The 141,550-nt window shown below is 41.4% G+C and overlaps 4 protein-coding genes and 1 long non-coding RNA gene across 16 annotated transcripts; 3 read left to right on the forward strand and 2 right to left on the reverse strand.

The window, feature by feature from the left end:
• Window positions 1–6,389: 6,389 nt before the first annotated feature.
• Window positions 6,390–9,914, reverse strand: LOC114016933 (uncharacterized). The gene is made up of 2 exons (XR_008731588.1): window positions 8,745–9,914; window positions 6,390–6,677 (listed from the first exon to the last, which is right to left on the reverse strand). It is a non-coding gene; the product is annotated as an uncharacterized LOC114016933 (long non-coding RNA).
• An 11,410-nt stretch (window positions 9,915–21,324) lies between these two features.
• LOC102047754 (epidermal retinol dehydrogenase 2-like) lies at window positions 21,325–54,471 on the forward strand. 2 transcript variants are annotated; one of them, XM_055705368.1, is made up of 7 exons: window positions 21,325–21,501; window positions 24,148–24,491; window positions 29,603–29,734; window positions 30,706–30,805; window positions 32,089–32,233; window positions 32,810–32,935; window positions 33,449–54,471. In XM_055705368.1, the coding sequence occupies exons 2-7, from the start codon at window positions 24,171–24,173 to the stop codon at window positions 33,540–33,542; spliced, it is 918 nt and encodes a 305-aa protein (XP_055561343.1). In that variant the 5' UTR covers window positions 21,325–21,501; window positions 24,148–24,170; the 3' UTR covers window positions 33,543–54,471. The 2 variants fall into 2 exon arrangements, with proteins under 2 accessions (XP_055561343.1, XP_005443277.1); XM_005443220.4 differs by lacking the exon at window positions 21,325–21,501 and adding an exon at window positions 21,923–22,029.
• CHCHD7 (coiled-coil-helix-coiled-coil-helix domain containing 7) lies at window positions 53,583–65,610 on the reverse strand. 8 transcript variants are annotated; one of them, XM_055705375.1, is made up of 6 exons: window positions 65,425–65,558; window positions 62,492–62,569; window positions 61,838–61,936; window positions 60,901–61,032; window positions 58,279–58,465; window positions 53,583–57,555 (listed from the first exon to the last, which is right to left on the reverse strand). In XM_055705375.1, the coding sequence occupies exons 2-4, from the start codon at window positions 62,543–62,545 to the stop codon at window positions 60,931–60,933; spliced, it is 255 nt and encodes an 84-aa protein (XP_055561350.1). In that variant the 5' UTR covers window positions 62,546–62,569; window positions 65,425–65,558; the 3' UTR covers window positions 53,583–57,555; window positions 58,279–58,465; window positions 60,901–60,930. The 8 variants fall into 8 exon arrangements, with proteins under 8 accessions (XP_055561350.1, XP_055561348.1, XP_055561349.1 ...); XM_055705373.1 differs by having other exon boundaries at window positions 58,279–58,497; XM_055705374.1 differs by having other exon boundaries at window positions 60,874–61,032.
• Window positions 65,611–65,744: 134 nt separating this feature from the next.
• Window positions 65,745–118,389, forward strand: PLAG1 (PLAG1 zinc finger). Of its 4 annotated transcripts, XM_027811088.2 has the most exons (5): window positions 65,859–65,972; window positions 80,211–80,269; window positions 107,390–107,489; window positions 111,342–111,700; window positions 112,296–118,389. In XM_027811088.2, the coding sequence occupies exons 4-5, from the start codon at window positions 111,459–111,461 to the stop codon at window positions 113,557–113,559; spliced, it is 1,506 nt and encodes a 501-aa protein (XP_027666889.1). In that variant the 5' UTR covers window positions 65,859–65,972; window positions 80,211–80,269; window positions 107,390–107,489; window positions 111,342–111,458; the 3' UTR covers window positions 113,560–118,389. The 4 variants fall into 4 exon arrangements, with proteins under 4 accessions (XP_014138730.1, XP_055561341.1, XP_027666889.1 ...); XM_014283255.3 differs by lacking the exon at window positions 80,211–80,269 and having other exon boundaries at window positions 65,745–65,972; XM_027811089.2 differs by lacking the exons at window positions 65,859–65,972; window positions 80,211–80,269 and adding an exon at window positions 66,507–67,244.
• A 7,239-nt stretch (window positions 118,390–125,628) lies between these two features.
• On the forward strand, window positions 125,629–129,218 carry MOS (MOS proto-oncogene, serine/threonine kinase). Its single transcript, XM_005443224.3, has one exon. It carries the CDS (start codon window positions 128,105–128,107, stop codon window positions 129,152–129,154), a length of 1,050 nt encoding a protein of 349 aa, XP_005443281.1. The 5' UTR covers window positions 125,629–128,104; the 3' UTR covers window positions 129,155–129,218.
• The last annotated feature ends 12,332 nt before the right edge of the window (window positions 129,219–141,550 follow it).

Below are 141,550 nucleotides of genomic sequence, written 5' to 3' on the forward strand. Positions count from 1 at the left end.
TAATTCGTTTAAAATCTGGTGTTATCATAAGGCGTTTATGGTAATTAATTCATTGCTACAAGTTGTATTGATACAGGCGGTAGAATACGAGTTTTCTGATTAGATTGTGTTTCACTGTGAATTTTGCACTGAAATCAGTGGCCAAATTTCTACACATTCTTTAGTCATTCACACTTTTTCATACCAACAGAGGGAAGGTCTGTGGAAAGGAGAAGGAATGAAGAAGTCCCTAAAAAGCAGGTATCTTCTGGTGATGGCATTCCATCTTCCCAAAATACTCTACTTCTTTGACAGGTTTTTGCAAGTCAAGCGGTAGAAAGCATCAGACATCAGGAACCTTCAGCTCTTCTAAATCTTTCAGTTTTACCATCAGTCTGCACTCATATTGCTGAAAAAGTGTTAAATTCATTCATATTCCCCTGACTCTGCACAGATATTTATGAGGTCCAAACACTTTTCTGGACTGATGAATTTGCCCAGGAGCAGTTGTATCTTAAAGGTGAAGAATAAACACTAAATTTGAAAAAAAAACCCCACCCCTGAATTTTAACAGAACTACATAAGACCAGTGCCTTTTTATAAAGACTAAGATGCACTAGCATACCAATTTTACTGCTATGTTCTTCTTGGAGCAACTTGGCCTTACATTTCCATTAGCAAATCCAGATACTAAATAAATTTAATGATGAAGTTAAAGGGATTCACTCAGATATATAATGTTTAGTCATAATTTCTAATATCTTGACCACATTTCAAGAGGTATAAATGCCCTTTTCCTACCATACCTTCATAGATGAACTCTACACTTTTATTTGAATAAAACTAGTTTAAAGCACCAGAAATTTTACAAGTTGTCTTTGAGATTCCTTTAGGACAACCTACTTTGATTTTACAAAGGAGACAGATGAAAATGAGCTTTCCAGCTAGGACAGCAGATTCCAGATCCAAGGAGGTGCATTACTCTGAGCAACAGCTCAGCCATGTCACTTCTATTAGCGCACAAGGGACAATGTTATCATTGGAAAAAATCATAACATCCCTATGGAGGACTGATAGCCTCAAAAAAAAGAAGCCCCATAACAAGTTGTTTCTTTTTCTGAAAGTTCTTAAAGAGTAAAAAAACATAATCTGAGTTTCCAGAACATAGACTTTACATCTTTTTTCCATCGGGGTTTTTGGGGATTGATTTTTTCCTTTTATCTTCTTTTTTTTTTTTTTTTTTGCTTTGTTTTGGTTTTGGTTTTATTGGTTTGGTTTGGTTTTTAAGAACAAGATAGTTCTCTTATTTTGTTTCACACTGTCGCCGACTGACTCTCCAGTTTTCCTACCATTTGCTCTGCTAATTCAGCAATACCCAGTAGGTGGCCTCAGCGTATAATGTATTTCTTCACTCTATTTTTTTTTTTTTTAGTAATTCTACCTTGCTTTTTTCATTGCAACAAGTTTACTTTAGATGGAATCTCCTGCCCTTGATCATTTATTTTCCATATTTCACCATCATCTATTTGTTAAGTACCATTTCTTTTAAATAATACTCTTTCTCTGTTAGTGAAAAAAAAAATAATTCAATTTCTATAGGGCAACTAATGATTCCGGGAAAAAAAATCCGTACAGTTTGGATGCTCTGGTTTAGAGATACCACCCATATACTTCTTGATTCTCCCTTTACCTGACATTTTACATTCCTCAGGGCTTAGGAAACATTTTCTTTAGAGAACGTGACGTATTATCCAGGTCCAGACAGACATACTCATATGGGCTGACAAACAGAGCAGGTCCTTGGAGTCTTCAGCTCTGGGTCTTTCAAAGAGCTCATTGCTGACTCTTGTGGTTCTCCCACATCTCCATCTTCGGAACTCAGTTAACTTGTGTGCTACAGTCAGCCCCTGCTTATGAACAAGGATGTTACCTACATTAGTCAGCCTGTGGGACTGCCCTTTCGGATAGAGAGGTTCTTTTGATATGAAAAGTATGAAACACTTCTTAACTGATTGAAGATCTTGGTTATCCTATTTCTTGTTCTTGTGGGAAACGTTTCTTAGTTTATAAGCAAGACTACCTATAGCTGGGATCACTGAGACGACACGTTGGCAGCTTTTTGTATTTTCAAAGACCAGAATGAATTAAATGCAAGTGTTTAAGACATATTCAAAGACATGTACCAAAATAGGAAATTCTGACCTTCGGCAGTTAGTAGAGTCACTTCTGTAATATTTTGTCATGGTGAGACTCTGTATTCATTCTACCTTGTCAAACGTCATGCAATAAATTACACAAGGTCAGTTGTCATTGTCACTGTGACCTTCTACGCTGGAAGAAGTGCCCATGTATTTGTGAAACATATTTGCCAGTATAAGTGAAGTATATTTATCTACCATGGATGTCCCCAGACTTCCTGACCCTATTTTTGTAGATAATTGATATGTAAATTCGGCCTTTGGCTATTGCCAGTAAGCTAATAAGACAGAAGGTCTTATAGTTTCCCTACCATAATGAGGCCTCAAACCAATTTGGCTGGGATCAAGGAAATATGAAGCCTCCAAATATTTCTGGAATTGCCTCACTATAAACTTTGTCAAGAAGGCAGATTGAAATGTCCTATAATAGATGTGACTGTTTGCATCAAGAAGCAGATATTTTTAGATTTGTGTTAACAAGGGCTTCCTAAGGAGAAGTTGGTGTCTGGTCCTATTGTACCCTAACATCATTCTCAGCTAAGGTTGGGATCTTCGTTGTCCAACAATATGTCCCCAGTACTGTCTTCACTTAAGGCTTTGTTTACATAGGGTGCTAAGGAAAATGTCTAGTCAAGACAAATTAACTACTTGATGTACATAAGTGAGGCTTTATTACATTTTCATTCAGAAGAAAGGCAGTTCTATTTCACAGTAGGCTAAGATACAGTGACCTAAGTTACAATGAATGAGAGCATCCACATAGAGGTTTAGTACAATTCAGCACATGTGCATTAGTTTATTTCACTTTAACATTCCTGAGTGTCCCAGTGCCGGCAAGTCCTAAGAAAACAACATTAGCCAAAATGAAAACTTGGGTTTGCATTTGTCCCCTCCATAGCCTGCTCTGCTACCATGGAGACAGACAGCTCTGTCAGAATCTAGTAATCTCATCTTCAAAGAAACAAAAACATTCTTGGTGAAAGAGCCTGCAAAGCTATATTTGCCCTAAATGTGATCTTGTGCCCTTCATTGAAATCCCACTTCATCACAGAAGGAAACAGAACTATTCCCTGCCACCCTTGTTTTCTTCTCATTTTTTCTGAATGGTAGTCGGAGCTCCTAAATTAGAAATTGTTCCATGGGCATCACAACTAATGGGTCCTGCACAATGCCCTACATCTCCCCAGCAGCACCATCATAGCAACCCTGTGCCCCCTCCCTTGCATTCCTTCTGCTCCACAGTGCAACTTTTCCAACTCTACCCCACAGAGGCAGGACCCTGCAATACCCTCAGTCCACCCTTATCCACCCAGCTCAGGCTGCTTAGTGCACACCCTTGCTGTCTCCTCTCCATAGCTGAGTCTCCTCTGCAGAGCTCCTGCTGTTTGGCCGGGGACTGGCCCTCTCCAGACAGCACTGGAGGACGGACCAAGTGTTGGCTGCCTCTTGGAGCAGGCAGTGATGATTCTTCCTGCATGTCCCTCAGTTTGACTCCCTTCTGTCTTACAAGTCTTCACAGAAAGTATGGAAATGTAACTTCTATGTCCTTCTCCCAAATATTCCTGTGGATTACTGGCAGGGCAGCCAAAAGACATCCTGGCTGATAATGTGTCATTGTGGCCAGAAACCACCCCTGTGAGATAGGAGTCCTAGGATCTCAGCCCATACTAAAAACCAGCTTTCCACAAAGGGACTTCACCTCACTCCTCCATTCTTTGTCTATGTAACAGAAACGTGAAATAACTGATCACAATTTAAGTTTAGAAAGGTGTTGGGAGTTTAAGACACTGGCTGTATGCTGGGAGACTGGTGTTCTTTAGCACTGAAGGAAGAACAGAGTAGGTCTTTTAACTCTCAAGAACATATTGAAATGAAGAAATTAAAACTACGTTCAAGTGCTTGGGGATATTTCTATTTTGGGGGTATATTCTGAATAGTGAACATAATTTAGAAGGAACTCCACTGTTTTTAAAGAGAGAAGTGACACATGGAAGTTATTTGCATGTTAGCTGGAGAAACATTGAAGGAAATGCAAATTTAACCCTCAGACTGGCAAGGACAAAACTGCAGCACATTCCACTTTCATGAGATTTAAATAAGTCTCCTCTTTGCCACAGATGAATAGACAGAGCTCTCACAGGCCTTTGTAGGTCTCAGCTCTGTTCCTTCCAGAAGCTGCTGCTGGAAAATCTGGCCTCTTATTTCTTAGTTCCCTGGAGCATTTTGTACCCATATAGTTACACATGATTTGGGTGACTATAGTGGTCACAAGCCCTTTGTTAACATACCTGTGCTGTGCATAAATTATTGAGGAGTCACTGGCCTGGGCTCATCTTCCACCCAAGGCACTGATCCATCGCAATCCATGTAGGGATTTACCTATTGCAATGCGTTCTCCGTTTCTAGCATCTTGGTACAAATTCACTGGGCTGAACATGAGACGAGTCTCACCCTTTCCTTTCCAAAGAAAAGCAATCAAGTCAATCATCTCATTATAAAGAGGCATCTCCAGATACAGCACATCAGGTACCTCAGATAAACCAGAGCTATTGAATCCCAAACTAAACTGATGTCCGTGGTGTGTCCAGCAACAGAAAATGTGAGGTGGAAAGCGCCAGCTTTATATGCACTTATAACTTCGACACTTGCAACAGTTCAATGGGAATTAAAGACGGTGAGCTGGGAATGCTGCCTGGCATAAGGATGACCTATTTGAGGGAAAGGTGAGCAGGTAAGTAGAAAGGAGAGGGATGTCACCAGTATGCTGTCAGGATTTAGCAGTTAGACCAAATTTTTTGTTTCTGTCACTGGCCCTATCATATTTTAGCTATTTCAAAATATGACGATTAGCCATGTACCACTATAGATAAAGGTGTATAGGGAGAGGAAGGATCAGACTAGGATCACATAGCAGTGATGTACTACACTCAATGTCACTCAAACTTCTGAAGCCAGGCAATAACAAGTAAAGGTACACACCAAAACTACCTAAGTTCTGCTCTCTTTGAACAAGTGTAGTTTAATTCATATAAATACATTTTGCCTCTGAAGATTATAGATATTGTTCTAGGATTGAGGCTCCAACACTGATTCCATCTCATTGCTAAACCTAAGCATATGTTTACCTGAGACATATTAAACCAAAGCATCCCACACAATTGTGCACTCAAACTTTTAGTCTGGTACCCGGAATTAATCCTGTTCTATTTTACAACAGTTTATCTTATTCTTAGCCACATAACTCTTACACAAAGTTATATATATATATATTCAGAGGCCTACCATGGACCCCCACAACACCCTCTTGCCTGTGCATCAGCAGCCCTTACAAGACCATGGGAGTCCACCACTGACACATGGTATAAAACTTGGCTTTGGCCATTCTGGATTCCTTAGGGAATTTCTCTTATCTTCTTTTGATCATGTAAATAGGGTGAATCATATAATGCCCCAATAACAGCTCTCTTAAGATGTTCCAGCTAATCCCCTAACCCCTCAATTCAGCATCATCTAAAGGTGGGGACACAGCTGGATACCAGCAGATGACTCCAAGTGATTATTATCCATTCCAGGAGGAAGAGCTAAGGTTGCATTAGCACATACCTTGATTCCTCGCTGGTTTTAAGAGATCAGTGTTATGGAATTGCACACCCTGAAAAAGCACGAGACATTGCAGAGAAATTTTGACAATGTGTTAGTGTATTTTTCAGCAGGATTATTGAGGTGAAGCGTTTTAAATCACAAGTTCACTCACTTCCTCCTCACCCTCTGTGTGCAATCCTCTCTTCCTTCGTATGACTACCCCATTCAGAAAAATTGAGACAGTTTATCTCTCAGAAGTCTTTAATGCACTGCTGGCCCTGTGTTCTGGTGTAAGAGCTTATGCATGGTGTCCTTATTTGCTGTAAACCTAATCATAAGCTTGTATTTTACCTATACAAACTATTTTAGATGACAAAATATGTACATTTTTTCTGTAGAGAAGTATGATTGCATTTGAAACTGATGTGGAAAATAACTGATACTGGAAAACAACATCCTGCAAAGACTATAGCCACTTTCAGTTTTGACCTGCAACTGTGCTTCAAAGTGTGGCAAAATAGACAAAGTGAAACCTGAACAGACATGGAGAAATGGGAGAAAGGAACATTGCCTAGGAAAAGAACTCTTCTTTTCCCCGTTTGACAATAGCAGAAAGTTATTTTACACATGTATCTGTACAAGATGATTGGGTACCTTTTATTGCTAAACTACATTGACATATGTGAGGTAAATAAATCCATCTACTGCTGATACAAAGTTATCTTATCCTGTATGATGCAACAAATACATTGTTTCAAATTTAAGGTGGCCTTTTGACTTCTGCCCTTGGTGAGCCCCAGTTTGTATTTTACTTGTGAGCCTGCTCATCTCCGCTGTTTTCCATTCATCTCCAGTTCTGCCAGGTGTATTCATCTCCAGTTCTACAAGGTGTTGAGAGACAGTCACCAGCAACTGGAACTGTAGTGAGATTAGGTAAGGATGAACATAGCATGATGACAATCTTGCCTGCTCCATTTCGCAAACTCTTAATTGCACCAGTATGAAAGCCCAGGACTTCCTTATTACATTTGTCCCATTTTCCTTGGTACTAAATCAAATTAAGGTGTCATTTTATTATGTATTAAGTATCTTCATGTGTACCTTTTGCTGTGGTTGCTAAAGGTCCGAAACAAATGAAATACATCATTACGTCTGTGCAGGATGTGGCAGAACACACAAGATGAAGTTCACAGGGTACATTGACAAAGAAGAAATGGGGAAAACCAAATGAAAACAGAAATTTGGCACCGGGACTTTCTACACAGGGACACCAGAGGCAAGATGCTGAGAACATATAGACAAGTAATGGCTCCACTGGAAGGACTGTTTAGTCTGGGCATTAGATCTGAAAACCAGACAGCACTGGCTCAGCTGTTCAGGATAGTCCACTGCTGGCTCAACTGCTCAAAAAGCCACATGCCCTTCATTGTGTAGGTTTTACACTGAAGATTTCACAGTCATAGGACATATAGCTGTAATGTGAAAATTACACAGAAGAAATTCCTCTATGCTAGTACAAATACATCTTCTTAGAAAATTAGATTGTTTTGTGAATCTTATTAATCTGTCAAAGCTTAAACCTATGTACTACACTGACCTTCATACACTCAATGGTCCCCAGGTTTAGGCATTTATGGACAGTTAATATAACAAGAATATAAATCTAAATACATAGGTATGAGATGAAAACTACACTTTCCAATGTAATTCATTCCCTGACTTTCAATATAGACTAGACTAGACTTGACTAGACTGGACTGGAGTGGAATGGAATAGAATAGAATATTTTCAGTTGGAAGGGACTTACGATGATCATCTAGTCCAACTGCCTGTCCAATTCAGGGCTGACCGAAAGTTAAAGCAAATTATTAAAGGCATTGTCTAAATACCTCTTAAACACTGACAGGGTTGAGGCGTCAAACACCTCTCTAGGAAGCCTGTTCCTGTGTTCCACCACCCCCTCAGTGGTGAAATACTGAAATGTTGTTCTTCTGCATGAAATGTGATTAATTTGTGGCTTTCTATAGCTACGCCCGGTGTTTACTGTTGAAAGATAGGCATACGTACTTTCCAGCAACACCTAATGATCATCACCTCTTCAGTCAGTCACTATATCTGAGCTATAGCACTGAGAAAGCTTTTAATTTTTTTCTGTTATAGGGCCATTAGGAATTAATGTTCAGTGTTACAAATTTTGCTATGGAATGTGCTTATTAAATGCTTTAGAGGAAAAGTTAAAAAGATGAGCTAGTTTCAAAGTGTTTACAGTTCAATTTTCTACATGGCAAAGCAAGTCTGCCAAACATGAAGGAGGTTTACAGGGAATTACCTGAAATAAAATCTGGTTGTTTCCCTTTCCTATCACTTCTGAACACTGTGATGGTAGGATAAATATGTGGCAGATGAAACACAGGTCTGCTTCTCTAAAAAAAAAACCCACCAAAAAAAAAAAAACCAACCCACAAAAAAACAAAGCAAGCAAGCTACTGGGTGAATTGTTCTTGAGCACTTTCCCTCCTACCCAAATTTCATGTTTCATTACATGCAGAAACAGTCATATGGAAGTGAGATGCAACAGAAACACAACTGATGAAAAGGTGGACAACAAACATTAGCAAATTGTGGAGACAGACCTAAATATTTGAATGTTCACCAAGATATAGGAAGAATACATAAGTCAGCCGTTATTTGTAAGAGCGTGAAAGAATTCTGTCTGTGGCCAGGGCACTCCCATAATTTCTTGTGAGAGGAGCTCTGCACTTTACAGCAACCTTTTAGTAAGTTACAGTGGGTAACTTAGTGGTTGGCATTGTTCAGGCCAGAACCTTCCCAGTTCCAAGGAAAAGAAGTCAGAGAGTACTAGTGCCAGTAAAATGTTGCTAGCTCCTATTCAGGCTCATGCAGCAGAAGACTCTCCTATGCTGCAGTCCTGACCCATGTAAGTCAGGCTGGCAAAGCACTTTCCTATGTGCTTTATTCTCTCACCTTTGACAACTGTTGTTTTCCTTCCTCAAAGAGGCTTCTCTGAGGAGGCAGCAGGTGTGTACATCAGAGTTCCTCCTGTTCCTGTCTTCCAGACCTAACAGAAGGAATGAAGAAAGAAGCAGATCCCACAGGTCATTAAAAATGCATTCTCCCTTCCTGTATCCCTGATTCTTAAAAGCTTCTCTGGCTTTGCTGCATTGGGAACTGGTTGGCCACCCGCCTTTCATAACCTCCTACACATTTTGTTGTACTGATATTCAAGTGTCTGGGCAACCTCCTCTGTGGAGTCTTCCCTTAGATTTCTGAGGGTAATTGGGAATGACTGAGACATAGATAAGTAGCAATGGGACCGACAAGTAAAGGATTAATTTTTAAGATTTGCAGGGGTGACATAAAAGAAGTTGAAGAGGAAAGCAAGGGGGGAAACAATAAAGCAGTGGTCAGCTTGCTGAGTAGGAAAGGCTTATTTGGGGAGTGCTGAAGGTAGCAATGCCCAAAAAGGGAGTGGTGAGAAGAGCTGAGAATCTGTCCTTAAAAAGGTGCGTATGAGATGCAGCCAAATGTCAAAGAGGCGATGCTTGGTAGACTGCCAGAATTACAACATGTAGTAAATATGGGTTAACTAAGGATTGCCAGACTGTTTCAATGGAAGTAGATAGGCTTCTCCTAAAGGAGCAGGGACTGTCTGTGATCTGTTTCTGATGGCAAGAGTTGAGGAAAGCATGTCACCACCAAAGGAAAGGCTGTGGGGAGTGCAAGCAAGCCAGGAACTGTGCACGATTTAAGCCTTAAAACATCACAGATGTGGAAAAAGATACCAGCCCTGGCAACATGGAGAAGCAGGTCAGGTTGTAATACGGCCTGTAACGGAGTGTCCCGGGGCTTTTCCCACACGTGGAAACATCATCACAGGAGCACACCTAGGCTCCCGGGTCAGAGAAAACATTCTCGGATCTACATGACTGTATCAGATGCCTGTTGCCGTGTCACTGCTCAGCTGCCATCACTGTCGCACGGTAGCTCACCCGCCCTCCGCCCTCCGCTACGCGACCGCGCTTCGCGCCGAGAACCGAACCGCGGGCACCACCGGCAGGTGCCATTTTGTGGCACAACCGGCCCGAACGCCTCGCGCAGCCCCCGCCGCGGCGGCCCCGGCGCTGCCGAGGCTCCCGTGCGCAGGCCAGCCGCCCGAGGGGTGCCGCCACCGTGCCCGTGCCGCCCTCAGCCCGCAGGCGCCGGCCGCAGCCCGTCGCGCGTCGCCCCGCGGCCTCCGCCGGCCCCGCGCCCGCACTACAGCGCCCAGCAGCGCCGGGCGGCGCGGGGGCCGCTGGGAGAGCCGTTAGGGGCGGGCCGCGGCGGGCCCGGGGGAGGTAAACCGCTGCCGGTCGGCACCTGCAGCTGGCGGTACAGCTCGGCCGCTGGGCGGTAACCGCTCGTTGCGAAAGGGCTGAGGCGGGGGCTGAGGGGCCGCTGCGTGCCAGCGGGGCGCCACGGGGGGTCAGCCCCGCTCCCCCGCCTCCGAGTTTTCCGGGGCACCAGCGGCTCGGCGCGCCGTCGGAAGGAAGGGGAGGGAGGGAGGGAGGGAGGGAGGGAGGCGGGCGGGCGGGCGGGGGGTGGCGGGGCTGTCGTTGTAGGTGCGAACCTGAAGGGGAAAAAGCCCGACGGGCTAAGGGAAGCGAGAGCGGCGGCTCGGACCCGGTGCGGGCCCAGCCGCGGCAGCGCTGACGGTGTCGGCTGGCGCGGGGTGCGGGAGCCGCTCCTTCCCGCCCTGGGTGGCGCCTCGGGCAGCCAGGTGAGGAATCGGAGGGTGACTTCGTGGCTTCCAGAACCACTTCACAGGCAGCCTGGAGAGGAACGGCTGTGAGACGGTTGCCGTGCCTGTGGGCTGTGACCGCGCTTGTCGGCGTTTGTTCCAAATGCAAAGGTCAGGCCCTGAGAGGCAGATCCTGATACCGTAAAGTCGGCCATGGAGAAAAACCCTCTTAAGACTTGATCTGAAGTTTTAGAAGGCGAGCATTCTTTGTTACAGCGCTGGGAGCACAGGGGAATGTTTTCTCCGGGCGTGCTCAACAGTTTACTCGAGGGTATACGTTGCATGCAGTAGAGTGCTTGCCCATTCATAATGTATTACATACTCATTTTCATTCACATACAGGATCGGTTACAAGTTTATCGCTTCTAATGCAAACCAGTACGCAGCCTCAGGCAACACTGCTCAAGTTTTCACTAACTACGCGCGCTCCCCGTGCGAGGGTTTGCCCTCTCGGGGGCGCTATTTGAGTCGGAGGTCACAATCTCCCACTGCCGCAATTACCTTTGTGCTACTTTCAACTAATTTTCTGTGGGTTGCAACACTTTATCAACGTGTCTCCTCTTGCAGACAGAACTTTCTCAGAGGGAGGCTTCTTTCTGCATAATTTCGATGTCAGTGTTCCTGTCATTATCTGTTCCTTGTTTCCCAAGGTTGACTCCCTTGATTAGAAGTCCTTTTGTTCATCAGTTTCGATAACTTGAGAGCCAGCTTGGCCTAAACTTTGTGCACAGATTAGTTTAATGCATTAAGGCTACGGCTGTGCACCACTCCACAGGGACCTGCAGCAGACCCTTGCCCACTTCTTATGTGACCTGAGCTTAGCAGACACATCGTGCATCGTTTTGTTTCTCATGGCTTTTTGGTCTTTTCTAGACCAAAGAAAGACTAGGAATATGAGGTTAGTAGCTGGGCTATCTCCTTGGCAATACCTTCCTGACCACTGTTTTTTCACCCAAACTCAAAATGGCAGTCTATGAAATCACCGCAAATAAGCAAAACAAAACTGTACCCACAAGTATTTGGGAGTGCAAATAAACCAATGCAGGCAACATGAAAATAAGAACTGAATCTTCAAAGCTTAGGTTTGGGTTTGGTTGCTTCTAACTGAAAATGTTTGGGACAACACTTTACAATCTGGCTTGTGGATTTTCTTTGCTCAGAAAGTTAGTAGATCACTGGCTTTCTTCAAGAAATTTGTATAGCCTGTCAATTCATAAAAAAAAAAAAAAAAAAGAAAGAAAGAAAGGATGGAGGTCTCTGTTGAACATGATGGGAAGCTTCTTCCTACCGCCTTTACTGATCTTCCCTTCCTAATGTATTTTTCCATCTCAGTTTGCAGATGCCAAGAAATTTTCCAATGGAGCTATGTGTCCCCATATGGCAAATTTAAGCCCAGTGAGAAGGGGTTTACTTTTTTAGTGACTGTTGTCATTATGTTATGCATGATCCACAGATGACACAATCCATGGATTGCAGTTTAAAATGAAGCAGATAGGCTAATACCACTGAATTGGAAAACAATGTATACTTCCAGTAATTAATCAGTTCCTCTAATTGCACAGTATAAATATTATGTGCCTATACTCTAATGCCTACAAAGGCAGGTAAGTCAGATAAAACCCTGAGACTTTAATTGTACATGGGTACATACTAATACGGACAGACTGTAAACATGCACTTTACATACAAAAGGTCTTTTTTAGGGGAAATACACACAGATTGTCCAGAGATCAAAAGGCAGAAAAGCAGCATTTCCAAAGTTATTCAGAAGCTGCTGTAATGTGTGAGCACATCAACTGCATTTGCTCCATTTATCCATCAGGACCATTAAACAGAAAACTATTTTCTGTGGCCTCAGAAGTCCCTGATCTGAATGTGTCTGTATGCACTCGGGAAATAGCACTTATATGCTTTCCCTGTTCTTACACTGTTTTCCTAAGTATGTGCTGCTGGTTACCTGAGAAGTAAAATACTAGATTAAATAGATGTTTTGTCTAACACAGTATGGCTGTTCTTCTATAAAGAACTATGTCACAGCCAGTACTGTATAGGTACAAGAATCAGTCGTGTCAGATCAGCTATGTAATTTAGCTTTCTGAAATGAAACGCTTCTTTCTTTAAACTGCTGCTCTCAACAATAACATTCTCCACAATCATTTTATAAAGTGTCCAGTACTCATACATAACTTAGCTGACTGCTGGATCTCTGAAAAGGGGCTTCTAGTAGGCAATTACTAGAAACAGTGGTTAATAAGTACACTTTTATAGGTATGTATTTGTTTTATAAACAGCCTGCATACTTGCAGATAAGAACTTGCAGCAGAAAAGTCAGTCTGATCTCCAGGACTAAGAATGCTGAGGGAAAAGGAAATTTCTTCCATTTATAACTTGAGGATGATATTTACTTGTTATCACCTACTTATTTATTGTGAGAGACTGAATAATCATTCACTTCATGCATGCTGTTAGATTTTATATTCCTCTGACACACTCCTCCCCTCTCAACTCTCTTCCAAACTGTTGTAAGGTCTCTTAACCAAAAAGCTATTGCATACTGTAACCAGCCTGCTCACTCTTCTGCATACCTTTCAAGTTCTACTAGATCCTTTCTGAGATGAGGGGAAGATGCAGAGGAATTAGTCTTCACTCAGCATTGAAGACGTGGGTGCACTATGGATGAAGTCATGGCGTGATGATTGCTTTCTATTTTCTTATCTATTTCTTCACCGAAAAAACATTCTTCCCAATGCTCTCTGAGCTCTTTCCCTATTCAGAGACCATTGATTTGGGTTTAAAAAGCAAGCAATTGTACACCTGACAGATTTTGAAATAAAGGCCACTCTAAAATCAGGTTCAGTGGTCATGTTTTGTCCAAGTGTAATTTTCAGGGAACAGGAAGAAGGCTGAGGAAAATAACGTTAGTGGAGCTATCCTTCAACTACAGGAAGGGCAACAGTAAAGCTTTTTAAAAATGGTTTTGTTTGGCTTTAAGCTATGGAATTAACACATTATAGGTTTCAAGTCTAGTACAGAGAAACATTTCAAAAATGAAACAAGCAATAGGAAATACAGACATTTCAGAAAATATAAGGAACCTACTTCATGTTCAGATAGATGAGAAATGCCACAGTGAGTGCTAGGATCATATCCCACATTCAAAAGTAACCAAAACAAATGGGGGGGGGGGGGGGAGCGGGGAGTGGAAATTGCCTCTGTAATACTAAGCTGATGTCAGGATTCTCTGTGGGTGAGGTTTCACACTTAGCTTGGTGTTGTCTGATCAAATCACAAAACTCCTGTGGCTATTCAGAGTCAGCTGTGGAAAAAAGTTTTAATTGAGCACTGTTTTTCTAGGTTTTCTAGTATAAAATACAATGAAAGATAAAGGGCTTACAAAAGGAGTGATAAACTTTTTTCCTTAGGGTTAGCTGACAGTAAAGACCTCCTGGACAGGTTTCCTTTCTTCACAAACTTCATGGAGATTATTTTATCGTACCACTTTGTGTTGCTGTGGTATCATGTGTATGATCCCTTTGTCACCTAACAACATGATGCTCAGTTTCACCCATCAAAAGCCAGGTGTATGCATTAAAATCAGAGCTAAGCGTGACAACAGTGACTTTTAAGAATATGAATCCTACATATAATACACAAAGATGCAACAGTTTATTGTAGGAAAATTGTATTAACAAATGCAGTGGATGCATTTCAAATGTAGTCAAAGTCATGTAACAAAAGCATCAAAGTGTAAATATAGTAATTAGTATATATGAAAATGCAGTGCAGCTTACAAAAGGGCGTGCAAGTGTGTCTGAAAGAGCTGGACAGGATTATTTTCCCCCTGCTTTTATATTTGAAATGTCTTTTTAACCCACAGAACACTATATAGGCCAATACTCAAGACTTCAAAGTCCTGAATACAAATTATCTCCCTGGTTTAGATCAGAATTTTACATCATGGAAGGAGCAGCTTGCTCTGCGTGTGGTATATCATGTGTACCGTGCAGCATAAGCATGTATCACTGAGGCACATGCAGAACTACTTAGTGGCAATCGGGCCTGTACACTCTTCTTTTGGGGAGCTGTTCAACTTAAATAAACTATTAAGTGGACCATAAAAATCCAAATCTGTAGATGCGGGAGAGTGACATTTAAGTTTGAACCAAACCTGGCAAAGCAATGGTGATTTCATCTCTGGTTCCTCAGATACCAGCCAGATCACTTCAGAAAGCAGCAGGTTTGGGCTCTTCTGAAGTGACCAGGGGAACACAGTGAAACCTTGTCCAAGCCAGTACACTCCTGTAAATACCTTATGATCAATGTTCATGAATTTACATGTTCTCTGACAAAATCGTTTCACTAAACTTTTTATGTGTGAATTTTCTGTGCAGCTGAAGATGCTAATAATTTAGAAATCATAGAGGAAAAAGGCAAGTTAAAATCCTAAAGCAGCAATGCTGGGATTCTGCAGATAGCAGAGACTCAAGGGTTAATGACATTGCAGCTAATAACTAAGTATGATACCATGGATATAAAAGTTAATTAAAAGTATCAGCAGTTATTGCTTTCATAGCATTTTTCTTCAATTCACAGACCAACAATTAATGCAGAGAAATGTAGCAGCCTTTACTCCTCTCACAGCCATTTGCAGCATTATCTCAACTGAGAAATACACAAGCCAAAATCGACCATCACAAGATGTACAAGTATGTTCTGGCTTTCACCAAGTTTCACTGAGGGACAGAGGGTACTTTTCTTCTTGTTGAGAGGCACTTACTTCAGAATACCCAAAAAACCTGAGGCTTAATAATCACATCAGCTGGTACCCTAGAAAGCATGGTGCAGAGCTAGAAACTCCCATCTCCTTGAGGCCTGTAACGCACAAAGTAACGAAATGACAGGGGAGCAGAGGTCAAGTTTCCTATTTTTACAGTAGCTTACGGTGATACAGGTATGGAATGGGGCTGAACACTCAGTGAATTAATGGCCACATGTTACAGAGTGCAATAGAGTGTGCTACAAGTTCTGCACCTCACTGCCTCCAGGCTTTTTACCATCTAAAAGACAAAAAGCAAAAGAAGGAAAGCAGAGAAACGAAGATTAGGTCTGGCACAGAAGCACTATTCATTTGTTTTCTTCTCCCCCCTATCACTTATCTCCACCTGCAGCCCTTACCTACCTGCAAGGCTGCCCCAACTTTCCATCAGGGCACAGATCTGCTAGCCCAGATGAGGTACTCATCACGGCCTCACCCGGAGTCTTCCCTCAAGTTCACTTAGGTTTAAGTTAGTTAGGTTTGTTATACCCTGCTGTTTCCATCCCACATTCTCCTCCAGGCCTTGCTTATTGCTGTATTAGAACATACTTTCCCACCCACTGCTTTGATATACACTCAATTAATTAAAACCTTGCTAACTTTTCTTTCTGTTAGTTGGCTATCAGCCTGCTGCCTCATTTCCCAAACATCACTACAGACCTCAGATCATTTTTTGCTAGCTTTGCTTCCCTGCTGCGTCTCTAATTTTTCCACATCAGAAACCTTGCATTACTCTTTATTAGGAAGAAGTTTTCCCAAATCCCAAATGGTAGGAAGCTGCCTCACTCTGTTTACTGTTCAATGAGGATTATGAATTACCTTTTTTTCCCCCCAGCATCTCCCTTTAAATCCATGCTGACAGCCTGTACACATCTGTATTGTAAATGATGTTTTAGCCCAAACTCCCCAAGTAACCACTCACAAATACATTTTTTTCATGGAGAAAGAAGACAAACCTCTTGTGGGCCACCTCCTCCCGCAGTACAGGCAGGTTCTCTTAAAGATAGTATGATGAATATATACCATGGGCACGTAGGGGAGCATGCAAAAACAGCGAGCAAAGAGATACACAGCAACAATCTCATTGCAGCATACTGTGGCAGACTACTGATTATGTGTCTTTGATGTGCATCAGTTACAGCTTGTGCATTTGCAAATAAAAGCCTAGTGAGGGATTGGGAAACATAACACTGCTAGACAAGGCCCTGATTTATAACACTACCTGGACACGTAGTTAATATTGGAGCACATGCTTTAACACTTACTGTATCACACTAGAATTACTTGCACCTTTTCTTTCATTCAGCTTGCTGTTCTGAATAAAGTGGGTCAGCCCTGGAGGCAAATGAGAGCTCAGCCAATGCTACCTGCTTACCTGAGCAAGCCCTCAGCTGCCACCCCCAGCTAGTTCGTGCCACAGTATGTTTAGGATCAATAGGCTGAATACTTCTGCACCCAGAGGGGATTAACATGCCAATTCCATCCCCGCTGCAGGGAGTTCAGTGAAGTTTAGCACCCTTGGCAAATATGACTTCAAAGAGGTGATGCTGCTGCTGCCATCCACTGTTATACTGCTGGGTGAGGGCTGGTATCATCAAGACCAGATACCTATGCTGTACCCACTTGTCCAGTGTGACTCAAAGCTCTGCAGATCCAATAAAGAAATTATAACCAGGTATTTGCGATGTCCTCATGGGAGGTGGAAAATGTGATTTCAGGTCCTTTACACCATCATCATCATAACCTTACTATAACAGAAACTGGTACATGTTTCCGTGACTGAGGGGCATACACCACTTTTACCATCAGCAAACACTGTTTACTCATAAGAGCTGATGTAGTCACCTGCATCCACAAGGGATAATTGGACTTTGGCATTAGAGGACTAACACAACAGCCATTCCTGTCTGGATAAAGAACATAATTTCAGACACACCCTTGTCTACAATGTTACCTGTTGCCAAGGTTAGAGGCTTCTGCCCATGTCACTTTCACATCACATGGGAGCTCTGATCAAAAAGTCTTGTTTTGCAAGCTTTCATTCCTCTTCCCACACAATCTTCTGCACTGTGTGGGCATATGATAAATTTGATCACAGAGCTGGCCCAGATGAAAGAGCAAACCCCAAATATTTTCTTGCAGGGTTTTACTCATCAGTTTTGGTGAGGTTCACCACACCACAGCAAAATGCTCAGGGAATGAAAGACAAAGTGGCAGGTTCTGACACTGACCATCATACTGTAAACACAGCTTAACAGCTGTAAACTCTGGGATCTGAGCATCCCATGGCTAAGTCATGATGATACTTAGTGCTGCTGTGTTCCTTTTCTGATGAGGATTTGTCCCTTTCTTAATTTGATTTGTAAGGGACAGAAGCATGCTTTTCAGTGCACCAAGCTGCTGGTTATATTTGCTGGATATATATATATTCATATATATTGCTGAATATAACCTTGAACAGATGTTAGTGCAGCACATCCCACGCCCTCACCCTCAGTAAACAGGACTTGGCGCACTTCTCAGATGTAGTGAATGGAGCACCACTGGGTTATAGTTTTTCACTTCTACAATTCCTGTATTTTCAATCTGCTAATAAAGGGAACTAGAATTCAATAAACTCTCGTTAGAGGGTGAATACGACTCAAAGGAAACACATATGGTAAACGAAAATTCAGAATGCAACTCAGTCATCTGTGTTCAGGATGATGATCCTTCCTTTTGATTACATCCCCTTTACCCAAGCGGGTTTTCTTCTGCAGGAATAAGAAGGAAAAGTGAATTCTGAAGAATTCTGGCTAAGTGCTGTTTGCCCTACTTCCTTCGTAGGCAACACGGGAGACATTTAACTTCTATTAGCAAGGCAGTAGTTTTCAAACCAAGACCCACTCTTCACTGGGCAGTCGCAATATGTGGCTAAGGGCAAGTCTGCAGGCTGCAATTGCAATGGCATACCTACAGCTCCTAAAGCAGCTGACACTGCCACTGGAAACTTAATACGATTCTAGAAGATTCACAGTAGACATACAGAACGAATCACAGTATATAGGCACCGGTGGTATCTCTTGTACTTCCTTTCCTACTTCTTGCCAGTTAAAAGAAAGCAGAGAGATCAGACTGTTTACAAGCATATTACACTATTCCACTTCAACAGCTGGGGTAGGTGGGGAATAATTAATGCTTTAATATCAAAATATTTGTCACAATTTGAGTGCTCTGATAGAAATAGATTATATTTTACAAAAAACAAAACCAACAGAGCTTTTCAGAGAATGCGGCTGCAACAGCATACCAGTCTGTTGTTATTATCCTGAAGTGAGGATGAGTATCCCAGTCACTATACAATTGCATTTATCCAGCAGAGACCGACCCTTACTCTCCGTTTGCTTTATCCTTATTTGTTGCGACACATCTATAATCAAGATTAAATGGTGAAGTCAGGTCAATGTAATAATGAATCTACCACAGATTCACATGAATAGCACTTCAGCATGCTACTGTTTACACTGTTCCACTAGAGGTGCCAATATCTACCCACAACAAATGTCAAGAGCTTTCTGGAAGTTATGGTAAGCCAAAATACAGTACAGCCCTAGCAGTACACTTACGTACACAACTACTACAGACAGGCAAAAGTGAAAGCACTTACAAAGTTCCTCAGACTTGTTCTTATGACTTGAATGACCTTGGGTTCCTTTGAAAACATCTAGCATGATGTTACACAAAATGCACAAACACCACCAGTCCCAGTTCTGCACTCCTGGGATTTTGCCAGCACTCACAAATTGGTCCAGAAATAACATGTGGCAAGAGGGAGACATCCTCATCCAATACAAATTAGGGTAGTTTCATTTCTGGACTTGAATCAAAAGTAATGATTCCACTCGGGTCTTCTTTGACCTCACACTGTAAAAGACACTAATTTGACAGTCTTTAAAAGGGTTTCTTTACCTTAAGGCTAATTTTAGCCTTCGTCATACAGACTAGTAAATTCAAGATACTTAGTGAGTTTATTACTTGGAGGAAAACTTTGTACAAGCTGGGGAAAAAAGCCGTGTCCCACCTTCTAGTCTCAAATTCTGATAATAAGGTCAGTCTCAATGTGAAACGTTATTAATTTTCAAGTATTACTAAAAAGCACGGATTTTATCTAAACCTTTTTGAAAATTAAATGCGTAGGGTTTTTTCTTTTTTTTTTTACACTTCCTTGTTTTAAGTGAGCTACTGTAAACAATACAATCCACAAAAAGAAAGCAGCAGCCAAAACCAGATTTCATCAGTGTCACTGTCTGGCTATCATTAGCCTCCTAAATTTACTGTATTAATACAATAATAGATTAACTCCCACTAAAATATTCTAATCCAGCAGTTAATTTCTCTTCTGTGAATAGATCTTGAGGGTGCAGCAGAGTCTATAGTCAAGAGTCTAGACTCTGACCCAAAACTACATACCTGAAATAAAAGACCTTTGACCTATTACAGCAATACTTTAAATAGATTGTGCAGGGGAAGCAAGAAAAGTATTTACTTAAACAGCACAGCACTTTTCAAACCCCTGCTCTTTTTGACTAAGGAGAGCCATTTGTTCCAAGGCAAGCAAGCAAGCGAAGCAACATGCTCCCTCACCAGTATGTATCGCTAAGCGTGCTCTCCATCCTTTCTCCTTGGAAAGTGTTTGTGCACAGTGAGTTCTCAAAATTTCTTTGGAGATTACTGGATCAAACGGCAGATTTTTAAAGGTGTCTAAAGAAAGCAACATGAATTGCTGTTTCATATTCTTTATTATGCAGTATATTAAATGCAGTGTTTCGTAAGCATTTGCTTAATTCATCAGATGAAAGTAACATTCGGAAGGCTGGGTTCTGATACATCTAGAGACATGTAACAGCAACACAAATACACCAGTCTGAAAAGGGGCATACTGATGATCTCAGTGCTAAGAAAATACCTTCAGTCATATTTTTTCTGATGGTACTACACATTCTCTCCTCATACAGACTTTCCTTGAAGTTGTGAACGTTCAGTGCCTTACAGTTTGAGTTCTGCTGCATAAGGATGAGCATGAGATTAAAAAAAAACCCTCCAAAACTATACTGCTTTAAGAAATTAAAGTATCTATAGCAGTAAACACAGAGCACTTCACTGAATTACCAAACTCATGACTCTATTCTGACGACTGCTAGAAAACACATTTTGCAAGCTCAAGTCTCGTTCGCTCCCCTGAAAGGCCACCACGCTGGAAGGACCATGCATGCCCCTCCGAAACCCTGCTAGTGCCGCACGGCTCCTGCCGCCGGGCCCGGCGGCCCAGGGCACCTCTCCGCACCCAAGCGCACGGAGCACAAACCACCCCGAGCACAGCGCCTTCTCCACTCAGGCTTCCCTAAGCCCTGCACGCCCCGAAGCCCACTACTACCCAACGGGTTTCTCCAAGTTTCTCCCGAAGGCAAAATCGCCCCCTCCTCGCCCGCAGCACCACCCTCCGGAACCGCGGCCGGGTCCTGCTCCCGCCGCGGACCACCCGGGCGGGCTCCGGCACAGCCCCGCCGCACGGGTCCGGAGCAGCCGGGGGAAACCCACCGCCTCCCAGCGTCCCCGTTTCACACGCAAAACCGAGAAGCCACTATAACGCTGTCGGGTATTTTTTAAAGAAAACTCAGGGGAAGTGGGGGGGAGCCGCCCCGGGAGCCCCCGCCCGACGAGCTCTCCGTCCGCACAGCCCTCGCCCGACCGCCGGCCGCAGCAACGAACTCCGGGGGGCAAGCGCCCTCACCGCCCCCCAGGCCGCAACCTCCCACCGCCAGACCCGGCGCGGAGGGCAGCGCCCGCCCCCCGGGCCCAGCCGGCCCCGGCCCCGCCGGCCAGCAGCCCCGAGCAGACAGCGGCCGCCCCGGGCCCAGCTCCCTCCCGCCGCGGAGCCCTTCCGCCCCGCCCCCGGGCATCCGGTCAGCGCCGCGCCGGGGCGGGCTGCCGGCATAAAGGCCGGGCCGGGCCGGGCCGGGCCGTGTCGCTCCGCCCTGCCGTTCCCGCTGCCTCAGCCCGCCGCTCGCACCCGCCCCGGCGCCGCCTATCGCTGCGCCACGCCGGGCAGGCGGGGGTGCCCTCTCTGCCCTTCAGCCCTGCAGGCGGAGGTACCCACGGCCGCGGGGGTCCCGGTGCTGGGGGCGTGCGCTGGGGGCCGGGGCAGGTGCGGTGCCGCCCGGCGCGGGGAGCCGTGCTGGCAGCGTCCCGCCCCGGGAGCGAGGGGCGGCGGGCCGGGTCCCGCGGGCTGGCCGCCACGGCTGAAGCCTGCCGGCGTGGGAGCTGCGGCGCTGGCTGGGCCGGCAGGCCGGGCGTGCCGAGCTGCCCGGCGGCATGCGGGTGCTGGGGAGGGCGTTGCCGTGCCTCGGCCCCCGGGCCGCTGGCTACAGGACCGCTGCGCTTTCGGGGGGAGGGGTGGGAGGTCTCAGCCTTCCAGGTGCTTGCTGAGCTCGGCTTAGGTGCCTTGTCATCAGCCTCGGATCTCTTGGGCTAGCAGAGGAGGCCGGTGGGTCGGAGGCCAGCCTCGGTGCTGTCGGTGGTTTGGGGAGCCCCGGCAGCCTGCGAGAGCCGCGAGCTGGCGCGGGTGCCAGCCCGGCGGTGCTGGCGAGCTTACCGGCGCTTGGAAAGGAACCGGTATGGTAAGCCGTTGTAAAGCCTTTGATACTTCGCGATGTAAAAGCCTTCCACGCTTAGGTCTGTGTGAATGTAGGCATATTAAAAAAACAATACTCGGCATCAGAAGGGATCTGAAGCCTTATGTGTGCCAATGGTACCCTGGGTTAATGCACCTGTAAGTAGATCCCTGCTCATGTTAGTTGAGAAGCCCAAATCAGCCAAGTCAGTTAGCAAATTCGATTGTCCATGTGGACGTTCCTGGTCACAGTAGCTGGTGTAATTAGCAGTGCTAATGCAGTGAGAATGAAGAGCTCTTGGCCCCACCAAAATTGGGTTAGGCGAGAGACGTGTCAGTGGAAACTAGGCATCTTGTTGAGGGATGTGGGGCTGGTGTTCTAAGGAAGTCTCCTGTGGTCTGTATGCCTAAGCCAAGTCTACTTCCCTAAGATAAAGTAGGTACTTTCTCTAAGATCTAATATGCCTCTGCCCTATGCAAGCCTAATACATTATTATTTTACTTAATAGATTACTGATGTAAATTCTAAACTGAGTTTAGGTCAAACTGTTACTCTATTTTCAAGGCAATTACCTCTTGTTTTTCCATAGGGAAAACATCCTTATCTATCCTGGGGATACCGATCTTCTTTCATACAAATGGAGTATGTTACATTAAGTGCACTAAGTTAGTGTAATCAAGTTACATTCAACAACTGAATTTATTTTAAAGATTTGTTGCTTCTGTCTTAGAGCCATCAAAGAACTTGTGTTTCCAAAAACTCGCTGGTTTTTTGATGTATGTGAAATTTAATAATTTTCCTGTATAATGTCAATATTGGCTCTAGAAAAATGTTCCTGTGCTGTTTTGATATTTCTAAAATTTCTTATTGGTGTCACTGCCTTTCATCTGTGCCAGAACCTCTGCATACCTTCACACCAGAAAACATTCACCCTATGACTTTTCTTTATCAGAAAGAACAACTTTTTTCCATACCTACTATGCGTCTGATAAATGCTTTCCTGTTATTGGAATAGTTTTAAGATATCCTAATGTTTCTGCCAGAAAACTTCCTGAAATAGCTAGCTCTGCCCGAGCAGTGGCCTATCCCTTTTCAGGACAGACCTTGTTTCCCACGTACAAAACCTGAGACTCATGATAACTTGTGTATGTCTACCTGCTAAATCTCACAATCTTTGCTCAGAGCAGCAGAGATCCAAGTAACTTATCTCTTGGCACTCGTCAAACATGTTTACCTATACACATAGATAGCAATGTTAACCAAGAGATGTTATCAAACTGGGGGTGTAGTGCTAAAGGTTGAAGTGTAAGTGCCAGTGTGCTTTACCTTCAGCTGAGAAGGAAGGTATTAATCCATCACACCGTAATTAGTCAGAGACTAAAACCTGCTTTGACTGAGGGTGCATTTCTTGCATGGTTTTTGTATGCTGGGAAATAAATAACATTCCTTCAAGGACTTAAATGCCTGCTTGGTGTCAGCATTACTATTATGAATACAGTCTGTGAAGTTTAATGCATACCTGAGATGGTATGATTCAGGCCCATAACATTTGCTTTAATGCAGGGAGGTGAAGGGAAGAAACTTAAGAGCTTTGCAAAAGATTTTGTTCAATTGCAAAAGCAGGCTTTCCTCAACAATGGTAATGCTAGTAGCTGAAAAGCTAGTTGTGAAAGCCATAATTTACCTAGTGTGCTTTGGAGATGTATAAGCATACTGTACTCTGAAGCTCCCTATACTGGCAGTTTTTCAGGAGGGTTGAGACTGTGACTTTGACTATGCATTTGGTCAGAGCAGAGATGGGAACATGTGATGTGAGGGGTGGGGAATTTCTAAAGCAGGAGATGGCAAGTGGTTTTATTGCCTCTGCCAAATGGTAAAACAGTTGTGTGCTGCATTCTGGAAGGGAGTAGGAGCAACCTGAAGATGATACAGAAACAGGACAAATGGGTCAGATGTGCAGATGTAAGCCTATATGTATATTATTTTTTTTCAGACAACGCTCGGAAGCAGACTAGAGAAAATATTTAGAATGGATCTGAAAATGCCTTTCAGCTTTGAAATATTGATGTTTGCATTTTTTATCTTTATGGTTTATTCTATCTGGTAAACATTTTCTTTTATCAGGTAACTGAAGAAACAGCCTCAAGATGAACTTCTTGCTGGAAACATTCAAAGTAATCGGACTTACTGTTTATTACTTGCTGGAGTCGCTAGTGTTCCTGATTGTGCCTAGACGGAAGAAGAATGTTAGTGGTGAAATCGTATTAATAACAGGAGCAGGAAGTGGCATTGGAAAACTGTTATCTTTAAAATTTGCTAGCCTTGGAGCTACAGTGGTACTCTGGGACATCAATCAAGAGGGACTCAAGGAGACAAGTAGGCTGGCCAGAGAAAATGGAGCAGCGAGAATACACTGTTACATCTGTGACTGCAGCAAAAGGCAGGATGTCTACAGAGTAGCTGATCAGGTAAAGTATCTTACTTGTGGCTTTGACACTACTCTGAGTGCATGCATGTGCATTTAATTTTTAGTGACCTCGAAGCAAGAGATTCAAGTTAATTCAGAATGTATTGTGCATGCTACCTATTTCAAGAATACTGAGTTTTAGAGTTGACTTGTGTACTTCTGTTCCTTTAAAAATAAAAAGAGCTGGTTCTCTTTTTTTTTTTTTGTCAGTAGCCCATTTCAGCTGGCTAACTCCTGATTCATTCAATTACTAGGCAAGCACTTACTGGTGAAGTACAGAAAAATCAATTTATTGAAGCTATAGCAGTATTCCAAGTTCTGGCAGCCTTTTACCAAAAGTAAACCCTGAAGACTGTACATTGAAAACTGCCTAAGCAGTTAATCCCCTTTACAGATAAATCCACAGCTGTGAATAGATTTTTTCAGACTTGCTTTATCAGAATTAATGAGTGTATCTTGAAGACTTAAATATTTCTTTCTTCCTTTCTGAAGAGCTTTGTAAATATAGCATGTGGTTAGATATTTTAGGCAGACTAGTAGAATTGCCAAAAGCTAAAATTGCTTAACAGTTTCCATTATAACAACCTGTTTTCATTTGCTTAAAACATTGCTAAACTTAACTGTTGATCTAGAAAGTTTCCACAGTAAGTGTTATGTCTGAGGATGAATTTAAAAAAACCCTCAGCTGTCTTCAGAAACATCTGTTGGCTGGAATAATGTTTAAGAAGCTCTAGCCTTCTGCATTTTTCTATCTGCAAAAATGGCTAGAACAAACTTTCTGGTAAGTGAAACTTGTGTGTGACTTGGAGCTTGCTAGAGGCTGGTACTGCTGGTTTTATATCCTCATAATGCTGGTCACCCTTGGTCCCCCTTGCAGCTCCATAATGCCAGCTGAGTTGCACATCTGCTGTCCCTGCAGAGCAGTTGCATGTGCCTCACCACAGGCCTGTAACTGCATCCTGATGGACTGGAAGGAGTAAAGGAGGGGGGAATATTGCAGTGTGAAGGACACAGGAATGAAGAAGACAGAAAGTAATGTTCTTTTTTGAGGACTTGAGGGCTAGCACTTTAGCCCTATGGATAAAAGCAGTATCGGAGCCTTTCTGGCCAAATATGAAAAGATAAGTGTGTACATATGTGTGTGACAGGTTAGGGATGACAAAATAGTCGTAGACAGGAGTGAACAAGTGGTAAGGGGGTCTGAGTGCATGATGCTTCACTTATAATCTTCTGTCAGCAGTTCACTAACAGCTGATTCACTAATAATCTGCCTCCTGATCCCCATAGAAGAAAATCTCCTACTACCATTATTTCAGAAATATCATGTCCTGCTGACAACTGATGTAGAACCATGCAGACAACTTTCCTGTCTTATTAGTAACAAGACTTTAGTATTAGTTATTGCTTGGTGGCATTGTTTACATGATGCGGTGAAGTAGATTTTGGCTCATAGTGTTCAGTGTCACCCTTTGCAATATGGGACAGGAGGGCTCCAGGTTTTGTTTCCCGCCCCTCCCTGTGATTCAGCTTCACACAATGACTTGGAGTTTTGCAAGACTGTAGCAAACTGAGTGCATGTAGGCAGGGCAGGATATGGTTGAAAACTGTGTGCCCAGTAAAACAGTCTCAAAGCCAGAATGAAATGTATGTGGACCTTAAATACCTGCTTCTGGTACTTCATCAGCCACACAGAGAGACAAGGGGAAAAAGTCATTTCAGTAGGAAGAAAACAAAAAAGCTCTGCAGATGTGGTGGTGGTGTTCCCTTACTGTACTAACAGGATGAAGGACAGCTTTTAGCTATCATGAGCTATAGCTTAAAACTTGTTTCTGATGTCCCTGTTCCAGAAGTACCCAACCCCAAAAAGGATGTGGCCTTCTCTGACCTATGTCTCCCTCCCCTGAGTTCAGCTAAACTTAAAGAATCTAGGGCTTTGAAAAGAAACTGGTTTTTGATCTTCTTATTTGTGAAGAAACAAAGCCTTTTTGTCATTATCATGTTGCAAAATTGCATCTGGGCTCACATTTACTTCCAGGGTATCTCTTGCATGGTATTTTTTTGCTTATCCATTGTTTTTTCTTGCTAGTAAAGATGACGGTTTGCAGCCAGTTTTCTACTTTTCTAAGAATCTTTCCTGTGCAGAGGAGCAACAGTAGAAGCAGATTTCCTGGTGGTATTTCATGCTGCTTGTAAAACATCCAGTGCTTTCTTCCAGCTCTTGTAGGCAGTTACAGAGGGGTTTGTGATTAAAGAGTAGATGCTTTAGGATGATATTTGGGAATTGCTCGCTACTAAACTTCAATATAAGGGCATAACTGCCAAAGCAAGCAAGAAAGAGTGTTTATACCTTAAAAAGATGTTTAACCAGGTGAGCTGTTTGCATAATGCTTGCCTTACCTAGGCTTAATGCAAACACCTGTAACATACTTTCCTGCACTGTACAAATGGGGAGGTTTAGAGCTCTGGAAAGCTGACATTATCCACCCCAGCCCCCAACAGCTAGGGAAAAGGCTTGGTACAGGTCTTTTGTACTTGGCCTCAAAGCAGAAAGTTGGAAGGGCTGGTTGTCTTGGCTCTGTCATGCTGAGGGGAGAATGCAATTAAAACAGCCATTTACTGAGGAAAGAGCTGCCACATCTAGTTAGTAGGGAAGCAACATGAACAGAGGTATTGTAAAGCTGGAATTATTTGCCTGGGTTGCAAGAAGGCACTCAAATCTGCTTTGAATTCTATTCAGAGTGTGAATATATTTTAGACTGAGCAGAGACAGGTGGTAAAGAGATTGTTCAGTTTTTTGCCACTATTTCCCTTTTCCATCAACAGAATGCTCCAATCACCAAGTTATAAACTGTACATACCACATCCCCTACCTCTGTCTGTCTTCTGTTTGCACAAAAGAAACATGACCACTTATTCAGATACTTGTTCTTTGCCCCAAAGGTTAGATTTGGGGTACTGGTCCAGACTTCTAGAATTGCTAAATCATCTGATATGAGGCAGTATTAAAGCATCATTTACTAACGATTGCATTTATGTCTCTGAATGTGTACTGAGGGGTACATTCTCAGGTTGGTGACTAGAGCAATGTGTCTAAGGCTGACATGGAGATCATGTGGCACTGCTTCAGAAATACTGGAATTGTTACATGACAAATTTTTGAGAGGGGAATAGACAGACAATGTCTGCAGTGAATGAGGTGGAGAGGGGCTCTGGCTGATTAATAACTGTTCTATATAATCCTACCAAGGCTCCTTTCTGTTTTTTAAACTCTTATGTAATTAACAAACATGGACAAGATTGGGACAAGTTCAAGGAAGATGAGGAAATTAAGCTGGAATAAAGGATATGTGGTAGATTATCCTTTAATTCTTTACTGCTATACAGACCTGGTCTGTCTGTGCTTTCTTCAGCCACTATAGGTACCTAGCAAAGGAAACGCTGTGTTCTGTGAGCTGCAGCAGTATGGCAAGATGGGATAAACCCAGCATGGTTTCCCAAAGCTACTGATCAGCGTGTATTTAGCACCTGATCTGGAAATCACAAATTAAAGTACTTGCTTCCTTTTTCCCAGGTAGCTCAGATTAATTAATTGTACTTCAAATACTACATTAAATATTTTCATTCTCCTTTTGAGAGCTAGCACAGTATCTTAATATCAGCTAGCCTATAGCTGCTCTCTCAAGTGAGTCTGTTCATAAAAGTTCTCAGTCTGGAGCTAAAGTGAGAACTATACTTCTCTTGCTGAACAAAATGTGTAGGTATTATTCTTTAGCCAACTTATTTTCTGGGAACCACATCAAGGATTCTGGTACAGTGTTAGAATTGAAGCAAATACACTAAAACAACTGTCTGCGCCATCACCTGCAGAAGCTCATAAGGCTTTTGCCTTCTGTGACTGTATGACCCCTAAAAATCTTCCTTTACTCAGAATCCTACAGCTTTTGTTTAATTTTCATAACAAACTACTACCCTTCCTACAGTTTTCTCATTTCTTGTGTTGTACTGAGTGCTAATACCAATGGAGAGATAGTGTTCTTTTAGGCTGTTTTCATGAGAAATAAACTTGTAAAAAAAACCCACCCTTTTTGTTTGGTAATGTAAGCTCTTAAGTTCCTGACCTGTAGAGTTGGTTGAAGTTAAGATATTTGAATAAATAAAAAGGTTGTAAGGAGGAAATATTTTACAGGTAGTCTTTCTTACTGCCTATGTGTATGAGGAATACTTATCAAAAGTGACTGTTTGCCCATACCAATTGTAACACACTGGGGGAAGAAAATTCCATCTGCTCCCCTGGAAAGCTGTAGGGAAGTGTGTTTTAATGTGTGCACTGTGGAATGCAAGTAAAGTTACCACTCGTGGAAAAACTACTATGTAATACATTAGCGTTTAACAGTCAGTCAGAAGCGGAATATGTGGAAAGCAACCTGAATCTTGAAATACCTGAAATACTAAGATGCTACTAAGTAGCTGCTGCCCTGTGCAGTGGGAGAGATGAATACCTGGACTGCTGGGATGCAGGCAACTAACACTACCAACAGGTGAAGATTCAAGTACTGTGCAAGCTGGCTTTAGCCTTCAAGTCATATGGCAACGCTGCCGCTGTGCTCAGGTTGCTCTGTGGAAAATGCAGGATTTGAGTATCACGCAAGGAACCTTAGAAGTGAAAGTTTAGATATTCCAGCCCTCACACAGATTTTTATGTACCTGATTCTGATGGAGTCACCTGAGGATCTATGTACTGTGCCTCACCACATGGCATAGAAATGGCCCTACAGACAGAGTTGTTTGTCGGTTTTAAGTTGTATTTATTATAGCAAAATACTTGTATTAGTTAAGTCCCTATTGCAGAGAGCTTGCCTGGAACATTTGCAGCAAGAACCAGAAATGTCGAAAGCAGAAGCCTGTGTGGAGCTGTTGGGCTCCACAGCCCCAGAGTAAGTCCAGTTGTAAGCTCAGCTCTAAAAATGTGTTGGGTGAGAATATGCAAGAACCTGAGGTGTTTGGATGTGTAAGGTCAACTTAGTTGAAATGTGCACTATTTCATATGTTTTCATTTATAAAACTTGGAAAGCATGTATTTATTATATAATATCTTGAGGCTTTTTGTTTTAGGTTAAAAAAGAAGTTGGTGATGTTAGCATCCTAGTCAACAACGCTGGTATTGTAACTGGGAAGAAGTTTCTTGATTGTCCAGATTCACTTGTGGAAAAAAGCATGGAAGTGAACATAATGGCACACTTCTGGGTAATATCTGTACTTTGCATATATACACCAAAAGAGCCTTTCAACATGTTTTTAGTGTTAATTTAACCTTTTGGAATTGAGGAAAATATGAAAGGGTATATAGGTCCTTGTAAGTTCAGTCAGAAATTATACAAGAAATTACCTTCTGTGCCTGGGAGTCTGTAAAACAGAACAAGGGTAGAAGAATGGATCCTTTGGGAACTCCTGGCATAGGTGGGTGGAAGAAAAACTGCTTCATATTTAGAAATGCTCTTAGGAACTGAAGTTTACCATCTGCTAAATTCTGAAGTTAGTCATATGTACAATCCCTCAATATTAGTTGACATGAATGAAGCAGGCCCAGACTAAAAGTTGGTGCTCTCGTAACAGAGAATTGTTCAATTCTGTTAGTGTTCTACTTTGTGGTTATGGTAGTTTTGGTAAGAAATACTACATGTTCAGACAATGCTCTTAATAAGTGGGGCTTTTGTCCAAAATGCGTAACTTCACATGCTTTTTCTTCCTTCCAGGGAAGGCAGGTCATCTATGTGGTGTTCCTATCATAAAGAACTGCAAAGGGGTTATTAACACATGCTTCAGTTTCATCATAAATAAATTTCATCACAAAGATTAAAGGAATGTAATGGCATAATTTTTTTTTGCCATTTTATAAAATTTTCAGTAAACATTTAATTCTCCTTTGAAATATTGCAGTGTTGAGCTTTAGGCTGAAAGAAACTTAACAACTAGCTGAGAGAAAGTGGTACTGGTACTGGTGGGGCCTGGAAAGTCCCAGCGCAGTGTTTGAAGGTTAGAGCTCAAACAACAAACTTTTTTTTTTTTCTCCCGCCCCCCCTCCTCTTCCATAGTGGGACACAGGAGGAAGCTTATTTAAACTGCAGGGAAAATTTTTTAAAAAGACAAGTTCAAAATATTATAGCATGTAGTTTACTTAGTAAAATATTTCATTGGAACTCTAACTTACATTGCAGACTTACAAAGCCTTCCTCCCAGCAATGATGGCCTCTAACCATGGACACTTGGTTAGTATTGCAAGCTCAGCAGGACTGACTGGAGTCAATCGTCTTTCAGGTAGAGCATTAAAGCTAATGTTCACTTAGACAATTAGTTTGATTTAAACTCTGCAATTTAAACTCCTGTAAAAAATCCTGATTTTGAGTTTCTGGGTCTTTGCATATAGGTAAAGCAAATGGTCATACTTTCAAACCAGATGATCTTAAACAGATCATTCCTTTCAAAAGAGTTTTCCAAGTACTGAGCAGTGCTGTGAAACAGGATTTTCTGCCAAGGCAGTTAAAGGATCTAGGAGCCATATAGAAATTTGGAAACTGGTAACGTCAATGTTGTTAACCTGCAGGTATTTGGTGGGGAGAAGGACACTTTGTTTGTTTTGCTTCTTTTTTAATTCTTGCAGCATGTTCTCAAGCTAAGCAGAATGCTGTACAGGTTTCCCTGACTCAAAGAACTACTAAAATTCAGGTGTGGTACAGAGGCAGAGGTGCGATACCTCATTTTGCATTCTCTGTGTCTCAGCCATTCATTCAAGAGGACCCATACAGTGATGGAAAGAAAGTGTTGAGACTAGGGCAAACTCAGAAGGCATTTCTGGAAAATGTATGCAAAGGGGAAGGAAAATGAAATAAGGTGACATAGCAGTAAAAGAAATCTAGCTTCAAGGAAGCGATAATGAAGAGAAATTGAATTTCAGGTTGAAACCACATGAGAGAGTCTTGGAAGCTTGAGTTTGATGCATAAGAAGCTAGTGCATGGATTCAAAGATAAGGTCTGGTATGAAAAGATCATTTCATTTGCTGTTGTTCAGAGGAGAGTGGAAAGGTGATAGCAGGGGATGCGATGAGAAACCCTCTGCCTGTCAGTGTAGAACAATGGTCAATTTAGGAAAGGGGAAGTAAAGGGGTGAATTGCATCAAACACAAATTTTCTTTGTAACCTAATCCTGCAAACAGTTCCTACTATGTTCTAAAGTATTTTCTTATTGGACAGTAATTTCCTGCAGGTACTGCACATATATCATTTCTATACTACAGTGCTGCTGTTGTACACTGAAAAAAAAAAAAAAAAACCCCAAAAAACAAAAACCCCCAAAAAAACAACCAAAACCAAACCAACAAAAAAAAAAAACCCAAAACCACCAATAAAACCGAAACAAAAAAAAACCCCACAAACACACAACTGTGGCTAGTTACTTAACAGGGGCAAAACTATGTTCTCGTCACCATCAAAAACTTACTGCTCCTGTGTACTTGTTCAATGGTAGGACTCACTAAACCTGTTTAGTAAAGTTTAGTTAGTAAATTAAAATGTTTAACTGCAATTATTGTTTTATTTTACAGATTATTGTGCAAGTAAATTTGCAGCAGTTGGTTTTGCTGAGTCAGTTGATTTGGAGTTGAGAGATCTGAGAAGGACTGGTGTTAAAACCACAATTGTGTGTCCTTACTACATAAACACAGGAATGTTTGATGGCTGTAGAACCAAGTGAGTAAATTCTTATGAAGTTCTTATGCAACGTGCATATTTAGCATGTTACGTATTCCTATTTCCTTTATGAAAATCATAAGCTACGCTTTTCTCTGCTTGTGTTATTTTTAGGGCTTCAGATGGGTGTTAACAGTGCTATCCAGCGACTGGGCAACCCAAATGGCAAAGCCCTTGGTACTTTACTGTTCATTTAATCTGAAATGTAATTGGTATCCTTTCCTCTGCAGAAGTCAAATGCTCCAGTTGTCCTCTCTGGTTTCTAAACCCCCATTCACCTCCTGAAATCAGTGGCATAGCTTTGCTCCATATGCTTGTATAATAACAAAATTTAGGAGCCAAATAAAAGCCTAGTGTGTCTTAATGTGAGGACTATATGGATTTGTCTCATTATAGATCATACAAAGGGAAAATAACAATGGCCACTCGCTCCCTAACACAATGAAAGTTCTGTTGTTCACAGGACTTGTAGTATTTATTTCTTTCAGTTGAATAACTGCAAAATTGAGACTTATTTTGAGTAAAATGGGAATCCAAACCAACTTGTATTATTGTAAGAAATGTCTTCTCTTCCAGGTGGCCACGTCTGCTTCCTGTTCTGGAGTCGGAATATGTGGCTGAGAAGATAATCACTGCTATTCGGAGGGACCAAGAAATGTTGCTGCTACCACGCAGTCTTTATTTTATATTACCTTTGAGACAGTAAGTTACGCCTTTCCTTCTTTTCCACTCTTTTTCTGTCCAGGGATTTTTCAGCTATATGTTTGACTAAAAGTGCAAACTAGGCTTTTACTTGTTGGTGTGAATTTTCATTATGTTCTGCAGGGATTCAGTCTGCCCTTGGACCACATAGCAATGACAGAAATCTCTAACTGTGCCTCGCTGACCCCACTGGGGTGCAGCTTTACTCTGTGCTGTAGAGACTGGGCCTGCTCCTTAGTAACTGCATGCCTGGTGTCTTGCTCCAGCATTAGGGCACTCCCGACTGTGTTGCAGGCTGGTCTGGGAAATGGATCTAATAACTCAGGCTGCCAAATGAGTGCAATAGATATTTTGAGAGGACCAGTGGTACTATATTCTAGAGAGTATACTGTCTTTGCCAGTATTAGCCAGGTAAAATTTAATTTTGTGATAAAACTGCACAACTCTTCTGATGTCTGTTCTGTTTGTTGGTTTGGTTATTTTTTTCTCTTCTTCAACTCCCCTACCCTACAGTATCCTACCAGTGAAAGTAACTGTTCTCTTTGCGGACTATTTGGGAGTCTTCAATGTCATGGATAGCTTCAAAGGTCGAGCGAAGAAGGACTGAAAAAGCACAAAATTCTGAGACGAGCAACTCTAAAGTGGACCTTGTTGAAGGTGGTGGTGGTAAAGGTTTGCTTCTTTAGCAGCTATGAACTTAAGGTGCCTCACTTCTCATTAGTAACATTTTTTTAAGGAAATTGCTTTTTAATTGCTGTAAATCAACAACTTTCACTCAAAGGTGTTTTTTTTTTAATCCAGTGAACTGTTTTCTTCTCACCTCATTATGGAAATTTGTTCCATTGATTTGTTATAATGCCTTAAATATGATCCTGCATCACAAACTAATAGTTGACAGCTTCTGGGGGAGAAGGGACGAAGAAACCATGTGTGTTTGGAAGGGAGCCAGGAAAGCCTTTAGTGGACCTGACTTCTTGCTGCCATTCACTGAACCATGAAGAGGGCCTGTACTGCTGGTGCCGTTACCATTCCCTGGTAAGCTGAGGAATTCAAGAGTTTCCTGAAACAACAGATTCAAATTTATCCAAATGGAAGTTTTGTGACATGAAAGTATGTGCTGTGTTGGTGCAAAACCAATGAAATATATTAATTTGTGGAGGTGGTGATCTTGGAGTCACAGATGACTGGATGTCAGGGCAGGGAGGGTGAAAGATGTAAATTATGTATTTGTGCCAATCTACTTTTGTTCAATTTATTTTAAAAGCTAATACTATGACTGCAACTTTGTAGTAGAGTTCTTTGTATCTTTTAAGTGCAACATTTTAAGAACAATATTACATTTTTGTCTCCGAAGCCAAATAAACTTGTAGCTAGAAAGCATAGGGCTGCCAGTCTAGGTGGACTGTCAAATGTCTTGCCAAGTAAGACAATGAGCTACTAAAAGCAAAGGTATTACATCGTATAATCAGGGCTTCTCTTGGCGTTATTTCAGAAAGGAATGATGCTGAAAGTACGGGAGTGCATGGGATCATTACAGCCATAGCTTGAGCAACAGTGTCTTGCTTCTCTGAATTGGGTGGCAGGTTGCCTTGTGTCTACAGAGACTTGTTTTACTTTATTCTTAGGACTATCCATTTATTTTGAACATATGCTGAGGAGACCTTGCCCTTTTTGACAATGGGCACTTAGTAAACTGAAAGCCTCCTTGACTTTTCTAAATCCAAAACAAGAGAAAGGAATATATTTAAATGTATGTCACTTATGCACATGTTGGCTAAGCCCACCTTGTGTCGTGGTACTCTGCTGGCAATCAGTAACACCTGCAAACTAAGACTAAAATGCATTAGCATGCACTTAATTGAAGAACATTATGAAGAAAAGGGTGAGTTTTTTAATGTTGGTTTGTTTGTGGGGTTTTTTTTTCCATGATGGCCTAGAAACTACCTTCATTTTCTTTGTCTATACAATTAGAGAGGTTTACCAATGGAGAAGGGTTTACATAGCACTACTTTACTACTGATAGGCAAGAAACCAAATAAAACAAGTGCATTAAAAATAGCCTTTATGATGGACTGATGAAAGTCAGAATTCAGACTGATGAAGAAGATATTTGTCTTACTGTCCCTTCAGACCTGCAACTGTCCTACCTCAGAAATTCTGCTCATACAGTGCACTTCAGGACATAAAGTTACTAATTAAAAATCAGATATTGCTGAAATGTGCTGTCCATATGTACATTACACTGTTCACAAAGTCAACACTAGTGTGGTGTATCTGTGTCTTGCAGACTCCTCGCCTTTTTATACTAACAGCACACTTTTGCTTCCTAACTATGAAACATTAAGCATGCAGGATTCTGGAGCAAAGAACTGGATTATACATATGAACAGTATATATCAAACTTCAGCTTTTGTGGGAGCAAGTAGTTTTTCATTTTTAGTGTCTCTGCAAACAGGTTCTGCTGAGGGAAGTTGAAAGCAGAGTCTGGCTGTGGGATCTGTGGATTATCAGTAGGTTCAGGTTTGTCACACCACTAGGAGGATTTTACCTGAAAATCTGCCAGAGAAGTACATCTCCGTAGGGATTTTACTAATTCACAGAATCATTGAGCTTAGAAAGAACTGCTACTCAAAGCAAAGTCAATTAGAGCAGGTTACTCAGTACCATCTCCAGTCAAGTTTTGAATATCTCTGAGGCTGGAGACTCTACCATCTCTCTGAGCAACCTGTTCCAGTGTGTGTTCACACTCAATTTAAAAACAAATAAATACAAATTATGTTTAAATTGAATGTAGGTTTTTTACAATTTGTGCCCATTGCCTCTTGTCCTTTCAGTGGATACCACTACGAGTTTGTCTCTGTTTTACACCTTTCCATCAGGTACTTATGCACATTGAGCCTGAACCTTTTCTCCTCTAGACCAAGCAGCCCCAGTTCTCTCAGCTTCTCCTTGTATGACACATGCTCCAGTACCTTAATTGTCTTTGTGGCCCTTCACTGGACTCACTCCAATATGTTTGTATCTTTTAGAGACCAAATTCTGGAGTATGTTGAGTGTGCATAATCTGTCATACAGAGCTTCAATAGAAAATCTCTGCTAGCTAGCTGTCCTGGTAGGAGTACAAAAATACTGCTTTTATGCAAGTGTGCTGCTACCACTTTGAATGTTACGGTCACTGTCAAATTACTTTGTGTGACTGGAGGATAATATCCTGTCCTGTTGATGGTTCTGATCTCTCACATCTCCTGAGAGATGTACAGTTGTATCCTGGAGGTCCAGTAGCACAAGTCTTTCCTGTGTGTTCAGGAGGTGATATGGAGTGAGTGTTTCAATCTACAAATGACACAGGAACTTCTTGAGATAAAAGACAGCTTATTTCCAGCATAATCTTGATTGATTACTTTTCTGATGCCAAGAAGAACTCTTTCCTCCTGCTCTCTGCAAGAAAACTACTCATGGAAGGATTCTGGAGAGACCCAAACGAGGAGATGGAACATGAAATGGAAGAGCATCTCCATTGTGACAGCATCATGGCTGACAACAGCAGACTGCTTTCTGAAGTACATCAGGCAGCTCCCACAAAGGAATTCCTGGTTTCATGACTGTTGCTTGAAACTTTAAACAGTCTCCAACAATATGATTGGGTCCCAGATTTGAGTGGGATGGCTTCATTGGCTTGACAGTCACTGATACAGTGATTCAAAGACAGCCCAGAACATGGTATTTTGTTGACTGTTGTGTTTCTTTTCCATGTAAGTTCATATTCCTGTGGTAGCAGAAATTTTACTATCCTCTAATGCTTCAAATCACAGAAAACATATTTTTTTCTTGGCACTCACTTGGTCCCCTGAACAAGACTGCAGAGGAAACCGACAAAAAAATAGTGGCTGAGATACAGGCTCTATTACTGTTTATTTTATGATTTTGGAAATCTTGCCCAAGAGCAATATGCAGCTGATTGGATGTTGGTCTTCATGGTGGTCTAATCTCATTTTAGGAAGGAACCAAGCAGGCAGCTCTTTTTGGTAACTTTCCTAGGGGCAGTTGATCTGAAGACACCTCTGTGGACTGCATGCTTTGCTAAGCGGCTGTCCAAATCCATAGGCTTTGTAAAATCTTTTAACAAAATAACTTAGCTTCTCTGACTGAATTTTTCATTCAAAAAAGACAGGTTTGGATCCACAGCTGTCAGATATTCTAGGAGAATGCAGAACTACTGTCTCTCTGGTAAGACTTAGCGAGGTCATTGATGCTTCAATAGGTGGGGGAGCATTACAGGTGCTGGCTTTTGTCCACTCAGACTACACTTTCTCTGTAGTCCTAGGTGTCTCTAGCTTGACAGATATTTCCTCTGCTTGCCAAAGCCACCAAGCTCATAGCCTGAAGTTGTACAGATAACATACACCTGACGAAAACATAGCTTTGTCTAGGGAAGAGGGGTGAAAAAAAAACACCTTCACACCTTTTTCTCTTGCCCTTGGCAATATTCACGCTAGGAGTAACAGTGTCCTCATTGGGACACAGACATACAAGAAAAGGGTACGACGAAGGCCTAGGCTGTGTGCTGAGGTGCCTTGCCATGTTGGGTCTGCTGGGTAGTTACTGCTTGATCAAAACAAACCTTGATTATTGGTACAGCTGTGATGAGAGATGTCACCCTTGTCCAAGGTGGTAAATAACTACATCTAAGGAAACATGTTTCTGTGGGACATGTGATAGTCTTTCAGATTCCCTGCCCAGTAGAGAAGAACTACAGAAAGGGCTCAGGAGAGGCAGAGCACTAAGTCAGGGTCTGGCATATTCCGATGCATTCTGCTTTCCATGTCTGGGGATCCAGAGGCAGCATCCCTGGCTGTGGCACAGAAAAGAATCAACAGAGCCAGAACATGAGCGGCAGCAACAGCTCTGCCAGCAGATTCAACCAACAGCAAAAAAAGAGGTTCTTGCCAAGCAAGTTTTGTCCATTGGCACCATAAACTTTGTGCCATGATCTAGGGTATGAAACCTAGATGATGCTGTGGTCCCAGTGGGGAGGAATCTGCATCACCTGTATTAAGTGCATCACTGTAAAAGCAGCTTGCTTGGGGGTTAATGTAGAGTGAGATGTGATAGCCGAGGTATACGCTGAGCATGCAATCCTCAATGATTAATTCCCAGAACTGGGAATTTTTGGTGGAGGGCTAACATAAAGGGTCTTCTTTATGATCATTTTAGAAAATACACTTTACGTTACTTATTGGTCTGTCTGCATATTTCTTGCATGATGATGGTTGATACTGAAGCACGCTCATACAATGTACTATGCACAGTTAATTAAATTCCAAAATGGATTTGAGTAATGCTACAGTTATTGCAAAATAGCATAGCTGTGTTTTGGGAAGCTTCTAGTGACTTAATTTAAGAGACAGCTTTCAGCTGAAGTCCCTCATGAGAGCCAGGGGCTTGTAATTGTGAGGCTACCTCCAAAGGTATCTATAAGGGCTATGAAGATGACTAGGGGGCTGGAGCATCTCCCTTCTGAGGAAAGGCTGAGAGAGCTGGGCCTGTTTAGCCTGGAGAAGACTGAGAGGGGACCTTATTGATGTCTACAAATAATCTTAAGGGTAAGTGTCGCAGCACTCTCCAAACTATCAAGCTGCAACAAGGTCCTTTACCATCACATACCAGCATACTCTTCATGCCCGTCCCTCTGCTGCTTTCTCCTCATCTCTCCTCACCCAGGGCACACTCTGTCTTTTCTCTGCTTCTTCCTTGGCTGCTCTCTCTTCCTTGGCTGCCCAGCCACTTAACAGAACCAGCCACAGCTGCACCTTGCCTACATCAGCCAACCCACCGCCCCTGAAGCCAGCCCACAGCTGTATGTTATCAATGTTAATTAACCCAGCTTCATCCCTCTAAGTGTCAGAAGTATGGGGCCAGGCTCTTTTCAGTGGTGCCCAGCAGCAGGACAGGGGGCAACGGGCACAAGCTGCAGCACAGGGAGTTCCTGCTGAATATGAGGAAGAACTTCTTCACTTTGAGGGTGACAGAGCCCTGGAACAGGCTGCCCAGAGAGGCTGTGGAGTCTCCTTCTCTGGAGACATTCAAAACCTGCCTGGATGTGGCTCTGTGTAACCTGCTGTAGGTGAAGCTGCTTTAGCAGGGGCTGGACTGGATGATGTCCAGAGGTGCCTTCCAACCCTGACCATCCTGTGATTCTGTGAGCTGTTTGTTTGAAATGTTTCCTTCAGGAAGTCCATAATTTCCACGCTCTGGTATCAAGTCAGGCTGTAACAAGATGGGAGTAAAATGACAGGGTATCTAGCTGAAACCTTCTGTGTTACAACTCTTTCCCTAAAAGAAAAAATACAAAATTAATTTCACGAAAAATTAAATACTTGAAGCAGGTAGAGCTTGCTTGTAGAAATTACTTCCACCTGCTGCAACAGGCAGAAATCTTTTTAATCTTGCTTCTGAGCTGAGGACTTGGAAGACAGCTATGAAGCTAGTTCAGGGGTCCTCAAACTATGGCCCGTGGGCTGGATATGGCCCCCCAGGGTCCTCAATCCGGCCCCCGGTATTTACAGAACCCCCCGCCGGGGGTTGGGGGGGAAACCAAGCAGCCGCAGATGACTGCCTGCCACTTCATCCGTGTGCTGGCCCCCTGGTTAAAAAGTTTGAGGACCTCTGAGCTAGTTTCTTTAACATTTTTTTTTACATTGCCAATGAAATGGCTGACTGCTTTGACTCATGCTTTTTGATACAGATAATTTTATCTGAAATTATATTTATATTAACACTTTAAAGATTATGGATTGGTCTTTAGCATTCAGATAATTAAAAAAACAAAGTAACTTTGCTTTTAATTTGTGTGTAATTGTAACTGCCCATCTAAAATGGGTCAGGTTTGCTGATTCCTTTCAAAGGAGAGAGAAAGCTTCAACAATGTTAAACAAACTTAAACTTCATGTTCAAGGAATAATATCCTGTCATCTGCTTCTTTCTAGATTTGCAGAGAGGCAGATATGTTTGATGGGAGAGAGCTACAGTTTCAAAAGTGGGAAACCACCTTAGAGAAGAAGGCTGGAGGACAAATGAAAAAGTAGTGAGAAAGTTTAATTTACCAATTCAAATGTGAGTCCACCAAATATGTGGAGGGATGCAAGAGAAGAGAGAAGGGTGATGCTGTTGATAAATAGTTGGTACATGGTCTCCTTATGGGAAGTACCAGAAGACATCTTTTTGGTCCACAGGATTCTTGAAGGCTTGACTTGTTTCTACTGGTTTAGAGAATTTCCTGAGCTAAAAAAGGGGTAGGTGTCTGTGTATATATATACACACATACCTACATACATGTACTTCAGTTACGCATATATGAAATATAGTATTTAAGTGTTGTTTGGACTCTGCCTGTACAGTAGTAAAAACAGGTAGATCAGAGCTGTTGTGAGTGATGGAGCAGCAGGCCCCCCTCCTGAGGCAGACAGGAAGGCTTCCAAATCCACCCCTTTTTCAAAGTCTTTCTAATTAGCTTTTGCAATTTGGTATGCTATAGCAGGCTGGAGCTTCACACCTAAGGCCATGTAGTGACTTGCCTGTGCAATGCTTTCCTTCTTGGATTAAATAATCTCTTTATAAATAGCAGGCATTTTATGGATAGCACCCTGACTATCCATAAAAGATAAGAACCCAGACTGAGGAGACACTGGCACCTTCACATTTTTATTTTTTTTTTTTTGTTCACCCAGCCACAAGACTATCCTTTTTGCCATTATTTATTTAGAACACGACACAGAAATAATGGATTTTTCACATCCGAAGGAAGAAATAGTGCATTATTTCCACTGTGGAAGCCTGTCCCATGTTCTCTTGTATACATATGCTTTTTGTCTTATTGTACTATTGTACTATGGCAGACAAAGACATATCATGAGTATCCATCCATACTCTCCACCCGAGTTACTAGATTGGTTTTATCACTGAAATCAGGAGTAAACCTCTTAACACCAATGTAGCATTAAGAAATGCGTTCTCTTTATTACAGAACCGGGTGCACAGGGGAGTGTTTCCTCCGAGCATGCTCAGCAAGTTACTCAAGGGTATACATTATATAGAGTATCTGCACATTCATAGTGCACACTCATTTTCATTCATGTACAGGATTGGTTACAAGTTTCTCGCTTCTAATGCAAATCCGCACACATCCTCAGGCAGCACTGCTGAAGTTTTCACTAACTACACGTGCTCCCCGTGTGGGGGTTTGCCCGCTTTTGGGGGGGCTATTTGGGTTGGAGGTCACAATCTCCCACTGACACAATTAACTTTCCCCTACTTTCAATCAACTTTCTGTGGGTTGCAACACCTTATCAACTTGTCTCCTCTTGCAGCCAGAGCTTCTCACTTGAAGGCTTCTTTCTGCATAACTCAGATAACGGTGTTCTTTTCACCATCCGTTCTTTGTTTCCCGTCCTTCCCAAGGCTGAATCCCTCGATTAGAAGTTGCTTCATTCGTCACTTTTAAAAACTTTAGAGAGTCAGCTTGACCAAAACTTTGTGCACAGATTTGTTTAACATAAGCTAAACACTAAATCAGAGCTTAGTATAGACAACTGTTTGGGTTTTTTTCAATAGTGTTCTCTTAATATCCAGAAAGGAGTACTAAAAGCACACATAGATCAAGGAAACAAGCTAGGAGAGATGTTCAGGGACCACACCATTCGTTGGCTGAGGACTTTGGAGGAGATACAATGGAATGACAAATTGTCACTTTCAAACCAAATATAAATTCTCTCAACTATTTTGAAGCAGCTGATCTAGAAACATTGAAATCCAGGAAATCACCCTGAAGAAGTCTACAATGTTTGTTGTTACATTCCTACATGTAAACCATTAGAGCTTCTGTGGTGACTAATGAAGTTCTGCATTCCTTAGGGCTTCATGACCATGTATTCCATGAAATCTGTTTTGGGAGACATCCTTTGCCACAGTACTGGTCTCCAGATTTTATACACCTACAAATATGTTTAAAGAATATTTTCACACCAATAGATCTATTAATCTTTAAACTGTAAAACAAATATAACCTAAACAAATAATGACTTGGGGTGATGAAGGGGTTCAGAAAAGGCAGTAGCTAAAACAGTCTCTTGCAGAGACTATTTGAGGTCAGAGAGTGCTGAAAGGTTATGTTTGCTCCTAATTGGGGAAGTAACTCTTATTCTTATTCTTAATCTTTTCTTATTCTTATCATTCTTATTCTTCTTTCCTTGCTGTGTAAGCAAGCAAGAAGCCTTGACTGCTGTTGGGATGCATTGACAATATCTGTTAATCAGCGGCAGAATGGTCCTGCATCTAATTTTCATCAACCAAATATTCATGGCACTGCGTCAGTAATGACTTACTAGCACTTCAAGATTTCTGGAAATTCCTTGGCTTTCGTCCTATTACCACTCCCAAGTTGGACTATAAGGAGACTTGGATGGAAAACATTAAGAACCTTTGTATTTTGTCTGCGTAGAGAAGGGACTGCTATAAATTGACTGCTGTTATCTTAGAGCTTTTTCAAGAAGACTAGCAAAATGGATTGATTGTACATGTAGTGTAATCCCTTAAGAATAAGATTCCTCTTAACAAAAACAATTATCTTACGAGAAAAAAATAATACCTGTAAACTTACATATACATACATTATGCTGAACTTTAAATAAAGTTAATAGAACGGTAAATAGCTTCACTAGTCTGGAGACTTCCAACAGTAAAACTCATTTGAAAATGAGTTGCGGTAGAAAGACAAAAAAAAGGCAAATCATAGTCAGTACAATGCTAATAATACTTGTTTGGCTCTAAGATTTGTGTGTGCTCTCACATAGTTAAGCACACAGCTTATCAGTGGCTTTCCACTGAGGTTGAATGGTATTAGAGTACACAGTGTTACATGCCACTTAGAGATGTATGTCTACCCTTGCATTTGTTTTTCTGCAGATACTTGGACATCTGCATTCTGCATGCGGTGATGTTTTGGAATATTACCTCTGCATGTAAGAACCTCAAACAGCATCAAGTCCAATGTCTGCTGTTCCAGTCAATGGAATACTGTTTACTATTAAAGATGTAGGATGTTCATGGAAAAATATGTGAAGGAATGCCTTCAAGTGAATCTCGTATCTGGAAACTTGCTTATCATAAGACTTATTTGAAGGCTTACTGAGAGATGGTAACCATGATTATATGAGAAAAGTGGTTTATATTGGGATTCTCCCATGTCTTTGGACCTTTCCCCACAAAAATGTTAATAACAATCAGACTTGCTCCAAAAATAAGAATTGATAGAATTGTACTTGCTCATTTAGCTTGGTCCTGCCAGGTGATGAACCCTCTGGCTTTGCTACAATTAGGAGTTACATAGATATATAACTCTGCATAACCCTTTTTGGCACTGTTGTCTCTGCCCTACATGACTGAGAATTTAACCATCATTGGGCAACCATTGGTTTGCAGGAGGATTTTGGCTCAGAGGACCCTGACAAAGGTGATAGGAAATAATCCGTTGGGAAAGGATGGTCTGGCCAAGCAGCTGAAGAGGGGCCATGGTACTGTGGCTCTCCACAAGGAAGGGAGGAGAGCTGAAAAGGTGCTTTTCTTGAGGCTGGAGCCAATCCCCAAAAATATATCAAGCCATATAACAAAGAGGCCAAAGTAAACAACATCCAGCAAAATAATTGCCATTGTAGCTAAAGCTTAGTTTTTTCCTTTGCACTTACTTAATTCTATCATTTTGACAGTGGGCAGCCAATGTAACTACCTGTGACAATATTTTCTTCAAACTTCAGCCACTCAAGGAACTATTGCTGGTTCCATTAAGTAGTACAAATCTGTACCACAGCAGGTGGACAACAAAACACACGCTGGTCCTTGCCAAGGTTCACAACAGAGACTTGGGTGATGAACTTCTCACCATGTCTTCTTGCTTGCTAGCAGGGGTGGTTGGTGCTACTGTCACTGAGAACAGGCAGCTGGCTTATACACTACTTTTCTTTGACTGTTAAGGGGGAGAAGGTACTGATGCTGAAACAAATAGTCAAAAAGGCCCATTGATCACATTAGTTAAAAATTCTTGTGGTAAACTAGCATTGTTTTGTGTCTCTCAAACAGCCTCTGTTTGTAAAGACATTTAGACTTGCCACATAGTGACAATACGTTCTCCATGTTTTTCTCCTGAGCAGCTGGTTGGACCTGTGCATTTCCGTGGTGATGTAGAGCTTGGCAAAATTTTCCACGTGGTTTTTAGTTTTTCTCCTGTCTTCCTAGCCCATCACCAATGCAGAAAACTAATTTGAAATAGCAATATTTCAGAAGCCTTTTCTAGATCTCATCTCTTTTCTGGAACAATCTCTCTGGTTGGAAATATTTCATTACTTTCCATGTCACACCTGGAAAACAGTGAAACATTCCTGACCAGTATTTCTCCAGTTACAATGTGCATGAGCTATTCACCAACTGGTTTTCTGCTAAAAAAAGATTTACAGCCATGCCTCTGAAAAGCCCTATCATGAATAAGCAGTCGCACAAGGAAGCTTTCATTAAGCAAGATCTCAACAGGCGTTCTTGAAGTCACAGTAAAACCTGTGCAGCCACCATTGCAGCAAATCTAGATGTGCAAGCAGGAAAATTCTCCCAGCTGAAGAAGACAGTCTTCTTGCTAGTCTGCCTTGACAGCTCACTGTTGCTTGAGGAAATAAGGCCAAGCTATCACTTTAGCACTTAGGCAGGTGATTCACCAGCAGCTGAGTCACCCCTGTCCAAGGTTAGCACACCCAAAACCCAGGGAGGGGTGGACAACTGCACAAAAAAAGCACAGCCATCCTTCCTCCATTAATTCGTGCCATCTGGGAGTGACAGCCCATAGGCCTGCAGCTTTATTTGCAAAATATTGTTTACAATTCTTATTACAAAGTCTATAGGGAAAAAGACTTAATTCTATTTAACAGTTCATCATCACTACACAAACTGCTGTTCTGGATTCAGCTTCAGAAAACAGGAAGCAATACTCGTAAGATTGGTTTGTCAGGCTCTCTTTTTTTTTTTTTTTGCAGACTTTTGTTGTTAAAGTTAAACAATTAGATGGGAAAATTGGAACTGAACCCACTGTCATGCATTTGGAGTCTGGTGTTAGAGGTCCTGGTGAGCCACAGAGGATATGAGCTGTTGCAGAGTCCTGACTCATCACGTTGGTTGGTGGTTACTCAGGCTTACAGGGGAGGTCTCAGCCTGAATGTTCATAACTGAACAGACGGGCAGCAATCACAGACGGTTCTCTGTAAGCGATGCTGCGTGGTGCCTGTAGCTCACGTGTCCCAGTGCTTGCGCAATCACTTTGCTTAAGTGTGAAATTACATAAACCCAGTCATTAACCCCACAGAAGCTGTTCCCTTGAACCTGCTGGGTTAGCAAATTTGATCAGCTCGGTGAAGGATCCAGCAAGTGTAAGAACTGGTGCAAGGTTAAAGATGAGACTGCCCCTGGGCTAAGGGATAGCATAAAGGGAGCAGGGTCTCTCCAATTTGACAATGGTGAGCTGTTGGATAGTTCAGCCTTAGAATTTAACTCACCTTAGTACATTTTGTTTACTGATCTCAGATACCACTTAAAAAATAAAAAAAGAAAAAAGAAAATCACTAATAATTAGTTGCTTTCCATCTGCTGCAACCAACAATTAAACACCAAACTTCGAAAGATAAAGGTAAACAGTGGATTATTCATTAACCCACAGTGAAGGAAAAGCAAATTCACGGACTGCGTAATGCTTTAGACCACTTGGCTACAGCCAAAATATGTCTCAAAAATCACTTTGATCTGTAGTTTCCACAGAAAAAGCAGCATCCACTGCACTTCCACTTCTGACCATGCAGCCTGAGTTGAAAACTGAGTTTCTGCCATCAAGGGTGGGGGTGAAGACAGTGGACGCACTTGTCTTCTCAAAGGAAAGGCAAACTTTGGTTTTACTTCAGGACAAGAAAACTAGACTAGAACTAGGCTCCACGTACCCAAATCAGCTCAGGTTCTGTAAGGGAGCGTAAGTGGAGGCAAAATATTTCCATATTTTCTCTCTCTTTTTGCCCCAGCTTCCCCAGACAGGAGGGGTCATCAGGAATTCAGCATGTGGTGCAGGTTCTTGAGAAACTTAATGAAGGTATAAACACATCAGGAGTGTGATATGAACAGTTAATGGTCAGGATTTGAGATGTATCAAGTGGTTAGGTGTTTCTATACTATGAGTATAGCCTGAGACATACTCAGAGGGCCAGCAGTCACAGGGAAGAAACACTGCCTAAAATCACAGCTTTCCATGCTGAAAACCTCATCTGAAACTCATAGTGTTTGGGCCTGGGTCTATGAATACAAGAGTCCTGTGCGGATGCCATGGGTCTACAACAAATATGGCACAGACTGCAGTGCTCCCCATCCATGTGTTCTAATGGAATGTTCCACCAGTGATCCAGACTCCAGACTTTGCCATTTGCTGACTTGGGAACTTTGATATTACAGGTGCATATAAACTTCTAAAAGTTATTTGAAAGAGTGAAGTGTCTATGGCCTAGGTCTGTGGGTTTTTTTTTTAAAAAGCCAGATTTCACATTGGTAAGAAACCCCCCTCTTCTAAAGGACTTTTTTTTTTTAAGATAAAAATATAGTTCTGTTAATAAATAGCAAAACAAGTCTGCAAATACTCTCAAATATTCTTTTTTTTCCATTCTGATCGCCTTTCTTGAATTATCCTCACAAATGATACTTTGCTTAACAATATCCAGATAGTTTAAACAGACAAGGGGGGAAAATACGCTTCTAGTTTTGAGTGCTAAAATGTGATCGCTTCACCAGAGGGAAAACTTGCACAAGACCTCACGCATGCATCGAACACTAACATGGAAATGTCTACTTAGATGTGTGCTGGTTTCCTCTCTGGTTTTGTTTTGAGGGCGTTTATTTGGTTGGTTCTTAGAGGAATGAGGCCTAGAAGTTTGAACAATGAAACCCTTGGTATAGGCTTACCTGGGAAACTGCTTGTCTTCGTAATAGGGTTAGAGATGGCCTCTTCAGAGCTGCCATTCCTTGCATCATTTTTTTCAACACAGCAGGTAGAATGTGGCCTGTATGAGGAATTTGGAAATTGTTTTTTTGCTCTTGGTTAATAAAATCTTAGCTGTCCTTGACAGCAGGGCAAACATAAGGAGCACAGAGCTACTGCCTGATGTTGCGGTGGTTTTTTCTTTCTCTCAAGAATTAGGTTTTTGTAGTATCTGCGGAAGAAAAGTACCAGTTATATGATCTGGCTTCTTGGGAACGGAAAAAATTACTTTGGTTTCCTACTGCTGTCTTTACTGAATCAAAGTAGACTTTAACTCTGCTGGGTGGCCAGAGGTTTGTGGACACTTGCTTTCAATGTCTATAGGTGAAGCTAATCGTCAGCGATGCTGTTTGCTACACAGATTAAGTTGTTAGGAGCAGGTGACACACCTAAAAAGCAGGATGTCACACTCGGTGTCTCTCTCAAACAGCTCTGATTCTGTTTAGCAGAGAGTAACGTTTCAAAAGGCTATCCTCATTTAGAGCAACTTGTGACATTCTGAGGTTCATTTGGAAGAAGAATAATGTCTAAACTCCCTGATACAAACAATGCATTTTCTTGCACGTAACTAGTATTTGATAATTTGAGTGTTTGTCATCCATCTCACAGAAGTAAACTTACTCCTGCCTTCAACACTGCAGCTCAGTCCTTACAGTCTGCTAACCACTTCTCTCGGATCCATCAGTGAAAGTAATGAGCACTCACATGAATGTAAGTTACTGGCTCAGATCTTTAGGACAGATTATGTGGACGTTTCTCAATAAATCAAGACTAGTTTATGGATTCAATGACTGAAATGTCTTTATTGGGCCATATTAATGGATAACACAAAAAAAATAGAAGAGAAATTAAAATACAGTGAGGTTATTGAAAGACAACTAATTAGTGTTGTTTCATTTATTTTGAAGTGTCCAGACTTTTTTTAAGAAATTGCTTTCATAAGTTTTCTTTCTGTTGCAGAGTTGCTAAACTTTAAAAATAAACAAATTGCATCAAAATATGCTTCTAATTTTAAGAGAACCAAATCAAAACTGCTTTTTAACAAAAAACATGTGGCTAGGAAGAAAAACAGTATTGTTCCAGCTTCAGAAACCAGGAAATTATGGCAGAGTCTAAAGAATATGTATATTAAGAAACATAAGATTAACTTGGCAAGTAGATACCCTCACAACCAAATACTAATATTTCAAAATAAAATTAATTTCTATCTCACTTTGCTAACAAAACTCTTATTCCAGTGGCCGAAATAGTGACATCTAATATTGGTTTTCCTGATTATTTCACATAACATCAAGACAGACATATTAAACCCTACCTAACAAAGCAGAGTAGTCACCATATCCTGGGTAATGAAGGCAGAAGTGATAGGTTAAAGTGGGATCACAAGCAGCAAAACAAAGGGCTTGTAGATGCCTTACTCTAAGAAAAAGCCATGCTAAGGACCTGCCTTCATAATATGGTGTGAAACTATCATTCTGACAGTCTAGTAAGCTGTATTTCACACTCAGAGAGCGCTACCTACCTGGAAACAGCTGGATATTAAACAATTGCTGTAATATAAATATAGGGAATATAAACAAAATCATCTTCCTACCTCTCTTACAGAAATCTGATCTTTAATGCAACTTTTCAGGGGTTTGAGGTGGGGAGGGAAATGTTATAACCTTTTTTTTTTTTCTTGACTAAGCCATTTTAAGGTCATTTGGATAAACACTGTGGGAGTCGAGATTATCTGTGAGCTGCCTGACAGGCTCTGGGTCAGACAAAATCAAAAGCACATAGAATCATTTCAGTTGGAAAAGACCTTCAGGAACATTGAGGCCAACTGTTAACCTAGCACTGCCAAATCCACCACTAAACCATGTCCCCAGGTGCCACATCTACAAGTTTGTTAAGTATCTTCAGTGATTGTGACTCAACCACTTCCCTGGGCAGACTGCTAAGGGAAAGGAGAAAGGCTGGTACTGCTTGAAAAATACTTTTAGTAGGACACAGACATTCTGACTGAAGATAATACCCCATTTGTGTCAATGTCTATTTCATTTTACTTTCCCCAATTTTAGCTTGGTTTGTGCTCAAGTACTCATTATACATCACTCAAACAGAAACAAAACAGATAAGAACGTTACACATCATTAGGGAGTGTAAACTCAGTTATGATGGACAAAGCCCCAAGCATCCTTAAAGCTTCACTGAGATCTGGAAATAAATTTCTGTCTTTTAGTTTTCAGGAAATGAAAGGAAAGAGCTTTCTGATTTTAGATATCCTTGGCACTGATAAATAGTCACTGTGAGACTACTCAAATGATGTCTCATCTAAGACCCACTGTGAAGAACACCATATCCTGAATCCCACACATATCTTTCAGTAGGGAAAGTGATATAGGGAGGCAATTTCTGGCAAAAAAATAAATCCTTTCTCGTGGTGCAATCATCTCTCTCTGGAGAAGTCATTCCTAATTATAAAAAGTGCCCAACTTCTGTGGTTCTCAGTCTTTGGGGATACAGAGAGATGACTTGCCGTCCAGAAATGTTGAAATCTGTGTTGAATATGGGCTTTTGAAAGAACTCTGCATATGCCAAAGCATTCACTACCCACAAAAGGGTTTATGCATGTGAATTTAACACACTGAATGGTTCCCCTTGTCAGACACCCCAGAAATTAGTGTGAGACTGGAAGCAGAGTTCTAGGATGCTTTCTGGTGGTGTGACAATTTTATCCTCCAGCCCCCCTTGGGTTTTTATTGCTGATTAAATGGAAAGCAGTGAACCAGGCATATGAAATAGCTTACCTTTCTTTGGCTTTCATTTCAAATTAGGATTTTTTCACATTTCAGAGACAGTTTGTGTAGCACAGTATCGATCCCTTCTTTAAAAACCCGGAGGAGGAGCACCTCTGCAGCAAGCACCACTGCTGTGCTCCTGGTGGAGCCACCCTCTTTTGCTGGGAAACCTCCCAACGCCACCGGTTCTGTTCCCTCGCCTCCAACACACTGTGTGCCCCAGACAGCTTAGTAAGCACCAAATTATACTGCACTAATAAAAATAAATTTCTTGGCAAAGCACAAGATTTGGCTCCATCTAGTTTGATGAAAAGCAGTTTATTAAGTTAAGTCAATTTGCTTACCTAAAATTTGCTGAATATGTTCTTGCAACGCCACATGTCAAATGTCCTTTTAAAGACTTGTGCAAGAACATCTGTGAACCTCCTGTGTCAGAAACATCTCATCAAAAGTTTAATCCCTTACTGAACAGAAAATGTTATTTCTCTTGGGTTGGTGCAGAATCTAGCAATGTGAAAGGTGAACTGGAAATAAATCATGAGGAAAAACTTGCATATAAAATCAGTCTCTACAAGTGAATAGCAAATCTAGATTTTGTAGAGGATAAAAAACCCCCATAAATGAATCTATTAACATTTTAAATTAGCAAATTGCTCTGATTTTAGAGAGTATCAGCTTCTCGCTGCTTTACAGAAGCCAATTGGTAGCAATAATCAGCAATAAATGACCTCACTAGCACATTCCAAAATGACCAGCCTGCATTTCCAGACTAGTACAAAATCAGGCAGATCTGTATCCATTTGGATCAAACCGAGAATGAGATTTCCCTGATACAAGGAGCAGCTGACTGCTTGCAAACATCCAGCTTTACAGCAGCTTTTCCGGCAGGCCAATCTCCTGCAGCTGCCAGCTGAAGGAGACGGAGAGAGATACTAATGTTCTCTGCCAACTCCTGGCTGGCAATTTTTCTACACCGTAGAAAACCAAAGCATTTTGTGAACTCTTCTTGTCCCACAGCAACCCTAAAAGAGCCGAGCTGTTAAAAGTTTTTATTAACATAATTGATTCTCAGGATTTGAACGTTAAAATTTAAAGGGCAGAAACCTGAAAACTGCCTTAAATGCATGGGTAAGTAAAACCTACCAGTGAGTCTTTTCAGTGCTTTTCTACTCCTCATACTTAGTATGTATATGTAACTACATATATGAAAGTACATACTTACATAAGTGCTTGCAGCACTTAATTGCAATGTGATCACATCTAGGAATAAAAGACTGGCATACTGTCAAAGACACTACTAAAAAGCTGGCCAGCTGGAGATGCTAGGGAATCATGGCTCCTTCTAGGGTTTAGCTACTTTTAGCTGCCTACCTCCTCATACAGTACAGCAGAGAGCAAACAGTCCAGGAGGTTCCCGGAGCATGCAGAAGATAACTTCCTGACACCGCTGGTGCGGGAGCCAGCTGGGGACGGCACCATGCTGGACCTGTTGTTTGTGAGCGGAGGAGGACTTACGGGGGATGTAATGGCTGGAGGCTGTCTTGGGCATAGCGATCATGAAATGATAAGAGTTTTTGATTCCCAGAGAAGTAAGAAAGGGGAGTCAGCAGCACTGCCACCTTGGACTTCTGGAGGGCAGACTTTGGCCTGTTCCGGAGCCTGGCTGACAGGGTCCCATGGGAAGCAGTCCTGGAGGGCAGAGGAGTCCAGGAAGGCTGGGCATTCTTCAAGAAGGACACCTTACAGGCACAGGAGCAGGCTGTCCCCATGTGCCAAAAGACGAGCCAGCGGGGAAGAAGACTGGCCTGGCCGAACAGAGAGCTTTGGCTGGAACTCAGGAAAACAAGGAAAGTTTATGACCTTTGGAGGAAGGGGCAGGCAGCTCAGGAGGAGTGCAAGGGTGTTGTGAGGTTATGCTGGGAAAAAAAATCAGCAGGGCCAACGCCCAGCTAGAACTTAAATCTGGCTACTGCCATAAAAGACAATAAAAAATATTTCTGTGAAGGCATTAGCAACAAAAGGATGGCTAAGGAGAATCTCCATCCGTTATTGGATGCAGGGGGAAACAGAGTGACAAAGGATGAGGAAAAGGCTCAGGTGCTTAATGCCTTCTTTGCCTCAGCCTTTAATAGTAAGCTCAGCTGTTCTCTAGATACCCAGCCCCCTGAGCTGGAAGACGGGGATGGGGAGCAGAATGAAGCCCCCACAATCCAAGAGGAAATGGCCAGTGACCAGCTACACCACTCAGACACACACACACCTATGGGACAAATGGGATCCACCCAAGGGTACCGAGGGAGCTGGCAGAAGTGCTCACCGAGCCACTTCCCATCATTTCCCAGCAGTCCTGGCTAACTAGGGAGGTCCCAACTGACTGCAGGTTAGCCAATGTGATGTCCATCAACAAGAAGGGTAGGAAGGAGGATCTGGAGAACTTCAGGCCTCTCAGCCCGATGTCGGTGCTGGGGAAGGTTATGGAGCAGATCATCCCGAGTGCCATCACACAGCATGTGCAGAACAGCCAGATGATGGAGCCCAGCCAGCATGGGGTTATGAAAGGCAGGTCCTGCTTGATGAACCTGATCTTCTGTGACAAGGTGATCCACTCGGTGGCTGAGGAAAAGGCTGTGGCTGTTGTCTACCTAGGCTTTAGTAAAGCCCTTGACACCAAGTCCCACAGCATTCTCCTGGAGAAACTGGCTGCTCATGGCATGGATGGGTATGCTCTGTACTGGGTAAATAACTGGCTGAACAGCCCAGCCCAAGGAGTAGCGATGAATGGAGTTACACCCAGCTGGCAGCGGGTCACACGTGGTGTTCCCCAGGGCTCAGTGCTGGGGCCAGTTGTGTTTAGTATCTTTTATCAACAATCTGAACAAGGGGACTGAGTGCACCCTCAGGAAGTTTGCAGGTGACACCAATCTGGGGGGGGGAGTGTTGATCCACATGAGAGCAGGAAGGCTCTGTAAAGGCATCTGGACAAGCTGCACTGATGGGCTGAAGCCAATTGTCTGAGACTCAACAAGGAGAAGCATCAGGTCCTCCACTTGGGTCACAACAACCCCACACAGCACTACAGGCTTGGGGAAGAGCAGCTGGAAAGCTCTTCTTGATGACTATCAACTAATATTCTGCAGAAGAAAAATTTCCTTCTGCTCACCCACATGCTAGCAGACTTCACAACCACTTGCTGGGGCTGGTGGGAGTAAAATGTTCATTGCATAAACCCCAGTAGGGCCAAGATGGGAACACTCAGTCCATCAGCACTCTGCTAGCACCAAAGCAGAACATGAAATACCAGGCACTTCTAGTATCAAAGTGTTTGGCATCTACAGGCTCTAGATGTTGGAACACTGAGATAGCCAACAGGTGAACAGGCCCTTAAGGATCTACATTTTAAATATGAGAGTCAAAGTAGTCCTTCCATCCTATATAGGACCATCCCAGAATCTTAAATCAGCATCTTTAAGGAACTGATTTTGTTTACCTGTCAAGTAGACTACTGAAACACAGCATTTCTCAGACCATCAGTAACATCTGTCCAAATCCATTCACCATTAGGAAACCTAGAGCCAAAGTACTAAAGACCAGTATTGCAGGATACAGCAAATTCATAGCATACACCCTATACTAGGATCTGTGCCTTTATCTTCATTCCATCCTTTTGTTACTCAGGCACAGAGGCAAGCACTGTATTGCTAACATTCCAGTGTAGCAGCTTCATTCAGTTTCACTACTTCACAAAAAAATCAGGAGAAAATACATCACAAAACCTCACACATACTTTTAATATACAATCACATTCACTGATCACTTCAACAGTTGCATCAAACTCCAGAGTCAAGGACTGCTCAGGGTTACAAGTTTCAAGGCAAGACAAGTTTTTGAGATTCACGTGACAATATAAGAAAGTATTACTAGCAGGCCATTTCTGCGAAGACATTGCAAAAAATCTTTTCTAACAGAACTGTAATCTTTTATAATCAAAAAATGTGAAGAATCTAAACAGGCTTATGATTGTTTGCAAACTTGAGCCGATTTCCCCTATTTCTGCTATTAGTCTTTGTCTTAAAAGCTGTGAATTGCCTTTAGCATATTCAGTGAGTACCCTCTTCTCCAACTTAAGCATAATCTTGTTTGTCATTATACATCATCTTTTATTGTTTTCCATGTTAAGACACCAATTTTCTTGTATGTATATACAACATAAATCTGATCCGCAACCTACACAGTTGCCAAACTGTATAGTTTGAAGCTTTTAGTATCATCCAGCATTCATATTCAAGTGCCTTTACTAAAAAGCAGTTAAAGAAATCTTTTTATTTCCAGTAACAGTAAATTTAAGGAGAGGCTTGCTTTTGTAAAAATTGTTTTGTTGTTACTTTTTATTTTAAATCTACTGATTCACAGCACACATGAAATGGTGTTTTGCAATGACTAAGGGTGACCATTCTTATGTTACAGGGCAATGGATGACACTGATAGCTTCCAGGCACAAAACCTGTCCTTTGTGCCAGGGACTATCACATGAAGTATTAAAAAAAACCAACCCAACCAAACCAAGCCAAGCACAGCATAGTTAAGGTGCTAAAGTACAGGAATTAAACAGTACCTTTTCAAATTCAAAGGCTGAATTTTAAAAAAATTTTCTTAAAGTATATTGGAAAAGGTGTAAACTTAAAATACTGAGAAGTGAGAGATAAAGAACAGGCAAAGATGCATGCATTTCTGTTCCACTGAGAATGTTAGATACAAAAGGACCTCTCTGCTAGAAGAGAATGAAGTATGTAGTACAGAGAAAAAAGCTAAAACAGAAGGCAGTATTTGTAGAAACATTTGCCATAAAAGGGTAAAAGTGTTTTCCACGTAAAGTAAGAGTTTGACATTAAGAGAAAATGTTTGTTACATAGCAGCTTCAAAAGGTGGCTCATAGCTTGCATCCACTAATGTGACCCAGAAGTATTATGAAATTGAAAGAGGAAGCAAGATGTTTTTGAAACTCTTTGAAAATGAAAGCAATGTTCAAGAAAATAGCAGGGATTGAGCAATTTTCATTTCCTTTTCAAGTCTGTATTCTGCCAAAGTCACTTAAATATCACTAAGTGTTTACAGCACATTGCTTTTTATCAAAGTAAAATAGGTAAAGAGGTAGCCCAAGTGTAGTGGGACTTTTAAGAGAGTGATGATTGGAAGAATAGTGCAATGCAAAACACAATTCACCAACAATCAATATCTGAGTTTTAAAAAAAAGAAACAATAGCAGGTTGTGAAACAGCTCCACATAGATTTAAATAAATTAGGGTTGGTGGTCCAGACAGAATCTGCTCAAGCTGAATGTTGCAAAAAAACCCCAAACAACCACAAAGCCCCTGACACAGGGAGGCTGTGAATATCAATAATCCTTTAGGATTTTGGAAAAAGCCTAGATCTAGAAAAGAATACTCAAAGTTCATTTTAAAAAAGTTTTAGAAAAATAGATGTATGCCTAGCTTCACTGACAATGAAGGTTTTATTAGCTTTAAAAAAAACAAACCACCACCAAAAGAAACTTCTGTCTCCTTGACAGAAAAACCATGCCACCCAGCTTATCTGATTGTTCGGTATTATATAACAAAATACGGAATTACTCCCACAGACAGCATCAGGAAAAAGCATTTCATATTAAACACCCCTCTTGTCTCTCCTCAGAAGAGATTTGCTAGGGAAGGAACTGCTAATAATAATTAGGCCATCTGCCACATTACTTCAGTATCAGAACGACAGGAAAATCTATCATGGCTCTCAGCCTAACCAACTTCAGTATTATTTTTAATGTTTCTCTAGTGCCATAGCTGTGTACAGAATTCTACACACCAATCAGAAATGGCAGGCTGCTGCTCAAGGAGCAGACAGCTTGAATTACATGTAACATGCCACCATACAACAAATGAGCCTGGAAAGCTTTTTTTGAGAAAGGGTTAACAGAATTAAAAAAAAAAAGGGAGGGGAGATGCTTTCACCAGCTACCTCATTAACATTTTATACAGATACACATGTAGTCTTGCGAGTTTGCTACTACAGTAGCCTCTTTCTTTTTTATCACAGGGCATTAACTAAAGAATTGTATTTCTGAGTTGAAAGACAGTGTTCTTAAAACCAAGGCACTTATATATGCATTATACAGCTGATTTTTTTCATGAGAGAGAAGGTATTTCAGCCAGAGCTAATGTAAATTAGCTTGCAAAAGAGCTGATCAGGCAACAGGGGAGGATAAAGCTGTAGAATAAAACCTCAAAGATTAACTTTGAATCTCAGGCATGGTGAGCAAAGTTACAAGACAGGGTGGGAAGCAGGGTAATTGATAAAAGCAAAAAGGTAATATAGAAATCAGGAGATGAAACAGTATTGTACCTGAAGGAAAAAATATAATCAAAAAATAACACAGTAAGAGAACAGTGTCCACAGGGTAGAATATAGCATCAGTGTGAGGAAACAGCAGAGTTTATTGAAAGGCATGCTGAAGAGAGACAAGCAAGTTGCAAAGAATTTAAAGTTGCTGCATTCAGTCTAGCAGCTTAGTTGTCAAAAGGGAAGTAATTGTGTGATCTAAGATTTTTACACTGAAGGTCTTAAAACTGAAAATCCTCTGAAAAGGATTTTGAGATAGCAGCCATCCAGACAGAAAGGATCCTAAAGGATGGAGCGAAGTTACTAAAACTCTGCTGAGCCTCAGTTACTACATACATGGTGTCACGTATACAAAACATACTGAAGTTTTACTTTCATGATATGCTGTATTCAGTCAGTATAAATGCAGTACTTCCCTCAGGTTTTTTTCTATCAAATAGGCTGCAACAACAAAGACTCGTACTATGCTTGTTTCACTACTTTCTTACAGAATTTTTTCCTCCAGTTGCCTCCAATTCTTGAAAGAGAATAAAAGTCTGCAGTAGTGTGCTATTTTTCCAGACTTTTCAGATTACAACTGCTTTTTTCATAGCTATTTTGGCTGACTTTAAAGATGCAGATACTTTTAGCCCGAGTTTGAGTTAAGGGCTGCCTCCAAAGGCATTAGAGCAGAATAACATTGTATACTCTACATTCATCCCATCTATTCCGCACAAGTTTTAGGAAAACCTTCCTTATATGCATACCCTTGATCACACAAGTGCAAAGTTTTATTAGGGGAAGACCATGGAAAACACTCAAGAGTTGCAGCGCATGCAGCTCCCTGCCTTTCAAAGCTTCAGCTATTAAATCCAAAAAAAAAAAAGTCTTCAGGACTTGAGCTAGATGACAAACTTCAACACCTTCAAGAGCACGGACTCATCCCAGCTCTGGCAGCAGAAAGCTTCTGGAGCCAAACATAAAGGCCTCGCACTGCAAGGTAATGGGAAGGATGAGATAGTAAAAAAATGTACATATGGGAGTCTGGATGTTCACCTGGGCCTGGCAGAGAGCCTACAGCTGCTGCTCAGTGCTCAACTGTGATCAAATGAACACTGTGAAAAATACTCTTTTTCAAGGACCATAGTCCAAAACTTCTCAAGCTGCACAGAAACCTGTGCAAACAGTAGCAACTTAGACTCTTGTCCTGCTCCTCTGTTTGTAGTGTAGAGGCAGTACCAATCTTCCCTTTCTCCTGTGTGAATTTTGCCATCTCTGTGGGAAGAGGCTAAAAAAGCTTGAAAGAGCCAGTGGTGGGTGGAGTGAGTCTCTTTTCATATAGTCTGTTATGCAACAGCACCATCCAGCTGTCAACCAATAAAAATAATCAAACATTAATGCCACTATCCAGATTTGGTCCTTGTACCACAAGCAAAATTAAGAATTACACCTATCAAACACAACAAAACTCATCTCAGTCCTTTCCCTGCTTCTGTATTAACGATATTGGTCAACTGTGTTATGTTTTCTAGGTTACTACAAAAGAGCATGCTTCAGCAAAACTAAGAATTCAGCCCAGTAAGACCTGGCAGGCTATAGCTTACCTCAGTGTTTCAGCGAAGTATGGAATATACTTGAGAGCTTATGAGGGAAAAGACCATTGTCTTTGGCTCACAACCAAAGACAGTTAATCACACTACAAAAATTAATGGAAAAAACTCAACCATTTCATACATAAGAGCCTGTGTTTTAGCTATCGTAACTTAACACTCTTGAGCTTTAGCAGTTTAAGCAAGAACAGCAACCTCCAGTGATGGGAAAAAAAAAAAATGATGAAGACCCAGGCTTAACTAATGGATTACTTGAGAGGCATTACGACATGAGGAAGAAAACTTTTTGCTTTTCAAAATTTTTCATAAAACTGTTACTTAACAGCAACTGTAAGGCATATGCAATGGAAATAAAAGAATAAACTGCATTCCCTACAATAGATGACTAACTACCTGAATTAAATCTACAAAGTCACTGCTTAAATTGCCCTCAGTTCTTCACTAAACTCTATTTTGTTCTAACACCCACAGGGAGCTTACCATGTATGTTCAGTGATGATCAGGAAATCTAATATTAGAATACTGTTCTTGCATTACATGTGCCTTAGCCTGTCCTGTGATCCCACATTCTTGCATTGATACATGAAAGCAGGGAATGCATCTCCTTTTCTTTCTGCAGTCCAGTACTAGCTTCTTTACAAACACTTGGCAAAGTAGCACAGGGTTCCTATTAAAGTCCAAAGACAAGTCGGTCATCCCCTAGAAGAAAATAAACACAGTGGAAACTTTCCAAGTAAATACTGGCAAGAAAAAAACTGTAAATACAACAATTAACCTAAGAGAAAGGGCATTTCTACATTCAAAGAAAAGTTGAAAGGAAAACCTAGGATAAACAAGATGACTAAGGAACCTGAGCTTATGCAAGGAAAACTCAGCATAATCACATCAATAGTAGATGCCATTTTTCTTGCATAGAACTAAAACATACAGTTGATTTTAACATAAGCCCAGAAGAGCAGAGCAACAGGAAAACAGCAAGCACTAGAATAGCAGCTAAAGCCATAGGAGCAAAGAACATGCTGAAAGATAGAGCAGAGGTGCCAAATGACAAACCTGCGCCAAGTAGGAGAGAAGGTGCCCTTAGACAAGCAAGGCAGCAAAACCAGAAGAGTCCAGAGAGACATAGCCATAAGGAAAAAGAGGACAACAGCTCCCCAAAAACTGCAGATCAATAAGAAGATCAAATAGAAGCACGGCCAGTGAGGAAGTATTATGGCCAAGTTTGACTAATGAAAGCAAGGAGCTCTGCTCTAAGACAGGGAGAACAGAGAACGTAAGACCTTCAAAAAGGAGCTGTAATAGGAAGTCACTGCAGGATTACATCATTAGACAGATCAGAGACAGAACAAAGGTACTAGAAGAAAACATGTCAGAATGAGAACAGACCAAGGTGCTCAAAACCAATAACAAAGAATTGGTGCCAAATGTGTGTGTGTGTGTGGGGGGGGGGGGGGGGGCAGGCACGTGGGGGGAAGACAGACTGGTATGTAGGAAGTATTGGAAGAAGGTGGCAAGGAGGCAATGCATAAGAAAGTGCCTTTGAATCTATAATGAAAGTTTCTTCTGTTACACACACACAAAAAAAAAGATGTCAGCAAAGTTTCAATTTTACATGCAGAGAAAGTAATTTAAAATAAAAAACCTGATGATCCTGGTTGAAGAGAGTCCATTTCCCTTACCAGCAACAAACTAGAGAACTTGTGACATGGCTTGGAGGCTGCACAGCCATGCTCAGATTGCTGCATCTCAAAAGGTATAGTGTTACACACTCATTCCAATAACAGAACAGGTATGATCAAATCCATTTTGAAATTCAGATGTATAAGGAGAACAGCCAGAAAGAAGAGAAGCAAAAGCATATCTCTATTAGTTACCAGGTCAGGTCGAATAACAAGAGGGAAATTGTGTTTCCATTTATATATAAGGTAAGTGTAAAAATCGCACTAAGCATGGAAATAGGCCTCCAGTGGAAAGAAATAAGACAAGCCAGACAGAGGGAGAAACAGGAAGCCATGAAGTCTTTCCAAAACAGTCTAAATAGAGAGACAACACTTTTACACCATCCTCCACGAGGTCAGCCAGAGTTCTGCCAACTTGATCACAGCAAGTCCTAAAGGATTTCATATGGAATTTGAGCTCACGACAGTGTTTTTTCTGTTTTACCACAGGGTGCAAGCTTTTAAGCCAGGATAACAGAAGGTACTAGAGGTAAGAAAACAGTGTTTCCACTAGACAGCAACACATTTACACTTGTTAGTTCTTTGGTTTAGTTAAAGAATCAATCTTACTTAAGATCAGAGTACCTGTTCAAACTCAGTTTCGTAGTCTTGTATGAGTAAGCATTTCCAAACCCAGGGCTTCAGCTGTCCAGAGTCTTAGATACATGTACTATAGTTAAACCTGCCATGTCACTCAGAGTATATGTTTACATGTCTACAAGTCCCCCCTACCTCCCTGCCAGCAAAGTATCTATTTACTATCCACAGAAGGTACTATTCAGTTCAGACCTGAGTAGTTCAGTTCTATCTGCATCAACCTCTCTAACCTTGTAACAAGCAAGGCCTGCAGATCTGATTTACTACAAGCTTCTGTTGTCAGCAGTAAGTGCAGCAGCAGGCCTAGTGACAGGCTTGTTGGATTTCAGATTTTTAGTTCATGAACAGCCTTATTAAAACTGGGGACACAGACTACAACTCATAAAGATAGTGATAAAATCACACATGGTAAATCCGTACTATTAGGCAGCATAGCTGGATACAAGAAACATGTTGTGCACATACCAGTCTCTCAACCTGTTCCATCCTTAGAACTACGCTGCAATACTCATCAGCCCCCTCTTTTCAAACAGTCTTTCTGTGAGTGCCATTTACTTTCTGTTCAGCATTTCACAGCAAGTTAGTTTCTACATCCAACGTATCTAGACAAAAGTTATGTTAATACCCATGTCTTCCACAGACAGGCAATATGAATAAAACCAAGAGGTTGAATCCTAGAGAGCTCACACATTTCAAAATTTAAGAGCTTATTTTAATCCAAGATTTGGCAACTGTAAAGTCCATTTCATAAGAGGGCAACCTGCTGCTGGTAAGTCTTCACATGTACAGTGAAAAGTCAGTCCGTGCAAGTTTCTAGTCAGTAGGGCTTCCCCATTGATTCCAGTATTTTCTTTCTCTCTTCTGCTGAGGGCATCTCTGGTTTTACACCATTTCTTCTCCTTTGTATCATGATGTTATGCTGAAAATAGAAGAAAGTGACCATGAGAACACAGATTTCTCAGAATTCTCTGCCTCTGAGCTCCAAATAAATAAGATTCTTCAACAGAAGTACTCTTTACATATCAAGAGCCAGATAGTCCTTCTGATTATCAGATATCTTTAGTTAAATACTAGTATATTTTGGTTACCGACTAGTTTACCTTGCTGCTTCAAAAGACAGTGAAATTACAGTATGCACATTATACTATGTCAGACTAACATGCATATAAACAGGCAAATAGTTTTTTGATAGTTTGCACAAGTATTTAATGGCTAAGCGAAAAGATTCTTTACTACTATGACATAATAGCAGATAACAGTTTAACTGCATCTAGATCCTCACGATACTTCCCTACCAGAAGAGAAAAGGAAATAAGGACACCACCAAATAAGAAAGAGCTTTTCCTAAGCTTTATCTTAGGTTAAAGTAAACATGATCGAAACCAATGGAAAAACAGATGACCTTATCTTACTTCAGAATTTTTTTCATTATATCCATTTAAACCCAAAACTTATTACTAGAAATGCCTGACTGAAATTCAGAGGGGGAAACATAGCAGGGACTGCAAGAACACAGACTCACAATCTAAGAGGGTAAACTTCAGAGAAACAAGTGAAGTACTTTGACATGCATCAGTTTGAGTCTCCCAGCTACACATGCCAAGATTACTCTAGGCCTGTAAGTCACTAAAAACCATAGCAGTCAGCACAAGTTGTGAAAGTTCAGAAAGCCGTGTGTCAGAAATGATGTGCTTAGAAAATTTAAAAAAATCTACTGTGCTTACCCAGAATTTTCTGCAGCTTTTGTACTTCAGAAAATAATCAGTACACATATCCTTTTTATAGTTATTGTCGTCCATGCATTTTCTAGAGGCATCTGTTTCCTTTAATAGGGAAAATACTTCAGAGCTGAGGGAAATTAGTGTGCTCTGTGTCTAAAAATTCTAACAAGTCCAACAATATCTATGAAATAGGAGGCAGCTTCTCAGATGAAAGAATTCTATCAAAGAGACCAGAGGAACACCTATCACAAAGGATAATCAGTAATTGCAAGCAATGACTTCATTTAGAGATAACAGACATTAGTACGCTTTGAATTGTAAGGATAGAGTCCACAGAGTAGTTGTTTAAAAGTCTTTTGTGGGTCAGACCAAGCATCTTTGCAAACATCAACCAAGCTTGTCTAACCAGGATTTCAGGCACTGCTTTTAGGGGCAGAAAACTGAAGAGATCGCTATCGGTTGTATTACTCTCATTTATGAGTAATTACTTATTGATATTTCACTTACTATAATGGATGATTTTCACCTTTTCCCATCTTCAGACTCTAAGATCATGCAAAATGCCAATACCAGAAGGCTATCCATAAAAAAACCTACAGAAATTGCATTATTTAACATTGAAACATACAAATAGAAATCACAATTTGGTCATCTTACCGCTATACATGGATTTGTATCATGGTCTCTAAACTGTTGTGCATGCCTGGGCATTGCAGACAGACACTTGTATCTTGGCTAGAAAGAGAAAAGAAGCAGGTTAAGTATCTACTTTTAACAGTAGCTCAGGATTAAGTTTGAACTTCAGCATGTAATAAAGGCCTTCCAGTAACAGCTTGGCCATCTTTAAAAAAACAGCCAAAGACAATCACAACCACTAAATAAATACCTTTTGCAAAAATGTTACCTCAGAAGCACTAACAGCAAGACAGCTCAGGCAAGTTTAGCCTGTCACCAAGCCTGCTTACTCCCTGAATAAATTCCTGCAGAGAATGGAGCCACTGCAGTGACTCTTGTACCAGCCTGTCACATAGTCGAGAAAATGACCGTGTCATGTAGGAGAAACAGCTCTGTAGAAGCTGTTCACAGGCCAACACACTGTAGACACTTCAATTAATAGTGTGTGGGAGCAATGTACAAGTAAACTTTTCCAGATTTGTGCCTAGTCCTTAGCTGGATCACATCTGTATCTTCACTGAGCTTTCCCAGGTGTAACAAGTGCCCAACCATCTGTGGCTGTATCACATTTAACAGAAAAAGAAACTGTTCCACCACAAGGAGGGACCAGACCCACTTACATTCTGTCAATGACAGCTTGAATAACATTTTTCATCAGTTTAGTAGTTTGACGCTGACTCTAGGAACTGTAAGCTTGACAGAGTTCAGTGCCGAGAACCTACACTGATCCAAGACGATGACATCAAGATGAACAGCAGACGCTCGTTCCCTTTACAACTTCCCATATATTGCCTCTGGCACACATATGGCCATGCAGGTATTTGTTCCAAACAAATACTGAATATAACCAAGAATAAATTAATGTTGACCAGATGACTGTTTGAGCCAATGCAAGCAGAAACACAGGAGCGAAGGAGAGAGCTCTTTGCAGCAAGTTAAAGTACAGCTACTGAAGGAAATTGTGAAAGAACATCCTTGATTGATACTGTTGGGATTTTTTTCTTAAAAAACATTGCTTATTCTAAATTTCAACCTGTGTCTGTTCACGTTAGAGATTGCAAACTCAGAAGTCTGCAGTAAAAACCCAGTTTTGTTTGGTACCAGAAAAAAAATAATCAAATACTGCTGTTTAGTAGCTCTCAGACAGAAAACAATGTTTCAAATGAAGGTTCTTTTTTGGGTAAGACAAAGATATTCCAGGCAAATAAACCTTACATCTTACACAAGTATACTCTCCTGATGCTTGGAGTATTTTTTGCGTTCTGCATGGTCATTTTTGGCAAACAGGCCTTTTAAAGAACAGCATCAGGAAACTCCTCCACTTTCCTTTGAGAACTATCCAGTGTTCAAGTTCACTTTACAAGCTAGGCAAATGTTTGCTTTTTTGTGGGTGCAAGAGAATTTTTGATCAGGCACTTCCAACTCAAATGGAAACACAAGCATGTATAACAATAGCATCATCCCAGACTTCAAGGAAGGATGGGGAGGAAAAGAAAACAAAAGCAGCATATCACAATGCCTCATCAAAGTTAGTACCACAGACATGTTTTTCAGAGGTTTGTTTGCATCTGTGTTATAACTCTCTGCTTCACTGACCTCAGAGGTGTAAGTACCACCTAAGCAGACATGCCTCAAGGAGTACAGTGTTGGATTGACTTCAGCCTTACTCCCTGAAAGAGCATTCGCAAGTCACAGGAAGCTTCATCAGCGTTCATTATACAAACTGCAATTAAAGTTTTCAGTCTGGTTACACCACCAGCAGTCTGCAACCATGCCTGGTTTAAGGAACAATGCACACAATACATTAAATACTTACCTAATGAACAGGCAGTTCAGGTTCTCATGAAGCTGCTTAGCTCAAGAGTAGGCAAAGGCTTGAACATGCTTAGTACTACCAAAAAGGTCTGATAGCTCCTGCTCACGTTCCTCTCTCCCCCCATCTCCTAAAGGCTTCCTTTCTTCAGGATTTGCAGCACTACTAGCTAGAAGGGCAGGCAGGTCGCACCAAAGCACTGTGGTGTTGTGATGGAGCGAGCAGTTGGGCAGAAAGCGAGCTTTGCCCTGCACTTTCTACACATGCACAGCCTTCCCTTCCTGCTTTCGGGTGACAGGTCAGAGCCCAACCACAACCAAAGGCTTGTCTATTCCACAGTTCTTAATTATGCTTTAACGCATTAACATTTGTAAACTGTACCACAGAGAAATACGTTTGTTACTAGCGCTCTTCAACCCTAGGGCTTTTTCCGTTCATAATCCATCAGGGTATTTTTCTGCAGGCTCCCTCCCATTGAAAAGTGTTCTTTTTTTTAAATGCATGCATGCATACAGACAGAATTGCTAATTACGCCGCCCTACAGACCAGCTTATTAAACCTTAAACCCCGGCGTGGAGGCCGTGTAGAAACCCCACCGCTTTTATCGCTGTTCGAGCGGCGGGTGGGCGAGGCCGCCGGCGGGCCCGGAAGGCCGGCACGGCCGAGCTGGCCCCCCCCCCCCCCCCTCAGCCCCCAGAGGGTGGCTGGGGGGCACGTCAGGTGCAGGGGGGGGCGGGCGGCCCGGCCGCCACGGGGTGCGGCCCGCCACCCAGCCCTGCCTTCCCTCACGGCGGCAGGGGCCCGGCCGGAGGAGCCCGGCGCCCCGTTCCTGCCGCGCCGCCGCCTCGCGCGGGTAACGGCCCGCGGCCCCAGCGGCCCCCGGCGCCCAACGGCCGGCGCGCGCGCAGCCTCCCCCGAGCACCACCTGCCGCCGGAGCGCGGTGGCCGGGCCCCGCCGCCGGGCCCAGGCAGGGCTCCCGCCGCCCGCAGACGGGCGGCGAAGGGCTGGCGAGCCCTCTCCCCCGCGGCGGGGAAGGGGACGCGGCGCCCGGGCGCAGGCACGGCAGGCGAGCGGGCAGCGCGGGCCGCCGGCGGCACTCACCTCCGTCCCCGGCCGTGTCCGCGGGAGCCCGGGCGGGAGGGGGCAGCCCGTCTCCAATTCGAAAGACGTCAGCGGCTCGGGCAGCCCGCTTAAATACGGGCGCAGCCTACCCCGCTCCCGGCCTCGCGGCTCCCCCCGGCCCAGCGCCGCCGCCGCCCACGCCCCGGCGGCGCTGAGTGGCAAGGCCGGGCCGCCAATGGCGGCGGCGGCGGGTCCGCCCCGGCCTTGAGCGGCGCCTCTTTCCACCAACGGGACGGGCGGCGCGGGCCGCAGGCGCCGGCGGCGGGGCGCGGCCGCGGCCCTGACTGACTGGGGGAGGCGTCCAACCCGCGGTGCGTGTGGGCGGCGGGCGGTGTGGGCGCGGCGTGTGCGGCAGGCTGGGCTGCACCGCAGCGCATACACTACAATGGCTGCTGGAAAGACGGGAAAGCAAACAATTTCCAGGCCCGCCGCGTCCAGCCCGAAATATGGGGAAAAAATTACAGAAAAATCGGAGAACACTGTAAAGGGTGGAAACGGGGCGCAGAGGGGATGCTGAGGCTCCCGCGGTGAGTCTGCTGCGGGTTTGGGGGGCAGGCGCCGGGGTTTAGCAGAGAAATATCAGGGTTATTTAAATTATGAAGGGGGAGGAGGAGAAGGAGGGGGGAGAGGAGAGAGGAGCAGCGAGCAGTGAGGAAAAGTTTGTGTTAACCATCCCTCCCTTCCATCCCCTCTCCCCCCATCTCCCGCAGCCCCCCGCCGCCCCGCGTCGGACCCCCCCGGAGGGGAAAAGCAGGGGAGGGGAGGCGAGGCGAGCGGTGCCCCCCTTCCCCTCCCTCGGAGGGAGAAAGAGATGATTTTCAGAAAAACCTCTCTCAGGAGTTTCCTCCACTCCTCCCCTCCCTCCCCGCGGCGCTATGTTGGTTCGCGAGCGAGCGGGCGAGGCAGCGGTCTGCCCGGGGGACGGCAGGAGGGCGCGGGGTGCCCGCCGCAGACCCCCACGGCGGGCCGGGGCCGCGGCGGCGGCGCGGGGCTGGGGCAGGGGCAGGAGCTGCGCGGCCGCCCCCTCCCCTCCTCGCCTCTCCGGAGCCTGTGCTGTGAATGCAGTGACAGCGGCGAGAGCGGCGAGAGGGAGCGGAAGACATTAGAGACCGCGGTGCCGAAAAATGAGGGAAAAAATTAATATAAATTCGCCCCCCGCCTCAAACCGGCCGAATTTCGCACAGAAATTTCCCCCGTGGACCCGGCTACCCGTGGGGTGTCCCCCGGACCTGGCGGCTGCGTCTTTGGGGGGATCCGGAGTGACTTTGGGGCACTCGACCCCCCTTTCCCGTCGTTTTTCGGACAAAAGTGGTTTTTTTTCGTAATAAAGAAACGAATTTGTCTGCTCGCCCCCTCCGAGTGGCCCAGAAGCTTTCCCCTTCCCCATCGGTGTGTGTTTAGTGCAAAGTGTGAACCCAAGTAAGTGCTGAGTCGTATTGCATTGGGGAGGGGGGTTTGCTAACTGAAAGCAGGAGAGATCCGGAGAGAGAGAGAGCAGGGACAGCTTGTTGTCAGTATCATAAACAACCAAAATGGAGGGAGAACTGAGGCATATAACAAAATAAAAATCAGAAAAAAATGCCAAAAAATACCTAAAAATCGGGGCTGCTCCCCCTTTTCTTCTTCAAGGTAACATAATAAAACCCCTGTCTTCCCGAGACTGTTTTAAGGTTTCAGGGAGCAAGGAGTTAATATTTATTATTTTTTTTTTTGTTGATTAATTCTTTGGAAAGGCGAAAGCCTCTTATAACTCGCCACCGACAATGAGAAAACATGAAAATCCCTTTCAGGAGAGAGAGGTAGGGGGAGATGATAGTGCAGAAAGTGCCTAACTCGGGGGTAATGTGTAGTGATTCTAGATAAGATAAATGCTGTATGTGCTGCTTTATAACTTCCTTTTTTAATGCTTTTTTGTATGTTTGGGGGGTTTGGGGAGATGGGGGCTCTTTTCTTTTCCTCTGTCTTTTTTTCTTTTCTTTTTTTTCTTTTTTCTTTTTTTTTTTTTTTTTTTCCCCAGACCGGAATGTAATGCCTTTGTAGTGTCACTTTCCTGATCTAATTAGGATGTGTGAGGCAAAGAGTAAACCTTTCCGGTTTATAAAGTGCATTTTCGTTGCCTTTGAATTTCAAGTTTTCCTGGTGGCTCCCTCCTCTATTTAAACTGGATTCTTCAGAGTAGTGTGGGGTTGAGGTAATGCTCCATAGGGAAAGCAGAGAGGGCTCAGGGGCAGGGCACCTTTTCTGCGGGTGGTTGCTGATTTCCCTGGCACGTTCAGTTCACCTGTTTGTCTCCTACAAAGAATGTATTCTGCAGTCTCCTCGTTTTATTTATATAAAATAATGATGCCTCATCTCGCCTCACATTGAAGTTAATGCGAAAGTGCTGCTGATGTTGGTTCCACGTGGGATCAGGGACATAGCAGGGCATTTTAAAGAGACAGCTTCTCTTTTCCTGGGGTTATCATCACCTCTGCAGCACCTCTGCCTCTAGCAGAGGGATGGTTCGTTGTTCTTTTCCTTAATGGAAAGGTATCAAATCGGCCCTGGTATGATAAATTAAGGCAGGATAATAGGGGAAAACGTGCAGATTCGTTTGGATCACAGCAATTCTTTTGTGTGTAGCAGGTCTTCAGGGGAGTTTTCTTGGTGTGTTAATTAAAATGCTGTGTTTTGGAGAGCATTTTTTGGAATGGCTGTTGCAGAAATGAAGTAGTCTTGGGTTGTTTAATATTAAAACCTAGTGTTGCTCCGCTAGCTATGAATTCCCTGGGAGGAGACCTATGTGCATAGAGCAAATTCACAGACATTTTGTAAAAGTTGAGAAGTGCATTGTTTTTACTTTGAATAAATTCTGTTTTGTTTGGGACACCTGAGTTTGTTGAAGAGCATTGCAGAGCTTGTGCTATAGTTAAATCTTCTGAACAGTCTGAAAAGGATTGGAAAAATAATGAAAATAACTGTAGGCTTTAATTGGCCAAAGTAGGGACTTTTTACAAGTACACCTTAGCTGTGTAATTGTAACATCACTTGGAAGAATTGCTTCTGGCTTTGTTTAAAAAAAATAATTAAAAAAAAAATAATCCTATACTGCAGTCTGGTTTCGTGTGTATGTGTGCATGTGTGCATGCCTACATGCTTATAGCATGGGTTCTGACTGATACAGGTTTTTGCTTAATTTTTAACTTGTAAATGTTTAACTGTAATGATGTGAAATGCCCTGCTTGTCTCTGTTATCTCCTATGTATTTTAATTTTCAGTGAAATATCCTATTTAAAAAATTAACATCGCCTCTTAGCATGGCAATCTGATATCATTATGAAGAGTTATGATGTTTCCTTTACATGTGCCTTGGTTTTGTAGTCTTTGTATTTAATTCTAGATTAAAAAATGAATACAGGTAATGTGGTTCTTGAGAGGGAAGATGGAATACTGAACTTTTAGGGAGGCTAGTTCAACAAAAGTTTTCTTAGAACTTGTGCAAATCGAGTATCGGTTGCAGTAGCCCTCTGTGTTGAATGGCATGAATTTGAAAATGATCTGTACCTTTCCTGCAAGTGTGACCAAATAAGCTGTTGTGGAGTAGTTGTTGACTAGGATAGTCTTGTGGTTAGAGATTTTGGAAGAAATCTCAAAGTTTTCCAGTGACTCACAGTTGTGAAAATTAAATCACATTAACTACTCTTAGGCTAGAAAAAAAAGGCTCATTAAGGAAGAAGGATTAATCAGTTTGTACAAAGGAATGAAATTGAACATTTTTCTAAAACACTCTTTTATGGTTTGGAAATCTCTTTTATAGTTACCAAGAATTCATACTTTAAAGTTCCTTTCCAAATATGTCTTACAGTGATCTCTTCTTTTTATTGACTGAAGTGAGATTATCCTGAAATGCATAGAAATTTGATAAATTAATAGCAGTACACCATGTGTTGGTGTTTTTAATGTACTGAGATAGATAGATAGTAGTAGATGTGCAGAACTAACTTTAGTAAACTAGTTGGTGGTACTGACAGTATTTAAGAAGTCTTCGAATACTGTGTCTGTGACCATCAGTATGAAGTGTTTAATGTGTTGCTACATTTTTACCTAATTAAGAGTTTCTAAATGATTAATATTGTAACACTGAAAATAGGTATAGGCACTGGTAATAACAACATGAAAGAAGCACATGTTGTGGAGTATCTTTCTTGACTTACAGTTATGTATTACAAAGTAAATTCAGTGTATCCAACCACAGTGCAAAATTCAGGACATAGGGAGGAGAAAAAGCAGAGTGTTCTCACAGAATTTGATACTCTTCTAAACTGGGTTTAATTTTAAGGTATAATCCAGATGATTATGATAATAGCAGAAGATAAATGTTGTTTAGGATTGTTTTTTACAAACTTACTCTTTTTTTGTGGAAAACTGAATTCTTCTTACAGGGATGATGTGGTGTTTAATAAAAATAGAAGTAACTTTCAAAGCTTCCTTACTTCTAAGAATTAAGATAATCTGTGCTATTATATGTTTCTCTGATTCTGTATATGATTCAGTATGATTTTTTCAAGATTTTCTAAAATGAGAACACCTGAGGAAACAAATGCTATGGGCTGTTGTTGCTAAAGTTACCCTACTTTTTGTAGGCAAAGTGGGGAGCTGTAAATGTATTAAAATCCTTCTTAAATACTTATCGATCCTGTTCAATAATGTTTAAAAGTTAATAACTGCAGTATTTACAGCAGTACAGCAAATACAGGAATCTAAACTGACATGCATTCAGCTTTTCTTGAATGCTTAGTTCCAGTGTGTCTCTTAGTGTGTACTTTTCATTTAGTAATTATCCTGGAAAAATAGTTTCCCGATGTAGAACTGTGAAATTTGAATTAAGAAACTTTTAAAAATTTTGTGTAATCCCAAAAGGCACTGCATACAAAGCACAGCCACTTTTAATGGTTGCCCACCTCTGCAGCTAGTAGGTCAAAATGGTGCCCTTAAGTCTCCTTTCAGGGTAGTGCATGTGTTTTAAAATTAATGGGTTAAAGAAGGCACAGCTTATGTTCTAAATAAACCACTGTTTGTAACTCTTCAATGATATTTTGTTAAATGAGATGTTTTACTTCAGAGTCTAAAACATAAGTTTTTAAAATTTTGTATCTATAACCTCTTACATCTTTGCAACCGGGTTTTGTCAGCAAGAACCTTTTGGGAGTGTTCTTGAACAAGTTTATCTGTTTACCAAGGGGAGATATTCTGAAAAATGTGAAATATGTTAAAGCAATTAGACCATTCTCAAATCAGTGTAGAGTTAAAAGGGATCTAGAAGCCATCACCACTGTAGTGACAGAGTACTTGCTTTCAAGAAGATATTCTCCAAATACCTGCTACTAGGGAGGATTTAGCTTGCCTTGCTTTTGAAAGAAACGTGCAGTATCTAGCAGTTGAACTGTTGTTAAGCATCTTTAACCAATTACCAACTGTTTAGGTAGCCTTAAAAAACTATTTAAAAACAATTCAAATATTAGAACAAAGTAACATTTTGTATTGATCAAATGTAAAATATTTATATTTCTGAAGTGTAGGGGATTTTTTTTTTTTGCATTTATCTGAGCATTTGGATGGTAGGGAGTTGTGTATTTTTCTTGCTAAGCAAAATATCATCTCTAGAATTTAATTAAATTTATATTGATTTTTAAATTGTGTGAACTTGTAACTTCAGTGTAAAACATTAACTCTCAATATAATCACTTATACAGCTGCCTATATTTTATTCTTTATTTTTTTAAGGAATATATTGACCCTTTACCTGAAATTGAATAGATTGCAGTTACTAGTGTATTTAAAATGAACAGTTGTCCACCAGACATCAAATGTGAAAAATTCTGATTGTACACAAGTTATGAAAATCTAATACTGAATGGAACAGGTCACCATTACTGCAAGTTCAGTTTTACTTTTATTTAGATTGGCTTGTTAAAGTCTTTTTTGTCTACTTCAGTATCTGTGTTCACCTGTTATTGTCTCATTTTAGAAGGATGAATTAGCAGAAATGAATAGAATTAGAGGGGGGGTTAAATTTTTTTGCAATATATAACATGCTTGTTAAAATACTTAAGTGATACCAGCTCTTAAGGATGGGGCCTTCTCATAGGATATATTGAAATTTTTAATATTTAAATGGACCCTGTATGTCTTGTAAGCACTTACTGTAGGATCATGGCATTAAAATTAACCACCGTATGTACTTGACAGTGAAGAGTGGGAAAGCTTATATAGTTATTCTCATGTTGAAGGAATAAATAAGTTTCTATTAGAGCCTTCTTTGTAATAACTTCTGTCCCTTTCCTAATTCACTTTCTGTCCAGTGTATAGAGATACCTTGTCAAGTACATTAAAATACATGGCCAGAGTGGTGAGCTATTATATGCATGCACAACCCTGGTGGTTTTCATAGAGTTTTGATAGACTTACAAGTGGGCACGAAGTGAGTAGAATGTGGCCCAGTTTGCATGATTTTGTTTTATGTGTTTAAAAGAAAGAAGGACACCACCACCCCCAAACGAAAAAACAGCACTGAACTAGTATAAACTAGTATATGTATGAACTAGTATAAAATCAAAAAGTGAGAAAGATAAACAGATGAATGTAGACAAGTGTGGCTATAATACACAGAACAGTGACTCAAAACTCTGAAGTAAAATAGCTCAAATCAGCTTTGAGAAGTCAAGTGGGAATCAGGAAAGTAAAACCTAGAATTGCCATCAGATGCAATTAAGAAATAACTATGTAAAGGAACTTGGAAGAATGCAAGAAGTGTCTGTTACAGTAAACTGAATTGCTATAATCTTCTTTTGCACTTAATGTGCTAAATTCCTTTCTCAAAGGAGAATATCCCTAGAAATCAGATTAGAAAGTGTTTAAAGGGAATTATTTGTCAAAGTTGTTTTTTTACTAAAGTTAGGATAACTAATAATAATCTCTTCCATATTGCTGTAGATAATGCTTTATTTTATATCATTTAACCATGCAGATTGCACATAGATTTACTTAAATATTGTACAGGTAATTTAACTGGTAGCCTGACACTGTGTATTATTAACTTTCACCCTAAAAGCTTTTCTTCATGGTTATGGGTCACATTATACTTTGAAGACTTCCAAGTCTGAAGTATTTCTCATGAAATAAGGTGTAGATGGTTGATTTTGTCTTACACACATTTACTGTGATTTGCCATGTAATCAAAAAGCAATGAGGATGTCAGAAAACTTATCTTCCCTCTTCATTTATTGAGTATGTATTTGTATACTACAGGGCATCAGATTTATCAGTGTGTAAGTTTTCTAAAAAGCCCTGCAAATCATCTGATTCTGAATTAATGAGATTTCATTACACTAAATGTTGAAATAGCAGAAAGACCCAGTATATGCAAATCATATTTTACTGTCCCAAGTGCTTGTCCTTCTAATAAAACTGTTTATTGTGTGGTATATGTGTTTATCATGATTGTTACATTTATATGTAGTATCAGTGTACACACACACATATATATGTACACATATTTTAAGGGAACATCTGGCTGTTTAGGAAGAACATCATGTCTTTTGAATCAGTTGTGATATAGGTTTTTTAAAGAAGAGACCTTTTTGAAGGCAGAAAGAGAGATTCTGGCAGCTTACTATTAAATTTCAATCAAGCCTGTGTAGTTAGTAATAAAACATTTACAAGTTTGTAAGTGCTAAGTTTCTTCAAACTCTTACTGTCACGTGCGGAATTTTCATTTATACTAATAGTGCATTTACTACATAATAATAGTGCATTTACATAATAATACAGTATTTATCACATGGAACTATAGGTACAATATAAATAGGTAGAAGTAGGAATTGCCTGCAGCTGGTCTTATGTTTTCATAAGATGATACACTACAAAGGTGTAGATTTGTGGCGTTAGCTACTTGTTATCAGTTACCTGTGTTCTTCCCCTCACAAGTACTTTAAGAGGAGTGAGTATTAAACTAAAATAAAACAAACCTAAAAATCCTATCAGTGTTTTGTGCTCTGTTTAAAAGCTAAACATATACATTGTTCGAGCTTATTTTGTTCACTGGAAGTTATTGTGGTCAATACACGCGTAATTTATTTCATTTAGGACACTAGGAAACAGTGAACCATATAGCTTGGAGAAGAGCTTAGACATAGCTGATAACAATAAATGCCACTTAATTCAAATCTGTAGATTTTTTTTCCCTCTGTGACTTGATAGTTTTCTTTAATTCTTTTGAATACTGGGATTGTGTTTAGACTAAACCACTTCTAATTATACCCCAGCACAAACATATAGCTTATGGCTATATTTTAATCAGTTTCAGAAAAAGTAATAAAAATATTATTGCATCTGTCAAAGGATGGTGTTGCTACATGCTATTTTAAATGGCGTTTAAGTACGGTTATAAGCATACCAGTACAATGAAATCAGTTCTATGCCTAAACAACAAAGTTGTATTATTTGTTACTTTAAAAGTTAACCGAGAATCATAATATATTAATTATCCTCATTATTCAGGCTGTTTTTAATATGTGTTGAAATTGCTTTAAAAAGTATATGTGAAATATTTATATCAAACTCATTTAATTTCTCATTACTTGTAAAATGCAGTATTTTCCCTGTTGTAATTTTAAAGGGGTTTTGTCTTAGCAGCATGAGCATATCCTTTTGGATATGCTCTTTTCTGAACTGAACAGTTCTTTCAGGTATTTAAAACTCTTCTGTTCTCTCAAAATGAATGTGTCCCATTAAGTGTTGATGCTGACCATTTTTGTACTACAGAAATTGCGCTGAGGAATAATGTGGAGATAACTTGTGCTATTGATGCTACAAGTATAGAAATTGGGTGTAGAGTAACATGGGAAACTTAATCATAATGGTATTTGGATGATGGGAGCAGTCCCAAACTGGATAAATGTTAAACTAGGCTATGAGGAAAAGATGTCAGGTTTTGCAGCCTTGTAGCATTAGTCAAATATCTGGTATCACTATTTCTCATAAGAAATACTCAAACACACTCCTAGAAGGCAAACATAAATCTAGATTTTACACTTTCAGAAATGATAAACCATGAAATAAGTTTCTTGGAAGAACCAAGAAATTTTAGAGGTCTCCCCTGCAGTATAATACTATTTTACCTTTGAAAACTTGACCACTTCAGACTATTTGAGAACAAGTAAGTTAAGCCCATCTTGGGTAATCCATTTCCATTTCTAGTACAGTTTTTATCTATGCATTGTGTAAAACAAACTTGTTACTTTTCATTATACTTAAATATTTGTACTCAAAGGAAAGTGCATTTAAGCAGTTTTTAAATGCATAGGTTACTTGTTCATTTGGAGTAGAAAGTTGCTTTACTTTGGAGAGGTTGAATATGTATTACCATTTTCTGTTTTTCTGTAGTTTGCCTAGTAAAAATACTGAACATAAAAGGAGACCAGATTTTTCTTCAAGCCTTGAGTGAAAAGGGAGATGTGGTCAGGAAGGGGTTCTGATGGCTTACGTCACTGCTCATCAGTCTCTCACAATATTTAAATCCTATGAATTTGGGATTTCAGTCATGCGGTAATGTTGCAGCCTAAAAACTGGTAACATATTCAGTTATCTTGAGATGAACTCCTCAATTCCTCATTAGGCAGACTGAGTTCCATAAAGGTTTTGTCTGAAAAAGTACTTGAGTATTGTGCTGTTTGTTCCAGTTTTCATCAGGAATCAAGCCGTAGAAAGTCTCTCGACTCTGAGCAAACCCTCAAAGACTTCATGGATGCACTAAACCTCCCCTATTCCTGTCATAGTTTTAGTTGTTAAACTGTGGTTGAACATCAAATAATCCTTTCTGCTAAGCATCTGATTTTATCATAAAGGAAGTAGTTTGATATTTGGTGGAAGTTTTAGCAAAAAGGTTTTATGTAGGTAGCTTACCAAAAAAGCTTAAAGGCAGACAGAAATTTGCCATCGGGTTGCAAGTACTCTGTAACCGTTACGTGTAGTCGTACTTAAATAGCATTTGTTTGTTGAGATAGACTCGTAGTTTGAAGAAGGCAGAGCTTACCTGAGTTATTAATTCTTCTTTCCCAAATATACGTAAAAATTTGCAACCACTTTTGCTGCCAACAGTGCTCTGAAGATTATCCACCCATATCTCTCTTTTGCCCCCAAACTTTTTGTAACTTAGGCCTTTGTAGGAAGGTTAAGAGGTTTAGTGGTAGAGATCATAATGTATTTGTATCCCTCTTTTGAATGTACTGCTACTTAGCAACTTTTTAAAATTCATTATGTGATTTTGTGTTTAGGGGGCACATCTGAGAGAATATGTAGTCGAAAGTATGTATACTCCACCCCAGTGCATGGCAGAGCATAGGCCTGAAGAGCAAGTATTCTAAGTTCTTCCTTTGTGTATTTTTATCCTGGTTATGTGGAGATAAAAATGTATTAATTCCCCCACACACACACACATGCTTGTTGCATTCATTTGTTTAGGAAGTCTCTTTCTTGATATTTTTTTGAGTGTTGCAGTGGCTGGCAAAGTTATTAAATGACCTGAACTACAGAATTTGTAGATGGAAGAAGGAGACCTTTTTTTTTTCCCGTCTGATCTTAACAGGTTATTTGAAAGTTTCCTTGGACTCTTCAACAGTGCTTTGCTGCAAATCAAAACAAATTAAATTGAACAAACAGTCAATAAAAATGTGTGTCCCAGCTTCCTCTGGCAAAGCTTATTAAAATCCAGTTGGATGCTGACAATTCTTTTCACTGTGACCTTCAAGATATTCAGCCTCTGCTTCATGCTTTCCAAATACCAACATTTCCATCTATCAGATTTTAGGTAGTTCATTAGTAAATGTACAGAAGTAACTGTATATTCTGTAGTGCTAACATTTTAAGCTTGTTTCCGAATGAGAGATCTATGTTAAAGTTTAAATGCTTCTTGAGAGAGTGGTATTTTCCCATCTTTTTTTTTTTTTATTGTAACATCCGTTTGAGGTTCTTTCAGATAGCACTCATGAAAAGGAGTGATCTTTCAGGTTGTCAAGAATCAAGCTGTTCAGGGTTTTTTATAGGTTAAAATAAGTATTTTTTTTTAGCACCATTTGGAAACTGTTGGTCATTGAGGGTACAACATGGAACAGTAGAGTCATGTGCTTCTCAGCAGGGGATGCTGCTTAATGATGGAACTGCAGTGTCTTGAAAGTGGGACCTGCAGTGAAGGATTGGTCTCTTTCTACAGTGTGAACAGGGAATTGCTTTACTCTGGCTTTTACAAATAAATTAATTATTTGGAATAAGATCCTTCCTTCACTCACATTTTCATTTTTTCCTGCAGTATCAGAAATGGACACTTCAGGATGATTTTTCCAAGTCTGTCAACTTGAAAGGGGAATTAATGTAACCAAATATGAAGTTAGAGTATTTGAAAAGGACAAAAATCCTTTTACTAAAGATATTGGAAAAATATTTAACTATTTTAAAAGCAAAGGAAAATTACTACTATACTAATCCGATGATATTTTTTGACCTAGTAAATAATACTTAAATGTTGTGGGAGATTCATTTAGCAAGACCTTGGATTTCTCAGTAAGGGAATGTTTGTTATATTAATTTATTTATGAAAATAATACATAATGTACATTTAGAAGAATGTAGTTTTCCGTAACAAAACCACCAAAACTTTATCAAAGAAAAAAAATTTGGTTGTGTCCATATATATCTGTAATTTATTTTTTTTTTTGGGGGGGGGTGGTGGTGTGTGCGGTGAAAAGGTTAGGTACCTAGACATGCATAGGTATTCGGAACCCTACCATGATTATTTCTGGGAGCTGTACAAACATAAAGCTCTTCTACTACATTCAGATAGTGCATGATAAAGTGCTTTCTAAGGTTAATGAGTTTGTTGGCTTTGTGGATTTGAATTCAGAATTAAAAGGGATACATAGAAGAGTGATATGGTACTGATTTAGAAGCGCACAGTATTTTAGTCCAGTGTTGGAAGTGCATATTATAAAACTTGAATGTAAAAGTTACGTGGCTTTGGAGTTGACTTTCTAGTAATGTGGATTGTACCTAGAAAAACAAGTGTTTTGTTTTGTCAGAATGACCATTTCCCTATGGTCATTGGAATCCATTTTAATTGGATTCTGCTCCATGATCTTTTTTTTCTTGTTATTTGCATGGAATTGTGCTCATGCTTTTTCCTCAAAACAAATACAAAGAGCATTATACTCCTGCTGTGATTATTATGCATAACACCTCTGACTCAGCAGATCAAAAGTTATGTTTATTGGAAAACAGAATTAACATTTCATATTTTTTTTAAAGACCACTTAAAAATAGCTGTGTCTAAAGAGTTTATACTTCTAACATGCTCATCCACTAAATCATCATACATCAATCTGTAGGCAATGTTTTTATTCCAGGCAGCTACTTCTTACTAGAGTCCATCTGAAAGGTTTCAGGTTATCACAGAAATATACCCATAAACTTGAACTCTGATGGAGAGAGGCTTCTTTAATAGAATGCATAATACGTGCATTATCAAACTGCAGCCTTTTTTCCAAGAATTGTTTTATATGTTAGCACGGTTTGGCCTGCTTTAAGGCATTCTTGTTATTTGAGAAAAATTGTTGATTAAAAATGGCATATGCAAAAAACCTGTTCTCGGTGTGTGTGGGCAGCAATTCCTAATTTTGATGTAGGATATTGTTTTGTGATAGCCAAATACCTGACTGGAATGCTATACTGATTATGGCAGAGATAGAGTAAAGGAGAATGGGAATTGATGCCAGCTGGATTAGTAGTTTCAGTTGCTAATCTTGCCCCATGTTCCTCTGCCACTTTGTTTGCTTTTTTGATTTTTGCAATTGTATACTGTCGCTGTGTAGAGTCACACAAACGTGGGAAACGGCAATACTGACTTGGCAGAAAATCCGTAAAGTGCAAAAAATACAACAGCAAAATAATAGTTAGGATTTATCTTTTGACTTCAGAAATCTTAGATGTTACTTGTAAGAGCAGTAGATATGTGTCTGTTAGTCTGAAATTTGACATTAGGTTGACTGCCACTGTGTACATCAGTGGCTAGAATATTTTAGGTATTAAACACCAATACAAGGAATTTGCTTATACTTAGTTGAATTACTGTGCAAAGTTTGCTGAAACAGCTTAGAAATAACCATCTTCATTTATTTTTACCAGTGCTTATAATACAAAGTGGTACAACATGAGTGAAAAGTTTAGTTAGTAGTTACTACTTGGTATTCTATTCTGGCTAGGTATGGAGCTGTAGTTAATGTTATCTGACAGATTAGAGTGTTTAACTTGAAAATGTGCTGCTGCTTGACTGGCGAGTCGGGGACGTTGCCTACTGTGATTCCCTCCTGGCAAGAAGTCTGTAAAGACCTTTTCAAGGCAAGCCTGCCTGTATTTGAAACTAATAGGTAAGGTGAGACGCACTGCTTTCTTCTTTAGGCACACTAAAACACCTTTTGTGATTTAGGCCAATATATTTTTAAGCTGGAGAAGTGTGTTTCATATAATCTAAAAGATTCCTCGGTTTTGGTGGCGTTAGCCCTGTACCTTGAAGCATGATTCTGTGGGGGTTTTGTTACGCTGGTAGTCTGTGGACACATACGACCACAGCATAGTATGTCTTATTGTTGATGGCTTCTATATACAACCATCTGCAAAGAACAGTGCCATGATGAGACACAGGGAGCATATAAGGAAAGAAGATAGTGTGTGATATAGAGCAAAATGAAACATTATAGGGCCTACACTGAGGATGCAGTGACAGTCCAAAGAAGATTATCCTCACAGTGTTGTTTTGTGAGGCTATGTACTGTTTGTATGCGACGGTACTTTCTACATATCACCTATAGATTATGTTAAATAAATGAAGTATTTTCAACAAGGAGTTTTATGTATTAGTAGACTGGGGTGCTGCATGGAAGTAACTATGTCAGTCTTTTTGTAAATTGTTTTTAAATAGACTGTTGAATAAGGTGGTGTTCCAAACAGTCACAGTTTAAAATCCTGATAAGGAAGGGATTGTTGTGAAGCGTTTTGTTCCGAAGCTGTGTACTGAATCATCCTGGCAGATGGAGTTCTTCATTCTTCCAGGGCTGGATTTTCACTGAACAATTAGATGAAGTTACCTACATTTGAACTGATTCCTGAAGTTAGCCAAACTAGAGTGAAAACAATAATGCTGAAAAACAGTACATAAACCACACTGTGGAGCTGGGTCATTAACTGCATTAGTAAAAAATACGTTGCTTGCCTCACTGGTGTTAAAAAAAAAATAAATAAGAAAACAACCTAGAGAGTTTTGTATGTGATTAGGATAGGGTATTACTCAATTTATATGTATGGCCAGTGCAGAAACAGAGAATGTCTCTAAATTCAGCAAGTGGCGTGTGTTGCTCTAAAGGCAGCAAGTGACTCATGTGACTGTCTTAGCAGCTGGGCAGCAAGATTAGAGAGCTACTATGTACACATTCCCTTACTGAGGGGTCCAAGCTATTGCTAAATGAAGTTGTATTACTGCCAACCACTGAATAACGGGCATAAGAAAATATAGTAAATAAGTGTGTCACCAGGTTAGTGAAGTAGTTATTTCAGACAGGCATTAAAGTGAAGGAAAAAAACCCCAACTTTTCCGAGATTCATATTTAGAAGATTTTTGTCCTTTTTTTCGAAGACTCAACTTCACGTAAGATTACATGTTAATTGTCCCTTTCAATTTGCAGATTTGCAAAAGTCATCTTGAAATGGCTGTTTCTGACACTGCAGGGAAAAAAATGAGAATGTGAGTGAAGAATCTTATTCCAAAGAACTCATTTATTTGTAAAAGTACTAAAAATATGCTTGTATCATGAAGTATTTTGATTTGAACTGAAATTGGCAAAGCATATACTTCTTGGTCACTTGCTAATTTGAAGACTTATTCATGATGTTATTCCTCATGTATGTCCTAATTATAAGAATTCGTGAGGTTTATTCCAGATTGTCTTTAAGTTTTCCTGGCATGCCAGTATGGATTAGTGGAATATGTATTAATATTTTTTTTTTATGTTTCCCTAATCTAATTTTTTTTACTTTACTCAGACACTTGCTTTTCTTTAAAGTTGCTAAAAAATTGTGAATGCTTTGTCCTTTATATGTGTGCATGTATTTACAGTTACACATTGATATTTCAACTGTTATTTATGGATTTAAACTCCAAAGTGTCACCCTGTCAAACATCTCTTTAAGACTAACACTCTTAAGACCTCCTTTCAGTCTTGAGGACCAAAGGACATATGCTTGACTGTTGCAATCAAGTAAATTGATACAGAAATCAAGAAGACATGACTATGAAGTTCCTTAGTGCTATTCTTAGTGTCAACTTTCAGCCCATAATTATGTTTTTAAGATGAGAGTGTATTTACTGATGAGGAGCTTTTATATTTAAAAAACCAAAACAGATGAGGGGTCAAGCCCATGATAAGTTCCTTATAGTAAAAGAGGACCAGAAAAGTGTGTGTTTCTAGCCATCATCACTGTGTCCCACTGTCCTCAACAACATTAACTGTTTGTTATTCTGCTTCAGGTTTTCTGGATTTCTGATTTCTCTCTTTTCCTGTCTAGTAATGATTTGTTTCCCATCTTGTTACTCTTTGATGTCTGTTCCAAGTTTGTGCCATTTTCCTTAACAATGGTTTTCATTCACGTCTCTAAGAAAAAATGGAGAGCATAAAATAAGGTTGTCCAGGGTTGTCAGTGCTTCTGAAAACTACCTTCTCAAGGTATTTTAATAATATTTCAAAACACCTTGTTGATCTGGCCTTTTTATTTTTGCAAGTGTTTAGATTTCTTCATAATTGCCTCTTATCATTTAGTATTTTGAGATCTTTGATTTATAGGAAATGTTGTTTCATTTTTGTTCTGATTCATCCTGTCCTGAATGTTTCATTACTACTTTTTTTAATGTACCGTTTTCCCATACTAGATTGTTTTTCTACTCTGCTTTCATCATTTTTCAGTCACATATTGCTCATCAGTTGCAAAAGAAAAACGTTTGAAAATGTTTGTGTGCTTATTTCTGCACTGCTTAGTCTGATGGTGCTCTGTAACATAGGAGCACTAGGAAGCAGAGGGATATTTGTGTCTTGGTAAGTAGTTTATAGATAAAGCACTAGCAGATTGTGGCCGAGGATATACCTGCAAAATGTGTCGATCATCTGACTACTTGAAGCTTCAGTGGGTTCTTGTGTGCTGTTTTTAACACATTCCTTGAGATGAACCATAAGAAATGTGCACCTGGTAACAGAGTTTCAGGTCCTGGGTCTTGCTGCACTGTGTGCACCGCAGCAGCTCCTTGGGCTCAGACTTCTCGCCGCCCCCCCACCCCTGGGAAGAACTCTGCCGTAGTGCAGGTTGGGTTGAGCTGCCTCCCTTTCTTCTGCAGTGTGCTGTTTTGAGCACCTTTTGCACAGCTGGAAGAATTATATAAAATAAACAGCTGTCCTGAGAGGATATTTGCGTCAACTTGGACTTTGGCTTGTTTGTTTCTTTCAGCATTACGCCCAAAATTTCTTAGGCACAAATTTGTGCTGCTCCACTGAACTAAAAAGGGAAGTATCATCTCATGGTATTTACTAAAGAGGAAAGCTCTTAAGCTACTTCTAGCCAAAATTACAGTATTTTCTTTAATGAATCTGATTTCCAAGTGGCCAAGGAGAAGCAGCCCATCAAGATCAGCCAAAAATACCTCCTATTTGTGTGAGGTCGCCTCTTATAAGCAGGCATGGTTTAAGAAAGGAATAGGAAAGATTCTTGCTTGATATAGTCCTTCTCCCCCTGCTTCCTCGTGCCATTGTGTTCTTAGGATGGGGAATTATGGTGTTTGCTTCCTAGGACTGTTAGAAAATCATGGATCTTTTGAAGGAAGTTGAGGTGCTGTTTCTGATGCTATTTCTGTCCTTCTGGTGAGAGTTTCACAGCGTTACTGTGGCAGTGTGTGCCACCTGCCCAATATGCTTTCCTTTTGCAGGAAGACCTACAACTAAGAATAAAAAATGTTTTGGGGAAAGTTTGCAGCTCTTTTTTAAAAAGCTCAGCCTGTGCTCTCTGGCAGCGTTTCTTAGGGCTGGAGTTGCAGTCTCCTGGTTTCCCTTGCACCAGGACCAGGGGAGGCCTGGCAAGTTAGCTGGAAGTTGAGAGCTGATCAGAAGTGACTCTTCAGGTCTTCAGTTTCAGATATGATGTTGGTATTTGGTTCTTTTAAGGAGTGACAAGCTTCCCAGTGATGAGAGAATTTCAGTGCCTTTGGAAAGACAGAAATCTTCGTTCTAGTATCCTCTGAGAAAGCAAGCCTTCTAGGGCAAGCTGAAAAGTAAAGCATGGGAAGGATCGGAGCCCAGATAACTGAAGCACTCTTCTCCAGTAACTATAGATACTGTGGTCTTTCACAGGAGAGCAGTGGACAGGAAGAATGTTTGTTTCTAAGCACTGATGACCGGGTAAGAATAAATAGAACTAAAGGAGGCTCTCGGAGTTGTGTTGCTTTGTTCATGTCTTAAAAAAAAAAAAAAAAAAGCAGCATCCATTTTTAGGATTCCATGTACTAGAGGCTGAAAAGGAAAACACAGCAGGCATCTGTCCTTCCCCTAAGAAGCTTACAGTGTTACTTGAAGGAGGAGAACTGAGACATGTGGAAAGGAAAGGGGAAAAAGCAGTTAAAGTACTTGTGGTTGCATATATGCACCCTGTTTAATTTTGTGTGCTAATTTAACAACAGTGGCTGACACTACTGTTTTTAAATAAAAAAGTAAATTCAGCTGTCCCTCATTTACACAAAGCCAAATTATGTTCCTCTCAGTCATCGCCATGGGCACTCCTATGCTATCCTACTTTTCAGGCCCTGGATCACTGAAGGCAAATACCCAGTGGGATGCTAGTTCTCAAAACTGTATGTATCCTGCAGATGGGAGTTCGCAAGCCAGTTTGCTGGCTGGAAACTTATGCATGGATCTTGACAATGGAACATATTTATACAGAGTTCTGGTATGCTCTCTAGCACATTTGATGTTTTGCCTCAGGCTCTGGATACTTTGAGAAATCCTACCCTACAATCACAGTCCATACCCTTGTGAAATACCTAGCTGCTTGTACATGGTTTCTGACGCTTGCGATGGAGAGACACTACTTGCCCAACCTGCATCATGACACTTGTACTGTAAGCACCTTGATAGGAAAGCCTGCAGTGCATGCTCAGGATAAAATGCAGAGTGAGAATAAAATAAATGGCTCTTACAGTTTTTCTGAGGGTTGCTTTTTTAAGAATCAAGTTTCTGTGGCATTTTTTGGGAGAACCTGTTTTGAGATTACTAGGCCAAGTTTTTCAAAACAATTGTCTTCATAATCTGTTTAGAACACAGCTTTCACTGCCTTCCACTGCAGCTGCAGGCACTAAGTGTTTCTGCAAATCACTCCTTGTAGACCCATGCCAAGGACCTGGAAAATTAATGACCTCTTCTGTTGCATTCAATTTAAGTGACACAGAGATCTCTAGTAGAATCCGAGTCCTCTAGGACAATATTCAATTATCTGGCTCAAAATATTGGTTTATGAATGGCTAAGGAGCTTGTGGAATAAATAATCAAGAAATTGGCCAAATTTGGGTAAAATCACAGCTCTACCACTATCCCTGTGTAATTTCAAGTCTCCATCCCAAGGGGCAGGGATTCAAAACTCTAGGAAAAGGAAAAGTAGGAAAAGTCTGTCAGAATCTTTTGACACAGGCAAAACCTTTTTTTCCATTAACCTTTATTTTTTTTTAAATGGCTGTACTGTTTTGAATGAATAAAAAGTGAAGAAACAAAACACTGAAGCAGACACTAACCTGTAAAATTTCAGCCCAAACGGCAGTCTGGCAAAGTTGTAAGTTGTCTTATGTAGAGGGGTTTGTCTTATAATGGCAAGTGTTTGGCAGCATGGTGAAATGTGATCCTACTCATTCTGCCAGTAGTAAAATATGCTGGGTTTGAGTTAGCATTTGTACCTACTGACAACAGTGCCAGTTCTTGTGTAAATTAACAGAGGAATTGTCCTGCTTTCAAATCAAGACTTGTTAGAAAACTGTTATCACAGGTCTTACCAGCCCTATCAAGGCCTGAGATGACAAATACCACTTTTAATCAACCTGATAAATGCTGATCAAATTCTATGTTTGCATTTTATTTACTAAGAATAATTACACTTGTGAACATATCAAAGCCTGGTGTTCTGTTTCTGACAATGGCAAAACCAAAGATGTGGTGACAGGCACAAGAGCAGGGCAAACATGTAGGGATGGCTTTCCCAGAGTATGCACCTCGTCTTTAATAATTCACTTGTCAAAGGCTTTCTGAGCCAGACATGGTGGGGTGTGTATGTAGTTACTTTTACTGGACTTTTCCCATAACTTTTTCCTGTGGCCTCTTGAGCCTTTGTAAACTCTTTAAGTGTCTAAATGCCCTGTTGCAAGGAGTTCCACAGCAGAAATGTGTGAAGAACAGGTATGTTTCCTTCTTGAGCCTGTGTCCTCATAATTTCATTTCACGTCTCCAGCTTTTTTATTGGAAGAGACAGTAACTACCGGTCTGTTCAGCTTTGTCTGTCAGTCTCCAGCCACTTCAGTGCAGGTATACCTGCATGCCATTCAGTTGCATCTCCCTTGTCTGCACATTTATTTATTCCTTCAGAGAACTTCGCTTGCTTTGTGGAGCTCGATTTCCTTTTCCAAGTTGTGTTGCCTCTTCACCAGTGTGTTGTATTTGTTCACGTGTCCTTCTACCATACTCCTGCCCCCCGTTGTTCAAGTGTATGCTGACTTGCCTGATGTAGATGTCAAGCTTATTGTAGTACTTCAATGGAAATTGGGAATTGTTAGGAAAGAAATAAAACAGGCAGCAATCCATGGTGTGTCTGTCTCCTGACTAGTGCACAAAAGATATGTGCAGAGTGGCAAAAATACGGGACAAGGTGATGAATATGAAAAAAGTAGTGAAACAGCTTCCATGCAAGGAAGGCCTAAGTGGGCTTAGACTTTTCAGCCTGGTAAGAGACTACAAAAGGGAGAATACAATAGGGGTTTCATAGCACAGACAGGGGATCGTAAAGGAATCATGAGTGGCATAGATGGGATGAAGTGGGGCCAAAATTATTAGCTGAGAGGAAGGAGAAATAGTGAGAGATGTGTTCAGAACAAGCTAAAAGAAAGCAGTTGTTAATAAAACGTGAAAATAAGCTGTGGAACTCCTTGCCACTGGGTGTTGCAAGTTAAAAAGCTTACATAGGCAGAGGAGGGGGCTGCCAAGTTAGTGGAAAAGAGCGTTATTAAATATTTCCAGCTCAGGAAGTCCCTAAATCACAAATGGTGATAATTCTCCAAAATACTACATGCTTACCTTCCTCATGATCTGCTGTTGGCTGTTACTGGAGCAAGGTTGCTGGGCTCGATGGGCTTCTGCATTGACCTGCTAGGACCATCGTTGCATTCTGATGAGTATTCGGGACACAGACTAGAGCACATCACCCAGAAGTGGAACAAATCATTCTGAGTCAAGTGCCTTGCTGTCACAGAAACCATGTCTGTGTCTGTAAACCTGTGTAGACCCACTTGCGAACTAGTTACATTTTTTCCTCTATTCGCATCCCTATCTTCTAACATGTAAACTTGAAGCCAGTGTTTTGTTGTTTAAGAACCCTTTTAATTTCCAGCCTAAACTTAACTTTTGATAAGCTTATAGTTATTCTTTATGCCAGCCATGCTGATTGACTCCTTGGTGTACTTGTTAAGACCTTTTGCCTTTTTTTTCTTTTTTCTTTTTTTTTCTTTTTCTTTTTTTTTTCTTTTGTCAGTTGTTTTGTTGTGCTGTCCCAAATAAGTTTTTTGTGAATATGTATTACCAGATTTGTACACAGTGTTCCCGGCAAGATCTTGGTATTCTGCTATAGTGCCATCTATATGTCCCTTTCTGCACTGGAAATACAGCTGCTTTTTTTGAATCGTTATATTTTCTGTCTTCTGAACCAGCTCTCCTTAGTGACTTTTACTAGCTACTTATAGGGTGGTTATACACAAACTTTTTCCTTCTCTGTTAATTCCAACTAATGATTCATCATTTTTCAGCAGAAACCATTAGTCTTTTCAGTGTGTTACTCTGCCCTTTGTTACTTTTTCATCCCCTTTCTGTCGCGGCTATCCTTAAGGTTTGTTGCAGTTTTTCTTGTGTGCTGTTTCAGTCTGCACTGTACTTCTGGTACCTCCTAGTTTCTTATTTTTTACACATTTTGGTAGTGCTCACTTAAAGGCATTAAAAAAAAAATCTTAAACTAAAAAGCTGAATCAAAAAAGACTGAAGACCACTCTTGGCAGAAGTCCATATCCACCTTTCAGAAAGAAATCTGTTGTCATCTCTTCTTGATCTGCTGCTTTTCCTGCCATACTATTCTTAAACTAAGCCCTCTCTTCTCAGCTCAGCAAACTACTGCTCGGGTGGTAGTATACAGTGTATCAGACTTCTTACTGAGTGAGACTAGAAGTATTGTGCTTCTGCTGTATAATCTATTTTATCATGTTGAAGAAAAGTTGAGTGTTTGACATGGTTCAACTTTTAAAAAAACGTGTTATGTTTTATTTGATTTTTCTCTTTACTTTTATGTTTTCATTCTTTCTTTGAAAACATGCTCCAAGCAAGACTCCATGCTATCATCATGAATTTTAAGTCCAGATAACTTTTCTCCACCTTTCCTCAATACTGAAATGAGGCCAAAAGTGTTTATTTGGATTTGATGCTGTTCTGAGACTCTTACATCTCATCACATGGCAGCCTTGCTTCCTGTTAAGTCAGAAGATAGTATTCCAATGTGAAAGGTAAGGTTATAGAAGTGTACTAGAGACTTTTTTTTAAATTCACCTTTCGGTAGCACCTGTGCTGGTCTCTGTGGTTGGTAGCCATCTCTGGTGCAGAGAACTGTACACTTCTACCTTATTTTCACTGTAGTGGGAATAGTGAGTTCAAACAACAGTTTCCTGATGCTTCTTTCTGTTGTGATTGTAGGTGTTTGGCAGACTTAGTTCTGACCACATTTATTCAAGTAAATAGATGCACTGCCAATAATATGAACTTAGTCATTTAGTAACCTGTCGTCAGCCATGCTGAGAGCACCTCACAGTGCTGTGATACTCCATCAGTCTGTTGTGCTCAGTCTGTTCTGCCAGATTGGTTCCCCTCGCTGCCCTCTTGGATGTTGGGTCTGCAGGATGGAGGTGGTGCCAAATCCCCTTTTGCAGGGTGCTGAAATGTCTGCCGTTCCTGACCCTTAATGTCTGCTCAGCCTGGTTAGTGCCAAGAGACCACAGGAAATCTGTGGGTGCACTTTCTTGGTGGTTTGCAGTTTGGATTAGAGCTGCGGGAATCCCAACCTGCTCATCCCTGTACCTGAGATGGTTCTTCTCTGCCTGCCGGCACTAAGCCACTCTAAAGTCTTAGGCTGCACAAAAATGTTTGGCATTCTTTCTGTAGATTTAATTTTACTGTTTTAGCTCTCTGGCCTGGTACGCTGTGTGGCCAGACAAGTGCCAGGGCAAGAGGGAAAGGGAGGAAGGAAGAAGCACCGTACCTTAAACTGTTTCAGTGTGGAGGCACGCTCAAAATAACTAAGCTCTGGACAGGCTGACAGGCTGAGTACTGTCTGCTCTCTTCAACGTGACAGCTGGACAGATGTGTCCATCTCCAATCCCAAAGCGTTAGCCAAGGTGCTGTGCCGGAGCTGTTATTCCCTGCCTCCAAGCTGCTCCTGGGTGTGTGAGCCTGGCACCGTTTCACTGCACAGCGTGGCCTCCAGCAAGGAGGTGGCTTGTGTCTGGCCAGCTGGGGGTGTTGGCTGGGCACAGTTGCCTCTGCCTATGGCTGACTCAGTAAATAAGGTGCTTGCTTAGGTGGAGTTACCTAATTCTAGAGATCACTGCTTTGCTTTTGGGATTGGGTCCAGAGATGGGAAGGTAACTGCTGAAGCTGCTTGCCAAGGCAGCTATCAAATCTGATGAGGGATCAGGCCTTGAGGTTAACTGGCAGCAATTATCTGTACCATAGTTATACCCATGCTGAGTGATTCTTCAGTGTTTTGTTTTGTGTTGAGGTTTTCTTTGTTGTTAAAAAAACCCAAAATACAAAAAAAACGAAAACCCAAAAGGTGATGTCTCACAGTGCTGGTTTCTGTGGACCTGTAATTCAAGGGAAGTGTCAGCTCTTGTGTTTGCAAGTACAGCCTTTTGGGTACAAAGCCTAAAGTTTTGGTGACAACTGTGGTAACAATGAGACTGAAATACAGATGTCTGACATGTTCTCGTGTTCCCATTTAGGATGCAGGCTGCTCTGAAAACCACCCCCCTGCTTTGGTAAGGAAACAAATTATGTCGGAAAGGGACATGTTGAAATCATCAGGCTGTTGTAGCTGTTTTGGTAGCGTTGTGTTATTTTTCTTAGCTGTTCTTTCACATAACCCCAACTCTTTTTCTTACTATTTTGTACCAGGCCCTTCAGCAGATGTTTCCCCCCAGCACTAGTCATGGTGGCAGCTTGGGCTGAGTGGTGGGGCTGGGAGAGAGTGGTGTGTTTAGGGAGAGGGATGGGAGATTACCATTGCCATGGGTCAGAAATAAGTGTTTTGTGTGTGGTCGATAATATGTAACAGCAGGAGAAGGTGATGCATACCTTTCTTGACTCTGGCAGATTTCTGCGATACGATAGGAGGCAGAAAAGAAATGTAATTTCTACAGCCAAGTTTCTATGTGTTACTTTCTCATGTGTTCTTAATGATAGAAAGCTTGGGTGGGTGCCATACTGTCAGACTGTATTACCCAGCGTTAGCTGGGTCATGAATCTGTGCTTCATGTTCACAAGTATTTCTTTTTTTTTTTTTTTTTTTTTTTTTTAAAGACTGCTCATCTGTGTAGTTACAAACACTGATGGCATGGGCATGAGTCTCCACATCTCCCTTGCCTGCCCTCTGGTACTCAGGTTTGGGTAAGCAGGGAAGTTGCAGTTTGAAAATTGTAGTTGTAACATTATCTGTTCGAGGTAAAGAAAAAAAAGTCCTGCTAAAACAAGTATTGTAGACCACACTAGATCGGCTTCAGATAAGCCTGCCCATTATTGTGTGCAATTAGACCAAGTGTTTTAAAGGATTAGTAGATACTGTATTTTAAGAGTTTGGTTAGTGGTAGGAAGTAAGGCTGCCAGTGAAATTTTTCTTCTTGAGTCCAAATGCAAAGATCTCTTATTAAAATTTATCCAGTTGTTCAGCTTTTAACAGAAGGTTCATAGGTCATAGAAACAAGTGCGGTATGAAATTTCAAACCAAATAGTCACCTGCTTTTAAAGAAAAACAAAAGAAAGTAATATTCCCTCATTTTAGAAGACAATGCAGTTAACTACTGCCTAGTGCTGTCAAAATATGCCCCTGTTTGTTTACATTCATGTGTAATCTAAACTGCTTTGATTTTTGTTAGTGTTATTTTAGCTGTAGAAGCTGTACAGGGTACCAAGGATTTCATTGGCTTTCTTTCTAGCTCCTTTTTCGTAAGAAAAGGTGACCATACCAAGGCTGTGAATAATCCTATCAGTATTCAAATCTGTTGGACAGTGAGCATTGCCTTTGATTCGGTAACAGTGCTGCTTTGCCTCTGCTCTGTTTCAATTCACTTTTTAGGCCTCCTTCTCTTCATGGGAATCTCTGTTTCGGGAATTTTTTTACCAACTTGTCACCTGCCAGATAAAGAGGGGCAGGGGGAAGAGACTGCTTTCTTAACAACTGTTTCGAGAGAGCCCTGTTGTTCCTAATCCACCTATAATTTGTTTCCTCTTCCTTAATCTTCTTTTGCCCCTATCTCCAAACCTCTTTACCTTCATCCTCATCATTCCTCCCTCCCTGATGGTTGGTTTTGGAAGAAGCCGGGAGGCGTGGTTAGATGCCAGAAGAGCTCAGTTATTACTTACACAGGGAAATTTCATCCTGTCCGACAAGTGTGCTATTCGTAGCCTTGAGGGATATATCTAAAGGGCACAGAGTTTCCACTCAAAATTTAAGTAGATTAGATATGTATACATATTTGTTGTGACTTGGCAGGTATCCCAGTGCCTGAGGTCTTAAAACATATACTTTGCTAGACCCAAGGCAAGCTCAACTGCATGTTTCAAAAGATGCTCTGGAGAGATGGGAGGCTGCTGTTTGGAGTTCACAAAAGTGTTATGCTCTCTAGATCTGATACGATGCAGGAATTCTGACTGCTGTTCTGTCTAGTCCTGTATTTTGTCTTGATACTAACTGCTATCAGAAGCTTCGAGTGGTGGTATAATCAGAAGATACAGAGGAGAAGATCCTTTCTTCTTTAGCTCTCTGCTGGTTTGGATTTTGTCCTGAAAAGGGGGGCGGTGGTTATTTTTTCTGAAGCCCTCTTGAAATTGTATTATAGTTCTGGATGATCCAGTTATCTACGTAAGTCTTGTCTGTCTAACTGTATGTTACCTTCTGGCAATAAATCTCACAGGCTAACACTTTGCTGTTAAAAACTAAAGAACTAGTATTTATTGGTTTTAAATTTGTTATGCTGTGGTTTTATTGAATGTCTCTGTCATAAGAACAGATGAAACCATCTGAGCAAGTTACTGTACTGCTAATTATTTTAATAGTTTTATCTTGTCATCTGGTTAAAAAAACCCACCAAACACACAAAACATAAAACTGCAGCCTCAAAATTCAGGTGCTGCCGATATGCTGGAGGGAACTGTGAAGTTAAAACAGCTGTATTTTATGAAATTCTGTTTGGTATGGCACTTTTCCTTATAAGGTCCAATGACCAATTGTTTTGATTATTTAGAAGGAAAAAATTCCATGAGAACTGTTACTGAAAATGACTAACTTGGCATTAGTGATCTGTCGCTCTTACGGCGTTTGATGCAATACTGAAGTTAATTAAGATAGCTGAAATATCCAGTTAGCCTCTCCATGCTTCAGCTGTTCAGATGTGACCTGTTCATTACATTTTCTTGTAAATTGCTAATGATATCTGTAAATAAATACTTCTGTTTGTAGTGGTGTTGTCTTAACGTCCAGACCTTTGCAAATAAGGAACAGCCTGTGTGTCCAGCAGAAAGCCTGAACACTTGATCCACAGTGCACAGTGACCTGCGGGCTTTTGCAGCAAGGAGCTGAAGTGCTTCCGCAGGTTTTGCCATTAGAGCAGTGAAACCTTTGAAGAAGGAATGTGGCGTTGCAATTGCTAATGGACAGTGGGGGATCTGCAAGAGCTGAGTGGCTGGGGCTGCACCTTAGAAACTAGGGATGGTCAGGTTGCAAAAGGGCATACTTGACAGAGAGGTAGGCTGGATTTTGTTAAGTGGTTTTGTTTCTTTATTTAAGCAAGGATTGGAGGTTGATAAAAATGCCGTAGCTGATATGCGGTAGATACGAGCTGCTTCTGCTCAAGATTGCACAGGGGTACATGAGACATATGGGACCAGGACTTAGCAGATCTGAAATGTATGTCCACCTGACCCATTATTTTGGCATCTCAGTGGCTTAGAGAAGATATGCTTGAATTACTACAGTTGCTCAAACCCATTTGTGTTACCTATTAGTCTCTTAAAGGCAGAGGATGAGGAATAATCTGTTGTTGGGATTTTTTACCTTCTGCATGATATTCTTCCTGTAGGTTGAAAAAAGATTTGCCCTAACAAACAGAAACTGCGTGTAAAATTGACTGCATTTTCTGTTTGATTGGTTGCTTTTTTTTTTTTTACTTCTATTTTGCTTTTCTAAGTGTGGAAACATAGGATTCACTCAAGCAGATAATAGGTAGAATTGTCCCTTTGTGAACCTTAAAATGGAGGTAGTGAGAAAGAATGTCTAGGCTGTTGATCACTGGGAAATAATTAACAAAAACAATTTACTATGGCTTAGTCCACAGTCGGATGTTACCTTGAACACGCTTCAGTTTGTCTTACAGCATCATGTGCCCATGCTGAACTTAATTCTCAAAGTTGTATCAAAAAGGACTACTTACTGTAGTGAGTGCAGTAAATGCTTGTTGCAGTGAGCGAGTTTCTTCTCTAAGGTTTCTTTGGGTTAATTGCTTATAGTGTGATGGAGTTTGTATTTCTTCTCACCTGGCTCACTCCCCATGTCCTTCTTTACTCCAGGATCATCCTGACTGGAGGTAAATGCTCCATGCATGCTGGCAGGTAGCCAAGAGTGCTGCTCTTTGTGGTGAGGGTTGTAAGCAAGTTGGTTGTAATGACTGATTAGTTTTGAAGAGTCTGCCCAAGGCTCTGGTGGCCTCCAGTTCATGTATGTCTGACCCGACTCAGATATGAATCATTAGGGGATGGACAGGTACAGGTCACTGCCCACATAAATGAAAGCAAGAGGGCACACCTGGCCTCAGGGCTGAGTCAACACAAAGGACCACAAAGGATGTAGCAGAAGGCAAAGAAACACAACGGGATTCTTGATCAGTGTCCTCATACATGCTCTGGGCTGTGGTTTTGCAAAGGCATTGCCACCAAATCCAGGAGAGATCTTTCTTTCCCCCCTGGATGGTGCACAGTGCCATAGGAGAGGCCCGAGACAACTGGGTAAAAACCCATCAAATGAAGGTCAGTAGCCTCACCTATGCCATAGTGTCCAGCTGGGCCTGGGCCTGCTGCAAGCATTGTGACTCATCAGATGTGAACAATACCCAAGAAGCAGCTACAGGATCCTGCAGAGGCTGGAGAAGGAAAACAATCCGGTAAGTATTGCATGCCCAATTGCACAATAACTTCACAGGAGAGTTCAAACTACTCTTTCTGGAGCAGTAGCAGCCTTCCCCTTGCCATTTAACTTAGCCATTCTCAAACTTAGATCAGACTCTTGTTTTATTTATTTGCTGTGGACTCCTCATCTGCACAGATGCACTGTCACTCACTGGCCACCTCTGAACTTCTCTGCGCTCCAGCTACTGTCCCTACATCCCTGCATTTCTCTTGCCCTCTCACCCAGAGTAACAGCCTTTACTGTTGGTATCCCCTACCCCAAAATTCTGCATGTAAAATCCAGCAAATTCAGTTCAGTCTTCGCTCAGCTATCCTTGCCTAGTTATCAGTCCAGCTGTACTGAAGGACTTCTCAGAAACTCTACCGTATCAGCTCCTTTGTACCTCTCTGTCTTCTCCATCCCAGGAGGAGTGGCATCAAGTTGTCTTCACTGTCCAAGTCTTTGCGACTATCCTGTAGCTACCTTGCCCTATTTCGGAAGCCTGGAGATCTCTAGGAGAGAGGTGACCCTGCTCTTGGTGCAGATGTCACCACGGAGCACAGCATGCTGCCTGCTCCCTGCTTTGGGGAGCCCTGGGGCTGTGGGGAAGGCACGAAGCAGCCAGCCCAGCTAGACTCAGCCAGGAGCATGCCTGTCCCAGCTGAGCCAGAGCCACTGCATGGCTCACCTCCATGCTCCCCAGGGCTCAGCTCCCCACGTGGGCGTAAGGGGAGAGAGTCTGAAGGTTTTAGGGAACCATCTGTTCAGGGGGGGTGCACAGACATAGAGAATGGGTGGGTGTTACATGGGACTCTGTGTTTCCTCCTGCTGCTGCCTACACCCCTGCATATACAACACATCCATCTGTTTAAGAAGTATTGGTTTGCCTTTTTCCCAGTCAGTGTCATCTGTCACATCTGTGCTGCTGACTCAGGGCTTTGCAGTTTCTCCAGTACCTGACTCCACAAATACAGGAGCTCTCGATCATACTTTATGATGCTTTTGCCTATTATTTTTATTATTATTATTATTATTATTTTTACTCTTGCTCTCCCCTCCCTGAAATGGCATCTTCTCATCAGGCTTACTTTAAAGGTTTAATGTGCCAAGTCCCAAACATGAGTTGCACTTTTCTGCCTCCTTTCTCAGCTGATTTGATCTCCTCTCATTTCCTCCTCACTAATCACAGCCTTCCCCAGCTTTGGTTATGCTGCCCCCCTGCTCCAGACCTTAGTTATGCTCAGAGTGTTTATAAATCTGAATGCAGTCTCAAATACAAAGTATGCTGTCACGGAGTTTCGTTAGCGTGCTCAATCTTTACTCAGGGTGAAATACACAAGGAATTTTGAACTGCATTGCTGTTCTACGATGTTTGTTTAGTAGAGTGAGCTTGTATATATCTAACAACTGCTACAGAATTTTCTTAATTTTGCAGCGTATTTTACAGTAATTTGTAGGAGCAATACAAACAGTGAAAAGAGTTTGTGGGAGGGAGGTTTGACACAAACATTGCATATAAAGGAGGTGTTAGGGTTATTTTCCTTCTTTTTTTTTTTTTTCCTTTATGGAAATGCTCCTCTAGCACTCCTGGATGAAGCTTGTTGATAGGTAACCTCGTGTATTACTGCAGTTTGCCTGTTGTCCTTATAAATGAATCCCTCAGGTTTCCCAGGAATTTGCTAGGGAGTAGTATCTTTCCGCATAAGGAGAGCTAGTTGCACATGTGTGCAGTTACAAATGCAGTGCCTACTGTTCTTTTTCTTTAAAAAACCCCAAAACCAGAACCCTTTATACTCAAATGCCTATCCAACAGTGTCTGACCATTTCAAGTTTTGAAACAATAGCAACCAACTTACCCCATTATGTATGTCCCAGAAAAACCTACAACAGCATATGTAGTATGTGGAAGTAATTTGGAAGGCATCTTGCAGTTTTGAAGGGAACACGGTGAAAAGAAAAGTTGGGGAAAAGGAATTTGAATGTGGTCATGAGGGAAGAAACTAGTTAGCAGTATTAAAATAGAGTTTGTAATGAGTGGGGTGACTAGTAACATCTTTATTTTTTCTGATTTCTCTTAGCACATAAAAAAGCTGCAGCCCATATTGAAGAGGGGAATTATTAGCTAAAAGATAGCCATCAGATTTCAGAAGATAAACGAAGGGTGGATCTGAACCTTGAAATTATCAGCTCAGCAGGAGGTTGCAAAAGGCAGAGTGCTGAAAGAAGGGTTTCCTGGAGAACTCCCAGAAGATTAAAATGGATTATGCAGTTCTGGAAGGGGACAAGAAACAGGCAATACAAAGGTGCTCAGTACAAACAGTTGTAACAAAACACTGGTCAAGCACTTTACCTCTAACACCCAGCAAAACGTAGATGATGTTCCATATTGAGACCACTGTCAGCTGAGCTAACTGGGGATGTTTCCTGACAGTATTCAGGATCTTGCGTACATCATCTAAAGGAGCATTCCTCACATGACCTACTTTGTTTTTAAGGTCATTATGTTTTCATTGAAAAAATTTCACCAGCTGAATCAGTAAATAAATCTATTTTTCTAAACACCTGTCTGAAAAATTAATTGAACACGACTATTGTAAAATTCATCTCTTCACAACTTTTCAAAAATAAAATTAAACTAAAACATACCTTTCTGATTGCAAATGTTTTGCTAGCCTACAGCTACTTTCCCACAGTGTGAAAGGAGCTCAAGCGTCTTGTTGCAGAGCACTTCAGAGGAATACATTCTCTGGGACTCACGAAAGCATTTCCATTTCATGTTTCCATCTGCTTTCCAGGATTTTTCCCCATAATGTGCATGAAACATTGATGCATACCATACAGTCATAAGGCTATTTTTATTCCATCTTTTTTGTCACCATCTTCCTTCCACCTTTCTGGAAGCCTGCCCCACTGGTAGTCTGTAGCTACTCAGGGCAAAGTCTTGCATGTGTTTTAATCCAATCACGTAATGTATGCTTGGAAATCAGGAAAGCGGAGTGTACTAAGTTGCTTTAAAAAAAGAGGAGAGCTCTTAAATGCCCTGGTTTCTTGGACTGTGGAGAACAAAAATTACCTTGCAGGGCATAGATCTTCCATCATAGACTACCCATTATTAGTATTGGTGAACGCTTACTGTGGTAAACTGTGTCCAGCAAGACTGTGAAGGAATATGCCATCATGTTGATGAAGTCTTAAGCTTGTGTGTTGGTGAGGTGGAGCTGGGGTAGGGTAAGGCAAGAGGTATGTGTCTTGCAGCTCGCTTCTGTGCCAGTGGGGAACCCTATCCCTTCTAAGCTATCTGTGACCTACTGTGCATTGACATAACATGGAGAGTCCGCCTCCTCCTACTGTCAGCCTTCCTGACTTGCTTGCCCTGCCAATAACAAGCTCATTATCTTGTGATTTAATGGTAAAGTTGTTTGGTGACTACAACGTTATGACATTTCATCAGGCTGACAGGAGCTCCCAGATTGGTTTTCTGTTGGTGCAGCTCCAGGGCAGAATCTGTGTGGATTTCTGGCAGGTTCTGCCTTTGCTGCCTGAAACTGAATCCATTAGTTGCTGCCAGTCACCTGAATCCAAAAATTGTACTCCAGGTGACTGTTCTGGATATTAACTTCCTGGCTTCATCTCCCTCTACTATGTTCAATTGTGTAGCTCTAAATTATGCATGACTGCTTTTAATTGTTCATTAGTCTGGCATCGAATCTCAGAATTCTTACAGATTCAGATGTGCATCCCAAAATAAATTGCATGACAAACTGAAGCACTGTAAACAAACCACTCAATGCACCAAATGGGAGATGGGAGCAAATGCAGAGCTATGTACTTACCTCATTAACAAGGATGCTCTCATAGCAAAATGGCATGCAAACAGTCTGTGAAGTCACTCCGATCAGAGTAAACTTTTAGGTGTATGCTAACATCATTGCATAGATAAAGCTGGTACGTGAACAGAGTCAGGAATAAATTCAATGTCTGCACTGTGCAGGTTCTGAAAGGCTCACTGATTAGAGGTTTGAATAGGGGTTTGCTCTGGTATTAGCCTAAGTATTCTGCATCTTTAGTTATCCTTTCCTAAGGGTTTTGTGTTTTAGCTTGTAAGGTCATTGATACAACCATCCAGCATCACGGCTGTAGCAGCAGTAGCAAAGGCCATCGCGACTAAATGTGACACTCCTTATTTACTGTAAAGTTACGATAATCTAGGAAGTATTTTCTTTTCAGATATGACAGCAGTTCCTTGACTGTAGGGTGTACTGGAAGATTAGCAGCTGCTTGGAATTTGGGCACTCTTTTTCACTTGTTGCTGTTCTTTGAGGGCTGAGATAAGAGGCAGAGGAGATGGGGCAACCAGGATCAGCATTTTAATTGGAATAGCTCCAATAAATCATATGAAAATCCAACGTTCTGAAAAAAGCAAGGCTAAACCCTGTCACAGCTTTTGCCCCCAGGCAATGTGTTTCAGGGAGTGAGATTCAGGGCAGGGCTGGGCTTCTGCTACATTCTTTGGACTACTGCGTAGTTACCACCTACACCCAGGATGTGGTGTATGTAACTGGAGAGACTACCCTTTCTCTCAGTCACTTTATTTCGTCTTTCATGAGTTGTCTTTTTGTCCCAAATGTAAGTTTCCCAACCATCTAACCTAACCTAACCTCATGAGGGAAATCTAACTCCTGTGAAAGGTTTTGTCCTTAGTACGGTCCTTGCAGCTTCTGTGTCATACTGCTACTTTTTCAAATAGCACCACCTTGCCATTCTTATTTGAGTTTATGTTAGCTAGATGGGTATCACACTTTTATTTCCTTTTTTTTTTTTTTTTTTTTTAAACAACAGACAAAAAAATGAGGTATGGTAGAGGATTTCTCCAAGCCCAAATGATGAATCACTGGTTGGATTATTGTAGTCCCACGTTTTCTGATTTATAGTCCATGCGTATTTTACAGATTTTGCTATTTCAAACCTGTCCCTGCCTTTTGGCACCCTGTTAATTTCTTCAGCACAGCCAGTTCCTTTGTGCTGTCTGCCCAGCAGACCTTCAAGTGAAATTACTGAGCTCTTTGGTAAATTTTACTTTTTCATCTCAAATGAGGAGCAGAGCACAAGTGAAGTGACTGGTGGCTTTTTTCTGTGCCGTTCCAGTTCAGGCCATCTCGCTCTTGACTGAGCAGAGATCTGTAGCTGCACAGGATTGTATGATGTAGCGATGTATGTGAGTGGAGTTTATCTTGAGTTCACCGATGTCATTGTGATTTCCACCTGGCAGACCACAGCAGACCAGAAACCCTTGACCAGTTGCTGAAACCGTTAAAATCAACTTGCGTTATCATTCCAGGTAGATGAGACTGTCTCAACGAGCAAAACCTGTAGCTTCCTATTCTGTCTAGTGCTTTGCAATCTAATGACGTTGTTTACGTGGTACATCCTAAAGTATTCAGGTTTAGACAAATCTTCTGACATGTGAGTGTGTACAATCATGGTTTCAGGGGTGGTCTGGGCCAGGTAGGCCTGCACCAGGCAAATCTGAAATCTGTACCAGGCAATTTTGATAGACGCTATAATAAAGTGTAGAATTGGTGGTCACCTGGCTAGGTGTGATTATTTGGGAAGAGCCAAAGCAGCATTTGTAAGAGAGTTCTGTCTTAGGGAGTTGGAGTTCTTGGGAGGCATCAGCAAGAATTAAAGATGGTCTGGATCAAAAATCAAAGTGAACTTTATCAGAAAGGCTTTTTAAGGAAGCTAAGGAGCTATAATGTAAGAGGGAAGGTCTTTGCACAAGTAAATGACATTAGAAGGTACGATCAAAGGGTAGAAGTAGGTCAGTTCTCAATTAAAGGAGGGTCCCAGTTACGTTCCACAGAGATCTGTGCTGTTCAACACATTTATAAATGGTATCAGGAAGGGGATGAGCAACTGGGTGAGCAAGTTTGCTGTGAAGAATAGAGCTAGCTGTGGAGATCAGTAGAAGGGCATTAAAGTGCTGAGGACTGAGCAGCAAAACGGGCAGTGAAATTCAATGTAGATAAATGAGGGTAACTGTGCAGAACAATCCTGATTATATATCAAGAAGATGAGTTTGACTTGAGTATTACCATTACCGCTAAGATTTGGGGATTGTAATTGGTGATTCTGTGAGATTATGAGCTCATTGGTCACCGAAACACAACCCAAATATTAGAGGAAAGAACTGTAGAATAAAATTGAGAATGTCATTACAAGAGTTTATGGTTGTCACAGATGGAGTGACGCACTTCACTTCTAACAGAGAAGCAGCAATACGTTTGATTTATTAGAACTGGAAGAGGCTTAGAGAAGGTTGTCAAGGATGATAAGATACAATGGGGTAGCTTCCACATGAAGAACACTTCTGGAAACTGGGACTTTGGTCTGGGAAGGGAATTAATTGAGAGCAATATCATGGAGATCTAGAGAGGAAGGAAGAGGCAGACTAACCACTGCCTTTCAAAAGAAGAATGTACACAGGAGGGAAGGTAGATTCAGAGACTTCAAAAGGAAGAGGTTCTCCATAAAATCAGTAGTGGAGATACCTGTGGGACAATTTTTTGAAAGTATGCTGTAGGTACTAGAAATTGATGTGATTTCCAGGGGAGTGTGGATATTGCTTGGAAGGGTGATGTGCTGAAAGTTGCTAAACTAACAGAAACACATACAGTCCGGAAAGTCCCTGACATCAAAGCGGTTGGAGGTCAGAAGAGTGTCAGTAAGAAATATCATACATTTTTGACCTATTCTGTACTTTCGGCTATTACTGGAGACAGAATACTGGCCTAGATGTACCATTAATCTAGCCTGCACACCTAGTCTCATTTTAAAACATCTTGGGACAAAGGAAAAGAATGTTCCTTACGACCATCAATTAAGTCCTGATTATATTAGTGTATGATCTCATACACACCTTTAGGATGTGTGTTTGCGTTTACTTGTACATATACAGGATTTGCTTTTGATTAGGGTTTATTATAAAAATGACATTGTCCTATATGCAGATTAAATAATAACCAAAGTTTGCTTTTACAGAAGCATCATCACATTAAAAATGGGTGCAGATTATTATTGGGGAGGGGGTGGGGGTGGGGGTGTGATTCCAAAATAGATGAAAACATTTTTGCAGGTTTAAGCATTCTAACAGTAATTACCATATCAATGTTATTTGTATCACGGCCTCTCCAAAGATTTTAGAAAAAGATCTATGCAGTACCATAGAGATTTTTAAAAAGCCCGTAAAAACCACAATCATCAGATCAGTTAATTCTTGGCATCTCTTGTTTCCTTAAATTTAGTATATAATAAGGAATCATTTGGAACATTTAGTAACCAAAATTAAGCTCTCAAGATTTAAAGTGGACCTAAGTAATTTTAAACATGGAATGCCCACAAAGAGATGCTGGTTAGTATTGTGATTTTATTTTTCTTTAAATTACAGACTGTTAGGTCATGATAAAATAAATGTTGGTAAGTTTGTGTTCTACATTTCCAGAAACTTAAGGAAAAAAAAAAAAAAAAAAAGGCAGGCATGATAGAATTTTTCTTCTATATTCTGGAAAAGGTGATGTAATACTCATTCTAGTGTAGCATATTATAAGAATGGGTTGTTTTCTAAAATTAAAAAGCTGGTTGTCGACATTTCATGACTGTAGTACAGCTTTCAAGAATTGTGAATAGCTTTATGATCATGAAAAAAAAACATGTACTTCATAGTCAAATTTTATAAATACCTATTTTTGTATGATGGTTACTGGCCCACAGAACCTAGCAGTTTTTTCTTCCAAATGCTTGCTTTATTAATTAATAAAAGGTCTGGATATTTAACAGGTGTTTACTAGTGGAATCTGTGTGTTTACTGCCCAGAAGAAAAGTAATGGGTTTAATCATGTCGATGCATTTGTTTTGCTACCCATATTTCACACTAGTTTGAAAGGATCAGGTTTTCTTCCAGCTCAACTTTATGCAATTTCAGTAGGTTTCTCTGTGGAAATTTTCCCAAAAAACCCCAACAAAGACATAATTAAATTTTTCAATTGATGAAATATCTTAATTCTTGTATTTTTCTACCTTCTATATAATACTCTTTGCAGCATAATTGTTGTTTTGCACACATAATATATAGGATATTATTAATGTGATGTCACTAACAGTAGACTACAATGGTTGCCTGGTTTTAGTTTCAGTGCTTATGTTAATTCGTTATGTTCTAGCTGTTAGGCTGTTTTCCTGAGGGATGAAGTCTTGTGTGTTATTACCTCTTAAATCATTCGTATGTTTATACCTAAGATTGCTGGATATAGATACTTCCACTGTTTTGCCCACAAAATTTCATTTTCCTGCAGCAGCTTTCACAAGCAATTCTCCTGCTGCATGCCTGGATTTGGTGGTGTCTTCCTGCAGCCTGTGCACACTCTCGCTGCTGTTCTGCCACACTCCCTCGGCCACCCCTCTGTACAGTAGGCTAGTGCCTGAATCCGTGGAGAAGGATTTCTCTGAACTCAGCTGCCTGCTATAAGGAGAAGTCCTGAAGTTCAAGATAAGATAAATACAGCCTTGTCTATATTTAAAAAAAAAAAAAAAAAGAAAAAAAGAAAAAAAGAAAACCAACAAACTACCTGTTCTTTTGTGATTAGTTTGCATATGTGTGCATGCACTCCCCTTATATGAAACAGTGCTGTGTGGTAGGGCCAGTGCCTACATCTTTGAGTGGCTATTTACAATAACTTTACAATATAATTTACAATAATAATTATTGTTCCAAAATGCAAAAGGCCAAGTGGCTTCACCCACCTCTCAGTGCCATCTTGTCCTGCTGGGGCCTCAGCGTGGACCCCTTTGCCTTTTCACATTTCTCCATCAGTTCCTGAGAGAACAGGAGCTGCAGGACCCCACCGATCCCTGGCTGCTGTCAGGCAGTGTTGCTGTTGGCTCTCCCTGTCGCTGCCTGCTGTATGAACGGCGACGGTGGCCAGAGGCAGGGCTCCAGGGGCTGAGATCTGTCCCTCCTGCTGTTCGGCAGCGCAGTGTTTATCAGCAGTCGTGCCATGTGCATACGTGTTGCTTGCCGTATAAATCTCTTCCAAACTACACAATGAAACAGGCAGAAAATTAAATGAAGTATGACTTTGTGACAATGCAGGTACAAGCCCCTTCTGGCCTGGGCAGGCTCCCTGGTCAAACCTATCTTCTGGCTCACCCCAGCAATGCCCATTCTTTCTCCTTCTTGTCCTCCAGCACCAAAGACTCAGCTTGAGCTTCCAGATGTAGGAGAACTCGGGCCACAGAGATACGTCCTTTTGTTGCCCCCTTCCTCTTGCAGCTCCATTCAGCCAAGAACAAATGAGGGAGAATCAGCATCTTCCTACCAAAGACAGCATTCTCCTTCTAAATGTGGGCAAAGGTGAACAAGCTTCACTGGTTGTCTCCTTGAAAGAGTGACATGCTGTTCAAATAAATGCAGATCAAGTGGCCTGCCAAGAACAAACAGTTGTAGACCCCTCCATTAGTCAGAAGACTGATTTTAATTCAACATGGAGAAAGGCACCCCTGAAGTCATTGATACTTCAGCATCTTCACCAGTTAAGCGTGGATTTTTCTTACCTGCTTGACTGTTTCCATTGATGTGATTAACTTCTCCAGCTGAGATCCTCCCTTACTGAAAGTTAATTCTCTGTAAGAGGGACCTCTGGAAGTCCCGGGTTGGCAGCTAGACCTTCTGCTACCTGCAGCTACTCTGAGATGAGGCTTTGACTGCAAAAATTCTAGCATTTTTCTACAAAGTCTGTCAGACCTACCGCTCACTCTGAGGTCCGTGCAAGTGTGTAGTAGGCAAGTTGATCCTTGATGATCCAGGAAGGATGGCTGAGCCTTGCAGAGCTGCAGGTCCCAGCGTGCTGTCCTGGAGCAGTGCAGGCACTTTGCCACTATGCCCTCAGCCCCTTCCAACAACTGTCCCAGCAGAGGTGTCTGAAGGAAGGAGGTTAAATCTGTACCTCCACAAACTGAACTGCCTGGAGAGAGGCTTGTGTGTAAGCCCGCAGCACAAGGAAGGCAGAAGGAAGCTAAATCGTGCTTCCTTTTTGGTTGCATTAACCCAGGGGTAGATTCCTTCATCTTCAGGAACCCTGGTGACATTTATGCAATTTTAACAGCCCTGGCTGAGAGGGGCAGATGTGGTGAGATTTGTAGTTCACTCCTGCCGCTCTGTAGCGGAGGTGCTGTCTGAATGTCACTTTGGCTCTTCTGAGCCACAATAAGTGGCTACGTTGGCTGTCTCTGGCTGATGCTTCCTCCAGCTCAGCTCCTCCAGCTATCCCTGACTGCTCAGGCAGAGAAGGTTTCCTCTGTCAGTACTTTTTTTAGCCACCTGATACAGAAAAGAAGGAAAATGATTACTTATGCTACAGTAATTGTGGCTCTTCCAGGAATGTTCTCCATAAAGGCACCACAAGTGGTCTGTTGTCCTTCGCTCTGAAAGAGTCTTTACTGTTGGCAAACCTGAGAGGTCAGACTGGGGCATCCTGAGCTTAGTTTGCTCCATCATGACCCTGAGCAGCAGCAGTTCCTGGCTTCCTTGGGCTGCACGTGTGCATCCTCCTTCTTTCCAAACCAGGATGCCAGTCTGTTTCAGCTTTCCCGTCTTCACACTTCATTCGCAGCTAGGACATCAGCTCTTGCCCACATATTTCTCTCCCATGGCTCTGCTTCCTTTCATCAGCCACAGCAAACCTGGCCAGCTCCTTCACATCATCATCTAAAACCCTGAGACAGGAGCGCAGGTTTGGGAGCAGCAGGGCTTCGGCAGCCACTGAAGAGGGAGGCTGCTGTTTCCCAGAGCAGCACGTTGATGGCAGTGACGCGTGTGATGGCTCTGGCCCCACAGCGTGAGTGAAGAGCAGGACTGGGAGCTGCCACTGCTGCAGACCACGTTAGGTGGTGCGATGATGTGCGTGGCACTGTTCGGGAGCCCGTTGCCTTGTGCCACGGCCGGTAGCAGTTGGGGGGGTTCACAGGCACAGCCTGGATGGACATTACTGTCTTCAGAGAACTTGATCCTGCTCATGTGAGTACATGCTTACCTGGGATCTGTGTGGACAGCACTTCTTAAAGAATCACAGTTTCCATAGGGTAAGTAACCGCTTTTCATTTTGTTTCCTTAAAGAAATATTTAAAACCTAGGATGACTCTGTGATACTATTAAATCTGTAATCAGTTCCAGCATTATTATGACTCTAATGTTTCTGGGAGCCTTCCTCTGGTTTAAAATGGATTAATTTCAGGAACTGAAGCTAGATTCACTGTTCTGTATACAAGGCGCAATGACAGATACTGTGTTCTCAATATGTGTTCTCATTATTGCTCACTTATTTTAAAAGCAAATAACCATGAAACTGGTGTTTTCCTGCTCTGTGCTTGAACACTCTTAAGAAAAGTAAGACATGCAAGTTAGGAGTAGGAGGGTTATTGTTTGTATTCATGTCTTCATTATCCTTTTACTTCAGATATCAAATAATGTTTAAAAGCATTTTCAAGTGCACTGTTTTTTCAAATTTTTAAAGATGAACTGCAAGTTTCGAACAAAATATGTTACTCTTTTTTAATATTAAAACCAGGAATAAGTGATTTAGTTTAGGGTTTGGGACCTTTTTGACTCCTTAGGTGGTAGAAATTCAAGTGTTGTCTAGCCTGGAATTCTCTGAGTATTAGCAAAATTAGTGTTTCATGGATACTGGAAGATCTGATAAATTCTAAGAATGATAATCTGACAGATTATAGAAGTTGTATTTTATTGCTAGTTCCCAAGTAGGTTTTGGGCATGTGCATGTGACAGTGCTTTTTGCAATGTGATGCTTCTCTACTTCATGTAGAGAATAATTTGAGCTTTGTTATTCATTAAAAAAATGTTCCTAACTCATCTAGCAGAGAAAAAATTTTAGTAACGTTATAACTATAAGCAATTAGGAGAATGGTACATCTTTGTCCAGTATTCTGCCTCAGAGATTTTTCTAGCACCAAAAACTTCTGAGAAAGTTGGTCTAAAAATCAGCATTATCATGGACAACTTTTGTATTGTGTGCATAAGAAAACATCTTTTATCCAATAGCTGATTTATTGTTGCAAAGCATAAGAATTATTTTATTTTTTGTTTTCACTTAATCCTGTCAAATGTAGCAGATGTTTTCATTATTAATTCAAATTAACCCCCTTTTGTATGTATGTTGTTAAGCTCTTTGCTTGGTAATGGTCTTGTAGAAGTTGAAGTCTCAGCTAATTGTAGGTGTAGCATTGCCCTCATCTGGATCCACTGCACTGTGATTTTGCTATATTCATAAGGTAATGAATGAGAGTACCTGACCTTTCTCCTTCATTCTCTTCAGCATTTTACCTGCATCTGGTGTTTATCTTGCTTATTTACTCATTCCAGTTGCTTCAGTTTCCCCTGATACAATAGTCTTTTCATGCCCCTAATGGCCTGTCTTTGAGGGCATCTGCTTTTTGCTGGAGTGATTTTAGATGTGTGGTGAGAACTGAGTACCACAAACATTTAAGAGGAAACGTTGAATACTGTTGAATGGGTGTTATAATATTTTAGGTAGAATTTGGGGGGTGGGGTCCGAACAGGAAATAGCCTGTAAATACCAATAGTGGAGGGACCAAGTCCATGAGGACTTAGTCCATTACATTTATGTGGCTGTCTTAAATATTGTCTGCTTACTGTGAGCTACATTAGTAGAAACACCTGGATAATAACAGCTCTTCCTTTCTGCTGCAATAGTGGAAGATATTGAGATAGGCCTCACAGGGTAACTAAGTTACAAGAGCCTTGCTGGGAGAGGGAGTGAGGAGTCAGCATTTTCTCCCTGAAACAAGGAGGTTTGGGGACCTCCAAAAGAGGAGGTGAGGGTTGTGCCCCCTCTCTTGCTCATTAGTTGAAAACAAAGCGTTTCTTTGAGCACAGGAGCTGTTTCTCCTGCCTGTATATACAAAGTCCCAAATTAGTGCTCCTCAGCTGTCAGAGAGCTTCAGTCAGTTGCTCTGAAGCACTTTTGCCTGTAATAGATGTTCAAGGACACCAGCTTGCTCACGTTTGTGCTTACCAGCAGAGGAGGCTGGGGCTGTGCGAAGCTGAACTTGATACCACAGAGGAAGAATACTTTGCTGGAGTGAATGGGAAGTGAGATGGGAAAATGGTTTGTGTGGGGGGAAATATTACATTTCTCCGGGGCTCCTGCCAAATACCTTCAGCCTGCTGTGCCACGTGGGGGTATGTGCTTTGTATAGGGCTTCGCCCTTGCATATCTGGAAGAGCTGAAGGGGATAAACCTCCCCATTACAATGAGGTGCTGGACATGTTTTTTGTGTATACCTGTGTCATCCAGGAGGCCTTCTAGCAAGAAAAGGAAGACATGCTGCACATTTACAGAAGGATGGTGGCAGGGAAGAGGGAGATATAAGGGAAATTCCAGAAAGGCCCTCTGGATTTGCTCAGGCACACCTAGACTTGCCCTCTATCAGGATTTACCTGTAGCATGTATTTCATTAAGAGGCTTTATTAATTTTTTTACATTAATTTTATTTTCCTTTGCAGGTCACCTTTTAAGCTGCTATTTCCTGTATAATTAAGCAGAATGAAGGCATTAGGTTCTAGTAAAGTTGGGCCTAATCCAGAAATCTTCTCTTATTCAGTCCTTTCTGAGTAAGAAACTCGAGTCTGGGCCCAGCATTTTACGTGTTTTGCTGTTATATCTAAACTATTTGTGGTCTGTGGATTCTTTTTGTTTTGTTTTTAACTTTATTGAAAACTCCTTTACTTTTGTCTAATTTCATCTCTTTATGTGTTACTGTCCAGTGTAGCGTTAGTTGAAATTATGTAAGTATATTGCAAATTGAAGTGCATAATCGCTACTGATAATGCAAGAACGATTGATTCCTACAGTTTATAATTAACAGTACATAATGTTCTGTGCATGGGTTGGATCTGTCCCTTTTAACTTTTCCTTTCCGATTCTTTCCGACCCCGGTCTTGCCGCATCCCAGCCTTTCTGAATATGCTGGTTTCGCTGGAATCTAGTCTATTCTTCCTTTTGTTTTTCAGACCAGTAAAAATGGGAAGTACTGGATTCTGGTTTCCTCCAAGAAGAGTCAGCGGAACTGGTTAAGACCAAAATCTGAGGACTTTAGTGGGCAAACATCAGGTGTGCATTGAACAGAAGCTGCTTTAATCCTGCTTTAAGTATATGCTTCTTTAAAAATAGTATTATATATGAGCTTTTGTGTAATGTGTTTGTTATATTTGATACTGCATATAATCATTCATCCTGCAGTTGTGAAAGCACCAGTAAGAATGAGGATTTTAAGTGATAATATGTTGAGACACAAACAGGCAATATTACTCATAAAATTCTTTCAGCTGGTCTTTGGAAAGTGTAATATTTGAGGATCAGTGTTTTTTAAAGTTTTATCTCCATTGCTCAGTCTATATATCCACAAAAGAAAAAAAAAAAAAAAAGAACATGGTTATGTGCTATTCAGAGATCAATACTGAAGTTCTTAATTGCCTCATCTGTTGAGAAATGGTACTGAGATAATAGTGCATACATGGTTTTTAATAAAACACTGTCATTGTCAAGATTGGATCCACACTATATTTGTTCTAATGATACATTTTTAAGGACACTTAAACACAGTTCAAAGTCAGCTTAATTACTTTTGATCATAGAAGAACAAAACCTGAATTCTTCATCTGTGTGAATGTTCCAGGTTACTTCTGTTACAGTAGCTAGGTTGCCTCAAGTTTTGGAGAAGATAACGGTAATGTTATATTGGCCTGAATATAGGATGGCCTCCAGCCTGAGGTGTGATCTTTGCATCGAGAAAAGGAGTGAGAAGTCATCAGAGTTGTTAATTTAACAGTTAAGTCTCCTGTGCTGTTCCACAACAAACACTGCTTTTGGCCTCGCATCAAACCCTGCATATTGTCCTTCTGCATGACCTAATATCTTGCACCTCCCCAGCCTGATGCACGTTCAATTCCTCCCCATCTGCCCCCAGTGTTACCAGCTCATCCCTATACTCATTGTCCTCAGATATTCCCAACCCCTGTGCAGTGCTCCCTGCACCTCTCTGGCCCCACAGCCTCACCCTAGTTCTGGCTGTTGTCCCTCCCTCTCCTGCTCTCTATCCTGCCAGCTGTGCCTGCTTCCCTTACCCACTGGCTGGGCACAGAGACCACTTGCTGCTGAGCTCTGGACCCAGCATGGTCAAATTCCACTCCCTTGCAGCAGGCTGTGGAGGCAGTTCCCTTGCCCTTTGCTGCTAATGCTGCCTGCCCTGTCTCATGCTAGGTGTGGATTTGGTGGCAAGGTGAAAGGGCTTGTAGCCCTTTGTTACTCCATTGAGACCTTAGGTGCCCTAGCTGTGCATTGAGGGCCACAGCTGCTACACTGTCAGCTCTGTGTGGCAGGTCTCACGTAGGTGCCTGTGTGGTATAGATAGATATACCCTATGTAAGTGTAGATCAGGTTGGATTCACCACCCACCACCACCCCCCGCCATGAACTTCATTTGTCAGGAGAGATTAGGCTAAAGCAAGATTTCATTCTATATTCAGGCCAATAAGCGCAGAAGACCAGTGTATTCATTTACAGGAAAGCAAAATTAATTTTATTACCAGATTCTGATGAAAGCATATGTTGAAAAAAATCTTTCAATCCACAAAGGTATCACAACTTCGATGTGAATCAGACCCTCCTTTTGATTACATTGGTGGCTTCACTGAAGGCTTCGGAACTGGTCTTCATTTATTTTTATTGCAGAAAATTGTTGCTCCTGAGTCTCCAAATAACTGTTTCATTTTTCCACTTATGAACTAGATAGTTGATTAGCAGACAGAAAATAAAATTAAGCTGACCCTTTGAAGACCTGTGCATGTTCCCACTCCTGGAACTGATGTGTCCAGGCTTCGTCCCATGAGTGGGAATGAGTCCAAGACAAATCTGAAATCTTAGTAGTCCTTAAAGAAACACCTTAAAGAGGTTAATGGTTCCATATAAAATCTGGGGGAGTAAAGGTCTTACAAAACTTCTTGCTTAAAGAATGTAGCATAGTTTGACCTGCCGCTGGAGGGCTTTAGGGTTGAAAGGCAGCAGATTTCCATCTTGGTGAGCCAGGACTTCTCTCCTCTTGTAAAGACAAGGGAGAAGTTATGGGAACAGGGGAGGAAAAGGCATAGACGAAAGCATACTCTGTGTACATGTTTCAAATGGAGATGTCAGTCTGAAGATTTCACAAAATGCAAACAAAGAGGCACATTCCCATCTCCCTTCCCTGCCCTCCCAGCCCTCCTGTCCTGCCATGTATTAAGAAGAACACCAGCTGTCCTTCCTCCTTGCTTTCTTCCAGGACCACGCTGGGGCTCTCGCAAAGACCATTTAGTGTTGGCCCCATCGCACCTGGGCACTGCTCTCCGCTCCCCTCTGGAGTGGTTGGCTCCCTCCGTCTGCTGAGCCTCGGCCGGGGAGAGGGGACAGCTGAGGCAGGGCCCAGGCCGCCTCCAAGCTCTCCGGCCTTCCCTCACAGGCAGCGGGGAAGAGTCCGTTTTGTTTATCGGGGAGGTGGCGTTAGGCTGGAGCAGCTGCAGCCTGGTGCTCCCTGCCTGGCTCCCGGCTGCCCGGCTCCACCTGTCCCAGCAGCTGCTGGCTTCCCTTGTGCTGCTGCTGGGGGCCGTGGGGGCGGCCGGCCGCTGAGCCCCCCAGCCCGGCCAGGCCACTGCCCCGGCCTCGCTGCCGCCCGGCCCAGCTGCCTCTCACGCAGCTGCCCTGGCGCAGGCCGGAGCGGACGGCAGCTGCGAGCAGCCACACCAGGGCTGGGGGTGGGTGGGGGCACTTTTGAGGGAGAAAGGCCAAATTTTGGGGCTGTCTGGCCCTGCCAAACGCTCTCATTGAGTGCCATCCTCCCACCATCCTCCTCCTTGCCCCTGCTGCCACAGACCTCGCACTCGGCCCTTGCCACAACGGGTAGCACTAAATTTTGGTATCTGTAGTAGCAATTGTGTGCCAATGATGAAAAAAAGCTGTCAGCTACCCCTGACAAAGGAGGGCTGTTGAGTGCCCTGTCATGGCAGGTGCCCAGTTGCTACTACACGTTACCAGATGATGAACTTAAAGCTGTTCACCCGAGTCAGTCAGCAAGTCAGACATGAGCATCACGCACCTCCTCTAGCTGAAAGGTGCCGGTTTAGCTGGTGGTTTGCAGTGTCCCAGCTGGACTAAGAGCCTCCGTCCTGAGCTAGCCCAAACCTGAACACTTGCCGCCCCTGCAACTTGAAGGATAGCATGAGGAGGGTGGGGGTCTCCAGCACTGGGCTGTTAAAACCCTAATCTATCTAACCTATCCCTAATCCGTGGGATTTCTGCTGTTAATACGTTGTCTCTGTTAGCAGAGGGTAAGTTTACAGGAGAATTTCACCTGGCGTTAGCAATCATTGGCAATGTGTACATGTTGCGAGAGTAGATGCGCAGATGTGCAGGTAAGGACAGTGAGGAGGTATGCCCGAGAACAGGAGCTTTGCCCCCCGAGTCTGTCAGCATGGGTACTGCTGCTTTTCGTGCAGGTTTTCAAACATTTCGAGGCTTACAGATTTTCACTTTGATAACCGTGTGTGTGCATGTGTGCGTGTGTGCATGTGTCTGTGCAAACACCGCAGGCACGGCTGTAATTCCTTTGAAATCCGAAGCTGCCGAAAGCCGCTTGGGTAGGTGGGCCCTTTGCCTGATGCCTCCCATAATCTGACAGAAACTTTGCTGTTCTCCATCAGTGCTTGAGGGGAAGGTTGTGAGGTGTGATCTCAGGGCAAATGTGGATCTGTTCATCCTGAGCAATGCGTTTTAAGAGTTGCAGCAAATAGTGTAAAGAAACCTGCAGGTATTACATCAGACCAGCTGAACCTAATTTTATTTTTAAGTTTTATTCAGAAGCATCACATAGCAAGTAAACTTCAAAATCTAAGTTTAGTTACAAACTAGTTGTTTCTTATTTTTTTTTTCCAGTCCCCTTTTGCTTTCTTTTACGACCACATGAAACTTGAGAAGCCATCTAAAGCTAAATCATTTAGTGGAGTTGGGCAATTCCCAAGTGTCCAACAAGAAGGCCTGGTTTAGGCTGCGATGGCCACTGTCATTCCTGGTGATTTGTCAGAAGTAAGAGATACCCAGAAAGTCCCTTCAGGGAAACGTAAGCGTGGTGAAACCAAACCAAGAAAAAACTTTCCTTGCCAACTGTGTGACAAGGCCTTTAACAGTGTTGAGAAATTAAAGGTTCACTCATACTCTCACACAGGAGAGAGGCCCTACAAGTGCACACAACAAGACTGCACCAAGGCCTTTGTTTCTAAGTACAAATTACTAAGGTATTAAACTCTATTTATCTTTCAGATTATATTATCTATTTTATGTTGGCCATGTTAAGCCGTGTAAAAGTATATATTTGTGTACACCTTCAGCTGATTGCAGAGAGGATGTGTTAATTAAAGTATCCATTGGATTGTTTCTAGAATTCTAAATTACCTAAGTTTTCAAGCTAATGTCTTTGGTTTTGTTTCTTAATTTGTTTTCTGCTTTTGTTTTCTGTTTGTTTGTTTGTTGTTTTGTTTTGTTTCTTTTTAATGAGCGTAGAATTTTCATTTGTATAAGGAATTGTCACAAGAAAAAGAGTATGGACTGAAAATTTTTTGGCTATGGACTTTTACACGAATACTTTCATACTTGCCCATATACCCCTGTTACAATAGCTAAAACCCACCAAAACTAAAGTGTCAATTTAAGAAAAATGGCTCACGTTTTGCTATATTTAAATTTGTTGAACTGTCTTTGTAGTGTCATGCTTTCAGTTAAAAGGTTCTGTTGCAAAGCACCCCTTAGTGTAGTATTTAGCTGCCATTAAAAAATGAGCACGTGTGTTTTTTGATCAAAATAATTACTTACAGAATATATCTGTGTTTAAAGGCATATGGCTACTCATTCTCCTGAGAAAACCCACAAGTGTAATTATTGTGAGAAAATGTTTCACCGAAAAGATCACCTAAAGAATCACCTACATACACACAATCCCAACAAAGAGGCCTTTAAGTGTGAAGAATGTGGAAAGAACTACAATACCAAGCTTGGGTTCAAACGTCACCTGGCTTTGCATGCTGCAACAAGCGGTGACCTCACCTGTAAGGTATGTTTGCAGACTTTTGAAAGCACAGGAGTGCTGCTGGAGCACCTAAAAACTCATGCAGGCAAGTCATCGGGTGGAGTGAAGGAGAAAAAACATCAGTGTGAACACTGTGATCGTCGGTTCTACACCCGAAAGGATGTCCGTAGACACATGGTAGTGCACACTGGAAGAAAGGACTTCCTCTGTCAGTACTGTGCACAGAGATTTGGGCGGAAGGATCACCTCACGCGCCACATGAAGAAAAGTCACAACCAGGAACTTCTGAAGGTCAAAACAGAGCCAATGGACCTTCTAGATCCCTTTACCTGCAATGTTTCTGTGCCTATTAAGGATGAGCTGCTTCCAGTGATGTCTTTACCTTCCAGTGAACTGACATCAAAGCCATTTACAAACACTTTGCAATTAAATCTCTACAACACTCAGATTCAGTCCATGCAGAGTTCTGCATCTGCACACCAAATGGTTGCCACATCGTTACCATTGGGAATGCCTTGTCCAATAGATATGGAGTCTGTCCACCCTTCTCACCAGCTATCATTGAAATATCCGCTCGGTACTACCTCATACGCAATTTCTATGCCTGAAAAAGAACAGCCATTGAAAGGGGAAATCGAAAGTTACTTAATGGAGTTGCAAAGTGGTATGCCTTCTTCATCCCAAGATTCTCAAGCATCTTCATCAAAACTAGGGCTGGATCCACAAGTAGGGCCGCTAGATGATGGGTCTGGGGAGGTTTCCCTTTCCAAGGGCTCCGTTCCTATTAGTGAACCTCTAAACACCCCATCATTGGACTTTTCTCAGCTGTTCAACTTCATACCTGTAAATGGCCCTCCCTATAATCCTTCTGTTTCAGTGGGAAACCTCGGAATGAGTTACACGCAAGAGGAGGCACATTCTTCTATGACTCAGCTTCCACCACAAACCCAGGATCCACAAGATCCTAGCAATAGTATAGGTCTTGGGTCTCTGCACTCATTGTCAGCAGCTTTCACAAGCAGTCTAAGCACAACCACCACCCTACCGCGATTTCATCAAGCTTTCCAATAGGATGTACAAAGCTGGCTTGTTACTGTCTATTTGTAGAAATGCCTTAGGTGACCATTTTTAACTTAGTGCCTACTATAAGACATTATAAATTCTCTGCTTTTGTACAGTACCAATCTCATGAAGCCAGTAAGAAATTTAAATTAACTTTTTTAAAATGTTTTGAAAGTGTTTATTCTCAGCTGTGTTTACTTTGGTTTTTTTTAAACAGTCTCATTGTATGGTTTTCATTTTCACTGCCAATTGACACATTTTAAATGTTTAGTAGAAAGTCATCCCAAGCAAACTCTCAACACTGACCCCTTTTTTAAAACTTTTTCAACCATACCAGCTGTTCTGTTTTATTGATGTCAGTGGTAGAACTACCACTTTTACCTTTTAATAGATTTTACTGTTTGCAAAGAATCCAGTTAAAATATGTATCACAAAGATTCCTGAAGATTTGGGGAAAAAAATCTCCAGTCTGTTTCCAGACAAATCCTCTTCCCAAATGGTGACACATCTGATCTGTTCTCTAATGACAAATCTAAATTTTTTAAATAAATATAGAATTCAGATTTTTCTGAAAACTTGTGTGTCTATATATAGAAGTGCATATATACACATGTACATATATATAGCATTTTGACTTGTATTGAAGTCATTATAAAAGGTGTTACGAATTTTGCCATTTTCTGGCTTAAATTTTTGTGGCCTGTTATGGATAATGGAAGAAAAAATATAGTTTCATTCTCTAAAATCATGGCTGAATAGAATTTCAACAGAGAATCTGCTTGCCTAAATGACAAATGTTTCAAGTTGAATTTGGAACTGTGTTGTTGTGCTTTCATGACTCTGGTAGAGGGAAACAGGCAAAATTAATGGCTGATCTTGAAATATAAAAGTGTTGTAATGTAGTCATGCAGACTATTTTGTCGCAGTTTTTGTTTTAATTCTTAACTTGCTGTTTTTTCTCTTTAGTAGCATAGAAAGAGTACTGCATAGGAATCTTCCAATAGCGTATTCACATTTGTAGGCATCAGTCTTCTCCCAGCTGCCACCGCCAAAGGGTGGGTCAAGTCCAGCCAGAAAGTGTGTATCTATTTTCAGTTCAAAACTAGTGTGCAGTCAGAGAGTGAATGTAAATTTGCAAATACCAGTTTTTGTTTGATTTTTTTTTTTATTGGAATGATCTTTCCAGTTGTGTTACATGGTGTGTTATGTCCTCCTAAGCAACAAGTTAGATGTTAATCATACTTTCTACACCTGGGTACTTGGTTAGGGACTTTTTGCCCATTGCCAAGATTTAAAGACAGGACTCTTAGGAGTGAAGTAAAAGCATATTGCTTACACCACTTTTACCTAATGCAATATATTCTATTCCCCAACCCCTAATAACCAAAAGAGGAAAAAAAAAAAAAAAAAACCAGCCCTGTGATGCATGAAAGCAAACTAGTTTTGCTGTAATTCAACAATAATTCTTTTCCTTGTCATTTTTGTACAAGGAATTAAAAAATAGAAATCAAGTACATTAGTATCTCTCAAACAATAATGAGGATTCGTACAAGGTTTTAAGTGGTTAAACTAAATATACTTCACAGAAACAAAAGTTGCTCCCATTTAAGGAGCTCATGCTCCAGATGTTTTATCAGTAGCTCCTACTTTTTTTTTAATTCTAGGAGCAATATGCAGGTGTAGTTTTACTATTTTATACATATGTGTATTTAAATTTTATTACTGAAAGATAACATTTTTATAAATGTGTTTGTGTTCCAAAGGCATTAAAATAAGGATGTATTAATAAGGAAAATACCTTTTGAAATTCTGCCAACTACTCCTAAATTTTGGATTTAGGAGCACGTTATCTCAAAGGGGGCTTTGAGCTCTGCTTCATGACTGCTTCCTCTGGTTTCTGTGAAACAGATTGCTCGCTTACTTACATCTTTAGTTGAATGATTTGTTCAATATTGCTTTTTTTTCTTCTTCACCTTTTGAAAGGAAAGAAAACCACAGATGAACAGAGCACAAGGTGAACGCAACCGAATGTAACTCTAGTTTAAATCAGCAACCATAACGTGTCTAGGAAGAACTCGGGTTTATTCTCAATCCTTTAAATCAATCTGAGATGATGATAAATGGACTTAATTCCTCCAGTGGGTTATGTCCCATGTGGAGCCAAGCACCTGCAACTCCCGCTGCAGTAGAGGAAAGTTGTGAGTGCTCAGCATCCTGCAGCTGGCCCAGGAGCCTGGCCGGGCAGCACTGTCAGTCCCGGGCAGCCTCTGGCACACAGGTTTCTAGTCCATAGCGACTGTTTATCAGTCTCAGTTGCCACTTAGACTTCATTAAAAAACCAAAACCCAACAGACACTTTGCCAACATCCATTTCTTAGGGCGTAACCAGAATCCTTACTACTTTGTTCGTGCCTTAGCTTCCTGAAAAGGGATTGACATTTCACTTCGGAGTTAAGACATACATTTCACTTGAGAAATAGGGACCTCAGACAAGATATTGAACCTCATTCAGTTAGGGTTTCAGTGGGTGGCTGCACCGAGTGTGTTTGCCACTGAACTAGGATGTACAGTAACATGGAAGCAGACTGACACTGTAAGCAATACTACCACCACCGGAGTGCTTTTGAATATCACTTAGGCAGAGTCAATATTGGCCACTACTAAACTGCTGGTTTTTAAACCCTGTTTTCTTGATTTCAGATGGATTCTTGGTGGGAGGGGGGAGGGCTGGCTGATCATGCACCACTCTTTGTGCAACTTCTAAACTTCTAGTAAGGTTGTTGGGTTTTTTTTAAATATATATATTTTTGTGTACTTGTTGCTTGTGCTTTATTTAGTAGTAAATTGTGGAATAGAGTGATTTATTGTTAATTTGGCAGTAGCGGTTTTTAAAAACCATATACTGACTGAAACATGAGCCAGAGCTGATTGCTTTATTAAGCTAATAATGAATGTTAAGAGTACATATTTTCAGGATCATTTGCCTAGTGAGCTAAACTTGTATTATAGGCCAATATTTTTTAAAATAAAGCTTGGTCAACCTCTATGTTACACATATTACAAGATATAGCACTTTCAAAAAGAAAACCTAAACCTTTTAAGAAAATTTCTTACAGGTTATGCTTTTTATTATAAAACCTTTTATTATAATTTGTTTCAAGTGCCATTAGATTACATATATGTAGGCCTTTGGTATAATGCTTTGTGTACAAAATGGTAGACATTCTAATTTTAAACAGGTACATTTTTACAGTGTTTTCTTATCAATTTGCTATATTGCACAGAACCAGTGTGTCTTTCTAAAGGGTTTTACAATGGTTTTTACTAGGTTTACATGTTTCAAACTACACTGTCTTCTACTGCCATTTTGAATACCAGTCAAAAAAAATTAGGAGTTTGTCTTCAGTAATTATAAACTGTGTCCTCTGGAGTTCTGGATGGTAAACTATGGCAAAAATGTTTAACATGCAGTATTTGATGCAGATATATTTTTATCATATCCTATCATCGCTATGCTGCTGTCTGAAGTTAACTTAGGGCCTGATCCTGCATCCGTAAAGGTCAAGGGGGCAGGATTGCATCCTTCGTTATGTCTGTCTCATACACTGGTTTAGCAGCTCATCCTGTAGTCTTCTCAGTCTATAGATAAGCCTCTGAAATAAACATACCTGTCTGGTGTGTAGTAAACCGTATAGGCTTAGCTGCCCATCCTGCATCCTCCCAGTGTACAGTTAAAACCACAGCCTACTTAGCATCACGCTCAACGTACAAATAACGCCACAGTAGTTCAAAATGTGTTTGGATAGGCCCAAAGCTTTTATGCAATAAGGGTGTCTTACTTTTGTTGGAAGGCAGTGTCTTTTGATAACAGTTATCTAGCCCTGGAAGTGACACAGAACTATTGCTAATCATATGTAAACACTTTTCAGTATAAGCTTCAGTGGTACAGTTGAACCAGAGTGAATGTTTATCTCCTCAGAAACACTCCTGCAATATTGTTATATTGGATCATGCTGCTAATGTAACTTGGGATACAACTCCTCTCATGGTGCTACAAACCTCCCTGTCTCATTCAGATGTATTTTTACCCATAGAAAAAAGGACTATACTAGACCTATAGTTGTATGATATATTTTTATACTGTGACTTAATTTGTCATTAATGAACTTTGTGCAACACCACAATGTATTCATATGCACTTGCAAAAGTAAAATTTTGGACATGCAAATTTAAACGCTGACAAGCCCAGCTCTTGTTCACAAAAATAGGTGATGGCTAGTTAAAATTAAATGTGGGCTTTTTATATGGTGTGGAGTGAAGAACATACTATATATTACTAAAAGCCTTGGAATTTAGATGAAAACTGGGAAAAGTAAGATTGGGGAATGATGACACACCCAAACCTGACTTGGATTGCTGAAATTATATTTTTAGCTAGTGGAAAAATTGTTTGAACTTGTATGCTAAAATGTTTTAATGATAAAAGTTTTGAGTCAAAAATAGAGAAAAAAAAGAACACAGAAAACCCTGCATTCCAGACTGAATTTGTATATGTTTCTTGCATTTAAAATTTGCTATCCTGTGATATGGGAAATTGAGTTGCTTATCATGTATATGTACTTTAAAATGTATTCACAAACTACTGTTGTATTTGTATAAAATATAGACAAAAAGATTGCATATATATTTTTGTGTATAAGCTCTGTAAAATAGCAATCACATTATGAAGCTGCAGCAGAACTTCATTTTAAACATTCACATCCAAAGAAACAGATTATTTATTGTCCACATACCCTGATTATAAAATATACCTTGCTGCTATTAAACAATAGTGCTGCAGCTTCTTGTGGCCTACAGTGTTATGTTTGCTGTACAAAAATATGTGAACTCCACAAAATATATCAATAAAATTACAGAATGGTTTTAGTTAATGAATAACTTATGCCTGGCATTTCAATAGATAATCTTTATCTGCATGTTTGTGGTTATGATAAGTAATTACAGAATACATCCAGTTTTCCTGGGTGTAGTTATTCTGAGTTTGCAAAGGTATAACTGTCTTTTCTAATTTATGACTGGTAAAATGTCAGTTTTCCAGAAAATCTTAAAGCATAAGTATCTGCATTTTATGATTTCACCAAGGAACAAACTGGATGATGCTACTGTGTCTGTGACAAGACAGATCTGAAGGAAGCAATTGAGTTTGCCATCCAGTTGCACTTTGAAGAGCTGTGAGACACTGGAAGGTGAGTTTGGGGTTTCCATAGTGGGACTGCTCATTGAGGAGATGTAGGTGAGTGATTCTCCGTCATTTCAGATTAATGTAAGTCATTTACATCGATTGTTACATTTTGTAGGATATACTGTAAGGGTGCAGCATGCGCTAGGCAGAGTATGAAATATTTCCAGGAGAAGTACCATTGCTTTGATCCCGTAGATCTCCCGTCTGCCCATGACACTGCTGAAGAAGTCTGACTGTAATGCGTGGGGGGAAGAGGTGCTATGCAGCCAGGCGAGCAGCCTACTCACAACTGCAGAAAGTTGCCTCTCTGCTCGTTCCATGTAGTTGTTCCCTAGCATAGACTGTTTGCTGGGAAAGTAAAAGACTAGCACTTCACATTTCATTGCTGATTGGAACGTACTTTGTTAACATCCTCAGCATTGTCTGTGTTTTCTTGCTTTTGGGTTCTTCTCTTTTCCAAGTCTTGACTTTTTAGATTTCTTCTGTAACCTGGTCTGAGAGAAAAGCTTGTTACAGAGAGTTGTTGGCTCTTGCCTTTCGCATGCACAGACGTTTTTCCTTTCTTGTGATCCCTATCCCTTTCCTCTAAGCTGACATCACTTCTGCCTCACAGGTTTCTAACTTGCTTGAGAGGATTGGCCTTGTTATTTCAGGAGTCAAAAGCTGTACAGATGCTCTACAGTATGAAATACTCTGCAAAAATATTAATTCCCCACTCCCACGCCGAGGGAAAAACAAGCTTTTATGTCACTGTCATAGGTGGTCTCATCCACCATTACTGAATTAATGTTTCCTTCCAAATGGACACCCTCTAGGAACTCCATCAGCCTCTGTAATAAGTAGAATGTGATTGCATGGATGATACCTATGTTATATCCAGAGATCTCATGGTGCATTCCCTCCAGAGTTTTCCTTGTTAAATTGAGAGCCACAGGTGTCTTCCCTTCTGTCTCTCCTGTAACCACCCCTTTCCAAAACTTGCATAAGAAAATATAGGAAAATGGTACTTCAGTATCATCTCTATGTGGTCTCACTATTCTCCAGGAATGGAAGAGAAAGACCATTCTAGTTTCCCCCCTCACTCTCCTTTTGCTTCCCACATATAAGCATGCCCTAGAATAAAGAAATTTTTTTGGCAGAGAACAAAAGTGATGCAGAGCTGCTGCTGGACTAGCAAGAACTGAGCTGTTGGCATCCCTGCTTTGCAAATCAAAACACTGTATTAAATTGGATAGAAATTAAGTTTTCCAAAGCGGCAGGTGTGGTAGCTGGCACAGCAAAAGGGTTGGTGATCACAAACAGGCAGCAAGCAGGACAGCAAGATAAGCTGTATTACAAAATTTAGCCTGTGCTTAAAAGTTAGAGAAGTGTATTGGAGGATTAACTGCTGCTTATCATTTTAAGCTGGGGCCTTTAGCAAATAAACAGCAATGCTCTATTTCTGTTTTGAACAACAGTGGAGATACTGGTGTTGACACTGACAGACACCAGCAGTAGTTTGAAGTTTCAAATTCCTGCTCACGTGCTATAAGCTCAGGTAATACAGTATAAACTTCCTCTGCTCCTAGTAAAGGTGTGACATCTTGCTCGGTATTTTTATATAATTATATTCATTTGTTGTAATGGTCTGTGTGTCCTCCAGAAATGAACATTTTCAGAATAGTATTTAAAAAAATATAATTGACAGTTGTGTTCCTCAATGTCATCATCATCCCACAACCCTGTCTCCTTTGGGAACATTTGTGTTGTAAGATCACTAGCTACAAAGCTAGTCTGCCTCAGAGGGGACTGAAGACATCAGCAATCACCTGAGTACTCTGGAAACAGGACTATAGTGATGCACACTGTGGCTGGGCTAGAAATCATTTGAATTGATCCTTGGTAGTTTGCCCATGGCACTGATTTTCGCTGCTGCACTGAACAAAGAAGAAGAATGGTTTAGTGTCATTTTCATATAAACCAGTCAGATCTCTGCTCACTGTGTGTAGGAATAATGTGGAGTACCTGAGAGTACAGAGAGAATACTCACAGAAAATTGGTACGTTGCTTAAAATTTTGTATATGTATGTGTTCATGTATTTATACATGGGAGGGTAGCAATCAAACCTGAAAAAGTTGAGAAATCAGTTTTATTTTGTTTTGGTTTACTTCAAAAAGTTTAAGTCTGAACTGTTTGTGTTTTACAAGTCCAAAATGAATCATGCAGTTTGTAAAGGTATCTCCTAATTAACACAGCATGTGGTTTGCCAGGCAAGTTGGAAGAGTTTCTTCCAAATACGTGATTAATCTATGAGAGACAGCAATTTATCTAAGGGGAGCACAGACTCTCGCGAGGAAGGTGTTTGTCAGCTATCCTTGTGTAGTATTGGATACAATTTCAGCAGAAAAGTTCTGTAGGCTGTGCTTCTGAAATTAAGCTCAACTCTGGCTTGCTGCCTTTGTGTTAAAATTGTTACACACATGGTCATGGGTAAATCTTTTCAAGTTCCCTCACAAGTGCTTAACAATGAAAATAAAATACAGGCTCTGTACAATTAAGGGGCATGCCATAAACAAGCAACATCAGAGTTGTAACGGGAATAGCAAACATTAAGGGCAAATAAACACAGACAAAACTCCCAAACTCAATGAAGTCTGTCCTCACCTGAAAATTGTCTCCTCATATTTTGTCAGTGCCTGGCTCCTAAATGCAATAAAGCATTACAGGATTGCCCCGTAGTTTATGTGCTCTGTTCAGTTTAGACATATTTTTCTTCAGCCATATTTTTACAAGGCGCTTCTGCTTATTCACTAATGCAGACGTTGTAACAACATACTTGAATTGCACAACCCATTTTAATCAGGCAGGTTTAAAACCCTGTAACTTAAGGCAACCTCTGATAATTTGCTGTGGCCCACCAGAGTGCCCAGTCCATCATTTCAGAGCCAGCAGATGTAGCTGATCCTCTTGTCTCTTCCCCTCTGCAGCTCTGAAGATGTGGTGTTTGCAGGGAGCCACTGCATTTGCTATGGCAGTGTGTTTAACGGAGAGTCACAGAGCTGGGCACGGTCTGTGTTAACAGGATTGTGAGCTGCTGGGAGAGACTGACCCTTTTATACTTCAGTTCTAGGCATCAGCATTAAATCTGTGGACTTGGGAAAGCAGCTGTCTCCAAGCAGTGGGATAGCGCTGACATTACCCCCCAGGCCCTTTGCTGTAGGTGAATCATTTTTCTCACGAAGCGTTGAAGCTGTTCTCTAGTCCTTAAGCTGCAAGTCTCAAATTACCTTTTGTCATCTCCCTGTGACCCAGCAAAGTCAGCTTTGTGCCAGGGGGGAGACCGCAAAACCAATCTCCGGCAATTTGACTGAAAATACTGCATAAGGTGCCAGCCATGTGACAGCAGTAAACCCGCCCAGGATAGGTACCTGGCCTGGCATGGCCAGAATGTATTGCTATGGGTGAGCGCCTGTACTTCACATTTTACTATCTTTATTCCTAAGTGTAGGTTCTCTTAGCTTGTCTCAAGGTGCTGTTTTGCAATTGTGATATTAGTCTACAGCAGCTGGTCCCAGGTTGTTATCCCTGGTCCACCCTGGTCGGTGGTGGTCCCTGAGGCCCCCATAAATCAGCTGTGAAAGCTCACCTGCATGCCAGTGCCTCCAGCTAAAACCTGCCTGTGTTCAGATAAGGAGGGCCTTTGCTTTTTGCTCCTGAACACGTGGAGTAACCTTACTGGGAAGGAAAAAAGCATCAAGCAGCTGTTTGGCAATGTGTGTCTGAAACGTAATCTTACTATTTATAAACTAGGGTTTAACCTTTTTAAATGTTTATTATTACGTCTCTCAGCAGTAAATTAGCACCACAATTCTTGCAGATGTATTTGTTCTTTTGCATTTGGGTTTACCTCTGCTTTAATGAAAACTTGCTTGTATTTGCTACTCCAAGGTGTCATTTGTCTCATCAAAACAGCCAAACTCTGAAACGTGAACTGGATTCCTTTCTGGCTTGTGCTTGTAGTAAAAAAAAAAAAAAAAAAAAAATGGTTAATCTTCGTAGTCTGCCTACCTTCAGAGCAAGCCTGTGTATGGGGTGGCTTCCAGTAATGGTATGGCTTACACCTGTGCAATTGATCATATCAGAACTGCTTTCAGGCAACTCTGAATATCATTTGAGGTCGATGAGGTGTGACTGGAAGCAACATTTGGACCGTGAAACACTGTATGTTTAAGGAAGAATGTAGGTTCATCATCAAATCCTAAACTGAGATCACAGGGACTGACAGTAAATGGAGAAAACTTTTATTTGAAACTGGGAAGAAAACCTCTCAGAAATCATTATGGCACAGGTGAAGGAACTGTGTAGTTTTGAGCATAGGACTGTAACTTAAGTACTTAGATAAATTTTACTCCTTTAGCAAGATTATAACGTAATTTATTAGAAACACAATGCTACCTCTAAATTGTAAAGCAGTTCTTAGAAGCCACTGGACAGCCAAGTCTTCAAGGGTTTGTTACATGGTACACGAACCAGACGTACAAAGAAATGAAGTAATGATCGTGGAGAAGAATATAACTATACACTCTTAAACTCTCTGAAATCACTTCCAGTCCCCAGTTCTGTCCTTCTCTTATTTTAGACAAAACTTTGGCTGTTAAGAACCACAACAGTGATGCACCTTGATCAAAATGGTGTTTGATATGCATCCTCAGTTGTAGTGAGTTACATCCATATCAGTCCTCTGAGGCTCTTGGTATTGGGGCTGACTTCTGTCCAGCAATGCAACAAACAGCAGTGGTAACTAAAATTATTGGCAAATAAAGAGTTTCTGTATTCCTGATATACAAGTGAAATATAAACAGGTGAACTGAGTGAGACTGGTTCTGTATTTCTTCTCAGCTGGAAGCACAGATGAGGTTGGGCAGCTGTTGCAGCATCAGGTGCACAAGCATGTTTTACTTGCAGAAATACGACACACAAGCTTGGAACAAAACCATTGCTGCCACAGGTCATGGTAGCTGTGACATATTACATAGCTGTGACACATTGCAGCCCTTAGGACACAGAATGTGTTTCCCTCTTGTCACTTGTAAAAGTTCCTGTTGCATTCTCTGCTGATGACTTCTGGTTCATACAGCTTCCTCTTTCCTTGTGGAAATAGCAGTGAAACAGGAGCGGTGTGGTAGGAGGCTGCTGTGGGTGCACAGTGCAATGTTCGGGGTTCCTCTGGGGAAGGGCGGCTGGGAGGGAAGGAGCAGCTTGTCCCCAGCAGCCCTGCTTCCCTCTGAAAATGTCTCCCCAGGCCATGCTGTAGCCCCCTCCTTCAGCCAGTGGTGTCTCCTGGGAAGTCACTGGGCCAAGTCATCAATGGATTAAAGGAAAATAACATTTATTAAGAATAAAAGCCTACTTGCTTTTAAATGTGCTCTAATTGTGTTCACATTGAAAGGCACTGGCTGTCCCCCTGCTCGCAGTCAGCTTGAGACAGGACAGTAAGTTATGTTAAGGCTCTTTAGATCCTAAAATACACCCCTCTTCCTGCTCAAAAATTCAGTGTATTCCCCAAGAGCAATACAATACACCTGCCATGACAGGCAAAACCAGAAAGGTTTCAAAGAGAAAAAGGTGACATGAAAATTACCAAAAGAGGGACAACTGGAAGGAGTGGGGAGGACATGGAAGCTGGAAAAAATTATATGGAAGTTCTGCTGTATCCTTCCGAATGAGACTTCAACCAAAGAAATTTGGGAACAGCCCTAATCCTAACCCTCTGCTTTACGAACATAGATTTTACTGCTGTGTTCTGTAGCATTCACAATCTCCAGATATGCTCCTATATTTGTCAGCTTAGCAGGTCCACTCTCAGGCCCTTCATCCATGCATCCTTCTATCTACTCCTCTTCCTCAACCAACTTTCCCTTTGAACTTTTTTTGCCACCTTAACCGGGTGAAAACAGGTTGGAACAAGTGCATTTCTTCCATGAGAAGGCTGATATTTTTGGAGAATTCATAGCAGAGACGTCTCTCTGCTGCTTTTATATACTATATGGCACAGAAGAAGCTTTTTACACTGTTCCACACAACATCCTAGTCTCTAGACTGGAGAGACACAGATTTGACGGGTGGACCACTCGGTGGATAAGGAATTGACTGGATGGTTGCACTCAGAGAGTTGTGGTCAATGGCTCAATGTCCAAGCGGAGACTGGTAACAAGTGGCATTCCTCATCCGTACTGGGACTGGCACTGTTCAACACCTTCGTCAGTGACAGGACAGTGAGGTCAAGTGCACGCTCAGCAAGTTTGCTGACCACACCAAGCTGTATGGTGTGGTTGACACATTGGAGGGAAGGGATGCCATCCAGAGGGACCTTGACAGGCTTGAGAGGTGGACCTGTGTGAACCTCATGAAGTTCAACAAGGCCAAGTGCAAAGTACTGCATGTAGGTTGGGTCAGTCCCAAGCACAATTACATGCTGGGCAGAGAATGGAATGAGAGCAACCCTGAGGAGAAAGCTTAGGGGTGTTGTTGGGCGAGAGGCAGCGTGCAATGCTGTAATGTGCAACGTGCACTTGCAGCCCAGAAAGCCAAACGTATCCTGGGCTGCATCAAAAGAAGCATGACCAACAGGTCGAGGGAGGCGATTCGCCCCCTCTGCTCTTGTGAGACCCCACCTGGAGTACTGCATCCACCCCTGGGGCCCCCAAGATAAGAAGAACATGGACCCGTTGGAACCAGTCCAGAGGAGGGCCATGAAGATGATCAGAGGGCTGGGGCACCTCCCCTGTGAGGGCAGGCTGAGAGAGCTGGGGTTGTTCAGCCTGGAGAAGAGAAGGCTCCAGGGGAGGCCTTTCAATATTTAAAGGGGGTTTATGAGAAAGATGGGGACAGACATTTTAGTAGACCCTGTAGCAGTAAGGCAAGGGGTAATGGTTTAAATTAGGAGAGGGTAGATTTACATTAGATATGAGGAAGAAATCCTTTACTGTGAGGGTGGTGAGGCACTGGGCCAGGTTTCCCAGAGCAGCTGTGGATGCCCCATGCCTGGAAGTGCTCAAGGCCAGGCTGGATGGGGTTTTGAGCAACCTGGTCTGGTGGGAAGTTCCCCTGCCCATGGCAGCAGGGTTGGAACTAGGTGATTTTTAAGGTCCCTTCCAACTCAAACCATTCTATAAGTTCATGCAAGAATTAGAGCCCTAATAGCACTCAGAAAATAGGCATAAAAATTCCTTTCTCCCTCCAGTACAGTTTCATCTGCTTACTGCAGCTTTTGATTTCCATCACAACCCACCTGCCTAGAAAACATTCTCTGCAAAGATTAGAAGTGAAGACTTCTGCATACAAGCATAAAATCACAGTGTTGCTCAGAAAAGGAGTATAAAATACCTGTTGTCTCCACAGCTTACCTCACTGCCTGTTTAAAACTAAAGCTCCTGTGGTCTTCCCCCCACCCCCAGAGCTTCCCTGCATAACTGATGTTGAACGGTGCCTCAAGCCAGATAGCTGCCCTTAGGCAGGGGCAGCAGCAGGGTATTACCCAGCTGGCTTGTGCTTTACAGCACGAGGATCTCAGGGTGCGGTAACACCAGAGGAGTCCAGGGGCCTCTGGCACTATTAGAGTCTCTTCTGGGTGGGGCAAGGGAAGAGGAGCCTGGTGTTGTCAGGCAGTCCTATCTGCAGGGACTGTCCCACCCAGGGCCATTGAGAGGCCCTCTGGCATCCCTAACTCTTTGCAACTCTCACTTGTTAGCAACTCCTACAATGCATATTAGCACCTATTTATCTAGTTCTTCCCCAGCCTATCTGTTTCACACTGGCAGGTGATAACCCAAATTCCCCATTCGTATTCATCTCTGGTCCAGGTTTGCTTCCCTCTGAATTGCAATGACAAATTTCTCCTGATAGTCCTAAGTCTCACTACCCAGGAAGATCTCTATCACTGATTTGCTACACAGAGTGGTACCTTTGAAACCCTCTGGCTGAGCTGATCTAGAGTTCAGTTAGGGTCTGAAGATAACCTTGGGACATCAGGTTTGTCTGTTGAGGTGAACAATCAAACCAGTCTCGAAGTGGAGAACACTCCAGTTGGGCTTGCACATATTCTGAGCACCTCTGAAACCTCCCTCAGTGCATCTGTGCTGCATCTTACTCATCCAGAGGAGCAAAACAAAAGGAACAGGAAACATCAGGAAAACTCTGCAAGAACTGCCCGCTGAGCCAGTGCTGCCCAGAGGTAAACTCTGGAGAAACGGGCACCGCCGACCTTTGAAGTCCCATGGGAGGATCTGTGTTGGCAAAACTGACATCCAGAGGAAGGTTATGATGGGCAAGAAAGTGGGAAATGGGTACCAAGCTTTCAAAGATGTTTGTCAACACGTACAGAAAGATACTTACTGGCATATTCAAAAGCTGTATAGGTCCCATGAGGGTGCTCTGATGCTTGGGCAGCAGGTGCTGAAGACTAAGGCAGTTAACATGAGCACTATGAAAAGGTGAAAGCAGGGCCAAAAGAGCAAAAGCCCCTCTGAAAATCACTGGGATCAGCAAGGCAAAATTATGTTTGTCTTCTACCAGAACAGCTCTGTAAATTTAGCAATAAGTTTACTAAGGAGAATGCAGAAATAAAATACACACCTGTAGTAACTGTGTGGGATGTGATGGGAAGATGACCAAATATTTATGTATAATTCTAGTTACTATATCCAGTAGATGATACAGAGCAATCATTTGTCTTTATGCTGCTATAATAAGGTTGCTGTCCTGCATGAGCAGAGCTGAGCAAGCAAACCAGTCCCCTTGTCCCAATCGCGTTTAAGTGGCAGGGTTTCTACAAACATGCTTTTATATTAGTTATGCCTGCCATAGCATCACGAAACGCTAGCACTCACCATTTCAGCTGCTTCCTCTGATAATGACTTTGTTTAATGCATCTGATGATGACCGTTCCTGCCTGGAGCCATGGTGAAATGCATTCACCAATCATTGCTTTATTTATTCCTGGGGCATTTTGCTAGAAGCATTCAATGGGCAGAACATCTTTCTTTTCTCTTGAGATTACAAATGATGTGACATACATATGAGTTAACATCTTTTTAGCTTTAAATCCATTTACCTCGATTTTCTAAAGGTTTGCTTCAGGGTTGGAGGAGAATGTTTCCAGGTGAGCCTGATTGGGTTCAGCTAGTTGTGACAGATGCAGTTCATTTGGGGTAAGGGAGGAAAATGGTGAAGAGGGGATAAAAGGCTTTGGCAGCCCCTGCAGAGTCCTTTCTGTCAGGGAATCTTTCTAGTTTTCTGTCTTAGTAACTGCTTGTTGTTTTCTCCATCTTATTATGCCATCACCCATTCCTCTTAATTGTTTTCTTCCCTGGGAATTTTCCTCATCTGTGGATTTGCGACCCTGCAGCAGCCCCTTAGTTATCCCTGGCAAAGGCAGCAAAGATTTTTTGGGAGGAACTCCTTCGGTCAGGACTCGCCGCTTGCCTCCACGCCTGGCCTGGTGCTCCATTGACTGGGATCAGCTCTGCCTCCTGCAGCCCCTAGGCTCTGGGGGCTTTGGATCTGTCTACAAAGCCACCTACCACGGTGCAACTGTGGCTGTGAAGCAGGTGAAGAAGAGCAGCAAAAACCGGCTGGCGTCACGACAGAGCTTCTGGGCTGAGCTGAACGTAGCCTGGCTACAGCATAATAACGTGGTACGTGTGGTGGCTGCCAGCACGTGTGCCCCAGCCAGCCAGAACAGCCTGGGCACCATCATTATGGAGTATGTGGGTAATATCACTCTGCACCATGTAATCTATGGCACTGGTGATGCGTGGAGACAGGGTGAGGATGATGAAGGCGGATGTGGGAGGAAGGCCCTGAGCATGGAAGAGACTGTGTGCTATTCTTGCGACATTATAACGGGCTTAGCCTTTCTTCACTCACAGGGCATTGTACACTTGGACCTGAAGCCTGCAAACATTTTCATCACTGAGCAGGGAGTGTGCAAGATTGGAGACTTTGGGTGCTCTCAGAAACTGGAGGAGGGCTTGTCCCAGAGCTCCCATGTTTGCCAGCAAGGGGGCACATACACACACCGTGCCCCGGAGCTCCTCAAAGGGGAGAGGGTCACTGCCAAAGCAGACATCTACTCGTTTGCTATCACCCTCTGGCAAATTGTCATGCGAGAGCAGCCCTACCAGGGTGAGCGGCAGTATGTGCTCTATGCTGTGGTAGCCTATAACTTACGCCCTTCACTGGCTGCTGCTGTTTTCCACGAGTCACCAGTGGGCCAGAGACTCCAGAGCATTATTAGCTGCTGCTGGAAGGCTAATGTAGAGGAGCGCCCGAGTGCGGCTGAGCTGCTTCCCAGCCTCAGGGCCCTCAAGGGAAGCCTCTAGGAAAATGCAGGACTCTTACAGTTTCTTTTATTGTTGTCTCTTCTTCCCTTTCCTTCAAACATAATGAATTTAGCCCCTGTGTGATCTAAAGGCTTTGTTGCTGTTTTTTATATAAAAAAAAAACCACAAACCAAAAGCACAAAACTGTTTTGATATAAAAAGATTATAAATAAAGAGATTTAACAAAACTGGATTTTTACCATGGGAGGGGATAGAGGCAAGGATCAAGGTGCTGGCAAATACAGCTTTTTAAGGTTGACCTGTTGTGAGCTGCCTTGCTCGGGGAGAAACTGGGGAATGTGATGTGCAGAAAAAAAGTTGTTTTCAAATAAGTGAAGTACGAAAAAGGGCTGCTTTTGGAAGGTTCTTTGTACATAATACCTTTTGGTATTTCCAAGATGTCAGATGTGAGCAGTTCTTTACACTAGCTAGGTTTATGCATTTGAGCTTTTCCTCTTCATTTACCAAGGAATGAGTATGCATCACAAATCAATGCATGCAGAAAAACAAATACGGAGTGTCAGCGGGATTTTTCCTTGTTCTTAGGTGTACTTAATTTCAGTAAGTATGCTGTTTCTGAAATGGAAAATGTGAACTACCCACATACTGCTTGAAATAAGAAACCTTTTTTGTCAGTCTATGGCTCTTAAGAGTAAGAAGATACCTTAACAACCTGTGCTTTTATAAGACCTCCATGCTACCAGGTTCGTTAATTCTAATTTGCTAGTTGGTATACTGTAAACTTTAGCTCTTATAAGAGCATCTTGTGTGGAACAGAAAGTTTCCAGGTTTTGGAAGTACAGTGGGAGTTGAAAAAAAAAAATAATTGCGGAAGCATGAAGGGAGATGGAGAGATGCAAAAACCTCATAAATCAAGGTGGTGGTGGTGGTGGGGAGGGATTACTTGCCCTTTGTAATGCATGGATCCATATTAGACAAGATACTGGAAGTACTGAAAAGGAAGATTGCTTAAAGCAGTAATAATGATACTCTGCACGTGCTCCAAATAGACACTGTTGAACTATCCTCTGCACTGCTTATGTCTTATCTACGATCTTTCCTAATCTGGTTGTAAGGTGTCTGGGGAAGGAAGTGCTGTAGGCAATGGGGAAGACAAAGAGCTCTGATCCCTGATTTATCAGAACTGATAAATATACATCTGTCTACTTCAACCCTTATCTGGAGCTCCAAAGATCTGACTGCTGTAGCTGATATTGCCATTCTGCTTAAAGACTCCCACTTCTCTTTAAGACAGGAGAAAGAGTGAGGTTTCAGTCAAATTGTTTTTCTTCTTTTCCCTTCCTCCCCCATGCTTCCATTCTGGAAAAAAAATCCCGAAGGAATTGAGCCAGTTTCCTGATTTCTGACACACATCTGCTCTTAGCCCCGTGAAATCCTCGAAATGAGCAGCTATTTGAATTTGAGATGATCCTGCAGGTCTTGGGTTGGTCATTGAAATTAATGGTTTCTAAAGCATACCTAAGCTTAAATATTTCTTGCTTTTCTGTTCCCCTTAAGTGGAAACTGTAAAATGCCCACTGGAATGAAAAACCTGAAGGTAAATTCTGGAATATATTTTCTGTTTTCTCTCTGTCAAAATAATTATGTTATAGACCCTGAACTTCAGGGTTTTTTGTGTTGCAGAACATCTTCTAATAAACAAGAAATGTCTTATAAAAGTTAATATAATAAACCAGTTACCTTTTAAAATGATTAGCTGAGGGCACGTAAGACAAAATGTCAGACAAAGCCATTGGCATGCCTCATCTTAACATCAACCCTTAGACAAAAATGTTTTTCCAGTCTTCAAAAGAATATAATAAAAAAAATGGAATTACAGTTTTTTAGTTGTTCCTAGATGCTTATGTGTTGTATTTATTTTGCCAGTCGAGGTAGCTTGTTGCTTAGACTGCTAGAAACTTGCTATTTTGTGCTTAATGATACTTTAGCACCAATAAGTGCTACTTGAGTCTCTGAAAAATCAAGCACCCTTCAAATTCTCTGTTATACTGGACAGAAGAATGAATACTGGATGGCCAAGATCTACTCTTGTAGCATAATCAACTCTGCAGAGGTCTCTGTCAATTTTACTGGATACTTTTTTGAGAGTGAGAACTCTGCAGCGGCACTCAAGATGTAGCCATGTCATAATCTGCTGGCATAATGATGTTCTATTGTTTAGTAACTTCTAAGATTTGATTTGCTGCTTTTTGATGGCTAATGAGCTTTGAGTTAAAACTAATCAAGAAACATCTCAGGCCTGATAGCTCAGAATCCATGGTTCTGTTCGATGAGGATTATTTAACCTGTTTGCCTTACTTTATGTCAATCTACCCTGAATTTCCTTCTGCCAGTTTGTAGCTAGCCCTTGCACTCAGTGTCTTAAATAATTCCACTGCTAGCAAATTTATTTCTCTTATGGCTCACCCTCTTGCACTTCATTTATGGATGTCTTAGCAGCACAGGAGACTGAAACACCAGTGGACGCTTTCTCGAATTGAGAGAAACTGACACTTTACTTTTACCCTCTGCTCCTATCTTTTGACTTATCCAGCCCAGGATTTTCTCTCCTAAACATGGCTGCTTTAAAAAGTTTGCAGTGAAGTATTTTTCAAATACCTTTGGAAACCCAAAGGGAACATATAAACCAGCTCCTTATCTGCATGCTGTTGGTGCTCCTAAAGAATTCCAATACAATTCAACACCACTGTGAAGCACAAGCAAGTCCTTCCAACAAAAGCAATAATGGCTCCCTCTAAATAGATCATATCTATGTGTCTGTTAATTCCTTTAATATAGTATCTGCTAATCTATGTATCTTGTGCGGATGCCAGTCATGTAATTAGGAAAGTTATTTCTTAACGACTTCCATCAGGTACTGTCCTGGAGAGAAGAGAGGCCCAACCTCTTGATTTTCAAGGATTGCCTTCTCCAAGCGTAAGAATGGTCCATCCCAATAAGCAGAAAATCAAAGGTGGCAGGGTGCCTCCAAGGATAAACAAGGAGTTCCTGATTGAACTCAAACATAAAAAATAAACATGCAAGAGTTGAGAGACCAATGGGAAGTCTAGAGCAAGGAGGAATTACCGTTGATAGAGAAGGATTGGGCTAAGGAACTTCAAGCAAACAAGACATACACAAGTTCATGGGAGCTGATGGGATGTGCTCAGAAATGCTGACAGAACTTGCTGATGTCATTGTGAGACCACTCTTTATTCTCTTTGGAAGGTCGGGGTGGACAGTAGAGAATTCTGAGGACTGGAAGAAAGAAAATATACCTCCTACCTACAAGATGGCTAAAAAGGAGGATTGGGGAAACTACAAGCCAGTCAACCTCGCCTAAAGCCGTGGGAAAGTAGTGGACAAATAATTTTGGAAATCACTGCAAAATATATGAAGGATGGGAAGGTGATTGGGAGCAGTCAGCATGGACTTATGAAGCGGAATTCATGCTTGACCAACCTGGTAGCCTTCTGCAATGAGATTACTGGCTGCTGGATGAGGGGAGAGTAGTGGCTGTTGCTTATCTTGACCTTAGTGAGGCTTTTGGCCCTGCTTCCCATTACATCCTTACAGAGAAACTGATGAAGTACAGGCCCAGCTGAGCTGCTGGGCTCAAAGGGTTGTGATCAGTGGCATGAAGTCCAATGGGAAACCAGCCATTAGTGGTATACATCAGAGATCAATACTGGGCCCAGTACAGGTTAACATCTCTGTTAATAGCCTGGATGATGGGACAGAGTGCACCTTGAGCAAGTTTGCAGATGATACAGAATCAGATGGAGTGGTCAATACCTCAGATGGTTGTGCTGGTGTTCAGAGAGACCTTACCAAGCTGGAGAAATCTGCTGATGGCAATCAACGCAGGGAATTGCAAAGTCCAGCACCAGGTGGAGGATAACCCCATGCACCAGTACAGGCTGGGGGCTGACTGGCAGGAAAGCAGCTTTGCAGGAAAGGACCTGGAGCTCCTGGCAGACATAGTTGAGCATGAGCCAGCAATGCACCCTTGTGGCAAAGGCGCCCAACAGCATCCAGGGGTGCACTACAAAGGGTGATTCCAGCTCTTCCAGAGCACTGCCAGAAGAGATAACTCCCCCCTGTTCACTCAGCCCTGGTGAGACACATCTGGAGCACCGTGGCCAGCTCGGGACTATGCTGGAACAAAAAAGTTGGATGTACTGGACCAAAACTGCATCGAAGGGCCATTAAGCTGATTGGGGGATTGGAACCTCTGTGTGTGAGGAGAGGCTGAGAAATGGTACTGGAAAGAGAAGGCTCAGGGGGATCTTACCAGTTTGTATAAATACTGATGGGAGGTAGTAAAGATGGAGCCAGTCTCTTCTCATCAGTGCCCAGTGACAGGACAAGATGCAACGAACACAAACTGAAGGACAGGAAACTTGATTTAAATGCAAGAGAAAAAAAATTTTGCTGTGAGGATGGTCAAACACTGGCACAGGTTGCTCAGAGAGGCTGTGGAGTCTTCATCCTTGGAGATATTCAGAACCCAGCTGGGCACGGTACTGAGCAAGCTGCTGTAGCTGAGTCTGCTGTGAACAGGAGGTTGAATGAGACAATCTCCAGAGGTCCCTTTCAACCACAAAAGTTCTGCAATTATAACATTTATAGATGCTTGAATTTTAGACAGCTCCTGAGTTCTGCTAAAATGTTCCTAGCATGAACCTATTTTGTGGTTCCTCCGGGGACAACACACATGCAAGGAACACACTTTGATTCTTTGCAATGTCTTTGTTGTCTTGGCTGGGATCAGGTTTCATTGATTAGAGGTTTGTTTAGTTTGGTTTTTCTTTTAAAAACCTGACATCAGTAGACCTATCAGAGAGACTTGACAGATTTCTTGTTTCTGATATTCTGAAAATGATAAATTATGGCGTTTATGTTAGTTCTTTAAAGGTTTTTTCCATCTATTTTTACATTCCCCCCCCCCCCCCTTTTTTTTTTGGTGGCATGCTTTATCTCAACCCAGAAAGAATCTATCTTCAAATAATAAAAATATTATATAGCTTGGAGATGGGCACATCCTTAATACAGAGTGTAGGATGGCATGGATGAAGCGTGAAGATGTACAGGTTGTTTCTGCATTCTGTGGTAAGACATATTTGCAGCAAAGAAAAAATCCCAAGCAATTATTTTACAGAATATACCACAGATATTTGTAAAATCAGTGGGACTTAAGTGGATGCTTAGCATTTGACTTGTGTATCAATTTTTGCAGCATCAGCATCTGTGTTTATAAATTCATCTACTAGATCAAAGATGAAAATAGAGGTAGAAAATGAATGGTTATTTTTTAAATTAACTGTACTTTGAACATTTTACTTATACGTTATTTTAGCCATTTATCAGCTGCAAATACCTTAATGTAGTGCTCAAAGAGCCTCTTTCTATGCTTCAGTTAACCCAGCTGCCAAATATTTGTCTGCCTGTCAAATGAAAAGCCCTAAAACCAGTTAAAGAAGGAAAATGGAACAAAAAAAGTCTACTGGCATCTATCCCAGTCTGCCATCAGCTAAGGATGCCATGGGACAATTTGATAGTACAGGCACCATCCGCCCCTGGACCTCTCCAAGTGCGAGGCTGAGTTTTGCTCTCTACCCAGCCTGAAGTTCAATAGCCTGAGTGTTCAGCAGAGCTGGGAGGTGATTGCATTTGCCTTTGCAGGGCACCTGGGATAATAGGGTAATTCATAACTTAATAAATATTCTACTGCACATGTGCCAGGCTACAAAGAGCAAAGTAGGTTGCAAATTGGCAACATAAATGTCCAGCTCTTTTTAAGTTACTCCCCCGAAAAGGGCGGAAGGAAAACCAGTTTTCTTTTCAAGCCATGTATTTTTCTCAACCGCTTACCACTCACCATTCAAAAATGGTGAAAGGATTTTGATTCAGACATGGTGTAAGTGAAACTGGCCCCAGAGACAAGTATGGAAAGTTGCACCTGAACAGAGAAAGTGACAGAACTTCTCCAGACCTCCCTTAAAGTTGTCAATCCTTGCATAGCTTTTGGGAGCGAAATGATCACTATTAGATGGTCTCTGATTTAAAGGGGAGAAAAAGATATTCTTTAAATTTAATCATTCCTGCTGACAGCTGACTTTCAGAGGAAATATATTTCTTTAAATTATGTTAAAAAGTTTTCACACTTGCACAGTTCATTTAAAAAGTTGTGTATTGAATTGCAAACAGCATTTGGTTAGTGTCCCAACGATACAAATTAGCACTACCTGACTAATAACCGCAAGTGTAGTATGAAAGAGCCGTTTGCACAGGGAGACAAGGGAGGTAGCTGGAGGAGGCAAGGAGACAAGCCAGAAGCAGGAAGAGGGGAGACACCCCCAAAACCAAACCTAATTGCTACAAGCCTTTCAATCACTGAAGTTCTCATTGAAAAAAGTTCATGCTGGCATGTGAATTTCTATGTTGATGCTAGAGCCACCCGCCCACTTATTGGACTTGAAGGTCTTGAACTACTGCTTAAAATTAGACAAGGACACTGATTCGGTTCAGAGCAGTCATGCATTACCACCAGCTCGTGGAAGTCTCTTGTTCAGTTAAAAGAAGCACGGCCTTCTTCTCCTCACTCCCAGCCCCCCAAAAACCCAATGGTCCTGGCCCATCAGAATGAAAAGCTGGCTAATTTTACATGCTCAGCAAAATTATTTTTATTTATTATCATTGCCCCAAACTGTCTGTGAGGGTTTTTTCTTTCTTTTCTTGATGATTGCACTATGTGCTAATTACAATGATGATTAGTTAATGCTATACTTTTATGATTTAGCAATGTATACTAGTACACAAAGTAATGGTGGATTCGCATTGGAAAAGAAGTATCTTTTACATATGGATTTTAAGAGTAAAAAACACAGTTTTATATATCAAAGGTATGTTGTTTCTTTAAGGAAAGAGGAGAATCAGTCCCTGGGTATTTAGTATAAGCATTTGTACCTGCCAGAACAAAGTGATTGGCTCTACCTCACCCAGGAACATTTCACAAGAGTGTATGAGAAGCAGATCTTCCTCTGACCACATCAGGGACTCTCAAAAAGGAAATACACTGCTGCAAGGGTGCAGGAAGGGGGCATTGATAGCGCAAAGTACCTGCTGGGTGCTCTCAGAAACACAGAATCATAGAACCATTTAGGCTGGAAAAGACTTTTAAGATCATTGAGTCACATCTTCCAACAGTCATAGTTATTGAAAGATTATTTTGTAATATATATATTTTGTACTTAAAAGAAAAACATGAGATCATAATGCTGAAAAAATTACAAATGTTAATATTGGTGGATATTTTTCCAGGGGACACGGCTACCATACTCAAAACCACCTTCTAAGTATACCACAATAATTAATTTTATTTGCCTAAAAATTGAATTGCTTGACCACAACTCTCTGAAGCGCAAATACTATCTCTTCCTCAGTTTTAAACCAGTAGACAATACTGTTCCCCTTGATCTGCATCTGCAAAACCTGTTGCTAGAGTTTTCACTGTGCACAGAGGTAGGAATGTTGGAAGCGCGATTGTGTGCATCTACATATAGTTGCTCTTACAACACTTAAGTGGGAAAACGACTTTTCTATTTTATATTATTCCCTGGGAGACTAACCAAACCATATTCCACATATGTAACAATGTTTTACAGACTGGTGTGAAAGGACATCTACAAGCCCTGTTTTCATTACAAGTGAAGTTCCTACAGTAACAGTACTACTGCTGTACATTTAGTTGAAATACAAGTTTAATAGCCTTGCTGTACTCTCCCGTCAGTTATTCTCTGAAACAGAACTTCTGGGTCTTCTATGAAATGACATTACAGACTCTATGGTTGTTGTTCCTGCCCCCCTACCACAACCTCATAATTTCTATGTAGTAAGCTGCAGCTGCCACTTTGCCACATTAGCTTTTCAGAGAAGTCAGCAAGTGCTTTGAAACCAAAACTTAGTATTTGATGCCTCTTGAATCACTTTCATGTTATGTTGTGGATCCGACCAGCTGTTCTGAACAATCACGGTGTAATGATTTCCTCAGTGGCTAATAATTCCTGTTTCTAAAGCACATTTTTAACACCATGGTATCTTCTTTAGTTCCAGGTCCTAAGTTTTATGTTATTATTCCTGTTTCTGCCAGGGCTTGAGTAATGTAACTTGGCTAGTTCACAGGGGGTCAGGTCACAACAGAGCATGCATTACTGAACTGGATTTAGTCTTTCTTTACAGATGCCAGGGTTTAGAAGGGCATTTCTTCACAAGTCCCACAGAAGTCAACCTGACACCTGGATGTAATCTAGATAAAACCGTGAGATGCAGCTAATCTCTAATAGTCCTGTATCGTTAAAATGGTGATTCCCCTTTGCTTTAAATCTCCTCTTCATCTGTGGTAAGCTTTTGCTAAATTTTATGCCTGCAAACATTCATCATCCAAAAACCAGTTGGATCAAGAATATCGCAAAAAGGAAACTGATTTTAAAGGGCTAAGGGAAAACTTCTCAGAAAAACAAAACAAAAAACCAAACCAACAAACACGGTGCAGTGATGCATTTTATATCAAGACAAATTATATCAAGACAAATTTATATCAAGACAAGAATATCGCAAAAAGGAAACTGATTTTAAAGGGCTAAGGGAAAACTTCTCAGAAAAACAAAACAAAAAACCAAACCAACAAACACGGTGCAGTGATGCATTTTATATCAAGACAAATTTTCCCTCTTGTTGGAAGGCAGTGTGAGGTTGGGATCATTCCTTAAATTATCCCTGCTCCATGATAGAGAGGCAGCGCAAGCACCGTGAAACGATTCCCTCCTACTCTGTCTCGCCAAAGAATTAGATTAGATTAAACTGGTCTTTGGAAGAAAAAAAATTGATCAGTGACTTCATAACTGGGCTCTGAAACAGCAGACAGAGGGTCATGGGCAAAAATATGTGGACTACATATATTGGTAAACATAATTGCTGTGAAATGAATCAACGTTTTCTTAGTCAAGGACAGACATCCAACCATGCAAACATTCTGCTGCTGGTAGCTTCCCACAAAGTCTTTGCAGGAGGCAGACCTAAGGAGAAGACAGCTCCAAAGTCTTTATTAGCACAATATCACATTAGTTTGTAAGTACCACCACGCACCCCTAGTTCCTAAGCACTGGGAGTACAAAGCACCCATAAAGAAGTCAGCAAGGTAAGTGTATTCTTCCCACCTGCATCCTGGAAGCCATTTCCAAATCAGTTGATAAACCAGCTTGCTATGTTCAAAGAGTCCCATGGGTATTATTTGAGCAGATGCAACTTTTTAACATACGCTACAAACTATTGCAGTCTTCTCAACCTGCCTACTTTTTCAAAATAAAAGAGATCATGAGAAACAGTACCAAGTGGTACTGCCTCAAGTGGCCAAATCTGCATTGGAGAGATTTGTGCAGTTTGGAATGTATTTTTTATACTTGATTAACCTTTGCAAACATAAAGTCTTCCAAGGTGATTTCCAAAATGAAAATAAGATGCAAAACCACAGTTTTGTTTGTGCGTCCACCAGTTCTGCTTTCACTGGACTGATATTGGGGATTTTTTGTAAAGGAATTGCATGCCCCCCTTTTGGTAACGTAGCCTGGATAACAACAGATGGTATGGTAGGAACATGAGTGTAAATAGCATGAAACCTTGGGGTGGGAAAGCAGTACTGGAGCAGCAGGTGTTAGTATTTCTAAGGCCTGACAGCATCCTCCCCACTGGACATGGTAAGTAGTTGCCACACCACTCCCAGTACTGGCTAGGGGACCAACAGGATTAGTGGGGACCCACCTCTCAGGAGTGCGCATGGGAACTCACAGGGCATGCTTCCCACCAGCACTGCACGTGGATTAGCTGCACAGGCACATGTGCCCACATTTCCAACAAGGATTTAGAAACAGTGAGTGTGCATTTGTAACCCACACTTCTCACAAGAGAGGGCATGTGCATATAGAACTGTGTGAATACGTAAGTGGGATGAGTTGTAGAAGGGTATGCAAGAAATTTGTAGGTGCTTATTAACACTTTGTAAGCATCTGTACTGTGATTTCTGTTCTATTGCTGATACTGATCCACAACATACAGTTCACTGGTTACTGGCAAATTACATGTTTCTCATCAATAAATTACCTTGGTGCTGTCAAGACTGTATGAGTTGCACAGTTATTCTCTGCAAAAAGTTGCTGTTTCATTGTTGCAAATTTAACAGAAGCATCACATCTGCAGAGCAAGGAGTGGAGAAGCAACAAACATTCTTCCAGACAAGCAGAGAAGACATCATTCATCAATTTGAAAAAAATCTTAAGACTGAACTATAGCAGGACAAATTCAAATAGTATCTCCTGAAAGCAGCCCAGATGTACAATCTTGTTTCAATCCCGAGTGTTCAAAGACATACTGCAGTGATGTATCACAGAGTTGGTGTCACTAGAAATGCTCTAGTGTATTAGCAGCTATGTATTTTCTGTTACTGTGATTTGTGTCAGAGGAACTAGGCAAAACAGGCTGACAAAGGAGAAGTTTTGGTCTAGCCAAGCCAATGATATTAGAAGCCAAGTGTATTATCTGTTCAGGCATAAAGTACATATTTAGAAGTAAAAAAGTGGTAACTACAAAGTTCATGCTGCCCACTTGAAAAAAAATCTCTTAATGATCAATATTTGCCGCAACATGTGCCAACAGTAAAGGTCTCCATCAAAGCACAATTGCTTTTTTTCTGAGTAATGTATCTAGTTCATGTTTTCCATGTTATGTGAAAAAATTTTAAGGTAAAGACAACCTAGTATTTTGAGGGGTGTGTGTCAATTTTTACAATGATGAGCTTTATGCCGGAATTGGCATGAAAATTTAGAAAATCTAAATTGGATGGGCAAGGTGCACTATGAGAACTCAAGCTGCAGACTGGTACTCATGCACTGTGCCTTCTGCCCATCTGCTACCTGCAGAGAATGTTAGTTACTAGTTAGCAACTACCCAGCTACACAAATCAGTCTTTAAAAAGGGGATATTTTCAGTTGCAGCTGAGGCACCTGTAGCCACAGTAATTACAGATGTTCAAAACCTAGAGACAACAAAGGGATATTAACAGGTAATACTTAACTGCTGAGCAAAGAACTTGTGAGGAGAGTTCTGAGACACGATACAACCAAGTAACTTCACATTAACATAAGAGAATCAGCAGATACCTACAATTAAGACCAAGCAGATGCTGAAGCCTTTTTTAAAAGGCTTGAAAATAGCTTTCATTGCATTGCTGCTGACTGGTTTAGATACTCTACCACCTACTGATGATTTCCTGAGAAGCCTCGAGTGTGATCCTGCTTCATAGTTATCTTATGACCAGAAGTTCAAACAAAACCTTTAGAGGTCTGTTCAGATCCCAAAGACCTTGGAGAAGGAAGCTGGAATATATTTTGGCCGTATCTTAATCACCATTGAAAGCAAAGACTAGAGGCATTAGGCTGGCATAACCCAGGTAGCTTCCACATCAGATCATTACTATGAAAGCTGACAAAGCAGATTTAAGGTAGCTACTGTGAGCCCTGTCAAAACCATCCACAGGGCACCTGTGTGAAACAAGTAGAATAAATCTACTCAAAAGAATAAATGGTGTTCACAAGCCAATTTGCAAAGCTTGGGGAATATGTCTGTCCTTTGAACCACCCAAAGGTGTACCAGAGTCCAGCGTTCACCAGAAGACAGCACAAGCTTTCACGTCAAGAAGTTATTACAATACTTCAGAAGATACTGAGTCACAGCAAGCACATGCTCGTCCGGTTAACTCTTCAGTCACATAGGTAGACTCATACCAGGATCTACTCTTGAATTATGACCGCTCTAGATCTCCTCAAAGATCCTTTTTGTCACATGAACATAGGAAGATGGAAGGCTAACTGACATCTAGACAAACGGATCTAGATTTGCAGAACACTGGGACATCTCTCCTGCATAAAAAAACTGTATAACTTAGCCTGTCACAGGGGGAATAAAAAAGCTTCCCAGATAAAACTTGGCAAGATTAAATGCAATCGCATTAAGTAGCTGAAGAAATCAGGTGACCATTCATTTAGCACAAACATGATCAGGCTAAAATTAAGCAAAAAACCAAACACCTGACAAGAACCTAACCCTACACATATATAGTTAATTAATAGGAACTGAGTTACTAATTTGGAAGCATAAATGTAATCTTATTTACTTTACTATAAGCTAGTGGAAAATATATGGATAACAATATTCAGTTAATTACTCAGGATTGATTCTGAAGGACAAACCGGTCAAAGCAAGGGAGAAAAAAATAATGCTAGTAATCCATAAAAAACAAAATAAAAGTCAGAATGTGTAATGAATGCACATGGAACAACATTC

The sequence above is a fragment of the Falco cherrug genome, chromosome 3 (assembly GCF_023634085.1).
Source record: "Falco cherrug isolate bFalChe1 chromosome 3, bFalChe1.pri, whole genome shotgun sequence".
In the NCBI taxonomy this organism is placed as follows: domain Eukaryota; kingdom Metazoa; phylum Chordata; class Aves; order Falconiformes; family Falconidae; genus Falco; species Falco cherrug.

Coding starts and splice junctions, on each gene's coding strand:
- LOC102047754 (XM_055705368.1), top strand. CDS start 24,171: ATGAACTTCTTGCTGGAAACATTCAAAGTAATCGGACTTACTGTTTAT. Junction 29,735..30,705: donor ACATAATGGCACACTTCTGG/GTAATATCTGTA, acceptor CTTACATTGCAG/ACTTACAAAGCCTTCCTCCC. Junction 32,936..33,448: donor TTTATATTACCTTTGAGACA/GTAAGTTACGCC, acceptor CCTACCCTACAG/TATCCTACCAGTGAAAGTAA.
- CHCHD7 (XM_055705377.1), bottom strand. CDS start 62,545: ATGCCCAGGCATGCACAACAGTTTAGAGACCATGATACAAATCCATGT. Junction 61,937..62,491: donor ATACAAATCCATGTATAGCG/GTAAGATGACCA, acceptor TCCCTATTAAAG/GAAACAGATGCCTCTAGAAA. Junction 61,033..61,837: donor AAAGCTGCAGAAAATTCTGG/GTAAGCACAGTA, acceptor TTCTATTTTCAG/CATAACATCATGATACAAAG.
- PLAG1 (XM_014283255.3), top strand. CDS start 111,459: ATGGCCACTGTCATTCCTGGTGATTTGTCAGAAGTAAGAGATACCCAG. Junction 111,701..112,295: donor TCTAAGTACAAATTACTAAG/GTATTAAACTCT, acceptor CTGTGTTTAAAG/GCATATGGCTACTCATTCTC.
- MOS (XM_005443224.3), top strand. CDS start 128,105: ATGCCATCACCCATTCCTCTTAATTGTTTTCTTCCCTGGGAATTTTCC.